This window comes from Dipteris shenzhenensis, chromosome 14 (assembly GCF_047967505.1).
Source record: "Dipteris shenzhenensis isolate YYH24624 ecotype China chromosome 14, Dip_SZ_1.0, whole genome shotgun sequence".
In the NCBI taxonomy this organism is placed as follows: domain Eukaryota; kingdom Viridiplantae; phylum Streptophyta; class Polypodiopsida; order Gleicheniales; family Dipteridaceae; genus Dipteris; species Dipteris shenzhenensis.
In genome coordinates, this window is record NC_141609.1 from 51,366,181 (window position 1) to 51,510,359 (window position 144,179).

At 42.6% G+C, this 144,179-nt stretch overlaps 1 protein-coding gene and 1 pseudogene across 3 annotated transcripts; one reads left to right on the forward strand and one right to left on the reverse strand.

Annotated features, from left to right (window-relative positions):
* The first annotated feature begins 23,794 nt into the window (after nt 1-23,794).
* LOC147894792 (DUF1995 domain protein, putative (DUF1995)) lies at nt 23,795-107,186 on the forward strand. 3 transcript variants are annotated; one of them, XM_087384840.1, is made up of 11 exons: nt 23,795-24,178; nt 54,508-54,622; nt 73,366-73,479; nt 74,025-74,107; nt 96,471-96,554; nt 96,760-96,883; nt 96,973-97,064; nt 106,233-106,298; nt 106,427-106,520; nt 106,657-106,789; nt 106,900-107,186. In XM_087384840.1, the coding sequence occupies exons 1-10, from the start codon at nt 23,856-23,858 to the stop codon at nt 106,768-106,770; spliced, it is 1,209 nt and encodes a 402-aa protein (XP_087240966.1). In that variant the 5' UTR covers nt 23,795-23,855; the 3' UTR covers nt 106,771-106,789; nt 106,900-107,186. The 3 variants fall into 3 exon arrangements, with proteins under 3 accessions (XP_087240966.1, XP_087240967.1, XP_087240968.1); XM_087384841.1 differs by having other exon boundaries at nt 23,797-24,178; nt 54,535-54,622; XM_087384842.1 differs by lacking the exon at nt 96,471-96,554 and having other exon boundaries at nt 23,798-24,178; nt 106,900-107,185.
* Nucleotides 57,029-59,352, reverse strand: LOC147894793 (uncharacterized; annotated as a pseudogene).
* Nucleotides 107,187-144,179: the final 36,993 nt, after the last annotated feature.

Consider the following 144,179-nt stretch of genomic DNA (forward strand, 5'->3'; position numbering starts at 1 on the left):
AAACCTATACATTTAAGAATGATTTTATGTTTCATTAGAGCAATGGTGGTAAGGAGCCATTGGTTATAGTGGTTGCCCCCCTCTCTTACAATTTTTCTCTCTTTAGTTCATGCATTAGGTTGTGCCAACTTGTTTGTCATCAAGTCATAGTAGGGTATAACAATGGACATATAATGCAATCAAATTTACACTTGGACATGTAATGTAATGGACATATAATACAATGGACGTATAATGGAATCAAATTTGACACTTTGACATACTTGCTGTAGACCACATGAGAATATGGAAAGTAAATTTACTTTGAGGTCGTTTTGGAATTAGGGGAAGTAATAGGTGAAATTTTTTAAGAGTCTAGTTAATTCAGAATGTAAATTATTAGTAGCTTGTTAAACTATCTATCTTAATGTTAAATTTACAATATAATTTTTGCATACAAGACTTCAACTATGTGTGGAAGCCATAGCAACCATTTGTAGTTCACCTGCCTAGCAAGGCGATAGCCCACATTTGATCCTCCTAATTATAGATCAGGCATAGGGCAGGTTGCCCCTAAATAGGGCCAAATGGGTGGATGAGTGGGTGTGTGGGTTTTTATTTTTATTTTAATATTTCAATTATGTAAGAAAGATTAAGTACTTATTGAATATCCTAGGTTTTACAAGCTAAGTATACTATACCACATTGCAAGGTAAGAGAAATACATTTTACTACCACGTGGTAGTTGTTTGAAGTATGTGGTGCCATGATATTGCATAAAGTTCATCTAAAAGTATGCTTGAAGCATCTAGTCTTCTTAAAGGTACTACTACGACATGTTCCAATTTATAGATGACATTTGGTTCTGGTCATGATGATATATGGAAGGTCATTGTATGAATGATGGTTTTCCTTTTAAGGCATACACTTGTCTAAACATGCATATAAGCTAAGGTGGAATCATAGCTTATATCCCTGTGGACATAAGCTATGGTGGAATCATGTGCGTGGATTTGTATTGAAAGGGGGGTTATATTGACCATGTGGCATAGAAATGGTTTTGTCTTTGCAAATAAAGTAATTCATGTGCATATTCATACCATAAAATCTAGTTACATAAGGTGTCAATGCCCATTGAGATGCAAGAATCATTTGTTTATTGTCATGGCATATTCCATTGGTTGTCCTTGAGTTTGTGACTTTATTTCTAGAAGGAAATTTATGAGCACAAACCTTGACACTCTAATATTGCATGGAATTGTCCATGTGTTATAAAAGTCCTAAAGACAGAGCATAAACCATTCCATTAACAAAAATAAATATTAAAGGGATATTGAATCCCCTATGGTCAAGGTTTCCTCTAAACTTCATCCTATTCAAATGAAGCTCTAATAAATGGCTTCTACATATACTTGCACATGAAAACTCCATATCAAAATAGTGTCATATTGGGTCCACATTTGCAAGAACAAGATGGCATCTACAATAGTTATTTAGATGAAAGTGGGAAAGATATGGGATACCAAAATGTATTTGAGTGACTAAAACATTCTATGCAAGATTTGCTATAATAACAAAATCTTCATCATCCTTACTTGAATCCTATATACAAACTATTTGCATATTTATAGAGGCCATGTGCAAAAAATTCCTTTGGTTACTTGAAGATTATTATATAGAGTTTAGGAGCATTTCAAATCTTTCAAGGAATTAGTGGTAAACAACAATTCTAATTGCTTCTTACCTAAACCTTTTGCTTGCTTCATTGCTTCATCTCAAGGAATTAGTGGTATTATTTGGTACTTTCAAACACTTATGATTGCTTCATTGTCTTAAATTGTGAAAATTGCTTTATAAGTGTTTTCATTTTACACACACACACACACACATTAGTGTGTCTTGGGATATGGAAGAAGTATACATTATGCTCCACACATGCTGGTATGGCTATAGGATAGCGTAATGTGATATATATGAATGATGAAGTATGTAATGGCTCGAAATGGAAATACGTACCTTTCTCCAACAAATTAAGGCAATGAATGCTTTTAGTATGAGATATAGTATGGCATATAAGAATGTTCTTGGGCAATATTATTACATATGAACACGATCATTCAAGGGCAAAGTTAAGTTTGAGGTACATGGCACGGGATATGGTTAAAGTAATAGATTATGGGGACATGGGCAAGAGGCATATAAGGGGAAAAAAAGATAACCTATGTGGCATAATATATAGGCATACATTATCATATACAAAGGATCTTTACAAGTGATGACGTGTACAAAGGAAATAGTTCATCAATACAACCCACATTTGCATGGGAATGCAAACATCGAAATGAACCGGGACCATTGAGCCACGATAATATCAACTCCGTCCTTGGCTGCCATCTATCACATAATTCTTTGAGTTGCGAAGCTTTGAAGGCTAGAGGGAAGGAGCCAGTTGAGAGCGTTGAGGTGAGGTGATATCGTGAATCTGTGCGCCATCTCTACTATGGACTAGATTCACAAGCATCAGTAGTTTATGCCACTTTTGCGATGACGGCTGATAGCACTTGAATGTGAACAATCAAAAGGAGATGAACATGAGTCTTGCATCACGCACTTGGGCTGGAGATCACAAAAAAGGATTTGTAACGCCAATAGAGATAACAAAAAGAAGAATAGTCGAGCGATAAGAAGGGAAGCGCTGGCAACTAGCAAGTCAAAATGCAGAGGTAAGGATCCATGATTTTCCAGTGACGGTCAATACCTCTAGTATCTACTTGCTAGTGATAATATATACATGGTAACGTGGAACACAATCGGTGCAAGTAACTGGTGTGTGGATGCAGACTCAACATATGATTAGATGAGGCAATAGACTGGCAAACATAGTGCATAAGGACCTCTGAGAGAGTTTAGTAGCTAGTGTGAAAGTTTGGGAGGGCTCTCCCTAGGCTCATGAGCAACAGCAACAACGTGATTGACCGTAGTTTTGTAATTAGATACGCATCAATAGCAGCACGTATTTTCTTGCAACTTCTTTTGGAGATGATTGACGAAGGTGCAACACCAGTTTTGTAAATGAGAATGGGATGCTCATACTGTGGACATACGACTCACGACCAGGCTAAAGTCAGCACACTACTGACTAATACAAATTGACAAATAAGCGGCATGGATATATTGTGGAACTGGGAAGACCGTATGATGGCATTTGACGATGCATGGGCAGAAGCAAAAGAAATAAGAGACACAACAACTCGTTAGGCAGGTAATTTCGTGCAATAATTCCTTTTAAAAAAATTCACGGTGTATAACAGACGTTCATAGTGTATGATACTTAGTGCATAAATGGCGAGCATATCAGAATGGGCAGTAAACGGAGACTATGCAATGCCCTGGCTTACAAAAAGGGCGCGTTTGGACGATAAACAATAGTGGATAATATGCTATGTATTCTACATAAGGCAGTCTACATACAAAAAAAATCGTATACAAAGTAAATCATGTTGGCCGATTGCATGCTCCAAGACAAAAATACTCATGTGGGATATGAAGCAACACTTATGATAACGTTTGCAGAGAGGAAGTATAATGCTAGTGACACTAATTGCAAATTTGGAGATTCCAAAGCTCTTTAGGACCCTTGAGGGAGGACCTTGAGCGAGGATAAAACCCATAGCATAAGTCCTCAATATACGAAATGAAAGCTACTAAGAAGACACAAGGTATTTCTATACGCATAGGCATGATGACTTTTTGGCTTAATGTATGTTTGGGGTACATACGAGAGACATGGAGTAGTAATGGCTCTACATGCATGTTAATAATCTGCATTAATGTTAATGTAAGCACTACAACTTACTCGTGGAAATCATGCAATGGCAAAACAGTGATTGCATAAAATTAATACAAAAGATGGAGCATCTAAAGGCATATGAATCCAATAGTAAGATCCCTCTTGAAGCACTGCCTGCTAAGGTTCTATAATGAAATTGTAAATTTTTATGTTGTTGTGACATCAAATAACAAGTGGAGTTCAGCAACGAAGCTTGCAGAAGTCCCATAGTTAAGGTTTCTTGTTCTCACAATTCCTTTTTATGGATGGATGCAGGTGAGTGGAATTCCTTCAACATCATTATGAATTACAATTGTCTCATCATTTTTTTTCATGAGGGGTGAATCTTAATCAGTAATGTGTTCTATATCCTTGATTTGTTCCATCAATACATGATCACATCATGTAAAAAAAATTTGTATAAAAGTTGTATGGGTTTTGTCAAAAGTAAAGTCTTGCAACACACACACACACACACACACACACACACACACAAGCCAAGATCAAAATTGAAAGGACATACCAAGATACTAAGAATTTCGAAATGGTATATAGAAAAGACATGGAGACTGCAATACAAAAGACCACGACCGAGAGTGTGTCATGGGGTGTGAAGGATCACAGTCCATTGTATGAATTTTTGCAAAGTTCATCTGCTAGTGGCTGGCGCTCTTACTTCTTTTCTGCTTAGAGTTGAAGCATTGAAACCTAGTGTCTCTTCTCTTCTCAATACTAGCCTTCCATAGTTATCGACCTTAGTGCCTAGACCTTGTAAGGTTGCAGCCAATTCATCCCTTCTATTGATCGTCTCTCCTAGCTTCAAAGGTTCGGTCACCACCCTTCAAGTAGGTGGTCTACTGCTTTTTGGGCTCTATTGGTGCTTGGAGTGTCCGTTGATAAATGTCTCTTAGTTCTAAGAGTCAGATTGACTGATACGTAAGCTCTCCTCTTTGTCAAGTAAGTAGTTGTTAGATTTTCATCTGTGCTAGCTCTCCCTTGTTTTACCTGACTTTGTTTATAAGGTGGCATCTTTGTATTATTTTGCACGTCGTTCTATTCGCTCATTCTAATTCTTGTGACCGACATCTCCTTTCTTTGTACCGTGGTGCTTGCTGGCTTCTAGAGTAGATTGGCTTCTAATGACCTCTATGTGCTCAAGACTCATGAAGGTCCTAGCGAGTAGATTTCATGGTTGTTCTCCTATCCGCCATTACAAGTGAGAAGTTCATCCGGTATTCTCTTCTCTCATGCACATATAGCTCGTAACTATCGGCTTTCAGTGTGTGCTTTGGAGTCTAGCCTTGTAAGCCTTTTAATCGTGGAGGAGGTGGGACTCTGTTTAGTTCCCTGGCTTGGTTCACACTAAGCCACTGGAAACCCTGGGCTTCTTCAATAGTTTTTCCTTTCACATCTTTATCTAGAGCATCAGGTTGGTGCTTTGTGCTCTTCATTGCCCTCTCCTGTTCCTTCAACATTAATTAATTGAGTGTCAGCGTCTTGTTGCTTATTTGTTTGATTGCATGTGAGTTGTAATGATGCTCTAGGCTCAATCTTTGTTTGTTGGGATTCTCTCTCTTATATATTTTATAGCTATATAGTTATATGTCCAAGTTTAAATACACACATATAGTTATAGTTATAGTTTTTATAGAGTCATTTAACAAGATGAGTTTCTAAGTCGTGCTCATAGTCTCCTTGTGTTTAATTTAAATATTGATAATCTAACTATAATAGCTAGGAGTATTCAATTGATCTTTCTAAGTTTAACGCTTTTTTGGTTATTTTGGATTAAAACTATTAAGGTCTTCGTTATGGCTTTTATTAAGGTCTTCATTATGGCTTTTATTAAGTCTGCGTTATAGTTATATATATATATATATATATATATATCAATTTTTAGAGACTTTTATTTACTTATATGAATATATATAGTTTAGATTCTATGACTACTATTGGCTTCATTAATTGTTTTAACATTCTTATTTTTAGCATCGAGTATAGATATCTATTTTATTCTTTATTTATTTTTTCCTTCTAATCTTTCATTTTAATCTTCTCGGTGCCAATCATGCATAGTTATGGTGTGCTTGGTTTTTATCTTTTGGAGTGGCCTTATAGGCCATGGTCCTAGAGGTATGTCTCCATGAAAATAGTATTAGAATTTTCAATAAATTTACTTGTTGGTAAAAAGAATCTATGTCTAAGATAGATTGCTTAAATACAGTTTTGGTTGAGAATGCATTACACATGTGCACACACACACACATTGTTATTGTCTTCTTTATTTAGATAAATAAATAAATAAATAGATAGATTTAGATTGTGGTTCATATATATATATATATATATATATGTACGTATGAATATATAAATATATATATATATTAAATTTATTTATTTATTTATTTGTTATTAGATGTTAGATTTCCTCTCCTTAGTAATTAAATACATATTAGCTCAAATTGATATGTCAAAATGGAGTAAGTGATGGTCATAGCCACGATTAAACATGACTATTTAACGTATTGGATAGTCAAGCCATTACTAAACAAAATATATGTGTCTCTATATATATATATATATATATATATATATATATATGTATGTATGTATGTATGTATGTATGTATGTATGTATGTATGTATGTATATGTCTATATATATATATATATATATATAATTTATTTATTTATTGATTTAATTGTTATTAGATGTTATATTTCCTCTCCTTAGTAATTAAATACATATTAGCTTAAATTGATCTGTCAAAATGGAGTAAGTGATGGTCATAGCCACGATTAAACATGACTATTTAATGTGTTGGATACTCAAGCCGTTAGTAAACAAAATATGTTTGGTCACATTGGAAATTACATTGTATCAAGTGACAATATTACAAACATCAACAACTTCTACATTAATGTAAACAACAAAATGGTAGTAGACAAGGTACACTCAATGACTTATAGAATCGGGCAATTCAAATAATAGTTCATTGCAATGTCAAAGCACAAGACAAAGACAAAAGAGCAAAATATATGTATATTAGACATAACATCATTATTTGTGATTTTTGTTTTACTTAATTGTGACATGGATAACAACTAGGGAGATGCATTCTAAACCTTTCTTCCCATGGTAACATATCTTGTTCTAATAAAATGTTATTTTGGATGGTGGCAGGTTAGTATCTCTCCTTCAATTAAATATGATAAATTTCACAAAGTTCAAATAGTATATTGGGGTATTTATATCATCAGTATTATTTTGATTGATATCTAGATTTTTGGAAAGCTCTCAAAAGACAGCATTAGAATAAGAAATTTAACATTCGATTGAATCACTGCATGCCAATATGAAGCATTGTAATATTATACAAAATAATGCTTAGAATTTGATTTGTATTGAATATTGCAATGTGTTGAATCAAAGTTCAACAGAGTAGAGAAATGGTTTGCATATGTTTTGTAAACACACACACAAAGCTTACGGACTTCATAGATGTATCCTCTATTGGTCAGTAAGACAAATGTTTTTTTTGAAAAAATCATAAACAAACCATTAAACTAAAACAAATGCATGTGTAGGGTGTTATGGTCGGCATGCGAATTTGATCTCTTTGGGGTATGATATAGCTTTAGCACTCCCTTCCCCAATAGCACTAACATTCTTAGTCATCATATGAGCCCTAGAGTTTCAGAAGAAAGTCCAAAAGCTTGACCTAAATACTTTCAAAAATGACCCCGAATCTCTTCTACTACTACTAGCTCAGTTGTAACAGTAGAAGTTTGGTGTGCAAACTATGGCGGTTGAATTGCATAGATAAAAAAGCTTCACTCATAAAGCTAGTGTAGATTCAAAATCACCTTGAAGAGTTGATAATCCAAGATGAGAAATAGCAACAAGAACATTATAACTCCCCCATTAATGAAAAGGTTTTTTGAAATTTATGGGTAAAGGAAGAGAGACTATATGGAGACACATCTCCTTGCCCAATGGGCACTCATAGCCTCATAGTTATAGATGATCTCACTCCAGAAGAAAGAGAGATTATTACACAAAGACACCATACTCTGCCACCCCTCGATAGGTCACCATTACAGCCCACTGAAATTCCACATGCAAACCCTTATATTCCTGGAAGATGTAGATGGAAATAAATTTAGCATTGATTAATAACAAAGCATGGATTTTGGTGACTACTGACTCTTAGCACCAATTTCTATTGACATGTGCTCCGGCAATAATGGGGGACTTCAAAAAACAAGGAAGAGAATTTAATGAGCACTCCAAAGAGTTAGTAAAGGCCCAAGAATATGTGATCGATGCAGAAAACTACAAGCTAACAGCAGGCTTCAATATCAGCCATTTTGATGCTGATCGATGTGAATGCCCATATGGAATGTTCTCACAAGTCAAAACTTCCAAGGTAGAGAGTGGAAAAAACAAAAAAGAAACATTTGAATGAAGCTTGGAACTTTCTATGTCCATATATTATATGCCTCGGCCCAAAACAATGAGATGTGTAAATCATACATTCTATGGTTTTACCATGCAGCATGGTTCCTGTTGAATAACGTCAATTCATTGATGAAGTGCCAGTCCTTAAAAGTTCAAACGCTAACGCTAATCAAGTGGTTTTGCAAATGAAGCTAGACCAATAGTCAAGGCATCGATAGTCTTTGCGCACTTTGGAGAATTCAAGTCTTTGTGGTGACCAAAACATAGATCTTTAACCTGTGTGGATGGTGCAAAGGAATCAAATTTATACAAATATCCTTAAGCCTGCTGGACACATCACTTTGTATGAGGATGACAAGATGAGAAAAGGACAAACATCATTTCACCCAAAGCCGGCATCCTATGGCAAAGGACATGGAAGAGTCAGTGGAGCCATAGGAGGAAAATACAAACCACAAAAAACCACTCCACCACTATCATCTTGATCTTATGTCATGAATATAGGTTCCCAATTCAGTCCTCTAGCTCTGGTATGGGGAGGAGGCAGCAGTATTTACTCTAGTACATCAAAAAAGTATGCTTTAGCTGATGAAATGACTTACTTGTGTGACGATTGTGGAAATGACTGTAGACTCACATGCATCGTGAGGACGGAGGCAAAGGTATTATTCATTTACCACATAGTTGTATTGGTTTTGAAAAGCATGAGAAATCTCAATTACTCTATTTTCTTGTACTATTTGTCAATGGAATGTTAGAATCTATCTCTATAAAGAAGTTTAAAAAAATGGTCCAAAAATCCCATGTGAAATTTGACATGAATATATGGGATAATGTTGGCTTCAAATGGAAACTTACACAAAATATACAAAAAAAGGATATATAAATCAAATGAAACATTTTGAATGTGCATGTGAATCAGAAATGGCTATGTCCATTCAAAGGAAATGAGTTTGGTCATGTGGCAACATGTGATTTAAAAATAATCCAAGACTGACGTCTGTGGGAAATTATTAAAAAAGGATTGAATCATATCCCATTAAGACCAAACAACCTTCAAGAAGTGAAAGAGGAATTGAAATCCACATGGAATCAATTCACAGAAGTCGTATGTGGAAGCCTCGCTAGAGAGGACATTATTAAAATCCTCACTAGTGACCTAGATCAGTTATTTAAAAACTCTATTACTTGCAAATATCAAATCGACTCTGAAGACATACTGACTAGAAAGAAAGGACAAATTGAGGAATTCAAAAGAGACTTATATCTATGCTACATGGATAAGGGTCAAAATAATGTAGCATGCATGTGCAAAAAATTAATACGACAATTAGCACTAGAAAGGCTTGAAGGAGAAGATTTCAAGTGTAGCACAAAATTGATAGAGGAAATATCCACTGACATGTGTGAACTACAAGAATCAAGACAACCATGTCATAGAAAGCACACAAAAAATCCTTCAGTTAGATAACGAATACCCATAATTGTTGATTTGCCCAAATGGTAGTTCTAATAAAGTCACTTCTAAAAACATGCCTAATGCCACTTCAAGAAGCTTGCAATGATTTACAAGTAGAAATCTTCGTACACAGTGGATCAAGATGTTGCATTTATTTGATGATAAAGACTTATGATTTTACACTAGATCTGCCCAAGCATATTTATAGTGTCATATCAGTGGGGACATAACAAAATGCTATGAGGCAATCCCATTGATGAGAGAGAATGGGTTGCAAGAAGTAATGGAGAAAGTAATCACATTAGCATTGTAAACAAAAAGGAAAAAATCCATTCTCTTATCAAATGACATAAATTAAACATCGAATGGGATATGGATAGATAAAAGCATTAGAGCAAGTTTGAAGTTTGAAAAACATGACATTATTAATTATATAACAAATTGGCTCACTGAAAACATGTTTATTCAACTAGGGAATAAAGTGGGGAAGCAAGTAAGAGGAATACCTATGGGATTATCATGCTCACCAATGTGGTGTACTCTACCTCTTCTACTTTCACTACAACAGTTGAGCTCATTTTTGATGGAAAATACATGATTTTTTTTCAAACTCTAAAATCCATCAAAAAAACGTCTATATTAGCATGGATAAGAAAGTGTGGATACTAACATCATCATTTAAGTCAAAAATTCAATTATACAGATTTTTTATGCTAATAGAAATGGTAATATCAACGTACACATCCACAGTTTCTTGAGTTTTCTGCAGTCTTTCTTGATGCTTTTTTTGATGATAATATCGACTATGGGATATGTTTCCGATGGTAATATCAATGCTAACATTGACGCTGATAAAAAATCTCGAAGCCATTTCGATGCTAAACTTTGTGGCCAATTTTTTTAAGGGCCAAGCCCTAATCTACCCTTTTGTAAAGGTATGTATTACACTGTAGTGGCCATTGTATTGTGTTGTTTATAATTGTTCATTAAGGTAAAATATTGACACTATATACAGGTCTGCATTGTCTCCTTATGTCCATCATCTGGGTAGAATGGAGTGCTAGTCCTCGCTTCTCCCATTCTCATCCTCATCCTCTCCACTATTGTCACTACCACTGGCGCCCTCTCCACTATCATCACACCCACTGGCACCCTCTCCACGTGTTGCAGCATCCTCCTGGCGAGCTTCTCTCAAGTATTCATCTCCATCCTCCTGTTCAACCAACCGGCATATAATTTTCATGGTTAGTATATAAATCTTTGAGATCATTTCTAAAAAAATAAATGTAATAAGGGCTTACATTGAGGAACGGTACAAATTCTCCTCTCTCCGCACGAGTAGGCTCATTAGAGCTTTCATGTTATTGTTGTATGCATACATGTACTCCTCATCCGTACATTCCTAGCCCATTTTCACAAACACGAACATCATAAGTGTAGACGTTAGTTTAAGTGATTGGCATGCAACCCAAAATTACACACTAAAAGAGTGAAAGAAGAGGTACTTACAAAAAAAAATTGAAGGCGGCCCTGTCACCAAAGTCCAAGTGGGATTGGCCCACTTTACTCTTCCTCGTTGGTTGCTGCTACATTCTTTTGTTGAGCACATTTTTGTGGGTCCTTTAATTTCTTTTTAACAATTTTCCAATCTTCTAGGTGGACCCAAGTAGGCTTGGATTCCTCAGCCTTAGCCTTCTTGAGGATTTGATCTTTTCGTGAATTTAGCACTTGGGCCATTTTATTTAGCATCTAGCAGTTGTCAAACTCAAGCTCCTCACATGACACAAGGAACTATGCCTTTAATCTATTAAGAATATAGTTCAGTTTCTTTTGTGGGTGCTTGTGGAAATCCATCACCACCCTCTTAAATTCAGAGGATACAAGCCTGTGCATTCGATTTATAACCCGAGTATCTCTGGAATCCATTATTATTTCAAACTCCCTATTAAACTCATGGAGGGTGGTCGAAGTTTGAGAGTCGATTTTTGATTCCCCCCAATGGCACTACCTATACTAGAGCTCGATTATCTACATCAACTATGGCTCTCTCTCTCTCTCTCCCTAGGTCCACATTTGGTGGTGCCTTGGGAGATCTCTACAGAGGTTGATGGACCCGACACTTGCTGTCTCTCCTTGTCCAACTTGCACACGAGTATTTCCCTAGTTTTGGGATCTAGATTTGTAAGAAATTTGTGATCCTTCTCTGTACTACTACCCAAGGTAGTACTATCGGAGGAGGGTCGCTTTTTACCCTTACCACTTGATTCTCCGCTTGGCATCCTTAACAAAACGCAATGGGAGAGTTCATTTAATTTTATGAAGAGATTTTATTTAAACTTTAGAACGCATTCTATTTAAACATGAATTTTTTCAAGGAGAGTGAGATTCTTAGGAGCACAATGGTGAGGTATCCATCCATTTTAGCACTATGTTCCCGGGAATACTCACTCCTGAGAATAAATGCATACTAATTAAACACACATTTGATTTGAAAGAAAGGGAAATTCTTGGGAAGCACATACGCTTGAAGCATATACAGGTGCTTTAAGCTTTAAAGCATTTGCATAAAGCTTAAAGTTAAAGCTTTATGCATATGCTTCAAATCGAGCATAAAGCTTTTATTGAACACAGATTCTAAAAAAAATATATTCATATAAAAAAATGCTTTAAGTCTATTTTTAAAAAACAAACATTCATAAAGCCTAACACTCATTGTAAATTCAATTAGTTAAACATACATACATTTTGAAACAAAGGGAGATAAGAGAAAAGAGAAAAGGGAAAGGGAGAAAAAAGAAAAGGGAAAAGGGAAAGGGAGAAAAGGGAGAAAAGAGAAAAGGGAAAAATAAAAGGGACAAAAGAGAAGAAAGAGAAAAGAGAAGGGAGAAAGGGAAGAAGGAAAGGGAGAAAAGAGAAGAAGAAAAGGTGAAAAGGGAAGGAGAAAAGAGAAGAGAGAAAAGGAGAAAACACAAGAATGGGAAAAGGGAAGGGAAAGGGAAGGGAAAAGGAAAGGGGAGTGGAAGGAAAGGGAAAGGGGAAATGAAAGGGAAGGATAAGGAAAGGGAAAGGGAAAAAGAAAGGACATAAAAACTTATGAAAATCAACATACCTAGTGGAAAGGGATGCTTGCAAGGTGTGGTGGTCGTCCTTAGTTGTGGATAGGTACTTCCATGCTATGGAGGTCTTAAGAAGATGTAGAGGATAAGTGAAGGATGGGAGAGAAGAATGAAAGAGACATTATTTGGGATTGGGTTTTAGTTCCTATAGTGTCAATATTAGTGTCAATATTACCGTCACACTAAACGCATCGAAAATGAATTACCATCATTTTCTAGGGTTTAGGGTATTTAGTCTCAAAATTTAAATGCAAATCCATGTTCTAGGTCTTCATAGAGTTTGTAAGGTGATAGCATGAAATGGGTTGGGAAGTTTTAAAACCTATGGGCATTGTTTTAGGGTCCATTATCGTTTAATTGCGTGAGGGCATTGTGGGTCCAAGATGTCGGGTTTCCATGGCCATGTTCGGCATCTATTTGCGAAATGGGATGAAATTTGGAAATCTTGTGGGGATTCTATTCATCAAATAGATTACTATGCCACATGCTTCAACCCAATATTGTCTTGGAACATTTTATCTGATACTCCATTTTGCTCATAAATGTGTTTGCATGTGAATTGTCTCATAGTGTCCACAAAGCGCATTGAACTCATTTGATTTATACTCACCTTGATTATCAAAATGGAGGACCCTTGATGTGTTTACCAGTTTATTTTTCAACCAAAGCTTTAAAGTCTTTGAATACACTTAGTGCAAATGTCTAACTTTTGCTCCAACAAATAGATCCATGTCATTCTGGAAGGATCACTAATGAATGTTGTGAAGTATGATGCTCATCAAGTTGATTGTGTGGAAGCATAACCCCATATGTTAGAATGTTTGATCAAATAGCATTTGTACTTTGAGACCATGATGTCAAAAATGGATATCTATGCTTTCACCCATGCAACATGACTCACAAACATCCTCTAAAAGTAAATCTATGGAAGTCCTTATACCATGTTTCATCTTTTCAAAGATAGTAGACTTTTGAAATTGAGGTGTCCAAACCTTGTGCTTAAGTGTTTTGATGATGAAATACTAGGGCTCTTTAAATTGTTACTACTAATGACAACTTGAACAACATACAATCAATGCCAGAGCTAGGATTCTCAAGTTTCCTAACTGTGTGTCTATACTTGTTGAAGACAACATCCATGTCACTTTTTATCATGGAACTAAGAAAAATAAGATTTTGTGCCGTTATTGCGATATAAAATGCATCTCCTATGCTTTCTGCCATACTTTGCTCATCAAGTTACCATCCATCCCAAGAAAGAGATATGTGTTTGGTCCTGACAAAGATTTTTTAGTCCTTGTTTTATGTATTCTCAAAACTGTGCAAAGACGATATATTGATGCCTTAACTATTGGTCTTGCATCATTTTGCAAACCACATGATTAGTGTGAACATTTTGATTTTTAAGGACTCGCACTTCATTGAGGAATCTACATTATTCAACAAGAATCATGCTGCATGGTCAAACCATAAAATGTATGATTTGCATCTTGTTCTTTTTGGGCACAGGAATTTTATATGTGGACGTAGATAGTTCCATGTTTCATCGAAACATTTCTTTTCTTCCACATCGTGCTAGAATAGCCAAAAGGCTTTATAGGGCTAATGTAAGTGTAGGAACCAATACTAAAACAGTAGTCAAATGACTTTACAAGGTGGCATGTGAGTGAAAACGAGTGAAACTATCATGAAATCAAGGATCAAACTACCAAGCGAGTGATGGGACACTGGTCTTGCCCACTACCAAGGTATTGAAATGTATATTAGATGTGTGAATGTGAAAACTTGATGATACATCCAAGTGAAATAACTCCATTAGGAACTAATCAGGTTGTTCAAGCAGGGGCTTCATTGGCTTTGTGGAGTTTGATCTCCTCTATAGATGTGCTAGACTTTTTAGAAATGTAGTAAAAGATTTTCTTCTTGTTGTTCTTTTATATGCTAGTTTAGAGAGGTTGCAATGAGTTAGAAGTGGTTTTGTTGATGAGGGTGAATAAATTTTTACTATATGCATGTCAAAATTTAGATTTGAAATGACATCTGTGTAGAGCACTAGGTATTGAGCATTTGTGCTTTTTATAACACCTGAAAACTCCTCATGGATGAGAAGTTATGGAAATTTGAAGATTTTGCAAAACTTTGTCCAAATGAGTGCTCAAAGTGTTGATGTCACATGCATAGATCGTGTGGCATTGTGCATGCATACGCTCAAGAATAAGTGTGTGCATGTGTGTGTGTGTGTGTGTGTGTGTGTGTGTGTGTGTGTGTGTGTGTGTAGTACAATGTGGTAGTGTGCCATGTGGATGCTAAGCTGGCAGATGAGGTGGCTACTAATGTGGCACTACTAAGGTGGTTTGTGAGATGGTAACTAATTATGTGACACTACCACATGCCACTCAATGACATGGAAGATGATGTGGTAGTTTGATTGTTCTATTGATTACATGGCATTGCCACATGTTCTATTGATGTGTCCTATTGCCATGTGACTTTATTTGATGATGCGTGATAGGAAGCTTCCATGTGTCATCTATTCAGAGGTTTATTTACAACATGGCCTACTATATGAAGATGACATGTGGATGACGTTTAAGAAGATGTGGATGGAGATCTGAGAAGTCAAAGGCAATGGTGAATTGTGGTGATTAACAATTTAAATTGGAGCTATTTTAAGCAGGACACAAGAGAGAGCCTATTACCATATTGTTTTCATTGCTTAAATTTGATCACTAGCCATGGTGATTAATCCATCCTACGATGGATTCGTCTAGAGACTATGAAGCATTGTAACATTCCCCAATTCTATGAGGAAGTTATGGTGCAAAATGGGTAAACGCAATGGCAAATCTATCACTAATCATGGTGATTAATGCTTTAAATTGGAGCTATTTTAACAAAAGAGAGCATATCACCTTACTATTTTCATTGCTTACTGAAACTCTATTAAAATCTCATCAACCTCCCTATCTTTGTAAAACCTCATCATTGTTAAGTACCTATAATGGCCAAAATTATCTCCCAGATTTTCCTCACTCCTTTCCCTCACTTGCTTGAGGAGGTTGAAGGATGGTTGCGGGCATTGTACATCAAGATACTGATGCAATTGAATTATCCTCCTACCATGTGAGATATATCATCGAATTAGTTTGGTTGCTCCTTGTCAACTCTAAGGAAATTCACTAGAGGGGGCCCTTTGACCTAGTGAGTGGCATCTTCATTACACGTGCACTTGAGAATATAGATCCAAGGGGTCATGATCAACACTTTCAATGAGGCAATTCATAGGACCCCACATCAATGTTTAATGGAATGCATGCAATTGATTTCAAACATTGATAAATTAGGAGGCATGGCATATCTGGAAAAGTTTGGAAGTTGAACAAGCTCATAATAATTAACACCTTTTAGAGAGATATGATTGCTTTCATTAGCCATCAAGTATTGGGATGATAGAGTACAACTTATGTGAGATGCTAGGCTAGACAATCAAAGTTCACACTTGATTGTAAAATGGTGCATGGAGTTGAATTCAATTATTTAGAATGACAAGGCCAAAAAAATTGGGATGTGTTTGGTCTTGGTGGCAATCCATAAATATTTGTCGACCAATGACCCCATCTATTATTGTCAAATATTAGAGAGGACAACTTTCATACTTAATAGCCAAAAAGGTTCCTCCCAATCAATTGGTATCGATTATAGCCAAACTTCCCTAACAATGAACATGATGGAGGTGAGTAGAGTAAGGAATTTCCCCAGGGTGAGCGAGTTGCACAAGAAAAAGCCATAGGATCAAATAAAGGTGATAGAGTTCATTAACTTATATGATTATAGATGACTATGAAGCTCTAGTCCCTCCATTGATTCCTAAGGAAAGGAAGTTGAGCTAGAGAAGGACATCAACTAGTCCTTCCTGACACCTCCAGTTGCATTTTAGAGGACATCCCCTTACCTCTAGTGTCTCTGTCTCCAAAGCCCCCATCATAGAAACACGGATATTGATAAGGAAACTCCGCTTCCTAAAAAACTTGTTATGTCACTCTAGAATCCCTTCCCATTGCAACAACTAGATACAAGTGCACCTCCTAAGGAAGTGGAAGAAGATACGATAAGGATGAATTATACAAACAAGACCAAGCATATACCTTCAAAGAGTAGATGAATATGCTCATAGAGGTTGAGGACATGATGTAGGAGCACGAACAAGGAGTTTGACAGATTGAAGGGCAAGAAGCCGAGGATGTATCTTTTGAAATTTTTGAACTCAAGTCCAAAGCCTTGGCTAATAAGTTCCAAAGATACATTCAAATGTGGAGATTAATGCAAAAGTCTATTGACAAGCTAGGAATGCATGTGCAATGATAAGTTAATAGGCTTGGTTGCAATAGGACAAAACAAAGGTGCAACAAGCTTGAGCACATAAACCCTACACACAATCGATGGACAAGATACTCCAAAAGGTGAGTCGGCTACCACCTCTTGCCCTTGTTTTGCCTTGCTTGTATAGGGGCTCTTGATTGTCCAACTATGGCTGATAACCATGAGGTATCGAGGGTGGACTTGTTGCATAGGGTCAATTTAATGTGGATGCCTAGGCCCAAGTTGTGGGTAGATCTGTGTGCAAAGCCTACGTTGAGCTTACCCACCAATGGTGGTTTTGGGCTTCCTACAACTTGGGAATACATGTGTCCATGCCTTGCCACAATCAAGCTATCAGACATAGAGTGTCATCTATAAAAACATTATTAGGGAGTTTTCACACACTGGCCTTATGTCCAAGCTTTGCATGGCAATGGGCAGACAAGATTGGATGCCCATCAAGGAATTCACACATTGATGCCAACCCACACTAGTGAATTCAACATGGGTGGTGTGTGCGTCAACATGATTGGATCCTAAAAAAAGGGGGGCGCATGGGCACCAGGTGGATAAGCAGAAAGAACAAGGTGGGAAAGCCACTAAGGCCCTGCATCGTTGAATCTTTGGTCTATACTCTTGTTCTTGGATTGTGATTAAATTTAAGGTAGTTTCTAAGCATAAATATATGCTATTGAGGTGAAATAGTTGCATCGTCTCTGGAATGTTTGTAGGTTCTGGGGTTGTTTTACACGTCTATGTTGAAGTCACTGAGTATAATTGTTCGAGGATTTGAGGAAATTTTATCTCTAAGTATATGTTGAAGATATAATATGAACATATTGTATCTTATAGATGGAGGTCTATATACGTTGAATATTGTGAAGTTAATATCCTTTATAGATAAGTTGATGCTTGTGATTTCAATTCGTTGTACGTATTTGCTAATGTTGATTATTGAAATGGTTTTTGCAATAAGTGTGCATGTTCTAGAGTGTGAGTAATTATCTATAACATTAAACTCTTGTGAGATGTCTTGGTGTGGGTTTTTTGTTCTAGTTTCTTGTAGGCAAATAATATTTGAATCCATGAGATATTTAGTTTGTTGCATGTCTATCATACATTTTTGTAATGACCTTGTGTTGAGTGATTGAATGAGCATTGTGAAAGTTCTTGGTTTTGGTATTGTTAATAGTGATATTGTTTTCAATGGAGCTTCATTGGTAAGCCTTGTCATTTCAATGGCAACATCCTTGTCGACATGGAAGTTTTCGCTTTCTAGGGGTTCTAGCAAAAACAAAATTTCAACATTTTTTATATGCGATAAGGCTCTGTATGTGAAGCCATGAGAACATATTCCTTTTAGAGAGAATGCAACCTTTTGTAATGTGAGACCTTGTGCTCTATGGATAGTTCTTGCTATTGTGGGTTGAATAGGATATGGTTATCTAGTTAGAATGCTAGTTTTCGATGGTCCTATTTGAACTTCTTTTGTTATCCTAAAAATTATTGTCCATTCTTTGTGTATTTTGCGTTCGTATGTGAGGTGAAATAGTTGCATCATGTTTGGAAGATTTGTAGATTCTAGTGTTGTTTTGCACATGTCTATGTTGAAGTCACTGAGTAAAATTGTTTGAGAGTTTGATGAGATTTTATCTTTGAGTATATGTTGAAGCTATGAGATGAACATATTGTATCTTATAGATGGAGGTCTATATACATTGAATATTGTGAAGTTAATATCATTTATAGTTAAGTTGATTCTTGTGATTTCAATTCCTTGTTGTACGTATTTGCTAATGTTGTTTATTGCAATAAGTGTGCATGTTCTTGAGTGATAGTAATTATCTATAACATTAAACTCTTGTGAGATGTACTGGTGTGGGATTTTTGTTCTAGTCTCTTGTAGTCAAATAATATTAGAATCCATGAGATGTTTAGTTTGCCGAATGTCTATTACGTACCTTTGTAATGACCTTGTGTTGAGTGATTGAATGAGCAATGGTGAAAAATCCTATTTTGGGTATTGTTTTCCATGGAACTTCATTGGTAAGCCTTGTTATTTCTATGGCAACGTCCTTGTTGGGGGAGAATTCAACCTTCTCTAATGTGAGACCTTGTGCTCTATAGATAGTTCTTGCTATTGCAGGTTGAATATGAAATTGTTTTCTAGTTAGAATGCTAGTTTTCAATGGTCCTATTTGAACTTCTTTTGTTATCCTTAAAATTGGTGTCCATTCTTTCTGTATTCTGGGATTGTATGCATTGCACCTTTCTCTTCTAGTTTTCATTCCAATTTCCATTAGTGGGAATAGTATCCACACTATGTCTATTCCCATGTGAGTGGACATTGTCATGAAAATTCCATCAGCTCCATTAACTAGCCTATCTTGCTGTGATTAATGTTGCAGGAGCAAAGTTCTACCAGCATACCTTCTTTTATTTCAATTGTTGTATGTCATCCATTTGTATTTTTTGGGTGATCCAATAGCTTTCCCTTGTTGTAAATTGTCTCTGAGAAGCTTTTAGTACATGTTGTTACTTGTAGATAATTGGAGAACATGCTCGTTGTGTTTACTCATTTGATTATTCATGTAGTAAAGGTGAGGGAATGTGTATTCTTGTGGTAACTAACGAAAGCACATGTTGCTTATATCGTGGATGTAATTGAGTGTGTGTGTGCATTTTCTAAATGATTTTAGTTATTAATTAACATTTGGTCGCATTGTCTCATTGTAGATTGAAGTTCGTAGCACTTGGGTTTTGTGTGCCAATATGTGCTAGTAGCAAAACACTCCAACTCATCATCATTAAAAAAAAAACCCCAAGTATCCTTCACTAGTTTTGCTTGATCAAATTCATTGCACTTAATGATGTCAACATTCCCAAAGAAGTCTTTGTGGTTTCTTTGTAGTGAATGCATCCTAAGGTTTGCAAAGTTCAATGCTCTCTTTCAATACCTACGATATTTCATAAAAACTACTAGTTGTACTTGAGAGTATAGCATGGAAAGCGTGTCTATTTCATCTTTTGATAACGATGTTAGGTTTTTGTTAAGTGATTGTGTTACCGTTAATGTTGACTAAGGCATTTCCAATGTATGCAAGCATGAGAACCTTGGACAAGTTGTAATCTATGTTTTGAATCACTTGGTTGTAGGGCAATAGCAACTCTTGCATGATTAGAAGGAACAAGTAAGTTTTACCTATTCTAGCACTGGTAGTGAGGAACAAATGAATCATGTCATCCGGTTGCAATCTCTTTCGCAACATGATGTCATCAAACAATTGGCATTGTCCTGTATTAAGTGTTCTTATTTTTTGGAAGTACTCATCACTTCTTAGGAGCAATTGTAAGTAATAATGCATTACCCATTTAATGCAATCTTTCTTGTGTGGACTTGTTTTCTTGCATGCATGCTTTCATTGTTTGTTGCAATTTTTGTGTCATTGTGTTGTCCATCCTTGTTATGTATGATGTGTATAATACGAGGTCGCTACATAAGGATCCATAATATATTGTATGTCCATGTTTGATTGCCATAGATGTCCTTTGGGTCATGTTTTAGGAATAATGTTGGTTTGGTTATGCTTGACTTTATTGAGAGTATAAATGTTTGCAAGTATATTTGCAAATAGCTTAGCCATTGTGCAAAGGAAATATTTGTTTCACTGTCCAAGTTGTGAAGTTCTTGTTGCACTTGTTGGTAATGTTTTCTTTCTTTACCTTGTAAAGGTTTATTGAGGGGGAGTTTAGGATATTGGAATCAACACACTTTATGATGTTTTTTAATGCATGTTTTTTGATACTTATGTGTTTGTATTTATTTCATATTTTCATTTAAGAAATTATTGTCACATGTTATGTGTTCATCTACGAATGCAATTACTTCATCATTGTTGCTTGAATTATATAGTGGTGCATTCTAGACCCATAATATACCATATTCATGTTGACTAACTCGGCTTTGAAACTTTGTGACAAAGGAGTAATCCATGACGTTTGTAATCAATGAAGGGTCTTTAGGAGAAGGGATAACATGTTTTGTAGCTTGTGAACGTACTACCTTGTGCAGAATGCAGGGTTTTGTCTTACCAACTGTTTAATATCCTCATTTGATTGTAATTGTCCTCCAATGTTCTTAATTAGATTACAAGTTATCTTTAAAGAAAAAACCAATGGATTTCACAATTGTTTCACACAAGCAAATGTGACAAAGAAGGTTGGTGGAACAAGTTGGTGCATCATAGTGAAGGCTTCTTTGTGTAGCTTTTATTTATAGTTTGGTGATGCACAAAGACTCTCTCAGTCTCTGTAGCCAAGGCGTAACTTTAGAATTTGTTCTATCTTTGCTTTTGGTTTTCACTAGGGGCAACGTACCTTGCTTGTGTTTGGAAGTCAATTACTTGTTTTGCACTTATCAAATTGTGCACCAATGTGTCGGTATCAATATTTGCATCATCTTTTGAGCTGGTCTCGCTAGCTTGCTCTTTAATGAAATTTTCATCCATTGAAGGATTTCTTGTCAACATGTTTATGTACCACTCATTGTTTATAGTGATGCTGTTGGTGATATATAATGGGGTCTTGATAAGAATGTTTAAGGCTTTCATAAGAGTATATGGGCAAACTTTACCGATGGCATACGTTGATTTGTATTTGAGTTTCTTTTTGATTCCAAGCACTAGTGAATGCTTGTCATCTAGGAAGCATGGCAATAGTCATTGTATTTTGCTATAACATTAACAATACTTCCGATGATACCTAGTTGCCCATTAAAACTCAACTCCCTGATCTGTGTGAACGCTAGTCTTGGAGCCACTAAGCACTCCTCTATGTCATTTAAGGTACTTACGATATCAATAGTTTCATTTAAAGTAAGCAATGGCGTGAAGTACCTAGGCAAGACGTTACGTTTCATTGAGTTTTTGCATTCATGACATATTCTATGTTGGTTGGGTTCAAATATATCAGCCACATTTCCCTCTTTTATTTCTCACCCATTCAAAAATGGGTTTTGTGAGATTCATGCTTTGCCTTTTAAATTCTTTTGCATGATATGCAAGCCTATGATGTAGTGTCTTCTGTTTCTTTTATATATGTTTTCACATAGGTAGAGTACTTTCCAAAAGTTGATGTATAGTACTCATAACTTACATTCTCATCGATATGCATTTTAGACCTTTCATTTCTTGGACGTATAGATATGAATTTTAGACCTTTCATTTCTTGGACGTATAGGTACCTACGTGTGCTGCTATGTTTGTTTCAATATCTTGCTCTTGCAATAATAGATTATGTTCAAGTTCTTTATTATCAAAATTCTTGTTCTTGTATTTTACGATTAATAGAAGATAGGGGTATTTTGAGGGATGGAAATCTTTCTTGCATAGTATTCACGGCTTCCTTCATTGTACTTTGTTTTCCTTGTAGCTAAAGGTTAGTCGAGAATGTCTCGAGATCCTTTGTCCATCTTTTCCTTTTATTACATCAAGTTTGCATGGGAACATGTTCATTAAGGGATGTTGAATAACAACTTGAATTGTTATATTATGTCGAGGAAGAAGGGGATTTTCATTCTTTGTATGGCTGAAATTAGAGTTTTCATGAAACAATTGGGTTTTAAAAGCATATGTATCAACCAACATTAAAAGAGCGTAAGAATCGAAACGGGACAAATAAAAACCAGAAATCAAAACGTTTATACGGATACCAAACGACCTTCAGAATCGGCTCTCTCAGCATCTTGATCGCAACGACACAGGTCGTATGCAAACAGAAGGCACGAAATCGCATCGCTTTTTATAAGCCCCATACATTAATGGAAACACGAAAAATAATACAATAGCAAGAACCATGCTTCCTCTTTGTCCTATCAGAGCACATATAGATCTGCCTGATACGACTATCCTCTTTAATTATGTTGGTTTTATGTCATTTGAAGAGAGCGAACCAAGAATGGCGCTGCTCTTCCATGCAAAATTCTATCTAAAGTCCTACAGATATTCCTAAATTCTATATCATGATCGCGTGTCACACCATTCGAATCCCTCGTCCTGCAAGAACAACAACAATGGCATCCAACTCAGAACAAGTCCACACTTTCAATGATGCTAAATCCTCTGTGCCGAAATCAGATCAAATCCTTATCCCTTGTGTCGTGTGATGCTAAAATGAAAGAATCTTTTAAAACAATTCATAGCTCTCAAAACAGACGCATTTACTCCCCTTTTACATGTTTTACTGGAAAAATCTCGAAGAGAACCCTGAAAATCACAGCAGAAATCGCCGCTTGCCCCAAAACGAACATACCACCTGCCCCAAAATGAAGCTACAAATCGACTCCAGCAACCGCATGCTGCATGCAACATAGCAAACTCACAAGGAACCACATATCCCATCGCGATGAGTGAAGAGGAGGAACGAAGGGCTAGCAGCCAAAATTCAGGAGAAAACGTTAAAGATCTCCACTAGGAGACAAATCGAGAACCCTAATATTTGATTAGGAAAACCTAAGCAGGTTCATCCCTAGGACCCTTGCATGACAAATTTTGGCACATGGGATCCAATATGATTCACAAATCCTCCACGTGGCCGAATATGAGCCCATCTCAGGTGGTGAAGTACTCTCTCAAGTTGCATGCGTCTGGAAACAAATGGCTTGCCTTCATCTTTCTGCAGTCCTCATGGACAAGACTCTCAACTCGCCTCCTTTCCCTCCTTTTTGCCAATCTTTCTGCTTCTCTTTTCCCGCTTCCAAGTTGTCTGTTTTCACTCCAGGCGAATGGAGCTGGCGTATTCCCCCTCCAGGCGATACGTCCTTTCGTAGATATGCTAAGTTTCAGCGTTTCGAGCAGGGTGAAGAGGACGCACAAGCCCAGGCTGCCGCTCATAGGGCAGAGACCAACGGGACTGTTTTTGTTGTGGCAGAGGCCGGATCCCAACTAAAAGATTCCCATGATGAGAAAAGCGATGACAGGTATGATTGAAAATCCAGATTTTAAAATTCAGCTCGCCAGGGAAATACCAATGGTAATCAGACAGGGATGCGGAATCGAGCTCAGCTTTTACTTAAGGTCCGATTTTTTCATCATCTGGGCCAAAGACCGGAATTCAGCAGCCAAACATCCAGCTGCTAGCCATTTCTACAGTGTGGCAAGCCGCCATTGACAAATCCCCCCTTTCCTCATCTTTCCGCGAAATCCCTCACTTATAGCAACTAGGAGGATCTATTGCAATTTATCTTAATGGCTCTGAACGTTTATTATAAGCGGGCACGGGGTGCCAGCAGAACTGTCCCTTTATACTTTTGTTTGCTTGTGGACCTCCATCAATTGTGAGATTGGAAAGACCTTCGTGAGACTGTTCGGCATCTACTTCAGCTAGAACTAGTACTAGGGGTGATACTTTTGTTCTATGACATGTACTCAGTTCCCAAACATTCCAAATACTAAGTCCGCTGCCGTAGGTAAATTTTCTCTCTACGAAACTATTTTATCGTTGAGATTGCCTCGAGCGTGCGCTAAGAAAAGGGTATTTCTAATTTCATGTGGTCTGCTTAACCATTGTACCACGGAAGCCATAAAGGACCAAACTTCACACGAGGCACAATCAGGTGGAAAGCTTGTATGGTGTAGTGAACAAGAAATCATAGTCAGCTCAGACGTGTCCTTCCAAGAGTCCAAGGGGCAACCAAAGTTAGAGTTTCCCAATTGACAACTTTGAGACGAAGAAGAACGACTTGGAGATGGACCATGCCAAGCATGCCTCTCGAGGAAGGAAGATGTTGAGTCCACAACAAGAGATTGACTCGAAGTCAGTGCATCTATTGAAGTCCCAAAGTCAAGTTTGGAAGCTCGTTGATGTCAAGACAGGTTCAAGCACAAACACATGGAGTGAAAGCCAACATGATGAACTACACCTCGATGATCCAATTAAGAAGGTTTAAGAGCTAAAGACCTTGATGGAAGCAACATGTCTTTTTTCACAATAGGCCATGTGATTACGAAATAAGGACCACAAGATATCTTTAGAACAACAAAAGATCTAAATTTGTATGATGGGACATATTCTAGTCTTACAAAGGTATATTTTTTCACAACAGGCCATGTGATTACGAAATGAGGACTACAAGATGATTGTGACATAAAGCCCTCCAAATGCTAAGGTCGACCTCTACAATGAGAGTAGGAAGCGCATTACTTTTGATCTTGCACGTTGATCATCCCATCTTCTTAGTGGATCAGGAGGGAGACATCTTGTAGACTCAATCTCTCAGTTCGACATAATAGGCCTCACACTTTTGCATTATGTCCTTGGCATTGAGGCGTGACAATATTTAAATGGTATTCTCATTGTCAATAGAGATTTACCAAGGAGATTCTCCAAGCTTTTGGCGTAGGGGAGTCGAAGCTAGTTGCCACTTCCACGAACGAACGATCAAGTTCTCCAAAGAGGACACAACCGCATGGATCAACGTATAAAAAACCTAGGCGGTAGTTTAATCTATTTTTAAAAGATACGGGGATGAGAGTGCTAAGTTCAGTAGAGACATTGAGGATCTTGGCATCAAGATTAATTTGGGCACGCTCTCAATTGTTTTGTGTTTGAGATTGTGCTAAGGCCAAGCAAGCAATTGGCATTTCCCGCTAGCGAGTTTGTCATGTCTCTTGCTTTGGGCCTCGGCTCCGCCGTCTCCCTAGGGCCTACTGGTTTGTGCTATTGGTGATCTTACTTGTGTGTCTGAGTAGGTGGTCTCTGTGTTGGATGGCTTCATGAATTAAAGTCGCGAAGCATCTTTGATTTGGCTAAGACATGAAATTGGTGAGGGGTCCGAATCCATCTCTGAAGAGACAATTGTAACGACCTCATATCTCGTTGTAAAATACTAGCTTCTGAAAGTGCAATGCTCCTCTGATACTAGCTCCCACCAATCACATAGAGTACAGATGCGACCCTCTCTAGGCATGCGCCCTCAGTGCACCCACTCTCAATTCATAGTTGCTATGATGAGGCACGGAACCGATATCCTCAGGGAAATGGGGAAGGTAGATTCATGTATAGCCTGCTGGGTTGATGAAGCCCTCCTCTGAAATCCATAAGCAGTGGTCCTTGTAGAAGCTGAGCTTCATAGGAAGCTCGTTGGGTGCCAACCAGGCTTTGAACTGTTGTAGCTAGTAAGAGATCTTTCCGGATAATCTATTTGACCTTGTGGTAGGTGAGCGGAATGGAAGGGGGCTCAATGCTATACTGAAAAGGGGGTAACCTGTCCATATGGAGCTCTAGACTTCCAAACCATTTGCATGATCACCTTGGCCAACATGGTAACCTTCATCGGCCTGAGGTATAAGAGCCATGATCTCTGACTCTGAACTCGATGATGCTCATGATATCCTTTGTCGGCCTTGTATTTGTGCGAATTTTGCCTGAGACCCTCTCATAGAGTGCCATGACTGGCCAAATGATCTCCTGACTGCAGTGGAGATCTTGCAAATGTTTGATGAGGCGAGCTCTAGGCACTGTGTCAAAAGCTTTGCGGAAATCCACAAAGCAGCAATAAACCCTCTGTCTCTGTGCTGTGGCCTCCTCAATGACACCTTTGAATGTGAGTATGTGATCTAAAGTCATGCGATTGGCCTAGAAGCCTGCCTATCCCTCGGCCATGAGGAGCCCTTGGATTCTGCAAACTGGCTTACCTCTGTGTTGAGCACTGATGCGTAGATCTTGGACATGACATGCCCAATCATAATGGTCTTGTAGTTTTCAAGGCTCATGGGATCCCCTGCCTTGTGAATGGGAGTGATGGAGTTAAGGGTCGAGGTGTGAGGGAGATTGGTGCAAACCGCTTCGTGAACATGATCTTCTAAGATTGGGAACAAGTATTTATTCCATATGCAATGAATTAGTACGTAGTCCCTCGTGATTTGTCGCTCGACCATTATGAAGCTTCAAAGCTGCGTGTTTGATACCACTAGTCTGTGAAAAGTGTGCAAGAAGTGGGATGGGTTAAGTGTGAGAGGTTAGGTGATGGATGGTGAGGAATGCCATACAACACGTGCATGCGTAAGATGCCATAATGTGGTGTCCGTGAGAGGAGATGGGGCTGTTTGCTCGAGGAACTTTGCCAGAATCCCTTAGAGTTTTTACTAAACATAATGTTTATTAACTCCTCGTTCTTTGCTAGTCTCGAACTAGAGTTGAGCCTTACACTCATCATCGTACTAGCTATTGCTCGGAATTGAGCCAAGAGATGGCAGGCCAATAGAATGGGTGGTGTGTGTGAAATTGACTTTGGGTGGCCTCATGGAGAGAGCGGGTGATCAGGGTGACTCGATTCTCTCGGAACAGTATGTCATTGATATATGTGAGCACAGTGGAAAGGCGTGTGGAGCTCTTTGGGTGAAAGGCTATGATCAACGTGTATGTCATGATATGTAGTGTGCGTAGGTGGTGTTGTGGTGTGTATATTAAAATCCTCCCGAGACCCTTTAGAATCCATGGGACTGGTCTAAATAGTGGTCACTTACATCCAATGCAGAAAATCTCTACTAAGCTCTCTATGTTGTGAGTATTTGCTGACCTAGTTTATATTCTAACCCAAGAACTTTGCTGTGGTGCTCCAAAACTTCTTTTAGGTAGCTTCCAAGCTTTTGGGCTGGCTGTTCCATCAAATTTTCAGGTTACCCCTGCTGCCACCATGATTTTCTCTGATGTGTGCATGCTCGACATTTGAGGAGCACGTGTTGCTCCTCGTCTACCTCCCGTAATAGGGCAGATTTTGCATATACCTTCCTCTGTCGGGTTCCTAGGTCATGCCCGCCTGCCCTTCTCCACCTCTAGATCATGTTGTAACATGCAACGGTAATCTGATTGTGCAATCACAGCAAGACCTTCTCTAAACCTTTAGCAAGGAATTAGCGTTATGCACCATAGAGTGAGAAAGGAGATAAGGGTAGAGAGAGAATGGTGTGGACAACCGATTGGGTCCGTGTACCCACTGAGGGCCCCCTCCCCCAATCAGGGAAGAATTTTCTTTATACTTGGAGAACTGAGAAATACAAATAACACTTTTTGAGAGAGCACGGAAACGCGCTTCCGAAGAGTACACTGTGCACACGTATTGCAAACCCAAAGACCGAGACCTTGATGCTGTCCACACTGACAATGTAGGGCACTTCTACAAGGCAAGGAAGAGGCTTGTGCTGTCCACCAGGATGCAGGGTTACTGCGTGAGTGAGAGAGTGAAAGCTAGCAGTAATAGATTCTAAAGTGAGCTGAGAGATGACTGAAATATAGAGCTGAGAAGTGAGCTTTGCAAAACTGTAAAGAAAGCTGGAAAGAGCTGCTGAAACAGTATCCTAACCTTATTCCGTTTGCTAGTACGAATCCTCAACTGTGGTTCTGCGTATATGCCTTCTGAACAGGCTGCGGCTGATCAGGGCCAACTTTGGAGATGTACAGGGCTGCACACACGAGGCTGGAGGGGAGCTGTTTGGAGTGCTGAAGGCTTGGGAGCTGGATGGGAAATGAGGGCCTGGAGGCCCCCTATTTATAGGGCTGAAGGGCGGAGCCAACCTGCCCAAAATAGCCGACTTTTCAGGTGGCTGTTTTTGGGGCTGGTTGGCTGGTCCCTTGGCCCGATAAAGGCAGCCCTAGGCCCCATAAAATGTGGCCTAGGGAGGGGTGCAGGGTATCCCATGGCAACCTTTCCCCTGTCATTCCCTTCACTTGTTCCAGCCCTGAGGGGGCCCAAAAGGGATCCTATCCTAGGCTGGACCTAGACCTATCTCTAATCCTAAGACGGAAACACTGCCCTACTGTTCTCCAGTGGGTACTAGCGAGCAAGGACTGATCTGTCTAACTTGACCTAAGGCTAAGAGATTTACGTAGCTTGTGCCTGACTATCTCTGGACAAGGGCTCACAAAGGGTCACAACATATGACAAAATCTCCTATTAGGGAACTATTGCGCACTTGTCTATGTAGCCATTGTGTCACATTGCACCCAAGTGTAGGGGTGCATGTGACATTCCCTCTCCTTAACTTGGCAGTAGATTCATTGCTTCCAAGTAGTCCGCCAAAATTTTTGGAAAAAGTCTTCGTCCAACCACACTGCTTAATGGGTATCGCGATCACGAAACTTAGTGTAAAGCTCCCAGATCTTGCGTCCTGACCCATGCTTGAATTTATTATGAAGGATCTGCTCTGGTTGCAAAACTTCGGTTTCATCAAGAACTTCAGGATGGTGCTCGTTGGAAATCTCTGTAAGAGGAGGTCCAAAACACGGCTTCAACTTAGCTACATGGAACACATTGTGCATAGTCCAACTGTCGGGAAGGCATGACTTTAGTGAGACATCATTGATCTTTTGAATGATAGGGAATGGTCCGAAGCTCCTGAAAGACAGCTTAGGGCATCGCTTGCCCACTTGCTTCAATCTTTGCTTGATAATTCGTAAATACACCCATTGACCCTCTTTATACTAGACATCTCGTCTGGATTATGCTTGAGCTTTGGCGGTGTGGGTTTTCACATACTCTGTAATCTTTGCCATCGATTTGGTGGTTTTGTTGGCTTCAAGAGATGGAGACACCATCCGGGTGAGGAGTGATGTAAACCATTGTCCAAACGCTGCTTCATAAGGTGTGCGACCAATACTCGAAGAATAGGTGTTGTTCAAAATGGCCTGTACAAGCAAAAGAAACTACTCCCACTTTTCCTGAGCATCATGACAACATGATTTTAAAATATCAAACGCCATACCATTATACTTTTCCATCTCTCCATTTGATTATGGATGGAAAGCGCTGGACATCTGCAGCTTAGTACCAAAATTATTAAACAAGGCTCGCTAAAAATTTGACGTGAATTTGGAGTCCCTCTCGGACGTGAGGTCCTTGGTAACCCTCTAATGGAATACCAGTTCTTTATGAACAGACGAGTTACATCTTCAGCGCTGGCTGTCTATTTGTAGGGAATAAGCATACAATATTTACTAAAGCGACAAACAATAGTAAGACATTGAGTGTTAAAGTGTACGCGCCGATGCTGGAAGTGGTCCCATGAAGTCCATACCTATTTCCTGGAAAGGACCGTCAGGTATTGGCAATGGCATAAGTAAGCCAGCCGCTTTCTTGTGGGAAGCCTTGACCTTTTGGCATATTTAATAATTCTGAACATAGCTGTAAGTGTCCTTCCGCATCTTTGGCCAATAGAAATAGCACTCTAACTTCTCCAAAGTACCATTGATACTTCGATGACCACCGGTGAGGGCATCGTGGGCATCATGAAGAAGTAATTGCCGATTGTCTTTGAGTACACATAATCTTTTCTGATAGAAAAGCCAACCATCCTCTACTGAGTAATGGCGTGGAGCAAGAGTCGTGGCTAACTGGAATTGTGTGCCAAACTCTACTGAATCCGCGTATTGTGCCTTCATACTATTAAGATCCTTTCCCTAGATTTCAAGCACAGTGGCCTTTTCAATGGTCTGGATTGAGTATACTGCATGATTGAACATTTGTGTGGCCAAGACATGGGGCCAAGAGTGCATGTCCTCCATGTACAAAGTGCTCAGTGTGCAGCCCCTCATCGGCCTATGCTCTCTGGTTGTGTAGCCGATGCAATTCAGCTCGCACATTTTGTGCGGTGAACAAGATGGATGTGGTGGGCTTGGGAGGAGAGGAGATTTAGGTGGTGCATGGATCGGGATGTTGTATGTGTGATTTTGAGAGCGTCGGCAGTGAGGTTGTTTTTGCCGGGGACGTACTCAATCATTCCCCCAAACTGCTTTAATATTTGGCTCCATCGTCACCGCTGATCACTCCATTGTGAACTAGGCATTGTCTGAAGCCACTTAAGGGCTTGGTGATCTGTCTTGAGCATGAAAGTCTGTCCGTAGAGGAAAGGCTTCCGATGTTTTAATGCCTGGATGACACCAAGTAGCTCTCTATCATAAACTGAATAGTTATTTTCGGCATCGCTGAGCTTTCTGCTGTAATATGCCACGTGCCTATCTTCTTGCTGTAAAAATGTCCCGATGGCGACATTGCTAGCGTTTGTGACTACCAGAAATGGATCATCCCAAGAGGCGATCTTCATAATTGGTGTGGCCAACTGTTTCAAGTCATGGAAGGCCTGCAAAGCTTTGCCTGTAACTTGAATTTTATGTATGCGTGTCTTTACCCCTTTGAGTAAATCTGTAAGAGAATCTTCTCTAGATCTAATCGAATCCCTTGAGCACTAATGATGTATCCCAGAGTGAATTTCCAGCAACCCAAACTCACTTTTCTTTGCGTTAAGGTATAGCTGGTTCTCGAGCAATAATTGTAGGGTACATTGCACATCCTTGGCATGCTGCTCGGCTGTAGCGGAAAAGATAAGGATATAATCGAGAAAGATGAACATGCACTTCTTAATATAATGTGCAAATACCCACGACATCATCTCGTTGAACGTCGGTGGTGCATTCTTTATACCAAATGACATTTCGACGAACTCACTCGCTCCATTTGAAAAGCCATCTTTGGGATGCCAGCTTCAAAAATCCGGACTTGGTGGTAGCCACTCTTGAGATCGATTTTTGAGAAAAAATTTGGACCATTGAGTCTTTCCAAGATATGCTCAATGCGGGCATAGGGAACTTGTTACTTACCGTAAGCTTGATGAGTGCTCTGTAGCCTACACATAATCGTGCAGACTATTCTTTCTTTGCCATAAATAGAATAGGTGCAGCGAATGGTGAAGATGACGGTCTAATATACCCTACGCGCAATAACTGAGCTCCATAGACTTTGAAAGTTGATAAGGAAATTTACTTGGAGGTGTGGAGTTCGGAATTAGATCGATACGATGGTCTTCCGGTCTGTTGGGAGGTAGCTGGGGTGGCAGATCATCTCGAAGCATGATGTCTTGGAACTCTCGGAGTATATCCATTATGACTTGCCCCATCGGAGGAGCAGCTTAAACTGTAGTGATCTGGCATTGAACATAAATAAGTGCACACATGGCACCCTTGCGGGCACAACCTGCTTGAATATGAGATATTAACGGAATCCCTGGTATGCCCCGATCACTGCGTATCACGGCGGGCTCAGGTAAACCTTTCACAATAGTGAAGGTGTCCTGTCACCAATCAGATGTCGGTACATGCTCATGGAATCACTGAATCCCAAGGATCATGTCGCACCCCATCAAAGGTGTCAGAATGAAATCCCGCATAAAAATGGCCGTGTAAATTGAAAACGTAAAATGGATGGCCTCATGCGTGATGTATGTGCGCAAGTCGCCCGTCCACTGCAAGCTCCAAAGTGTACCCCGCTGTCTTGGCAAGCTGAAGCGAGATGGCATCTTATGAACTCCCCATATCGAATATGACAATGAACTGATGCCCATTAGTAATGCCATACGCTCGAATGAGCGCCTTCTTTTGGTCTGAGAGGTCGCCCTCCTCCTTACCTTGAAAGACCACCATGGGCACGGCTTTCAAAGCAAGGAAGACAACATTTGTAGCTGAGGTTGGTGGTTGGGCTGCAAAAGCCAGTACATTGGCGACGGCATAAGTAGGTGCTTTCACAGCCTTTTCGGCAAGCCACTTAGGACAGTCCTTCTTGCCGTGCCCAACGATGTGGTGGCAATGAAAGTAGCGATGTTCTTGGTGGTACCGCTTCTGCTCGTCGGGCTGTAGATTGCCTTTTGTAATGCCCGCTTTAGCCTTCTCATCTAGAGTCATCTTTGGCTTGGACTCCTTCTTTTGACCAGAAGTCTGGCCGTCTTTCTTTTGGTACTGGTTGTTTTTCTTCTAATCCTTACCCGCTGTTGGGCTTTGGAATCCTTCTGGACCTGCGTGGGCTTTCCCCCGTTCAACATCATCTCTTAATTTTAGGCGAGAGACAGTGCTCGCTCATAATCGAGTGGGTCGAAGTTCCGAATGGTAAAACGGATGTTAGTGTCCAATCCTTCAATGAATTGCTTCATCTTATCACTCTCAGACACGCCAACTGCTGCACCAGAGTGATGACCTTGTTACGGTATGTCAACACAAGCAAACCATTTTGGGAGAGACGAGAAAACTCATCCTCCAGGTTAAGCATATATTGTGGGCGTAGAAAATGGGCTTTGAGGTCGGTAACAAATGTTGCCTAAACGAAATTGCTTTTAAAAGTTGTTGGGTTCGTATACTTACTAGCCCAATGTTGCCACCATAACCGCTTCACCGGTAAGATGAGGGGCTGCTAGGTGGACTTTGTCTTGCTCATTTTGAATCCGTGCTAATGGAAAATGAGCTACAAACTGATGAATGGATTGAAGAATAGCTTGATGGTCACACTTACCATCATACTTAACAAAATTTGGAGTGGACCGGCTGAGTGGTGTTACCTTTGTCGATGACGAAGTTGTGGCGGTGACTGCTACCGTGCTCAAACTTGCCTGCATAGTGGCTAACATCTATTTGTGTTAGAGAAGCATCACCTCTCGGTCTAGCTTTTGTTGCCTCTCTGCTTGGGCGAGCTCTACGCGTCACAGTGCCTTCTCATTCCTGCATTCCTCACGCATCACTAAGAGCAATTTTTCACAATATGTGGTTCCTCTTTCTTCCAGCGGCTTTTTTGCTTGTTTTTCCTCTAGACGAAGTTTCATCTGGTCTAGCTGTCTTCTGCTTTATTCTAGCTTGGATGAATGTTCTTCGAGTTGCTGTAGGAGGACCCGATTCTGCTCTAGAAGATTCACCATCACTTCTTGAGCACTTGGGGGAAGCGTATCTTTTTGGTAGTCTTCTTCTCCACTCTCTCACTCACACAGTAACCCTGCATCCCGGTGGACAGCACAAGCCTCTTCCATGCCTTACAGAAGTGCCCTACATTATCAATGTGGACAGCATCAAGGTCTCGATATTGGTTGGCGTTGCCTCTCAAGTCTTTGGGTCTGCAATATGTGTGCATAGTGTACTCTTCAGAACCACGTTTCCGTGCTCTATCGAAGAGTATTATTTGTATTTCTCAGTTCTCCAAGTATCAAGCAAATTCTCCCCTAAGTGGGGGAGGGGGCCCTGAGTGGGTACATGGACCCAATTTGTCGACTCCATTCTCTCTACCCTTATCTCCTTTCTCTCTCTATGGTGCATAATGCTAATTCCTCGCTAAAGGTTTAAAGGTCTTGCTGTGATTACACGATCAGATTACTGTTGCATATTACATTGGTATCACAGCTTTGGTCTGTATCTAGCTTGACTACCGCGAGTGTATGGTTGTGTTGAGATCCGGAAAGGACACAACCACGCACCATGGAAGGGCCAGGAAAAGAAGTCAATAGATTCTAAAGTGAGCTGAGATATGACGGAAATATAGAGCTAAGAAGTGAGCTGCTGCGTATACATCTTCCGAACAGGCTGAACTGAAGGCCAAAGGCTGAGGCCGATCAGGGCCAACGTCGGAGGTGTTCAGGGCTGCACACAAGAGGCTGGAGGAGAGCTGTTTGGAGTGCTGAAGGCTTGGGAGCTGGATGGGAAATGAGGGCTTGGAGGCCCCCTATTTATAGGGCTGAAGGGCTGAGCCAACCTGCCCAAAATAGCCGGCTTTTTATCTGTTTTGGGGCTGGTTGGCTGGTCCCTTGGCCCCATAAAGGCAGCCCTAGGCCCGATAAAAGGTGGCCTAGGGAGGGGTGCAGGGGAGCCTTGTTCCAGCCCTGAGGGGGGCCAAAAGGGCTCCTATCCTAGGCTAGACCTAGGCCTATCTCTAATCCTAAGATGGAAACACTACCCAACTATGAACAAGGACTGATTTGTCTAACTTGACCTAAGGTTGAGAGATTGACTTACGTAGCTTGTGCCTGATGGTCTCTGGACAAGGGCTCACAAAGGGGTCACATCATACGACAAAATCTCCTATTAGGGAACTATTACACACTTGTCGATGTAGCTATTGTGTCACATTGCACCCAAGTGCAGGGGTGCATGTGGCACATGTGGTTGGTTGTGATTTTGCTAATTTCCTGTTTGTAATACACACACACATACACACACAAAATCTTTTTCTTGGGTGAAAATTTTTGAGACTTTATATTATAGAGTAGCTATGGATGTGCCAAAGTACATCAGCAGAAGATCTCACTGTATGACAAGTATACATTAGAGTCTATGTAATGAGTTTGCAGACAATCGAAGAGAGATTGCTGCAAGGAGTGCCTGAAAAAGGAGAAAGTAGGTGTCACAGAACTAGAATTTCTAAGCTTTCAAAATTTATGGTGACTGCCCTAGCCTCCAACTGATTGAAACAGTTCAAAGGACACTTCAGTGCAACTAATTCCATGGGCCAAGGCAAGGGACTGAAGGTTAGAGGGGCAAAAATCCCTTTCGCTAAAAATAGCTCCAGGAGCCACGTTTGGCTAGTTGGCTTGGAAATTTGCTTTCAAGGTTGTTTTTTGGACCACAGAAGAATAGGGAGAGGCAAGTCACAAGTTCAGAAAGTGCTCTAGGCTATTCTGTCACATCACCTTGCTGATTTTTAACTACCAGGGCAGTCTGTGGGCTGTTGGTGGGCTGCCAGGGATTCCAGAAGCTCAAAAAAGAACTCGTTTTTGTGCTAGGAGCCTCCAAATCAGTTCGTTTTTGTTGCATGTCTACTATTCATGCCTTTCCAGAGTCCCAAATCTGATTTGCACTTCTTCCAGGAGCTTTCCAGGCTAGGTGCCCATCAAAATCACACTTTTCCTGGCAGTTTGGAGCTTTCAGGAAACTGGATTTGCTTTCAAACTTGGCAATTCTCTTCCAGCAGGTTTCCAGGGTTGCTTTTGCTGGTTTTCATTCGCCAGGGTGCCTAGAGATCTTGCCAAGGGAGATTCGATTTCATGTTTGCTGCTTTCCCAGGATTTCCCAAGCTTTCCTATCGGTTGATTGCTTTCCGGGAGTTTTCCTATTACCTTAGAACCTTCACATCCTTTTGCTTTGCGCAACTGGCCTTTTATGTTTGCCAGGAGCAGCCAGCTGTGGTTGTTTTGCTGGCCTCTGTCTTGCAAGGACCCCCTTGACGGGTATTCAGAGTTACCAAGACAGATTGAGTGACAGCATTTGTTAGCCTCCATCAAGGCTTTCCTTTCCTTTGACAGCGAATCAGAACCTGGCCTATCACACTTCTTCCCTTTATTAAAAGGAGGCTTGGAAGCATTCCCTGGCTTCCCTGTTTTCTTGAAACTCTCAGACTTGCTGTTTTTATACCTGCTGGTTTTTGCAAACAATAATGCATCAGCTGTGGTAGCATTCTCAATGAGTTGAGACATGTTGGCAACCCTTGTTTTAGTACAATAGTCCCTGATTTCCTTTGGCAGCCCACAACATTATTTTTCAATCTGTTCTGACAAGGGCACATGCCTGTAAGAGCTGACCGGCAAGAGAGCTTCCCAAATCTTTTTGTTAGACTCTTCCAAGTAATGACAATGAGCTGCATTAAACTTAACGCCATGCTGTCATAACATCTACTTCAAAGGTAGTGGTCAACCAGGTAGCTGAAAACACCTGCTTAAACTGAACCCAACTCGTGGGTGCTCTATTTTGGAGCAGTAAATTTGTCCACCACTCTAGAGCATTCCCCTTCAAGAAGGTGGCTGCCTTTCGCATTTTAGATGACTCAGTGAAGTTCCCTCCTGAGAAGGCTGCATGAAACTGCTGCACAAAAGTTAAAGACTTTAGCCTGTCCTGATCTGGTCTCAAACTTCATTGCTGCACCACCGTCTTTGTAATCTTTGGGTGTTAGATTATCATACACAGGTGGCTGCAAAAATGGAGGTTGAATCGCATTCCCTCTAGCATGTCCTTATGTCATCGAAGAAGGTACTAGTGAATTGTCTATAGGGTCGGAAGATACGATCCATCATCCTATTGAAAGTAGCTGGGGCATTAGTCAATCCAAAAGGCATCACCAAATACTCATACAACCCAAAAGTTGTGTGGAACGCTGTCTTATGCACAACCTTCCATTCAATATTAGGCATGGCGGCTTTGGCATGTGCTAAAGTCTCATTAAAAGAGTCATCATCTTTGAACCATCCTTCAGGGAGTCCCCCCACTCTAATCTTCAATACATTATCACGTCTGGCTTCATGTTGTTTTATCTCTTCCTGGATATCAGTCTTGTTTGCCTTTGTGTTGAACTCCTCAATCACTTCTTTCTTGATTGATTGTACTTCAGTATGAACCATATCTTTGACTGTAGAGACTAGTTGAGGAGTAGGAGGAGAATTCTTACATGAGTTCACAACCTCAACAATTAGTGCCTGCTTGCCAGATCCCTCTAGAACTTGAAGTCGGGCTTTTACTTCTGCTAGCTCAAGCCTTAACTCTCTGACTGCTTGCCGCAAATAATAATTGTTCATGTTGTCCAATCATAGGTCGTTTGGACCCTTCTTGTTGGTAATTGCATGCATACGGAGAGGGTGTCATGGCTGCAACTGTAGAGTACCGAGTCCTGATAGTTGAGGTTGATGGAGTTGAGGGGGATTTGGAGGAGAGGGTAGGCCATTCCATATTGGCTATTTCTTTAGAACTCCCTAGCTGAACCTAACCCCCGAGTTGGGCTGGGGGTTTAGCCCAACTCGGGGTTAGAGACCTTAGGAGCTTGCTACAAGAAAGTACGGGGAGTACGAAAGATGTACGAAGAAAGTACGGGGCTGGTACGACAGACTGGTGCGTGATGTACGAAAAGGGTACGGCAGAATGTTTTGCAGATTTGCTCAAATCTCTCTACATGTGAGAGTGGGTCTCCTTCAATAAGAAACTTGGTGAGTAATTTAGAGATTGCAATTGGTCGATTCTTGGTAGGATTATGATCTCTACCTCCATGATGATGTTGAGGTGGGTTTGCTGCCCCCCTTCCTAGTGCTTGCACTAAGATTCTCATGGCATCATCCGTTAGGACTGTCTGATTTATTAGAGGTGGTGGTTGGACATCATATGCTCCCATGCCTTGATTAGGCACGTTCGGTATTTGTGTCATTGGTGGGTTCTGAGGATGACTTCCAAATGTAGGTACGGAAGTGTCATAGGTTGCTATATTCCTGTGGGATGAACATGTGCAACCATGACATGAGATATTTAGGTATCCTGAGCCATGTCCAAGATACTTTAGCCCATACCATGGAGGGGGGTTTGTAGGCCATCTCATGGGCTATCCATAGATGCCAATTATTCCTTGGTATGTGCCTTGTAGGCCTAGTTATAGTCAATTAGGACTATTGGTACACTTAGTACATGTACCTCCTAGGTTAGCTAGGAGACTCAGTCCAGTTAGGGCAGTTAGTCCTAGGGTTTTGTTATGTTGTCTCTCCCTTGAGCATCCACACTTGTACTTGCAGCATTTTGATCATAGCAGCTCTTTTTTTTGGCTTCTTGCACTCATTTCTAAGCTTCCATTGCGTCCTACACCCAACATGTAGGACGGGTTATAGGACTGTATGACGCTGTATAGAGGGGTGCTGTACGGAGCTAAGCACTGAGAGAGAAAGAAAGAAAGGTGTATTAACGTCTTCAGGAGACCTCGCGGGTCTATGAGACAAGATACAAGATATATGTAACCCATACAAGCCACTGTGGGCTGAAGCAAAGGGCTCACTAAGGCCCTTGCTGAGTGCTAAGTGCTAAAAATGCAAAAAGCTAGTACAAAATATAGTAGGAAAAGGAGCAATCAAGTATCGCTCAGATAAGAGCTCCAAGTACATGTGCAGGCTCGATATAACCCGGCTGCCTGATGGCCCTTTGATGTGATGCAAAGAGCTCACGTATCTGTGTCTGTCGGGCTGTCTTTTGCGGTGGCGGGGGGTGCGCTCTCCTTGATCTTTGTATCCGATGGACTACATCGAGAGTAATGCCTTGTCTCTGGTGGTCCCCACTGAGGAGGGCTGAGATAGGTCGAACCTCAATTGTGCGTGCTCTGGTCGCTCCACGTGTCGTGTGTGATCTCCGCATCTCTCGTCCAGCCACATCCTAGTGACGGGTCTCAGTGCTGATCCATAGTGCTCTCATCTCCCTCGAGCTCCTCCCCCTCGATCTCATCTGGTGCTGGCTCGGATGCGTAAAAATCAGTGATGCGTGTCCATGCTCGGGGTCTCGCTCGGTGTCCTGAGGCATGAACTGTAGTTGTCTTTGGCTTGCCACACAAGGGAATCTTTGTGTCTCGGCATCTCAATCAGGTAGAGCCCAATGCAAACCTGGTCTTGGAAATGTATCAGTCGTGTGAGTGGTTTGAAGCCGAGCCCCTCCTGAAAGAGACAGTGGTATCGACCTCAGATCTCATAGTAGGCCAGATAGACACATAGAAAATGCTCCTCTGTCTCAACCTCCCCCATTGTGCATAGTCTATAGACCCATTGCTCTCTAGGTATGCCAGCCACTCTCCCAACCTCAATCTGCAATTGGCGGGATGAGATTCGTATCTATCCGATAGCAATTCGCAAGGCATGTGAGACTCTCCTATCCTCGAGGTACTGGCACCTGAGACCATGCTCCGATATCCTTAGAAAGTGGTCATGATAGAACTGGTTCGTGGTGGGGCCCACGTTGCATATGCGCTTGTTTGCGGGCGTGTTGTTGTCCAGTCTTTGTGTGATGGCTCACTTTTTAGCCTCATTTGTCTCCTTGTCTATTTTGGTGATGTAGGACATGCAATATGATGCCGCCCCATGGGGGTTGAGGACGAATTGTATGTTTGTGTTTGCCTCAACTGCCATAAAAATAAACAGTCATACAGAGAGACTCATAACTTCTTGTCCTAGACTCAATTCAAGAAACTAATTACATAGGAAGGAGACCCTTAAAGACAGCTTTGCGATGATATTTTCATTGAAATTGGACCATCGAGGAGAAAGTTATAGGCCAAATACTGACAGGGGGTCTAACTGCTATACAAGGTTCTTGGAGATAGCCATCCAACTTTGGTTGTCGCACCTTAGTGATGTAGGCTCTCTCACTAGAACTCCTATGTCTGCCAAGATCCTTCGAAGCCAAACTACCTCACATGCAATGAAACAAGCTGCCTTGTACTCTGCTTCTGTAGAAGAGAGGACCACCATGGTCCCCAAAAAGGTGCTACATACATGGCAGTCGGTTTCACGATAGTGTCAAAAAGCCAACCCTTCATTGGTGGATCCTGAAAATGGGCCTGGAAGCACTGTCTCTCTAATCAAGCCAGGGCGCCCTTCCCTCGTGTGAGTCGTGCTCTGGCGGCATGGGTCATCATGAAGCCTCGTCCCGTGAATACTGCCCCCAGGTACGTGTGGTAGGTGAAACTATGTTGATGTCAGCATTGCTTGGGATGTGTTGAAGATCATAGCCTTTGTTTTCCCAAGGTTGACTGTCAGGTCCCTCTCTCTGCATAACATCTCCAAGGCCTATAGGTGTTTCTGCAATCCCTCGGCTGAGGATGAAATGAAGGCTATGTCATCTGCATATAGTAGTATCTGTACCATCAAATCAGCCAATAGCGAGCCCTCTCCTCCTAGGCGATCAACAAAGGATGTGATCTCATCAATGTATAGCCCGAAGAGAGTCGGTGAGAGGGGGCAACCCTGTCTCACCTCTATGGTGTTCTCAATCCAATCTGATTGCCCCCTAGGAGCGCGGACTCGCCCTCTGACGGACTCGTATAGACTCATCACTCCCCAAATCATGACCTCTGGGAGATGCGGCTTTTGTAGTCGCCTGATCAAGTGAGAGCGAGGGACTGTGTCAAAAGCCTTCCGAAAGTCCACAAAGCAAGTGCAGAGCTTCTGGCGCCTCGACTTCGCCTCCTCGATGATGGCTCAACTTCGCCTCGACATCGGATGTGTATGAAGAAGTACAAGAACAGGAAAAGAGGGTGGCTAATACACGACTCTTATGCATAGGGGGGCTACCAGAGGGCTGTTTTGAAGGAACTCAAAAGGAAACACTGGAAAATATCATGGAGAGAACCCACAACTAGAATGGGATGCTGAAGACGTAATAGTTGTCTTACAGGAGGGGACACAAGCCAAAGTATGCTTTTAGAACAAGATGAAAAGAAGCAAGATTCTTAAGCAAACCAATAAGCTGAAAGGCACTAAAATATGGATAGCGGAGGAGCTCACCCCAACTCAGCTCAAAATGAAGGCCACTGAATTGGCTAAAGTGAAGGATGCTCAAAAGGAAGGAAAATGGGCTGTTTACAGAGATGGAAAAGCACTTATAAGAGACTTCAAATCCAAGCCTAAAGACTCTCAGTCTTAAATTGATGTAATACAGGCCGATTATCGTTGGTAGTAGACTGTTGTTAACCTATAATAACTTTGTGAGTGCTATATACAGTCACAAGAGACTCTCAGTCTATAACTAATGTTTTGGTGTTCACCTTTTGGTGTGTGTTTGTCCCATAGGCCCGTGAGGTCTCCCGAGGACGTTAATATATCTTTCTTTCTTTTCTCAAGGTAAAAATATGGTCCAGTGTGGAGTGTTGTCTCCGGAAGCCTCCCTGCCGAAGAGCCCGTTGTCCATGGTCCTCTGTATAACTACTGATTGCTCTCTCTAGTATCGATCCATAAATCTTAGCTAGAGTCTGGCCAATCATGAGAGTGTGGTAGTTCCCAGTTTCCACGGGCCCCCCCACCTTATGTATTGGTACAAGGGTGGTAGTGCTCCAAGTAGGTGGGAAACTGTGGCATACTGCATGGTTGAACAACTGCGCTAGAATCAGGGCCAAGACCTCCTGTCCATGTGGGAAGTGCTTTGTACATAGCCCTTCATGGTTTGGTGCTCTCCAGTTATGCAGACAAAGGAGGGAATTTCTCACGTTCTTGTTAGAAACATGGTGGAGAGAGAGGGAGAGAAGGTTAGGGTGTGAGGAAATTATACATGAATGGAAACATAATGAAAGGCTCTCTTATTCATAATCATGAGAAGTACAAGCCTTATATAGGCTACTCACTCACACACTAGCACCTAGTGCATATGGGATTAGTCACATGACTCACACACATAGACTAGTACTAGATTACCTAGTACTACACACCAACACTTCACACCAACACACTCTTTGACTATGATATCTCCAACACCCCCCTTCAGAGCAAAGAGTGTGAGACCCAACATGCAAAGAGTAGACTGATCCCCCCTCCACCGCAATACTGCAAAGAGCAAGTCCAACTATCCAACACCTACCATGTGATAGTGACTTCTCAGTTAGCTTGCAACTGGCAAGGGCAAACCATCACTCGTCATCCCCCCTTACTCTAAACTGGGTGGTCAATATCATCAACCAAAGTAAAAGGCAATACATTCATTTTTGGGGGACCAAACCCAGGGTAGAGTACCTCTTATTGACTCCAAATACATTCAGTTTAGAGGGACTGCTCAAGGCTGAGAATCTTTATTGACTCAACATAAACACAGAGAACTAATCATCATCTACCTCCTCAGAGAGGAATAGATCATGCAACATAGCAATTCAAGCTTCTTGCTCAGGTTCAGTAGTTGTAGCATATATATTCTTGAGCTTGTCCAGGCTCTCCTTAGCTGAAGTAGTGAGGTCAAGTTGAGGAAGCAATTTGTTGACCAACCTCACACCAAGATGCGCCAATGCTTTGTCATGCTGCTCATGCCTAGATGCGAGTGGTACTGATGAATCTTCACCACGAGGGCGAGGCTCCATAGTGTCACTGAGGTAGCAAAGGCAGCAAGCTGAAATAGATAACCAGCCAATAAAAGAGCTTGCCTAGGGCTCTGAAATGAACCAATAGCTCGAGAAATGCTTGAATAAATGTGTCCAGCAGCCTGAAGTGTAAGAATGAGCGAATAGAAGCTGGAGCAGATCCAAAATCCTCAAGAAGGTGAGAAGCGCTTCAGTAGACCAGCTCCAAAATGATCAGGCGGCTCTCTAGAGGGTTTCGAAATGTTGCAGCAGGTCACTAGTTCCAAAAACGGCTGTTGCAGCTGAAAGCTAAAACAGCCCCGAAAATGTGTCTGGAAGAGGCGGTTTTGCTGCAGCAGCCTCTAAATGGTGCGAAAATGCAAGAGCAGCTCCAAAACAGGTTAGAAGACCTCCAAAAGACCGCGAAAATCTGCAACCAATGCCCACGGATGGTCGGCTTCTGCTGTAGCAGCCTGCAAACACTAAAAACAGGGATGAAACAACTCCGAATCAGCTTGTATGCAGGTGCCTTTTGCAAACGGGCCAGCCAGCAGGCTGTGGAGAGGCTAGACGGGCAGAAATGGGCATAGGAAGCTACAAAACAGAGGCGAAATGGAGGGAGCAGTGAAGGCGGCTGAGCAAAAACCCTAAAAGGGTAGAAAACAGCTGAAAGGAGGTGAGGCGGAAAATGTGCAGGGCTGAGGCGGCTGCAGGAAGAAAGGTTTGAGCAAAATTAGGGTTTTGGATTAGGATGACATGGCAGCTATGGCAGGGTGAACCTGCTCTGATACCATGTTAGAAACATGGTGGAGAGAGAGGGAGAGAAGGTTAGGGTGTGAGGAAATGATACATAAATGAAAATATAATGAAAGGCTATCTTATTCATAATCATGAGAAGTACAAGTTATATAGGCTACTTACACGCTACTTACACACTAGCACCTGGTGCATATGGGATTAGTCCCATAATGACACGTGGCACTCACACATGACTTACACACATAGACTAGTACTAGATCACCTAGTACTACACACCAACACACTCTTTGACTATGATATCTCCAACAGTTCTGCGAAGTGAACAAGTGACAAGTAGTGAGTCTAGACATAGAGGACATATTTGGTGGCATTTGACCTGGGATGTCGTATAAGGAGCATGCATATCTGTGGCAAATCTCTGGGTCCGTGATGGGAATGGGCCATTTCCCCTTTGATAGGAGTCCCCAGTCGATAGTCGGGTCTCTCCCTCGAAAGGATCTGACCATCTCAGAGTGAGAAAAGTCCACTTCTTACGTTGTGTCATCCGACGTGAGATGCGATGCGCCTCAGATGAGGTCAGGTGTCCCAGATCCTGCTCGCGTGTGAGGTGAGCTCTCATCTCCTCATCGTACCAGGGCATCTTCCCAGCCGGGGCATTTGTGGGTCGAGTCGTAGGGAAAGATATGTTGGCAGCCTCGTGTACCACTGAAGCTAAAGTGGCTGAAACCTGAGCAAGATCTACCTCCCCTCCATGTAGGGTCGGAAGCTCTCGAGCTAAGTGACTCACATAAACTGGATTGAGAGTCCGGTCAAAGTGAACATGGGTCCGAGTGGGTGCATGGAGGACTCTTTCTGTGGCTGGCCTGGTATTGGAAATAAAGAATGTCAGGTATGAGTGATCAGCACCGAGTGGGGGAGGGGGTACTACAAGGTTGTGAATCTGAGATGCGAAGGCGAGAGAGAGAGAGAGAGAGAGAGAGAGAGAGAGAGAGAGAGAGAGAGATGATATGTTATGACTGTACTAAAGTCCTTTTGAGACCCTCAGGATCTATGGGACTGGTGACCACTATTAATTTAAATAGTGGTCCATTACAACCATTGAAATAAAAGTCTCCCAAATCTTTCTACATTGTGAGTATTTGCTGGACTATTTTCTGCGCTAGTCCGAGAATTTTGATGCGATGTTCCAAGATTTCGTTTAAGTAGCGTGTCCAGGGGCTGACTCAAATGTATAGAAGTCTATGACGTGCCGCTGTGCCCGGTCACCCTCTATGTCCTATGGTGGTCTGACCATCCCCTGCTGCTCTCTGATCTGTCGTAGAAGTGTCTCCCTGCGTCGTTGCATCTCCATTAGATAAAGCCCGATACTGATCGAGTCATGGAAATGGATCAGTCGTGACAAAGGACCGAAGCCACTCCCCTCTAGGTAGAGACAGTGGTAGCGTCCCCGAATCTCGTAGTAGGCTGGGCAAACACAAAGAAAATGCTCCTTTGTCTCAACCGCCCCCAGCGTACATAGCGTGCAAACCCACTGCTCTCTAGGTATACCCGCTGCTCTCCCTGCCTTGATCCTCAGCTGATGGGACGAAACCCGCATCTGACCAATGGCAATCCTCAATGCATGAGAGACTCCTCTATCGTTGAGATACTGGGGTCTAATAATGAATCCCTCCTCTGATACTCTCAGGAAGTGGTCGCGATAAAACTGGGTCTTAGTGGGGAGCTCCTGGTCCCCCTCCCCAAGTCCGGGATGTGTGAAGCTGGAGGAGGTCTAACCGTATGATATGGTTGATCTCATCTCACGGGATCAACTCAAGAGGTGCATCCATGCTGTACTGAAAGCCTGTCCATCTGGATACCGTGCCTGGCAAGCCATGTAGATATGCGTGCATACCATGTGTTTGCCCCGCTCTCTGCGAGTCGTCTGGATGACTCTAGGGCCAATCTCAGAAGTCTCCAATGGGGTAAGTCCCAGACTCTGTGGAAGAAAGTCAATGTCTGAAAGATGGCATCAACCTGGAGAGGTGTCATGGCGAACTTTGCCTGTACTAGATGGCATCAACCTGGAGAGGTGTCATGGCGAACTTTGCCTGTACTATCTCATGTGGAGCTGAGGGCTTACATCGGATCATCTGGGATCCCATCGTCACTTGTAGCCGCTCAAAGCTCCTCCAGTTTGTCCTCGGAAGATCGCACCCCCAGAAAGGTGCTGCATACATGACGTTGGCCGTACTAGTGTGTCGAAAAGCCAACCCTATGTCGGTGGATCCTTGAAGTGCGCCTAGAAACACTACCGCTCTAGTCTAGCCAAAGCACTACGCCCTCGTGTGAGCCGTGCTTGGGTTGCATGTTTCATCGTGAGATGTACTAATGTCTGCGGAAGGCCTCGCGGGCCTATGAGACAAATGCAAAGCCAAAAGAGAGAGAGAGAGAGAGAGAGAGAGAGAGAGAGATGTATTAACGTCTATGGGAGGTGTCGCGGGCCTATGAAAGAAAAGAAAGAAAGAAAGTCTATTAACGTCCACGAAATACCAAGAAGTCTATGGAACAACATGAAAACCAATTAGTACATCAGCTTAGGGAGGGTAGCTCCCAGGGAGTGCATAAAGCAGCAACTTTTATTTAGAGTACCGACATTATGACTTGGAAAGAAACACAATTGGCGATACGTCAGTTTAAGACTGAGAGTCTTTTGGCTTGGATTTAAACTCTTTAATGAGTGCTATGCCCTCACGGTACACTGCCCATTTTCCATCATTCCTTGCAGCCTTGACCTTAGCTAATTTCGCTGCCGTATTTTTCAATTGATCTTGTGTAAGTTCTTTAGCTATCCATATCTTAGTTCCTTTCAACTTGTAGGATTGTCGGAGAAGCTTGACTCGTAGATCGTGTGAGTTAAGCGTAATGATAGCATGACCTTTAGACTGTAAGATATGAGTTGCTCTGGCTCATCGTCATCATCAAGAGCATCATCCTTATCAATTGTCCAATCAATATTAGGCATGGTTGCTTTGATATGTGCTAAGGTGTCACTGAAAGAGTCCTCCTCTTTGCACCATCCTTCGAGGAGTCCCCCTATTCTAATCTTCAAAGCGTTATCACGCCTAGCTACATGTTCTTTAATCTCTTCCTGAATGTCAGCCTTGTTAACCTTTGCATCAAACTCCACAATCACTTCCTTCTTTGTAGTCTGTACTTCTGTGTGAACTAGGTCTTTGACTGTGGAGACTAGCTGAGGGTAGGGGGGGAAGCCTTGTAAGATTTTACAACCTCATCGATGACTGCCTGCTTGCCAGGTCCTTCTAGAACCTGAATTCTAGCTACTGCATCTGCCAATTGCATCTTTAACTCTCTTACCTGTTCTTGTAGATAAAAAATCTGTTCATGGTGCCCAATGATGGGTCGGTCTAGACTTCCTCGTAGGTATGTATGTGCATACGGAGAGGGTGTCATAGCTGCAACGGTGGTGTATCGGGACTTGTTGCCTGAAATGATTGGGGTTGAGGGGGGAGACTTCAAGGAGAGGCTCGGCCATTCCTTGCTGGCCATATCTTTTGCTGCCCCCTGGCTGAGCTAACCCCCTAGCTGGGCTGGGGGTTCAGCCCAACTACGGGTTAACCTTGGGTTGGGTTAACCTCTGTTGAGGCTCGATTAGGTCAAAGTTAACCTAGGTTAGGTTAATTGGTGCGGTGCTGGTGCTGTTGACGACGGACGGTGACGAGGCTGAGGTGATGGGCGAAGAGGCTGAGGTAATGGGTGATGGGTGAGGTTGAGGATGAGGATGGCGGGGGGGAGAGAGAGAGAGAGGAGTTTTTTACTTCGTAGCACAATGCCAAGAAGCCTTAACAGGCTTATCCGAAGCGATCCGCAGGGATCGAACACACACACACTAGGACATGAACCAGAGCCTTAACCACCAAGACCCACGCGGGTTTTACAAAACTTGGTGGGGAAGGAAGGAGGGAGAGAGAGAGAGAGAGAGAGAGAGAGAGAGAGAGAGAGAGAGAGGCTGAGCGGTGAGGAGGGGCTTGAGGCGGAGAGGCTAAGCGACGGAGGTGGAGAGGCTGAGCGATGGGAGAGGGAGGCTGAGCGACGGAGGGAGGGGCTAGCGACGGGAGAGGGAGGCTAGCGATGAGAGAGAGAGAAAGAAAGAAAGAAAGAAAGAAAGAAAGTCTATTAACGTCCACTAAAGACCAAAAGGTCTATGGGACAGCAAGAAACCCTCTAGTACATCTGCTTTAGGGAGGGCACATGGCGGCTCCCAAGGAGTGCAAAAAGCAACCCCAATTATTTAGAGTACCTACATGATATTCTAGAAGAGTAAACTGCCATACATCAGTTTAAGATTGAGAGTCTTTTGGTTTTGATTTAAACTCTCTAATTAGTGCTACGCCTTCACGGTAAACTGCCCATTTTCCATCCTTTCTAGCAGCCCTGACTTTAGCTAATTCAATTGCCTTAAACTTGAGTTGAGTTTGCGTAAGCTCCTCTGCTATCCGTACTTTGGTGCCCTTCAGCTTGTAAGATTGTCGAAGAAGTTTGATCCGCATATCTTTTGACTTCAGTGTAAGGATTGCATGTCCTCTATAGTGCAAAATAGAAGCTGGCCTGGAGTCGTCATCATCCTGCTCATCATCATTCACCCATTCAATGTTGGGCAAGCTTGATTTGATTTTTGTCAATATTTCACTATATGTGTCCACCTCTTTGTACCAATCTTCTGGGAGCATTCTAATCTTCATCGCATTATCACATCTAGCTTCGTGTTCTTTAATCTTTGCTTGGATATCAGACTTACTTGCTTTGTTGTCCACTTCCACAATCACTTCCTTCTTAGTAGTTTGTACTTCAGTGTGAACAAGATCTTTGACTGTAGAGACTAGTTGCGGGGTAGGGGGAGAATCCTTACAAGATTTTACAGTCTCATCAATTACTGCCTGCTTACCAGGCCCTTCCAGGATGTGAAGTCGGGCCTTTACTTCTACCAGCTCCAATCGTAGCTCTCTCACTCCCTGCTGCAGATAAAAAATCTGATCCTGTTACCTGAGGATGGGTCATTTTGAGCCTTCTTGTTGGTAATTCTGTGCATATGGAGAGGGTGTCATAGCTGCAACTGTAGAGTACCGAGTCCTGATAAATGTTGAAGGAGTTGAGGGAGTTGAGGGGGGGGGGGGGGAGAGAGAGAGAGAGAGAGAGAGAGAGAGAGAAAGAAAGAAAGAAAGAAAGTGTATTATTGTCCACTAAAGGCCAAAATGGGCCCATGGGACATCAAGAACTCTGCATACAAGATAGCACAAAATCAACGTGCCACAAAGAAGAGGCATCGTCGAATATCATCTAAGTGCTACGCAACACAATGCAAGTGAGAGAGAGAGAGAGAGAGAGAGATGTATTAACGTCTATGGGAGGCCTCGCGGGCCTATGAGACAAATGCAAAGCCAAAAGAGAGAGAGAGAGAGAGAGAGAGAGAGAGAGAGAGAGAGAGAGAGAGAGAGAGAGAGAGTTTTTATTAACGTCTTCGGAAGACCGATGGGTCTATGAGACTGTGAAATCCTGGTAGAAACGAGCTGTGAGGGTGGAGCTACTAATTGAGCTTCCACACCAATGCAAAATGGTAGTACTAAATACTAAGTACAACATAGTCATGTTAGTGGTTTTTCTACATATCAATCTCATCATCATCATCATCATCAGGACATCAAGGTGGATGAGGCAATGGAGGCATGAAAGCGGCTATATATATATATATATATATAGAGAGAGAGAGAGAGAGAGAGAGAGAGAGAGAAAATTTATTAGAGTCTTCAGAAGACCGATGGGTCTATGAGATTGAAAGAAAACCTGATACAAATCACAGTTTGGGTGGAGCTACTAAACGAGCATCATCACCAGTGATGAGTCCTAAGTCTGATCATACATAATTAAATACATCTGGGTGTGACAATGAAAAGAAAAGAAAGACTGGAGCAGAGTGGAATCCTCCGTATGTCATGTCGCCCTGGCTGGTGCATAACCGGTGATGGGACGCTGGCATCCGTCAAGGGGTGCCGTGCGTCTCGATCTCTTAGAGGAGGCTCGACGTAAGGCCAGAGCCACCGTGACTCCCGTGGGATGTGTCCCAGGTCTAAACAATGACGGGAGGTCCCCTAGAGTGATCTGTGTGTCCCCTCGATGCCTCGTGTGTTGTGCTGCGGTTGTCAGGTCAGGGTCTCTGTCACGTCTGCGGCTAGAGACTGGACGATCAATATCACTCGATGGGAAGAACTCTGTGATCCTGCTCTGAGAGGTGTCTGATGGTGTGGCCAAACCCCATCGCTTGAGTAAGTACTCTCTGTGTTGGACCCCCTCGTGAATGAAGACCACGAGGCATCTCTAATCTGGGTAGGTGAGGAATCTGGAAAGGAGCCCGGAGCCGTTCTCTGAAGAGACAGTGGTAGCGACCTTGGATCTCATAGTACACTGGGCACCTGAAAATAAAATGCTACTCCGACTCAACCTCCTGACAGTCGCACAATGTGCATATGTGATGCTCCCTAGGGATCCCCTCTGCTCTGCCGCTCTCTATGCGGAGGCGGTGTGATGATACCCGAAACTGTTCGATGGAGATCTGTAGTGAGTGAGGCATATGAAGCTCAGTGTACCCCGGTTGTGTGATGAATCCCTCCTTCGAAATACGAAGACAGTGATCTTTGTAGAAGCTCAGCTTCACTGGAAGCTCCCTCGGCTCCAACCAAGTCCTAAAGGTGTGTAGCTACAGGAGATCCTCTCGAATGACCTGGTTGGTGTGTGGCCCAATTGGGATGGTGGGTGGGAGTACTGGAGGGGCATCCAAACTGTACTGAAAAGGAGGTATCCTATCGATGTGAAACCCTAGTCTCACAAACCATCTGTGAGGCCGTGCATACCAGCATCGCTCGTCTCCCTCTGCTGCCAACCTCATGGAGGAATCGAGAGCCAACCATGGCAACCAACCTCTGTGGTATTGAGAGAGAGAGAGAGAGAGAGAGAGAGAGAGAGAGAGAGAGAGAGAGGTATTGAGTTTTATTAACATCAGTGAAAGGCCAGAAAATTCAAGAGACTAAAGTCAGCGTGAAGTACACACCCCATGAGAGGAATTGGAGGGGTGTCTCACTTCCTTGGAAAAAAAAACTGATGAACCTGGGAACTATAGGAAAGACTCCATGTGCAGGGACTAGTTGTGTGAGATCCTAACATGTATTGTGAATCAAGTATCAGTTAGGTGTAGTCTGAGATCCGCAGTGTGGCCCCAGCTAGGATCTCAGTGGGAGTAATGTGTCTCATCTTTGAGATCAACTGTGCTGCCATCCTTGGCTTGTATTGGAGGTTAATGTGAGATTTTGTGTCGCCTAGATGCTGCATTGACAGCACCCTTGAAAGTTTATTAAAGTCTTCGAAAGACCGATGGGTCTATGAGACTGTGAAAAATCCTGATACAAACTAGCTGTGTGGGTGGAACTACTAAATGAGCATCCACTCCAATGCAGAATGCAAAATGATAAGTGCTGAGTGCTACATAGTCATGTGAGAATGATGATCATCTACACACACTAACATCCTCATCATTAGAGCGTCAAGGGGGATGAGGATGAGGTAGTGAGGGCATAAAGTCAGAGATAGAGTGCTCGCGCTTGCCCGCTGACGTGGTCCTGTGTCGCCTTCTGGTCGTAGCTCAGCGTTTGACAAGGGCTACTGTAACCCCTATCAGTGGAGCCCCAACTCTGAACAAGGAAGGAATATCCCCAAGTGAAATTTGTGCATCCACCCTTTGTCTGAGCTGTCGCGTCGCTAGCTCTATGTCACGATCATGATGGGGCCTCGTGGTATGGAGTCCGCATGGTTTGGCTGGAAGAAATCAATGATTGAGCTCTAAGAAGAGTCTATCAAGGAGGTCTACTGTTGTGTTTGTGATCGAAGTAGATGCTCCCGGTGTTTGACTGCCTCGTGAATGAAGGCGGCTAGGCATCTCGAGTCTGGAAAGGAGAGAGAGCGGGACAACATCCCAGAACTGTATCTGAAGAGGCAATAGAAGCGTCCTCGAATCTCATAGTATACTAGGCATTTGAAAATGAAATGCTCCTCCGACTCAATCTCGTGTGTGTTACATAATGTGCATAAGCGCCTCTTCCTGGGGGGCAAACTCTCGGCCCTGCCACTCTCAATGCAAAGTCTATGTGAAGAGACCCAAAACTGCCCAATAGAGATCCTCAGTGAGTGGGGTAGGTGGATGTTTGTATATCCTGGTGGGTCGATAAAACCCTAAGCTGTGATATGTAAACAATGATCCTTGTAGAAGTTGAGCTTCACTGGAAGCTCACTTGGTCCTAACTAGGTCCTGAAAGTGTGTAGCTGCAAAAGATCCTCACGAATGACTTGGTTGACCTCATGAGACAGGAGAGGAGAAAAAGGCGCATCAACGCTATACTGGAAGGGGGGGAGTGGAGTCCCAGTCGCTCAAACCATCTCCCTTGATTGGATGGGTGCTCATGGGACCTGTGTTGTCCGATCTCCTATTGACTTGGGATGCCTGAATGTCATGGTCTTGGTCTGGCACTTCTAGTACATGAGGTATTCTCATCTTCGAGAAATTTGATACTTTATAATTATGCTCTCTTCATATGTGAGTTGATGAAGGGCATCAAAGCATTCATTTCATCTATTGATGAACTCGGAGTTAGAACTTCAAGCTCATCTACACTACTAAGGGCTTCTCAAGCATATGAATAGTCCTTTGAGAAATTTGACAAGCCTCCCCATACCCTACTCTTGAAGTTTCTCCATTCTAATTGGTATAACTCTCCACTACCTGATAAAGAAGAGAAGATTCTTCAATCACTATTGTAATTAATCCAATCATATGAACCAATATGATCATTGTCATCATTGGGTCCCATGCCATTTGCACGTGATTCTGGAATATTGACAGCTGATTCTTTCTAGAAGTTTGCGATCCCTTACTGTCTAAGGCCATGTCCCATTGTGCATCCCGATTCCCATGAGGCAATGATACCTCCAACGAATAGGTTTTCCAAAGGCTAGGGGTTCAAAGGGACTTCCTTTCCAAGAGCTTCACCCAAAGTTCTTTGAAGTTACTAGGAACTGCAATATACTCAAGAGTTCTTGTTCATGACAGATATTGAGGCTAACAGATCCCGGATAACCTTGATATTGTTGAGGAACTCGGTGACCTCTTTACAGTCTCCTATCTTTAGTGCATTGATTTGACTCGAGAGATTCAGTGCATTAGTGAAATTGTCAGTCTCATACGGATCCTTCAAAATAGTCCAAGCAGTATGTGCACTATAGGCCAAATGGATCGGTGTACTCACATCGTGACGCATGGTCTAGATCAAGACTGAGAGTCTCTTTTCAAGCCTGAAAAAGTGTTGCATCTGGTGCTAATGCCGTTGCACCTGTTCCCATTGGCTGGGTTTCTGAACGTATGCTGTCCAGAAATTATAGCAAACTGAAAGTATCTTCCTGTGTGAATTTCGAGGCTGTTCTGTCCCCATTGCTGTAGATTCCTCCTCTAGACTGCAGGCAATGCTTGCCCTAGGTATCTTTTTTGATGATGCTATAGATCATCTCCCTGAGAGTGGTGGTGTGATTGGAGTATCTAGTGATCCTGGCTAAATATGTATAGATGCTGCCCAAATCAGGCTGAAAATAGAAGCTCCTCATAAGTCCTAAACAATAACCATGCTTCTCTTCTACTGCATATCAGTTGTCTCATTGCACACTCTTGGGATGGGAGATGTGAAGGACAATATGCTCCACATGATAGGCATGATGTGCTCCTTGCTTTCTCCTTTGGATGAGTGAAAAATTTGAATTGATGTGTGTGCAGAGGAGAGTGTAACTCATGTATAACCCAAGGCAAGGGAAATGGCCGATCAGCAGGCGAGTTGGCCGACCTGTCACATGGCTGCCATGCCATCACTGACCACCTTTGGTGTCAACATGCCACGTGGCCATGTCCACATCAGTTGTCAATGCTGGGCTGATATGCTGCCCAATGCTACATCATTGCTATGTGTTAAGAGCTGTAGACTGCCATGTCATCATGCTGGGCTGCCACATTAGCAACCAACCTGTTTGTGGCTGTATTGATGGCCATCATCCATGCCACTACTCATGACTTCTTCTCATTTTTTTCATGAAAACTTCTTCTCATTTGGGGGGCTTGTAAGTCACAAGTGAGCATTTGATCTAGGTGGATGTTCAGAGGGTGGAGCGCTGATTCTCCAACAATGGGCATGCTTACCTTTTTAAAGTACCGTTCTTCCTTGTATTAGCAATCCTGATACAGGGAAATGTACTTTAGTGTTTGCCTTAAGAATGGGCATGCTTACCTTTTTAAAGTACTGCTCTTCCGTGTATTAGCAATCCTGATACAGTGAAATGTACTTTAGTGTTTGCCTTAAGAATACCACAGGCCTACTTTTTTGAGGAGGAATTTGTTGGATTGGGTTTTTGAGCTTTTTAAAATTTCCAAGTTTTGAAGCACGATAGAGGAATTGGACATAGGTTAACTATCTTTTTCGTTGCTTTCAATGCTGGGGGCTCAATAAGTTTTGTGGGAGATGTGAAGGTCGTTATTGTCTTAGTCATATCTCACACTTAATAATTAACATTGAAATAGATACGTTCTGCTTGTGTGGCTCAATGGCATTGGATAATGTGGATTGGAAGGTCCTAACTACCCCAGTGCTGTTTATATGCTGTGAAGAGATTTATGATTGACAGACGTCATGTGAAGGAATATATGATTTACCTTACATGTTTGCACTTTCAGACTTCAAAAATAAGAGAATTGGAGTATATTTGGTTTCAAATTATGCTACAATTGGGTTTGTGTGCATTATGCTTGCTTGCCTTATTTCCACATTCTTTTCTTTGGGGATCAGCTCATGCATCACAAATATTCTTCTCAGTGTGTTACCAAATGATCTAGAAGGTGCGGTGCTGCATTCTAGTGAATCAACAGCATACTTTATCTCAGCAGGAGGCACAAGAGCTATAGTAAGTACTCTCTTTTTACATTCATACTATCTTTAATGTATTGTAAGTTTGCAATATTTGTGTATGTTTCTAGGAAGTGTATGTTGTTTCCTGGTTTCAAACTGTGTAGGAGGAGCTTGCAATGCCAACAGAATGTTCTAGCAAGCTTGTTGTTACATTTGTGAGCTGCCACCATGCATGTGAATCACGGTGATAACCCATGGCCCTTACACAGGATAACAACAGCTATAGCGACAATCATGAATGCATTCTTGAAGAGCATCTTGAGCGACATCTGATGATTAGGCAACAACGCAGTTAGTAAGGGGCTGCTTAGTTGGTTACTGGAGCTTATACTGAATCTTGGTTCCAGCTTGTTTGTTTATGAAGAAAGAGTGGACGTTATGTGAGAATACAAGCCAAGAATATGAACTGCTACACTGATTTTGTTTAATACTGGTTCCAGCTAGTTATTATGAAGAAAGATGTGAGAATAAGGCAAGAATATGAACTGCTGCACTATGAGGCAAGCACGTTGAAAAGGCTAAGTCAAAAAAACCAACAAGAGCTGATACCCAAAAATGTGGATATATGTATCCAAATCTTAACAAAACCCTATTGTGACATGCAGATTAATAAGCTGTAATAAAATCTCATGTGAATGGTTAATGGTAATGCCTAAATTGTAGCTACTCTAAATAAAGTTTATCTAACATCTCATCACAGAAGAGGGAATGGTAGACTTTACCTTTTTGTTGTACGCAATCTTTGTGATTGGTACATATTTTTCTCATAAATTTTGATGGTCATGAATATAACAAAGCACCAGCTGGAGTGGAACTTAGCTCCTTGGTTGACTTTGCCCATTTAATATGAGGTGAAAAAATGGATAAAGATCTAGCCTGCTATCCAAATCTCAAACACCGATCTCAAAGAGCAATTGTAAGCTGTTTTTTATGTCTAATACAGGTAATGGGAGAAGCCTAACTCACACACACACACACACACACACACACACACTCTCTCTCTCTCTCTCTCTCTCTCTCTCTCTCTCCCCCCTACGACTGACTGGAATAGTGTCACATGCACCCTAGCACTTTGGTGCAACGTGACACACTGGTTACATCAACAAGTGCTGAGTAGATCCGTAATTAGGTGATTTTCTTGTATGCTATGACCCCTTTGTGAGCCCTAGTCCAGGGACAGTCAGGCACGAGTGACGTAGGTCAGTCTCTCAAGCCTTTGGACAAGTCCTTGTTCACTAGTACCCACTGGAGAACTGATTGGGTGACCCACCCTCCAAGTTGGTGTACCGACCAGGGTCAGGGCCACATAAGGCCTGGCCAACCAGCCCTAGAAGCTGGGCCACATGGCCTCCTAAGCAGCCTTGGAAAAGGCCTCCAAACCCAGTCTATCCTCACCTGAATAATGGCGGGCACACCCACAACAATGCGTTGAGACTCTGCCCTCCCTTGGTCCCTAGCCGACCTAGAAATCTGAAAACAGATCCAACAGATCCTAAACACCCTTCTGGATTCTAATTTGTGCAACTTCAGGGATTTGGGGCAGATCACAGCAGAGAAAATGCTTCCTATAGCAATTCGCAGCAAAGCCAGGGCTTAGTGGAGGGCAGGAAATCCAAATCGCAGGAGGTATACTCACCCTTGGTGGCTGGAATACAGTTCACAGAAGGATCTCGCCCTTGAAAACAGGTTCTGCATGCCAAGAACTAGTACATATGGCGTCCGAATCAGCTGTACAACACCTCGGGAAGCGTGCAAGAGTAGAAGAAGTAATTCACAGCGTTGGAAGCTAGAGAAGAAGAAGTTAGCAGAAATAAGGGATGGACCAAGGCCTTTATTGCAATGGAAATAAACTTTGTACAACTGGCTCTAAGAAGAGCACGAAGCTGAGTACAATCTTAAATGAGTCTATGAGCTTTGAGCCCCTTATTTTATAGACTTTGCCTAGCTAAAAGCTAGACCTGCTTTTCTTAAGCTACTTTTCACAAAAGCTAAGCTTTCCTGGTTTTAGCCCACCTAGGGGCAGCTTTTATACTCTTTTTAAAACATCGTGGGTCCTTCTTTAATGGCGCCATCGCCCGGGTGCTTTTTGCCTTATGGGACCTACTTTTGGCCACTTGCTCCAACTTTTTGAGCCTTTTAGCACTCTTCCAAGTCCTACACAATCTCCAACACTTTAACCCATTAAAGGTTAGCGAAATGCATGCATTCCTAGTTCTTGGACTAATCCTAGTCCCTTGTGGATGTCCCCAAAGTTCTCTTGGGCTAATCCTAGTCCTTGTGGACGTCCCACAATTCTCTTTTAACAATGCAAAGCAAACAAAAAGTAAAACAATAAAGCTTATTCTTAGCTAACCAAAGTCAACATTCTTTGACCGAAGTCAATTGTAATAAAGATTATACTTTATTTCTTGAGAGAAGTACCAAATGGTGACATCCCCTCGCTAGATGGCTGCGAACGTGTGCGATTTGCTAGTGCCGACATCTCCTCGTACAACATGGCATATATGTTCAGCTCCTCTCGTGGAATATCTGGTATGGCCTTCATCTTCTCTACGTCCACCTTGTCAACATCCACTTGGCGAGGTTCGGGGGAGTTGGCGGAGTACTCAAGGAGGCGGAGGTTGCAATGGCAGAATACCAACCGCTCCAATTGAGCCGTGTTGAATTTATTCCTCTTCTTTGTGTGGAAGAGGGCCTAAATGCTCCAGTTTCTCTCACGAGGACCCGAACTACAGTCCTGGGGAGAGGACTCGTATAGCAAGGCTTTTCTGCCATAATCCATTCAAGCAAAGATAGTATCAGTAACTTATTGTTTATACAACTTTAAACTGCTTTAAAGTTAAGTTACAAGTAGGGAAGTTTCAAGTTGTGTCGACTAAAGTAGGAGCACAGCTGCCATATTTCTCCCACCAGGAGACATGCTGCAACTGTGTCTCTCAAAACCTAGCTGTAGGTCGACCAAATGAGAGGCTGTGATTGCGGAACGGAAGGATCCTCCAATCTTCGTTGCATTTGCACATCACCATCTGTTCTCTTCTGTAGGTATTGTTGCAGCCCCTCCGCCAACTCCTCATTTTCATATTGATCCTCAGCACGCCATAGAGGATGCAATACGTGTGCCACCGCATGGATTGGGTGGTCGAACCAATTTCACCTGTAATTCCACACTCCACGGATGTCCTGGATCCTAAATCACACACAAGATACAAAATTCATACATAAACTAAAAATTGCAGCTATGAGCTTTAGCCTTTAATAGTAATTTAGTGATTGTAGTCTTACTTGTCAGGCGATAGGAAAGTGATTCTGTTGAGGGCCTCTCCAATCTTGTCCATAAACTCGTACAAGAGCCCTAACGTGCTTCCCTCCATGTCCGTGATGCGAAGCACTGTGTAAATAGGATTTACAGTTTTGACTAATGCCTCTGCCTTATGCCACCAAGCTTCATCCATGATCATGCATGCAAACTTGGTAGAATTTGCATGGCCTTTGTCATCCCAATCATTCCACTCCCGAGACACAACCGTGTGTAGCAAGCCTTGGCACACTCGCACAAGCCTCTCCACCACTATGTAACATGTAAGCAAACCTCGTGGTTGAAGGTTTCAATAGCTCAAGGTCATTGTAGGCCCGATAGATGCTGAGGATTTTGGGTCTCTTCGTGACAAACTTCACGATACTGCGGGCAATGGAGAAAATAGCATTAATCCAAGCTATCTTTCCTAGGTCCTCAATCAAAAGCTCAAGGCAATTTGAGGCACATGGTGTCCACACAATCTTTGGGAACTCATCTTGTAACATCTCACCCATAGACACACAATTACTGCCATTATCAGTCACTACTTGCACCACATTGTACGCACCTATCTCGAAGATGGCTGCACGCATGTGGTTTCAAATGTACAATCCTGTAATCACTGTACCTGCGGCAGAGGCATCTATGGCTCTTAAGAACATCGTCCCCTTTCAAGAAGACACTAGAATGTTGTACACACTCCTCTTGTGTACATCTAACCATCCATCACATGAGAGTGTGCACCCATACTTTACCCAAGCCTGTTTCAAGGGCTTCATTTGTGCTTCCATATGTGTACTCTCTCTTCTTAGCTCCCTTGTCCTCAATGCTTCACATGTAGGCCCTTCCCATTCATACCCAACGCGACTGACAGCTCCCATGGCCTTCTTCCATCGCAAAGTCTTCGCCACATGAAAGGGTATTGCACATTGTATAAAGAGCTTCGTGAGCTCACTAGTGGCCTCCTTGACTGCGTGCTTTTGCATCCGTGCTTGAATGCTAGACCTTTGTAATGAGCCTCTTTTTCCCACACTAGCATTCACATTACCTGCTCCATGTGGCAAGGGTGTCCTCCTAGCATTAGGACCCATGCTCGATGTTGCAGATGCCCCTCTACTCCTCTTTGAACCCAATGTGCTAGCAGAAGCATCAAGCAATGGCTCCATGTCCTCAGTCTCTTCTTTGTCTTAATTTGTTGCAACAGCCATGCGCTTACGCTTCCATTCTTGAAGGCCATTCAGCACATCAAGAGGCACATGCTCACACATACCTATATCCTTGTTGGGAACACCCGCCAGATGGTCTTTCCACCGTGTGATGGACCTCGTTTTGCTGATGCCACAATAGTTGAATCTCCACTTATTGCAGCCACCACCTCCTGCATAACTATCAATGTAGGTGGCATGTCTCCAATATGCATCTTTCGGCATTGTGGAGAGGAGTAGGTAATCGGTATTTGGGAAAGGAGGAGGAGGAGGAAGAGGAGGGAGAGTATGAGGAGTAGGAGGAGGACTCACGGAGGGGTGGAGTGAAGAGGATAGAGGAGAGTAGAGAGTGAAGAGGATAGAGGAGGAGGAGAGTGAAGAGGATAGAGGAGAGTGGAGTGGAGTGGAGGGTAGGAGAGTGGAGAGTAGGTAGGAGAGAAGAGTGGAGTTGAGTGGAGGGTAGGAGAGTGGAGAGTAGGTAGACCGTAGGAGAGTGGAGGGTAGGAGAGTGGAGAATGGAGGCGGGTAGACGGGAGAGCAGGCTACAACAAACAAAAGCGCAAAACGGCAAAAAAACCTGATATTAGGGTTTTCCAAAAAAATAGGGAAACAAAAACGGCGTTTCAGCCGTTTTCGTTTCCCCAGCAATTCCGTTTTCGTTTCCCAAGCGTTTTCGTTTCCCAAGCGTTTCCGTTTCCGTTTCTTGCCGGCAAAACGCTGTTTCGTGCAACTATGTTATGAGGGATGTTTCTTAAAGGAATTATTTTTCAATACTTTTTTAAGGTAATAACAGGGGTACAAAGGATGTTAATGAAGAAGAAAATTTATGTTATGTAAAATTGAACGGGTGACAATTCTATATATTTTTATAATAAAGGAATCTAGTTCTAGTGAAAATAAAAGTGTGAAAACCATGTTTCCTAAAGAAATACAAATTTTTAAATCTCTTAAAAAACACGCTCGGATAAACCTGCTCATAGGTTTTTGCTCGTAAAATTGACGCACCAGTCAGGACAGCAATTGCAAGATCTCAAGGAAACAGAAGAAAGCTGCAAACAAACATTGGTGGCGACTAGATCTTCTAGATTGGTGCCTGGGTACTCCTCAACTTTGAAAGGGACAGGTGCCGAAAGATAAAGGGTAAGGAATATGTATATCGAAATAGGTCCACCAGGTATTATGGGCCGTTTCAACCACGGGGGTGATCAATGAGGTAGTTTACAGGCAGGATTTACCCAAAGCATTGGAAAATTTATAATGCATTCTATGTTGTCTTCTAAAGAAGTGTAAAAACCTTGAGCCAACTAAACTGATTCTGGAAGAGCTATGAGTGGTGAGGATGAGTTGGAGGAGATCCTTCAACAAGCTACCACATAGAAAAGAGAGGACCCGACCCAGAGCCAAAGTTACCCATAGGTATCTTGTCGAGGTTAAAAATTATTCGGCGATAGATACCAAGTGGGTCGATGAAGATTATTTCCCAGAATATCCACAGGTCCTTCAAATGTATAAAGAAGCCTTTCAGTTGGGGACAATTGAATAGAAGCCATGGGGATGACACAATGTCATATTATCCCTAGAAATAAAGAGAGAACACTTAATTTGACTTTGATCAAAGATCGACTTCGCTCAAAGTGAGTTGACTTCTGTCAACTAGAAAAGTTTCTATCTTTTTAACTTTTTGATTGTGCTTGCTTAGTTGCATGGTGGGGACATCCACTGTAATGAAGGGGGAAAAGGGGCTACTTTAGTGGCCCTTTAGGTCGAGTTAGTGGGAAATGTGGAGGGACTATATAAGTCCCCATCCACCACTCATTTGTACACTTTTTGTTGTAATATCTAATCCTTTCTACACTCCCTCCCTCCTCCTCCTTGCAGCCTACTCTCTCTCTCTCTCTCTCTCTCTCTCTCTCTCTCAAACCACACTCTGTTTTTTAACTGTTGGGTGTTGGAAGCAATGGAAGCTCAAAAAATGGAAGAACAAAGGAGAAAAACAAGATGCTGTAATAGATTGCTGCAAAACTGAAGTGTGGAGGCTCAAGGGAGAGCCAACATAACAAAACCCTAGGGCTAACTGCCCTAATTGGACTAAATGTCCTAACTGACCTAGATGGTACATAAACTAACTGTACAAAAACAGGTAAATAGAAACGGCGTTTCTGCCCTTTTCGTTTCCTGTCGACGAAATGCCGTTTCATGCAACTATGGACTCTGGGCTCTCAACCTCCTGGGGGACCCCGTCACCTGCTACCACTGATGTGGTCGAATTTGGAGGAGACTCCAGTATAGTGCCAAATACTCGACCAATGGAGGGGAGGATGGCTCTATATTCCTTTGGGAGCCCGGGGAAGCGGAGCGTAACCGGAAAACGGGGAACATGGTGTGTTGTGTCCATGTGCTCCACTGTAAAGCCATGGTACCAAGGGAAGACATACACCAAATGTGGGCCAAGGAGGATGGAGCTTTGCTCCACAAGTGTCGAGGCAGTATCGGGGGAGCTCAACTGGATGAGGAAGACGCCTCTTCCATAGATGGTGACCTCTTGAATGTGGTCACCCTCTAGTGCCAAGCTCGCTTGGATCCACTCTGAGAAAATTGCAGGATTTACTAAGAGTTAAGGGTTGACAAAGAGTTGCAATATTGAGGAGTGGAGACCTAGTATCCTTCATAAATCAAAGGGATTAAGGTTTGAGTTGGAGTGAACAAGGGATAGGAGAAGGAAAAGAGGAGTTGGGAGTGAACTGCTTGTTGTACCTGTTGCTTGTCGGCTGGGGAAAGAAGGACCTTAACGGGTATGGGATTCGAGGGTGCTGCCCTAGAGCCCCTCTAGCCAGACCAAGGGTCATCACCAAGATTTTCTTTCTCCGAACAAGCACAAATGCTTCCACTGCAGGGAGGGAAAAGATAAAAAGGCGGGGTGAGGTGGAGAGATGTCAGAGGAAGAGGCGGGGAGGGGAGCGGAGAGGGCAGGCTGAGGGAAGGAGGAAGGAGGCGAGGGATGGTAGGGAAGAGGGGGCGAAGAGGCAGGGGGAAAAGAGGTGGAGGTGGGAAGGAGGCAGTGGAAGGAGGAGCAGGGGAGGGGGGGCGACGAGAGGCGGAGGAGAAGATGGCGGAGGGAGACCGAGAAGAGGTGGGAAAGGGGCGGAGGTGCGAAGAGGCAGGGGGGAAGAGGTGGAGAAGGCGTGGAGGAGGAGGTAGGGGGGCAGTGGAAGGAGGAGCCGGGGGGGGCCGAGGGGAGGCGGAGAAGAAGGCGGGGGGTGGAAGGAATGGCGAGGGGGGTGCAGAAGAGCAGGTGGAGGGGAGGAGGCGGAGGAGGAAGGCGGGAGGGAGGCCGAGGAGAAGACGGAGGGCGGAAGAGATGGCGGGGGGGGGGTGGGAGAGATGGTGGGAGGGAGGAGCTGACGGGGGGAAGGCGGAGGAGGAGGGCGGAGGAGGTTGCAGGAGGGAAGAGATGGCGGGGCAGCGGGATCAGCCAGGGGCAGCAGCTCACGCGGGAGCTCGGCCAGCCAACTATCTTAAAGGGTTGTGTGACGCCCTATTAAGCTTACTATGGTAAGAAGCCCACTATCTCTCATTTGATGATTTTTGGCTATGTTGCATTCATACATGTGCATAAAGACGACATATCAAAGCTAGAGCAAGAAGTGCGTCTTTGTCAGGTACAATGGAGAATCTAAGGCATATGGCCTCTTCGACCAAGTGAAGAAATAGATATTGATCAGCAGGAGGGATGTGATCTTTGAGAAAGCAGTGTCTCAAGCAAAAGATGAGGTCATCACAGTTTCCAAAGTTCACGCATCCAAGTTGACCATTTCAGAATTGAAGAAGAGTGAAGATTCCAAGGAGCCAGAGGAAGAGCCAAATCCATCAGGGCCACCCTCAAAGTTAACTTCCAGTGAGAAGAAGTTACCAACGAGGAACTGCGCACCTTTGAGGAGGCAAAAGATATACTAGAATGGTAGGCTGCCATGAAGGTAGAGATGGATGCTATTTTGAAAAATGACACCTGGGACTTGGTGGATAGACCCTACAAGTGGAAGGTAATCAGTACCAAGTGGGTGTACAAGCTTAAGTTCAAGTCTGATGGGACCTATTCAAGTCTGATGGGACCTTGGACTTTCACTAAGATTGACCTACATATTGGCTACCACCAGATTCGTATTTATGTAAAGCATATTGAAAGGACAGCCTTTCGGACTAGGTATGGTCATTCCGAGTTCCTCATATTACCTTTTGGACTGACCAATGCTTGTGCAACGTTCCAACGATGAATGACTTGTCACGAGAGTTCTTGAGCAAGTTTTTTGTTGTGTTCTTCGATGATATCTTAGTTTACATTAAGACTTTAGAGGACCATATTGGTCATCTCAAGACTGTCTTAGAGAATAAGCTGTATGCTAAGATTAGCAAATGTGATTTCTTTATGAAACATGTCAATTACTTAGGATACAAGATTTCTCACGAAGGTGTTAGCATTGATGAAGACCGCATTCAAAAGGTTTTGACTTGGCCTATATCTGAGATAGTGAAACAACTTCGTTCTTTCCTAGGATTTACTGTCTTTTTGAGAAATCAGCTCGTGGTCATTCGAAAATCACGGTCCCTTTGACCAACGTATTGAAGGGTCGTGGCCGTAGGTTTACTCAACCTATGACTTGGAATGAAGATTTGAACAAGGCTTTTGATACTTTTAGAAAATGTATATCGAGTGCACCTGTTCTAGCGTTGCCCGATCCTTCCCGACCTTGTGCTGTGAGTGATTATGCTATTGGGGCAGCATTATTCCAAGAAGGCTGACTTGTAGCTTTTAAGAGTAAAAAGCTCGATGATACTCAATATTGTTGGCCTACCATTGAAAAGGAACTTTATGCAATAGTATATGATCTCAAGATTTGGAGGCATTACTTGTATGGTTCCAGATTTGTCGTGTTGACTGATCATTAGTCAATCCGATATGTGCGTGAAGGGGATGATTTGAGGGGAACGAAGGCTCGATGGGGAGAGTTAATGTAGTATTTTGATTTGAGATTCGGTATAGGAAAGGTTCTTTGAATAGTATTGCTGATTAAGTTGGATTAAGATGGTAAATGCTATGTCATTTATTGAGACATCCTTTGACCTATTTCAATCCTTGAGAGGGCTTTGCACAACTGATAGTCATTTTAATCATTATTGTGAAGGTCCAAGATGGTAGCTCTATGATTGACCAAGATTCAGGGATTGTGCCTCCTATTGTTCAAGCGGAGGGAGGTCAGTGGATGATTTGGAATGGCTTGCTGTTTCGAAATGATAAAATTTGCGTACGAGATGTGTCGGTTCTTCGATCCAGGATTCTTTGGGAGTGTCATGACACACCTAGTGCGGGACATGATGGAGTACACAGGACTACGTGTCTTGTGAAACATAGCTTTTACTAGCCTAAAATGTGAGAATTTGTTCAAGACTATGTAGTAGGTTGCCGTACTTGTCAAGTGACCAAGGCAGAACGTCTTAGGAGCGCGGGGTTACTACAACCCTTGGACATCCCTGGTAATAAGTGGGAAATTACTTTCATGGATTTTATTACAGGATTACTATAACTGGCCTTCAGTTTCCTGAAGGGCAGTAGACCATAACTTGCATTGCATATTCATTGCTCACAGCCACATTGCATCATTTCCAACCACTCAACTTTAAAGAATACCACTTTGAAACAATTTGAGAAATAACTGGATGGAGGCTAGAGTGCCCCTGCTCAATGAAACCAAGTACAAGACACCACACTGGCCCCAAACTCTTGGCGCCCCTTCCGGTATTTATTTATTTCTTTAAGAATGAGATTTGTACATACAACAAGGGCTCACCCTTGTGCTCTGCCCCACAGGCAATTCCACTATCCAAGCCAAACCTGCATTCCATCCTAGTGCACACACTAGTACCCAAGTGCCAAGGCAAAGCTAAGGCATTCTTCATTTGTCCATGACCAACTGTAAAGGTGTCCAAGCATTCCACAAAGACTGTAACCAATTGTTAGTGACAAGGCATCCATACACTTCCCAAAATGCTCAAGCAGCCTCAAGGCATCCAAATGCAATACACTGCCCCTCTGGCACTCTCCCAGGCACACCCTCTGTAACTGAGTGTTTGCTTAAGCCTGTAAGGTCCAAAGGAAGCTCCAAACAACAAATGCACCGCGAGGAACATGAGAATTGCAAATGGAAAACAAAGGGGGAATCAAAACGATTGTACCCGCTGTCCGTGGAAGAGGGGCAAGCTCTGCTCTCGCACCTTTCCTCTATCTAGGCCCCCAACAGAGTGCGGGTGACTTCCAACCACGGGGTAGAGGGAGAAAGAGAGAGAATGAGAAGACTGGAAGCTCAGAAGAAAGGGGATGAAGAAGCTCAGGTGTCTAGAAGACCTCCGGGCAGGAGGAAACAAGTTCAACCAGCAGCCAGAACCTCGAAGTGCGTGAAGCAAAACCACCGTACAAGCCTTGGAAAGAGTGCCCAATAACCCGTTCAGCAGCAGCAATAAAAGACCCATACAGCCAGCATAGAGTCGTCCGTATAGCAAGGAGTCATCCCATACAGCAGTGTTAAAAGGCCCGTACAGGAGGTATGCACACTTTGAATGCAGTTCCTGCAGTCTGTACAGCTGTACCTACGGACTGCCTCGAGATGCATGCAGGTAAAAAATGCAAGGAGTCAAGCCTTGGAATGCATCCTTGGAATTCGTACGGTGTGCCTCCTTCACCTCGGGATGCGTGAAAAATAAGAGCGAAATCCAACGTCCAAAAATCACGCTTTTGCCTTGGAAGGAGAGGAAGAGGGTAGGTGTGCATGAGGGGCTGCCACGTGGCCCCCTCTTTAATGCTCTAACCCACACAAACCAATGAAACATTGGTTTGCCCCTCACATTAAAGTCCTAACCCCTACTAACCAATGAAACATTGGTTTCTCCTTGGGCCCAACAATTAGACCCCTCTAGGCCTTGCCCCTAGCAAGTAGGCATAGTGTGTGCACCTACGGACTTTTGGGAAGTGTCGCTTCCTCTGGGCTAGTCCCCTAAGCCAAAGTTAGTCACGGTTCATAACTTCACGTCCCCGTGACAACTACCACGACCGCGCGTAGACCGCTTAACAAAGATGGCTAGATTCCTACCTACTAGATCCACAGCCACAGTGACTCAGTTGGCCCAACAGTTCGTTGACGAATTGTTTCGTTTGTATGGGTTGCTAGCTGACATAGTCAGTGCTAGGGACTCTAAGTTTACCAGTGAATTCTTGACACTCTTAATTTCAGTTCCTCTTAACATGCCCACTTTGATGGCCAAACGGAAGTTGTGAACCAACTTCTAGAGGATATGCTTCAGGCATATGTTTCCAAGAGGTAGTCATCATGGGAAGACTACTTACCGATGGTTGAATTTGCTTATAACAGTGCAAAGCATTCTAGTACTGGTTTCAGTCCCTTTATGCTTATGTACGGGTTTCATCCTAAGTCTCCCATAATGGTTGGATTCAAGGGAATCAAGAATGATGCTCTTGCAAAACATGCAAGAGATGTTGCAATTTGCCAAGGAGTCTATTAGAAGTGCCTAAGAGAGGGACATATTTTATGCTAGTAGACATTGTTCGCCTAGAGAGTTCTCTATTGGAATGACGGTATACTTGCGTATTCCCAAGGAATTGAAGAGTCTCAGTACTCGACAGGTTAGAAAATTATCCCCCAGATACTGTGGTCCATTCAAGGTTTTCCCAAGAATTGGCCAAGTTGCATATGAACTAGATGTGCCTCCTAATGTAAAGATTCATCTAGTCTTTCACGTCAGTAGACTAAAAGAAGTACTAGGTGCTGAGGATCAGGTAGTTACTCCACAAGAAGTTATAGAGGTTGAAGATTTAAACTTTATATGGGAGAGTATTCTTGGATTTCGTGAAGGTCAAGTTAGAAATAGGACGATCACGGAATACAAGATTAAGTGGAAGGATCGTGTCGAGGAGGACTCTACATGGGAGACATTGACTTACCTTCAGAGAGTTTTCGGCCTTCTTTTGAACTCAAGATTGAGTTCTTAGAGGAAGGGGAGTATGTCATGTGCATGGTTCGTATCTGATGTGTGCTTAGGCGCACAGGATTAGCTTTGATAGCCTGGGAAGGCTAGGGGCTAGGCATGCGATTCTTAGGTTGGGTTGCAACGAGTAAGGGTTTCTGCTATTTTTAGCGGCACTAGGCTAGGGCCTATATAAGGGGCTGAGGGGTTCAGTTTTCATTCACGCAAGTAAGAGGAGGTCTAGCTCTTGCTTGATTGTGTTGTGGATGCGCACCTGGTTTCTAGTGTAGCCCAGATTCCCAGCGTAGTCTTGATGTCTTATGGGCTGCCTCCTGGTGGTATGGGACGCGAGGAGGTTGTGGACTAGTTGGATGTAGATGTTCGTGCCAGCAGCCAACTTGTGGCTCGGGGGATGCTTGGATTCTACGGGTCCTAAACCCGTGAGTATCATGATTGGGTGGTGAGCATGCCTCTCTTTGTGGTTCTATGATCGCTTGTTTGGCTTGTGCAGGTCCGGATTCCCAAGAGCGATCGTGGCCGTGTCACCCCATGTCCTCCTCATATGGGGGCTCACAGGTGGGGGACATTTAGTTTCAGCACCCTTTGCTAGTCTATCAAGCCCAAAGCCTCGTCATCATGTAGGTCTTCTGTCGTCTTGGGCTGGAGAAGACCCCCTGGCCCCACTCTATAGTATCTGCGATGGTAGGAGCCAAGAGAGTGCCATATGACTAAATCTTGACAGGCACCCCTATCCTTGAGAACTGTCCATACCAATGATGAGGAGCTGGGGAGCTGTGTAACCCCTCCCACCACAAAATAGGGATCGTTGCATCAATTGCGAGCATCAGTGTGCTTGCCCCCCTCAGATGCGTGAGTGCTTGGACTCGTGCCTTTGCCTCTAAAGGGAGAGTCCCAAATGATTTGGCTGAACCGCTATCCCACTGCGACCAGCTAAAGTGGGTCTCTCTTGATCCCTAACCTCCAGACGCCAGATGAGTGGGTGGTACTCGAACCCTTAGGACAAGTAGGATGAGCCCGAATGAGTCCCCCAGCCAGGCACTGCCATACGTTGTGGAGAATCCTCGTCAAGGGGGAGCCCTTCCTTGTGAGCGGAGCCTTTAAAAAAATCCACCTATGAGACTGTGGCCATTGTCTTGCTATGCGCGGTGTGTTTTGAAGAATCCTCACTCTGTTTTGGTTTGACATATGTCTTCACTAAGAACAGCTCTTCTCTTACCACAGTGGCTGATGCTAGCTCAGGTCGGTCCTCCCTCTTCGCGTGGTCCATCTTCTTCTTCTTGCATTCCTTAGCAGAGTGTCGAGGGGTACCAAAATAGAGGCACTTCTTTGATTCTTTCTTTTCTTCTTGTTCTCATTGTGGCATCAACGTGTAGGCATACAACCCGTCTGATGGAATGTAAACTCACATCTGACCACCTTGCGGTAGCCAATGGATCATGGCACCAAGGGGAGGTGTTGAGATATGGTGCCATGTGTACATGAATTAGAGGCAAAGGTATGTGATAAGGAATGTATTAAAGTAGCCACCCTAGGATGTGGACAGTCATGATGTGGAGATGTGGATCAAGGATATCCACAAGGAGAGATGTTGATCAGAGGATCCCACATGTGTTGACTATTCTAAGGGCACTCTTTATATAAGAGGCCTATCATGTATTGTTGAGTACACACATTGCAAGAGATATAGATTTGCTATCTCCCTCTCATGTCTTATTTAGTGTGCTTTGAGCCTCCTTAGTTCTTCCGCTGATCTTGTGTGCACTAGGCTTAGTGGCGATCACATGTTGGCTCTTTAACACCGTCTGTGGAGGAGGCCTTCGATGTGGTCTTGAGTGCTCTCCCAAGAAGGATCGTATTCAATAGATTGGCATTGGATCAAATAAGTAGTCCAGAGATCGGACATTGAGGGTGCCGTTTGAGAATCCATGCTCCACTTTTGGGACCTCCACCTAAATCTAGATGTACAATTGTGAGTCCCCCATATGAGGAGAAGCCAGAAGCAATAGGATTAGGAGAAGGATGGAGTCATGCTTCATCCTTGCAATCCTTAGCAGAGTGTCCAGGGGTACCATAATAGAAGCACTTCTTTGATTTTCTTTTCTTCTTGTTCTCACTGTGGCATAAATGTGTAGGCATACAACCTGTCTGTGGAGGAGGCCTTCGATGTGGTCTTGAGTGCTCTCCCAAGAAGGATCTTATTAAATAGATTGGCATTGGACCAAATCAGTAGTCCAGAGATTGGACATTGAGGGGGGCGTTCGAAAATCCATGCTCCACTTTTGAGACCTCCACCTAAATCTAGATGTTCAATTGTGAGTCCCCAATATGAGGAGAAGCCAGAAGCAATAGGATTAGGAGAAGAATGGCGTCATGCTTCATCCGTCACATAAATAGATAAGCTAAGCACCGATGCGTGCTGTACATGTGGCTGATCTTCAGCCTACAGCTGATGTGACGTATGCATATGTTGATGTGGACTGCAGCTGTTGATGTAACGGGGTTGGCACAGGACATGGCAGTCAATGATGTGGCCAGCAGTCATGTGCCTATGCAGCCATGTGGCTGGTCGATCTGTTGCTGGTTGTAGCCCTAGGGCTGGCTGGCCTGCCTACGGGGCTATATAAGGTTGGGGTTTCACTCTCTTCTCCACACAATCGCGTCTCATTCTCTCATCAATTGCGGAGCTAAGATCTCAAGCATAGTGACTTGTGAGCACATTCTCGTTTCAGGAAGGTGATTTGGAACCTATTGGCATCCAGTAGAGAAGAGTGTAGCTACTTGTACTTCAGCCTGTTTGGGAAGCATCTATATAGATCTACTCGTTCATCTTCTTCATCTTCTTGTGTGTGAACTATTCTTGAGTTTAGATTGTTTTCACTGTCTTCATAAGTGCATGGTGATTTCTCTCAGAGCAAGACAAAGCTACAATACTTATCATCAAGGAATTGACTCTGACGACAAACATAGAAATCAAGAATCATGAGAAACCCACAGTACTTATCATCAAGGAAGTGACTCGTGAGAAAAACTTGCTCTATCATCAGAATCTTAAGAAGGTTAAAACAAGCAATCTTTGTAGGAAGCGATACATAAGTGTAAGGGGTCCATTTAGTTTTTTATGTTGTAAATAAGAGAGAGAGAAAGAAAGATATATTAACGTCCATAGAAAGCCTCACGAGCTTATGGGACAAAGTACCAAGTACAAAACAAAAACCTTACATCATCTGGATAAACTAGAGAGAGTCGAGGAGTGCATATGGCAACTCAGCTTATTTTTGCACACATCTAAGTTGTAGTCCTATATCAAAATGGCCTTCATTACATCACTTTAGATTTAGATTTGAAATCTCAAATTAATGCTATTCTGTCCCAGTAGACTGCCCATTTTCCAGCTTTTCGTGCATCCTTGACTTTAGTGAGTTCACTATTCCTTTGTTTGAGTTGAGTCGGGGTGAGCTCGTGGGATATCCATATCTTTGTACTGTTCAACTTAGTTGTTTGTTGGAGGATATTGACTCTCTCTGTCCTTTCATTGAAGTAGACATGCACTTGTGTTCCCTTTCGAGCGATGTGGCTAATATGGGTTTCATCCCATTCAATTTGTGGTATATTCTTCTTGAGGCATATTATCTTCTCATCTTCTGTGAAATCTACATCCTCACTAGAGCAGCCAAAGCAATCCTTGGGCAGCCCCCCAATGCGTAATATTTTCTTGTTATTTACTACTGCTTCCTGCTCTTTAACTTCTGCATAGAGATCTGCTCTATTAATTTTATTGCTGGCCACAATAGCCATCTCTTCCTTGGCTGAGCTAACTTGAGTATTGATCATCTTTTTGACCGTAGAAACAAGTGTTGGTGTTTGAGTCGGGGTGAGCTCGTGGGATATCCATATCTTTGTACTGTTCAACTTAGTTGTTTGGTGGAGGATATTGACTCTCTCTGTCCTTTCATTGAAGTAGACATGCACTTGTGTTCCCTTTCGAGCGATGTGGCTAATATGGGTTTCATCCCATTCAATTTGTGGTATATTCTTCTTGAGGCATATTATCTTCTCATCTTCTGTGAAATCTACATCCTCACTAGAGCAGCCAAAGCAATCCTTGGGCAGCCCCCCAATGCGTAATATTTTCTTGTTATTTACTACTGCTTCCTGTTCTTTAACTTCTGCATAGAGATCTGCTCTATTAATTTTATTGCTGGCCACAATAGCCATCTCTTCCTTGGCTGAGCTAACTTGAGTATTGATCATCTTTTTGACCGTAGAAACAAGTGTTGGTGTTTGAGTCGGGGTGAGCTCGTGGGATATCCATATCTTTGTACTGTTCAACTTAGTTGTTTGTTGGAGGATATTGACTCTCTCTGTCCTTTCATTGAAGTAGACATGCACTTGTGTTCCCTTTCGAGCGATGTGGCTAATATGGGTTTCATCCCATTCAATTTGTGGTATATTCTTCTTGAGGCATATTATCTTCTCATCTTCTGTGAAATCTACATCCTCACTAGAGCAGCCAAAGCAATCCTTGGGCAGCCCCCCAATGCGTAATATTTTCTTGTTATTTACTACTGCTTCCTGCTCTTTAACTTCTGCATAGAGATCTGGTCTATTAATTTTATTGCTGGCCACAATAGCCATCTCTTCCTTGGCTGAGCTAACTTGAGTATTGATCATCTTTTTGACCGTAGAAACAAGTGTTGGTGTTGGCGGAGAGGTGCTGCATTTTTCCATGACCTCTGCAATGATCTCCTGCTTGTCCTTACTCTTCATCTCCTTCACCTTTCTTCCAACAGCTGCAACCATAAGCCTAAGCTCTCTTAACTTCTTGCTGTAGGTAGTAAATTTGTTCCTGTGGATCTGATCCAATCTTTCTTTTGAATGTCAACGCATAAGGGCTAGGTGTGGCTGCAACGGAGGAGTACGAAGGCTGACTGGTTGGGTAGAGGCAAACAACGTAGTCTTGGGAAACTCCATATTGGCCTGCATAAGTTTGAGAAACCCTCTTGTTGAAGCTAACCCCTAAGCTGGGCTAGGGGTTCAGCCAAGCCTAGGGTTGTAGGAAAGTGGGCGACGCTGCTGGCGATGCCCTAGTCGAAAGGCAGTACGGGCCTTGTACGGAAGTATGGGCTGTATGGAGGTACGGGCCCTGTGCGGCGGTACGGCGAAGGTAAGGTGCTGACAGCGCTAAAGATGGCTGTAGGGGCCTGTACGGCTGTGCGGTGGTACGGAGAGAGAGAGAGAGAGAGAGAGAGAGAGAGATTTTATTCCTGTTTTTGGGAAGATTTTGTTTATTGATTCACTTGTTTATTTTTGCTTGGTCACCTTCTTTCTTTCTTCTTTATTTCTTGTTTTCTTTCTCTTTGTTTATTTGACATATTTTAGTAAGCACTAGGTTTACCCAAGAGACTTTGCGGGTCTTTAGAAACCCAGTATAGCTGTTTATGCTTGGGCACTGATGACGACATAAGTGTTGCTTTGCTTGCTACGTATGTCTTCCTTTTGTTTTCAAAAATGTTTTTGCTACCTCTTTTTTCTTCTGTTTCGTTTTCTCTTTTATTTTCTGTCTAGATTTTTGTACCTTAGAACAACAAAAAATCTAAATTTGTATGATTGGACATATTCTAGTCTTAGAAAGGTATATAAAATCTTTACTGGTAGGAGCTGTCATCAGGTGCTTTGACTCCCTAATCTCAAGGAACTTAAAACAAAGTTTACTTTATTGAGATGTCAAGACAAATACTATACTGAGCTTCATTTGGCATTTAGGGTACTTCCAGGTTGAACTGGCAACTGCAACTTTTTAAGAGCTATTGCTCGCATGATGAAGATAATATTCTTTATTGAAAAGAAACCAACATATTTGCTGAATCCAACTTACATTATGTCCAAGCCCAGATTGTTTGGGAGTTTTTTTGTGCTCCAAAGTTTCATATAACTTATGGCTGATTAGATAATTGGACTGCTTGAAAAGATTGTAAGCCAAGAGAGACTAAACTGGATTCTGAAGTTATAATTGTACGATTGTAGCTGCCACAAGCAACAATCTCATGGGCTTGTACTTCAGCTTTTGTTTCACCACATAGTGTGCATATTATTTCATCTTTTTTAGGTTATTCTTGTGCCTTTCACACTCTATGTCATGGAGCTGACCCTCACATGTGACTTACTATTGGTTCAATATCAAGACAGGTGGAGTTGCTACTTCCAGAGCTGGAAAATCTGAATGAAGAGGGTGCTCAGCAGAGGTTGTGGGATCTTGCACGGCTTTATCTGGAGTCTTTGCAAAGAGAATTAGGAGGGCAGGTATACCGTTTAGAGAGCCTTCAAATTGTTAGTAGTTAAGATTATGGGCTGAACTTGTTAAACGGATTTTTAAATTTGGCAATTCAAGAGTTACATTTTGAAGCATAAACAGGATGTTTTTGTAGTTTCCTTTTGGCCTATCGTGAGACAGTTTTCAGTCCGCATTGGATGCACTTATCTTTTAGCAAGTACAATGATACAGTCAGGCTTATCTCTTGTGTACATTTTCAGCTTTCTAATGTGACTTTGGGGCTGAAATAAATGGGTTTATTATCCCCAGAGCAAGTCATGCTTATAGGTTGAGTAGCAGGGTCAATGGAATTGCTGTATTGTAAAGTCTATAAGCTGACATGGGATAGTGGTACTTGAGCTGGTTGGCTTTTTTTAGACACCAAAATGAGCAGATGGATGGATGGATTATTTTACAGTAAGAGTGGAGGGACTTGTGGGTTACAGCCAGGAAAACATGTAATGAACCTGGAGTGTGCACTGGTTTTCTAAAACTGAGTGAAAGAGTCAATTTGAGTCCTGCGGCTTGTGTGCAGCAATTGAAGGCCATTTTCCCCGATGCGGGTGCTGCTGCTTTGTTGAAGCACTTATGGTCTGACGCCAGCTTTGGTTTTGGCAGGTAATTCCACATTAAATTGTTGTTATTGATTAACTGCACGTGCCTATTTCTTTGAACATGTAAGATGATTGTTGCGTCACAGTCTCAGATTTGTATGAGCTTTAAAAAGGGGGAAATATGAACTATTGTTCTTGCATCATGAATTTGTAATAGTTACTCTATGCTTTCAATCCTTTTTTTGCATTACAATCTATGCCGTCAATTTGATTATTTAATCAGTCTATACAATCTGACTATGTAATATCAATGGCTCTTCAAATGCAGACTCTCTCTCTCTCTCTCTCTCTCTCTCTCTCTCTCTTCCCAATAGGGGAAGTTAGAAATACCTTTTACACACAGCCTCTAGCTCTGTATGGCCGATTGGAGCGGCTCTTGCAAGTTACAAGCAGCTGCATTGATACAAGTTAATAAATAAATAATTAAGTAAATAAATATTTAAATGCATGGATGTTGCCTTGAAATTTGATACAAGGAAAGCAGAGATCTATGCAGTACGAGAGATCTTTTAAGACACATTGCAAGAATAGTAGGAACAAAAGAAAAAATAGCGAAATGAGAAAAGTTTTGGCAATGAAGCAGTGACGACCAAGCAATTGGAGCATAATTGCAGCCTTACCAGGGCAATTCCAGACGCATTTTTCAGTGAGGATACTTATGCCCTAGACAGGGCTTTTGCAGGCTATGAATATACAACTTTGCACGCACTCCAGACAATAAGTGCACACAGGTAAAGAGGACATAAGTGCAGAGTCATAAAGAAAAAACAGTGATATGCAGAGATACACGAATTGCTGTTAGTACTTTATACGCAACTTCTTTGCTATCCTGTCTATGCATATGGATTTGCAGGTGCTCCAGACGTACCTGCACAAAGAATGCAATGACATGCACAGATACAATGGTATAGAGATTTAATGAATTGCCGAGCAAAATGTAGATTCGAGCAAACACAAAGAAGAATTTCCCTCCCGTCCTCTCTCTCATGCAAGTTTTGTAATATCTACTTTCACTGGATATAAGGGATCACTATTAGTTAATAGTGATTGCCAGTCCCAGGGTCTCACGTGGACTTTTAATAGATCATATCATATCTTCTGTGTGTGTGTGTGTGTGTGACGCTGTCCAACAGTGGACGGTTTGATTTTCTGAGTCGTACGGTCAAGCAAATGTTGATGCCTCTCCTATTGCATGTAAGGGGTCCGCAGGTTAATGGACAAAACATATCCTCAAATGGCATGAAAAGCATGCAACCAAAAGGTGAGAAGCCCAATACCCTCTTGTCAGCAGAATGAGCTATTGAATGCTTCCATGTAAGTCCTTTCGATGAAGTAAGTGTCAACAGCGACGACCCCCTCTTACTCTCAGCATATGTATAGGGGATTATTGTCTGCTTGCAGGCCACTGTACTAAAAAAAAGCAGGAACTCTCACTTCCAGCCTATGCTATGGAGGATTCGTGTCTCCTTGCAGGCCACTGTACCAAAAAAGTGTGAGCAGATGCACTACACATAACTGTAAGCAACATTTAAAAGACAAAACCCAAGACATCATGCATGGTCACGCTGTACAACACATGGAAATGGTCATGAAGGAATTGCATTAACAAATCACACATGAAAAGATTAGTGCTGACAATTGCAGGGCCTGGTGGGACAGTATGCAAGCTGAGTTGGTGCAGAGAGACATTGAGTTGGAGGAAAATAGAAGACATGAAAGTAATAGCCATTGTATCTGAAAAACTTGCAAAGGAATCATCTTTGTGGACATGGCTGGAAATTCTTCACTGAATATGCACATTTGATTGGCCAGAGAATTGCATGCTATTATGAAGAAGGAACAAGAAAGGCTTACCAAAAGAAGATAATGAGACTCGGGATATTTGATTATAATTATAGAGTTCTTCATTTATTTAATTGTGGTAAAAGAGTTATTTTTCCATTGGTCAAAGATACTTAACTCCGGTTAAGTCAGTCTAACCTTGGTTAGGGAGACGAGGCTTAGGCCAAGAGGGTTGACTAGGTTAACTAGAGCAATTCAAAGCTGACTTCGGTCAAACACTGTTGCCAAGCAGGGTTGACGTCGGTCAACCAAGTTATTCCAACTCCAGTGGGAGAGTTTTGGCTTTAATTAAGGTGCCTTGACCCTCGGTCAAAGCACCTTAATAACGGTCAAGAGGGTTGACCTCGGTCAACCAAAGTATTTCTATGCTATGTGCACAAGTTTTGCCTCGTGGGTATGCCCACAGAGACAAGGATTAGTCTGGAGTGTTTTTTTGCATGCAAAGCGCTAACGATTAATGGGTGCCATGGCTATGTGTATTTAATTAATTTTTGTAGGTACAAGAGAGTGGTTTAATACCCATTTAATGTGGAGCCTAGCAAGCAACTAGGAGATGCCTGCGTGACCAAGTGCTATGAAGGCTCTAGAACTGCCCTATGTTGCAAATAACTAGAAATCTAGTCTAGAAATTAGACATTTGGCATGTTGCCAACTATGGAGACTAGATCTCCGTTGTAATCAAAATTGCTCACGTTTTGTAGCGCTGGACTCTGTATGGAGAATTTCATCAAGTAATAAAAACCTTCGGCGTGGGTCTAGCCCGGCAATTTATCCTGGGCCTTAGTGTGCTTGCACACAGAGAGAGAGAGAGAGAGAGAGAGAGAGAGAGAGAGAGAGAGAGAGAGAGAGGAATACCATAGCGCATTGGGAGGCTTGGGCATCATTGATCCGGAGATGCTGAGTAGAGCCCTCTTCGGCAAGCTGGTTGTGCGCGGCCTCATCCCTGGCGTAGAGCCCTGGAAGCTCCTCTTGCAGCGAGGGCTTCTCAGGAACACCCCACGCGCTGGGGAGCAGTGGCAACACTTACACAGATGGATCTTTTCAGAGGCCCCCCTTATGGGGAAGGGTTCCCCCATGATGAGGAACCTCCATAGGGTTTGGCAGAGATTAGCAGGGGGCCTTATCTGGGCTCAACCCTGTTGTAGAGAGGAGTTGCAGATGGAGCAGATTACCCATGGAGGTAGAGGCGAGGCTTGGAGTCATAGCGCATATGCGAGGGGCAGGGCAACAGATGAGGGAGATTGACCTAGCCATCCTCGAGTGTTGGTGGGAGGGACTCCGCGTGTGGATGGATAGAAGATGGTTGGGTCAAATATCTCGGACTGGGGTCCCCTTGAGGATGATGATTCAGCGAGGTAGCTTGCAGCCTAGCTTCTTCTGCGTAGGGCTTGGCGGCCTACTCCAGGCACTCAGTGAGAGAGACCTAGAGATGGACGGGACTCTGGATGGGATTCATTGGCAAATATCAGAGTGGTGGGCCGATTGGGGAAGGAGTGGCACATTGATCCGCCCAGCATCCCAGAGAGGGATGCCCTTAGATGGCACCTTTGGCTTTGGGAAGGTAGGCCCCTGAGGGAGGTCCAGTGGGATCCGAGAGAGTAGTTTTGGCCTTCCAGGATCGGCCTCGCGGTGCAGGTGGACGAGGTGCCTTTCTTTTCATATACCACTTGGATTGGCAAGATGCTTCAGATGGACTCTTTGACTTGCACCCCTTCGAGGGAAAGGCATTAGGTGGCCCAGAGGGTGCCCCAAGAGGTTCGTTTCATATTTTCGATGCGTCTATGGTCGAGTTTGTGGCCAAGGAAGATCTCCTACTTCTTCTGGCTGGCCAGCCACGAAGGGTTGCCCATAGGCCTGTGGTTGGAGCAGATGTGGGTGGAGGGGCAATGACACTGATGCTTTGTTGGATTTTTGGAGACGACCCCTCGTTGCCTCTGGAGCTGTCACAACGCAGTGAGGATTTGGATGGGAGCCTTCAGGATTAGGACCCGCATGCAGAGCCTTCAGAGGGACTACACCTGGGGGATGGTGGCTTGGTTGGCTGAGGGAGGTGCACGCGTCCCAGATTGATGAGGTCTCTCTAGCTTACCTGATACAGGGTTAGAGCACTCAGAGGATAGAGCTCCATGAGGCGGTCCCTCTTGATATCCCAGAGATCCTCATTCTCCTTCGGAGGATAGCGTGTGTGAGGTAGTAGCCAGTATCACGGCGTGGAATATTTGGGTTGCTTGCTGTAGTCTGGTGATGGGTGAGCGTCCAGTTCCACCCTCGGCTACCTTGGTCGCCATCTGGCAGGATATCATCTACAACCTGCGCTCCACCTGGGAGCGTGGGACCCCGGGCTGTAGGGCGACGAGGCATGCACGTTTCTGCAAGGCTTGGTCCGCATGAGTTTTATACATTTTCACTCCGCGAGGGATTCGTTGTTTGTATAGTCCCCCCACCTGGCTGTTATCCGTGTACTAGAAATCCCCTAAGCAGTGAGCTAAGTTTCTTTGGAACAGGTTGGTTTTTTCTTCTTTCAGCCTTTATCCAAATTTTCCATACTTAGCACCTTTGAGGCTGCTGTTTTGTATGAAGTCTTTCAAGCATTAATAGAAGGTTCCTTTCTTTCCCCAAAAAAAAAAAAAAGTACCGCCTGCGTCGGTGGCCGGTGGAATTCCTGATGTTTCGGGAAGAGTGTCTAATCCAGAGAAAAGAGCAACCAACAAGCACTTATTCTATTTGATACAGGGTCTACTGATAACTTCATATCATTGAGGCTAGGAATAAAGGCTGAAGAGTTGGGTAGGGCCCTAGATGCCGATCGGATGTTCCTCCATGGGGACCCTGTGCCCGTTACTCCCTTGATTGGGAAGCTCCGTGTCCATGTACGTAGTTACGTAGATTAGAAGGATTTCTTCATTTCCCCTTTTAAACATCATGATGTAGTTTTGGGAATGCCTTAGTTTCATCGTAAGGCAGTGAAGTTATCTCTTCCTGAAAGAGTGCGTGAGTTTGTACATAGGGGTAAAACGCAACATATCGTTGCTAGGAATAGAGGGGAGACTATCCCCATTGTATCTGATGTTTTTGTTGGAAAGGCAGTAAAGTCAGCAGTTTCAGCGTACATGGTTTTCATAAAAGAAAGAGATTTAGAAGTGCATGCTAATTTGAATGATGCTGATAAATAAAAATTTCAGTTTCTTGAAAATTTTAAAGAATTCTTCTCAAATGTAGTGCAAGGGGAGTTACTTCGTGACTCCTAAGCGGTGAGCTACCTAATAGACCACTTTACAGGGTTAGTGCTACTTGGAGAGAGGAGATTATGGCTCAAGGACGACTTGCTGTCCAAAGGTCTTAATTCAGCACAACTCCTCTGCATTTTGTTCCCCTGTACTCCTTGTACATAAGAAAGATGGTTCATTTCGTATGTGCATTGATTATCACATTCTTAACAAGACGACCTTCAAGAATAGATTCCCAATTCCGCGCATAGATGATGTGCTGGATCAGCTCAATGGCACTTCAATTTTCAGTAGAATAGATTTGAAAAGTGGTTATCACCAAGCTAGAATACACCCAGAGGATGTGCACAAGACAACATTTTGCACTACATTTGGGCTGTACGAGTATCTGGTGATGCCTTTTTGGGTTGACAAATGCCCCTGCTACCTTTAATCGAATGATGGATCATATCTTCTGACCTTATAGAGAGTTCACTGGTACCTTCTTCGATGACATCATAGTCTTTTCCAAGTCCAAAGAAGAGCATAGGGAACACCTTGCTACTGTCATTCAAGAGCTGCGTAATCATCAGCTCTATGCCAACATCAAGAAAATTGATTTTTTCTTGGAAGAGATCCACTATTTGCGGCACATAATTTCCAAGAATGGGATACATATGGATCCTGAAAAGATCCCAGGATTGGCCAGAGCTAAAACTATGCATGTTTCTTGGGCCTCTGTTCTTATTAGAGAAGATTCATCAGGCATTTTTTTGATATTGCTGCTCCACTTCATGACTTGACCAAGAGAAATGCTGCTTTCAGATGGGGTATTCCACATAAGAAAGCATTCAATACACTCGAAGAGAAATTGACATCAGAGCCAATTTTGCTAGTCCTCGATCTGTATCAGCCTTTTGATGTAGATTGTGATGCTTGTGGAGAGTGTGTTAGGGCTGCATTGCACTAGAGTGGTCATGTAGTGGCCTATGATAGCCGGAGACTATGGGATGCTGAGAGATATGTCACGAGGGCATGTGTTTGAACTTACTTGTGGGTAGAACCTTGGAAGACTGTGTGGGCAAGGCCATGGGATGCCAGTGTGCAAAGTTTTCCCTAGGGAATTGGTACCTTGGGGGTGAATTTGGGGTATGGTCCAAAGAGGGGGGCAAAGGACCCTTAGGAATTTAAGTTGGACATTGGAATGGTCCCCATAGAGGGGGCAAGAGGCAAATGAACTTTAAGTTGGTCATTGGAGTTGACCACATAGAAGGCCTGGGGGAAAATTCAAGACCAAGGGGCAAATTAAATCGTGGGCTGCCACGAGGCATGCCCATGCAAATGCATTTAGCAAGGTAGCCTGTGGAAGGTCCCAGGAGGAAATCGTCATGTATGGCGGCGAGATGACGGAGAGCTCATGGGGAGAGAATTCACGATGCAGAGCTTGGAGCGGGGAGCTTGAACATACATTTGTGTACGAATTTTCAAGGCTGTATGGATAGTAGAGTGCACAGCTGTTTGGGTAGTTGGGATTGCACGGATCGACCCGTACGAGTGTACGGGCTTTTGTACGGATAGAATCGTAGGCAGTCGTTAGTTCAGATCTCCAGATGTGCACGGGATTGTGTGGGTACTCAGTAGTGTACGGGCTGTTTGGATACACTAATCCATATGACTAGCTACCGTGTGGCGTATGGACGTGTTGTACAGGCTGCTACTAGTATGCAAGCGTCGATGTGTGGTCCTCCTGCCGGGTGTGCATAAGCTCATGAAGGAGCCTGGTTGGAGCTCTTGTGCTAGGTAAGAGTGCTTAGTTGCTACTCAGAGAATTGCTCTTGGTTGTGAGTCATTTTGGAAAGCCATTGTGGGTAGAGAGGTTCATGGTATGATACTTTCAGTGAGCGATGCTAACTCTCGAGGTTGCAGGCTGGTCATGTAAGCTTTCATTCATTTCTTTGGGCACATCAGTAGTCCAGTGGATGCTTGAGGTTGGAAGGGGAGTTGTGTGATCCCTCTCGGGAATGCTAATAACAATTCCAGACCTCATGTTAGCAGTGGGAATAGATTTTGAATTCCTATTAGAAAATTTGGTGTGAGTAGAGCCCAGCATGGGTATTGCTTGAGGCATTGATGCCTATTGAGAGTGGGTTATGCATCGAATGCAAGTGGGACTGAATTTCCTGTGTGTATCTCTTTGGCAAGGTTTTCCAACAATAAAGCAATACGAAAGGGATGCCAAGGTTTGGGGCAAGTCTGCCGTCGTAGTCTTGGGTAGGAGCATTCTAGCTCCCAATCTGTGTTTGAGTTATTTGCTGAATATTTTAATGTGTGAGCATTGGCTGGTTAGTTGTCTAATACCACCCTCTTGTTGGCCTTGAGGCCGGTTTCATGGTTCCATTGCCGGGACATTACCATCTTTCTTAAGGAGGTGAGCCTGTGATTGTCTCTGGTGCAGTATTGCCTACTATAATTGGATTACAGCGAAGAGAAAATCAGCAAATATGTCTCTTACTGATGATGATTGGGATATGGAGGGGCAGTCCTCCCAGGATGAGCAAGAATAGCAATCTATGCATGAGGGAGCCTCCTAGGATGACCAAAATGTTGAGGTACAACAAGCTGTAAATGCTTTTGGTGTGAGTGCCTCTCAGTCAAAAGGGTCAAAAGAGGAAAATGACATTTCCAAATGGCTCTCACCTTGTCATTTGGCAAATGGCTCTCAGTAATGCCGAATGACAGGGTGCTCCATTGCAGCAATCTTTCCATGGTCTTGGTATGGATATGCATGGCCAAGGGAATAATTTCCAGAATGTAAATCATGGGCAGCAAGTTTTTCCCCAACCCTCGTTGCATCTTGGTGTTCTAGGCTATGGCTGGCCAAGCTGTAGATGTTCCTAGAATGCTTGGAAAGTACCCAGTGGCCAGTGGGATCTCAGCATGGTATGCAAAGCAAGGGAACCTGTTTGGGGGTAGGCAGCCCGGAATGCCTAACATAATGTATGGCAATATTGGCATGCAACCAGGAATGCAAGGTATGACAGGGGATTTTGGAGCTCCCATGGGTATGCTTGGTATGCCTGGGGCTGGTTTGACAAATCCTCTAATGGGTGGTGGCAGTGCAGGAGAGGGAATGCTATGCATCATTCATTTTTGCAGCCACTTGTGTATGACAATCTGACACCCAAGGGTAAGGTAAAGGATTACAAGGAAGGTGGGGCAGCAGTGAAGTTTGAGACCTTTAATGGGGCTCAAGTTAGGCTGAAGGCTTTAACTTTTGTGCAACAGTTTGATGCAGCCTTCTCAGGAGGGAACTTCACCGAGTCCTCTAAAATGTGAAAGGCAGCCACCTTTCTGAAGGGAAATGCTTTACAACAGTGGACCAATTTGCTGTTACGGAACAAAGCACCGACCAGTCGGGTTTAGTTCAGACAGGTGTCTTCAGCTACTTGGTTGACCACTACGTTCGAGGTGGATGTTATGATAGCATGGCACAAGTTAGATGCAGCCAACTGTCATAATTTGGAAGAGTACAATAAAAGTTTTGGAAAGCCCTATTGCCGGTTAGCTCCTATCGGCATGTGCCTTTGTCAGATCAAATTGAAAAATATTGTTGTGGGCTGCCCAAAGAAATTAGAGACTACTGCACAAAGACAAGGGGCACCAAGATGTCTCAGCTAATTGAAAATGCTACCACAGCTGATGTATTGTTGCTTGGAAAGACCAGCGGTTACAAAAGCAGTAAGCCTTATAAGTTCAAGAAAGGAGGGAAGCCAGGGAATGCTTCCAAGGCTCCATTCAACAAAGGGAAGAAGCGTGATAGGCCAGGCTCCAATTGGTTGTCATGTGAGGAAAGGAAAGCTCTGATGGAGGCCAATAAATGCTTTCACTGCAAGGAAGAGGGGCATGTGGCACGGGATTGCCCAAAATGCAAGCTTAAGGCAAGAAGCCTAAAACATCTGTAGGATTACTGCCCGATGTTATCAGTGAGTAACCCAATGGGGATGCTACAGAGCTTTGTAGGGCATGGGGCAAAGTGAGAGATTAGATGACATTGATCTTCTTTGACCCAGGGGCTCGTGCAAACTCTCTCTCCGGAGGTGGAAGGCAAACTTGGAATGCATGCATAGGAGTTGGGGCCTATGAGTGAGTCAGGCTTGGCTTGTCTTGGATTTAGCACTCTAGTCATCCTATCATTGGAAAACTCCGCTCGCACATTCAGAGCTTTGTGGACAGTGAGGAATTCTATATAATGCCTCTTGAGGGCTGTGATGTTTTGGTGTCACAAAGTTCATGCTTTGGTGGATACATACAATCGGAAAATCTCTCTAGAGTATAGAGAAGAAACATGTATTGGATGTCATACTTAAGGGAGAGTCAGTCCCTATTGTATCTGCTACAGTGCTAGATATTTTGAAATGCTATGTGGCTGACCAAAAATCAGATTGGGAAAAGTACCTTCCACTGGTGGAGTTTGCATATAACAATACTGTTCACAGCTCCATAGGGAAAGCCCCATTTGGGGTCATTTATGGAAAGGTGATTCTGCCACCTATCCTGAGGACGAAAGACCAGCTGATCAGTATGTCAGAGAACTTCAGACAGCTTTCAGCCAGGTTCGGACAGCAATAGAAAGGGGTCTCAAATAAGCATAAGAAAGTTGCAGATAAGCACAAGAGACGGCTAGATCTCAAGCGAGGGGATTGGGCACTTTTGAAGTTTGAAAAAGCCAGGCTACATAACCTTAAAGGTAAAGAGAAAGTGTATGGAAAGATACTTCCAGATATTATGGCCCTTTCAGGGTTTTATATGAGATTAATGAGGTTGCAACTTGCATATAGATTGGAACTGCCAGAGCATTGGAGGATTCACAATGCTTTTCATGTTAGTCTTTTAAAGAAATATCAAGGGCCGGAGCCTATAGAGCCAATAATAGAAGATCCACGGTGATTGCATGAGCTGAAGGAAGGTTCTTTAGCTATACCATACTGTACGCAAAGACCCTCAGGGCAAGGAATTTTACATGTATCTTGTAAAAATACCGAACTATTCGGTATTGAATGCCAAGTGGATGGATGAAGACATGTTTTCTGATCATCCATAACTCCTGGATATTTACAAGGAAGCTTTTCAATCGAGGTAAACTGAATTGAAGGTGAGGGGAATGCCACCAAGTTGTAAATACTCCAAGTCAAAGTTTCAGTTGACCATGTATTCAATCATAATTACAGAGTTCTTCATTTATTTAATTGTGGTCAAAGAGCTAATTTTCCATTGGTCAAAGATACTTAACTGTGGTTAGGTAGGCCTAACCTTGGTTAGGGAGACTTCAAGTGGCTTAGGCCGAGAGATTCGACTATGGTTAACTAGAGCGATTCAGAGCTGACTTCGGTCAGAGAGTGTTGGCTTCAGCCAACAATGAAGGTGCGTTGAGAAGAGAGAGAGAGTGCAGGTACAAAGGAGACGAAGTAAAATAGCCGTCACGTCAAAGTCTTAGATAGATGATAACACACAAGTACAAAGTACTTGTACCTAGACCTAGGACTAAGTGTCCTAGGTGTCACATAGGACTAAGTGTCCTATGTGGCCTAAAAGGCATTAACACTATAAGTGCCTACACTTATGCCTACAAGGCACATACCATGGCCTATAGGGCATCACTAGAACCACCAGAAGATGGCCTACAAATCCCCCTCCATGGGATGGGCTGAAGTACTCTGGAAATGTCTCAGAATACCTGGTAGTTTCTGGTCATGGTGGCACATGTTCATCCAAAAGGATATAGCCAGCTATGAATGTACAAGGAATGTCAGATCATGTAACAAAGGGAACCAAGTGTAAAGCCTGTCGGAAGACTTCGAACTTGGGACGAGGAAGTGCCTTTGTAAACATATCTGCGATGTTGTCCTCTGTGGGAAGATAGGACAACTCTAGCTCCCGAACATAATGATAGTGAACTTCAATATGCTTGGTACGGGTATGAAACACTGGGTTACACGCAATGGCCAAAGCACTCTGGCTGTCAGTGTAGACAATAGTGGAGGATGTCTGGCAAATATCAAGATCTGTAAGTAACTGTCGAAGCCAAATACACTCTACTGTAGTCGTGAAAGCTGCCCTGTACTCAGCCTCACAGCTAGACGTGGCAACTGTCGGTTGCTTCTTGCTGAGCCAAGAAATACATGAATTGCCAAGCAAAAAACAATTGCCAGTATGTGACACTCTGGTGTTGGAACATCCTGCGCAGTCACTATCCGTGTAAGCATGCATGGTAAGTGAACCCTGATCACCATAGAAGAGGGCTAAATCCTAAGTGCCTCTGAGATATCTGAAGACTCTCTTCACTGCCTGCCAATGCTGTGAACTGGGCATGTGCATGAATCTGCTGAGCTGAGATACTGCATACTGCAAGTCAGGTCTGGTGTGACATAAATAAATAAGGCATCCAACAGCCTGCTGATAAAGAGTGATATCACATGGTGGGCTTCCATCATGAGCTGAGAATTTGAAGCCAGGGTCCACTGGAGTAGAGATTGGCTTGCAATCCTCAAACTGAAAACGATCAAGGAGCTGTCCAATATACTTGGACTGAGACATCATGATACCCCCCTCAACATGAGCAAACTGAATGCCCAGATAATAATGGAGCCGTCCCATGTCTGACTTGTCAAAAATCTGCTGCAAATCAGCCTTGAAAGCTACAATTTGCTGAGTATCTGGGTCCGTGATGAGCATATCATCCACATATAAAATCAGCACTAAAAAATCAGATCCACTCCCACGGAAAACCAAGGGTAGTAAGTGTGCATGAATTTTGGCATACCATGCCCTGGGTGCCTGCTTCAAACCATAAAGGGCTTTTCTAAGCCGGCATACCTTATTTTCAGAATTAACAACCTCAAAGCCTGGAGGTTGTGTGACATAGACTTCTTCCTGCAGATCCCCATGAAGAAAGCGGTCTTGATGTCAAGTTGGTGCACTTGCCAATGATGATGGGCTGCAATGTTAATGACACATCGAATGGTAGTAATCTTGGATGTGGGAGCAAATGTCTCTTCAAAGTCAATGCCTTGTTGTTGGGCATACCCTTTTGCAACAAGATGGGCTTTGTATCGATCTATGCTGCCATCAAATTTCCTTTTTAATTTGTAGACCCACCGCGTTCCAAGGGCATGCTTGCCAGGTGGGAGATCTACTAATTCCCATGTGTCATTTTTGTCAATAGATTGTAACTCAGCTTTCATTGTATCCATCCACTCTTTGCTGTCAAAAGCATCTTTATGGCACAAAGGCTCTTCATTGCAAGCTGTAGCAAGGAGGGCAAACTCAAGAAAGTGACCATGCTGTCTATTCCCTGACCTTGTCCAGGCAGCAAAAGGCTGATCTTGTTTGCTGTCCCTCAATGTATCAAGAAGCCATCTGGGAACTTGCCTTTGCTGTCTATTGACAGCTCTTTCTTCAATGATTGCATCATGAGTAGTGGGATCATTTTGTTGCTGCTCAAAATCCTCTTCTGACGATGGCAGAGGTAACCAAGATTCAAAGGCATCAAACATGTCAACATATGGCTTTGCTTTGCAGTCCACAAGGCGAGAAGCTGAATGTTCATTTGATTGCCTTGTCATCAAGCTTATGTCTCAGCTGAGATGGTACATGAACATATGCAAGAGACCCAAAAACTTTCATGTGTGAAAGTGAAGGCTTCCTGCCTTTCCATGCTTCATAAGGTGTAATAGTCTTCAAAATCCGTGTAGGTGATCTATTCAGCACATAGTTGGCACACATTACTGCATCAAGCCAAAATTTATTGGGCAAAGACTTGGCCTTAAGCATGCATTTGGCCATCTCCATTGTGAACCTGTTTTTCCTTTCAGAAACAGGATTCTGTTGAGGAGTGTAAGGAGTAGTGCATGAGTGAATAATGCCCCGTGAGAATAGAAATGCATCAAACTCCTTTGACATATACTCACCCCCCCTATCTGTGTTGAGGGTGATAAGCTTGTTTCCTGATTCATTCTCAACCATATTCAGCCATCTCTAAAAGCATAAGAAAACTTCAGATTTTGCCTTTAAAGGATATACCCAGCAATACCTTGTGAAATCATCAATGAGAGTCATGAAATACTTGTATCCTCCAATGGCATTTGTCCTCATTGGGCCATAGACATCATTGTGTACTAGCTGCAATTTCCTTTGTGAGAGTTTTGGACAATTCTTTTGGAAAGGAAATCGATGCATTTTACCCAAAAGACAACCCTCACACACATGTTTGGAAACTGTGTGAGTCTGAGGTACATCATTTGCCATCTGTTGTGTATGTAGCTTTGCAAGAGCTCTATAATTGAGATGGCCCATTCTCTCATGCCAAAGATGAGTTTCAGCAAGTTGTGAATCTGAAATAGCCAATGCTTCAATAGAAAGTGCAGCTGGATGATGATCGAGGTGATAAAGCCCCTTTTGCAAAGTGCCAGTGAGAACTATGGCATTGTCATCACGAAGATCATATACTAGGCATCTATAGCCATCAAAAATTACTCTGAAACCTGAAGTAGCAATTGCTGAAATTGAAATCAAGTTGACTTCAATGCCAGGCACAAAAAGAACATTTGTCAGAGTAACAGGATGACTGGAAATGGATGTGAGCTGCACATCTCCAACTCCTTTTACAGCATATGAAGCATTATTAGCACATGTAATAGTCCCCCCTCGAGGTGCATCAGCTAGAGAATGAAACAACTGTCTGCAAGATGTGACATGCTTGGAAGCACCACTATCAAAGTACCAGGACTGAGCATCATTAGCAGTAAAGAGTGCATCAGCCTTGGAGGGATCAAATGAGCAATGGACAGCCCATGCCCAATCATCCTGAAGAGCATGTGCATGTGAAGCATCTGCTGGCTCATGGGATTCAATAGCATGTGAGGCATTAACTGTCAATCCTGCTTTCTTTTTCTCCGAAGCAATGCGTTTCCTGCATTCTGAAATGTCATGTCCAGGCTGGCAACAATAGTTGCATCTTTTCTCCTTTGCCTTATCTGCTGTATTTTTAGATGCATGGGAGGAATTGCAGCTGCTATGCGTAGAGGAATTGCAGCTGCTATGCGCAGATTTTGGCTTGCCCATAGGCTTGGAAGCCTTGCCTCTTCCTGTCTGCTGTCGAGCAAATGCATGATCAGGAATAATGGCTTGTCTATTAGCTCTACTTTGCTCTTCCTGCAAAAGCAAAGTAACTAGCTGATTAAAAGAATAGTGGTTTGGATTACCCATGGCCACTAATCGAAGGGTTGTAGCAAACCCTTGATATGTATCTGGCAGTCCATTCAATGTGGTACTGACAAGCTGTGAATTTGGCACCACCTCATCAATGTTGGCAAGCTGTTCCATGAGGTCCTTGACCTTTGTCAAGTATGCATCCATTGACTCACCTTCATTCATACTGACTTGCTGTAATTGCCTTCTCAAATATGCAACATGAGCTTCATTGCGAATCTGATAGAGAGAAGCCAATTTATCCCAAGCATCCTTTGCTCTCTTGCAAGACCGGATGTGTGGAATAATGATTCTCTTGCATGAAAAAGCAGTGCATGAATGTGCATTTGCATCTCTTGCATCCCATCTTGACTGTTCTTGAGTTGGAAGAGTAGCAGCAGGAGTGCTAGAGGAAGAGGCATCAGGAGGAGTACCTCTTGTAGAAGGACCAGCAGTAGAGGCAACCACTATAGCATTGGCTGGCCTCAGATCAGCCCCAGAAACAATATTCCACAAATGCTTTGCAACAAGAATATGTTTCATGAGATAAGACCACATCGGATAGTTGGTGCCATCCAACTTATCATCTTCACGAAGAACTCCAAATAAATCTTGATTGTTCTCAGCCATAGCAAATGTGATACCTTGAAAAAGACTTGAAAACCCAAAAGCCTCAAGGCTATCACTGCAAAAAGCTGGCTGTCCCAAAAATGACAGCAAATATCTGCAAATTTCAGACCCAAATCAAAGGGCAAATGCGGATCTGACCCAAATGTGACTGTGACAGGCAATGTTCACTGCCAAAAACAGCAAATTAGGCAAAAGCCCCAAATTTATTGAGGGCAAATAGGCCAAAAAGAGGGCAAATGCAGAAAAGCCCCAAATTTTGCTGAGATTTTGCAAATGTGACCCAATTTATTGCAATCTGACTCAATGTCCTGCAAAAGTGACTCAATGTTCTGCAACATGACTCAATGTCCTGCAAATGTGACTCAATGTACTGCAATAAAAAAGAAATTGCAGACCAAATCCCGAATCTCTCCTGAAGGTATTGAAAGCCCCAAATTTTGCCAAAGTCCTGCAAAAGACTTCACACGTGCAACACCTGTACGACAGTCTTGAGAGAAGCAATAGCTGTACAGACAGCTCAAGTACGATGTACGGCTGTACTGTCAGCTCAAGTACAAAGTACGGCTGTACGGGCGTACGTTGTACCACTGAAGGTACGGGGATCTGAAGTATTGCAAGTACGGGAGATCTGCGTGGGTCAGTACAGACAGTATGACGATGCAGGTACTGGTCTGTACGGCGGTGCAAGTACGGATCGCAGTGTACGGATCAGGTACCACTGAAGGTACGGTGACACAGATGTACGGCGACGCGGATGTATGACGACACGCAGGTACGGTGATGCAGTACGACAACACATGATGTAGTACGACGATGCGCGATGCAGTACGACGACCACTCCTCAGCAGGTACGGTACGATATCCGTACGTGGTTGTACGGACAGTACGGACAAGAGGCACAGGAAGCAAAGCTTGGCTCTGATACCACTGAAGGTGCATTGAGAAGAGAGAGAAAGTGCAGGTACGAAGGAGACGAAGTAGAATAGCCGTCACGTCAAAGTCTTAGATAGATGATAACACACAAGTACAAAGTACTTGTACCTAGACCTAGGACTAAGTGTCCTAGGTGTCACATATGACTAAGTGTCCTATGTGGCCTAAAAGGCACTAACACTATAAGTGCCTACACTTATGCGTACAAGACACATACCATGGCCTATGGGGCATCACTAGAACCACCAGAAGATGGCCTACAAATCCCCCTCCATGGGATGGGCTGAAGTACTCTGGAAACGTCTCAGGATACCTGGTAGTTTCTGGTCATGGTGGCACATGTTCATCCAAAAGGATATAGCCAGCTATGAATGTACAAGGAATGTCAGATCATGTAACAAAGGGAACCAAGTGTAAAGCCTGTCGGAAGACTTCGAACTTGGGACGAGGAAGTGCCTTTGTAAACATATCTGCGATGTTGTCCTCTGTGGGAAGATAGGACAACTCTAGCTCCCGAACATAATGATAGTGAACTTCAATATGCTTGGTACGGGTATGAAACACTGGGTTACACGCAATGGCCAAAGCACTCTGGCTGTCAGTGTAGACAATAGTGGAGGATGTCTGGCAAATATCAAGATCTGTAAGTAACTGTCGAAGCCAAACACACTCTACTATAGTGGTGAAAGCTGCCCTGTACTCAGCCTCACAGCTAGACGTGGCAACTGTCGGTTGCTTCTTGCTGAGCCAAGAAATACATGAATTGCCAAGCAAAAAACAATTGCCAGTATGTGACACTCTAGTGTCGGAACATCCTGCACAGTCACTGTCCGTGTAAGCATGCATGGTAAGTGAACCCTGATCACCATAGAAGAGGGCTAAATCCTAAGTGCCTCTGAGATCTCTGAAGACACTCTTCACTGCCTGCCAATGCTGTGAACTGGGCATGTGCATGAATCTGCTGAGCTGAGATACTGCATACTGCAAGTCAGGTCTGGTGTGACATAAATAAATAAGGCATCCAACAGCCTACTGATAAAGAGTGATATCACATGGTGGGCTCCCATCATGAGCTGAGAATTTGAAGCCAGGGTCCACTGGAGTAGAGATTGGCTTGCAATCCTCAAACTGAAAACGATCAAGGAGCTGTCCAATGTACTTGGACTGAGACATCATGATACCCCCCTCAACATGAGCAAAATGAATGCCCAAATAATAATGGAGCCGTCCCATGTCTGACTTGTCAAAAATCTGCTGCAAATCAGCCTTGAAAGCTACAATTTGCTGAGTATCTGGGCCCGTGATGAGCATATCATCCACATATAAAATCAGCACTAAAATATCAGATCCACTCCCACGGAAAACCAAGGGATAGTAAGTGTGCATGAATTTTGGCATACCATGCCCTGGGTGCTTGCTTCAAACCATAAAGGGCTTTTCTAAGCCGGCATACCTTATTTTCAGAATTAACAACCTCAAAGCCAGGAGGTTGTGTGACATAGACTTCTTCCTGCAGATCCCCATGAAGAAAAGCGGTCTTGATGTCAAGTTGGTGCACTAACCAATGATGATGGGCTGCAATGGCAATGACACATCGAATGGTAGTAATCCTGGATGTGGGAGCAAATGTCTCTTCAAAGTCAATGCCTTGTTGTTGGGCATACCCTTTTGCAACAAGACGGGCTTTGTATCGGTCAGAGAGTGTTGGCTTCAGCCAACAATGAAGGTGCGTTGTGAAGAGAGAGAGAGTGCAGGTACGAAGGAGACGAAGTAGAATAGCCGTCACGTCAAAGTCTTAGATAGATGATAACACACAAGTGCAAAGTACTTGTACCTAGACCTAGGACTAAGTGTCCTAGGTGTCACATAGGACTAAGTGTCCTATGTGGCCTAAAAGGCACTAACACTATAAGTGCCTACACTTATGCCTACAAGGCACATACCATGGCCTATAGGGCATCACTAGAACTACCAGAAGATGGCCTACAAACAAGGGTTGGCTTTAGCCAAAGAGGGTTGACTCAGGTCAACCAAGTTATTTAGACTAAGGTCGGAGAGTTTTGGCTTTAATTAAGGCACCTTGTCCCTCAGTCAAAGCACCTTAATTACGGTCAAGAGGGTTGAAACAGAGTATTTCTATGCTATGTGTGCACATGTTTTGCCTGATGAGGATGCCAACAGAGACTAGGATTAGTCTAGAGTTTATTTTTGCATGCAAAGCGCTAAATGATTAATGGGTGCCATGGGTATGAGCATTTAATTAATTGTTGCAGGTACAAGAGAGTGGTTTAATACCCATTTAATGTGGAGCCTAGCAAGCAACCAAGAGGTGCCCATGGGACCAAGTGCTACGAAGGCTCCTGAACTGCCCTATGTGGCATGTAACTAGAAAGCTAGTCTAGAAATTAAACAGTTGGCATGTTGGCAACTATGGAGACTAGATCTCCTTTGTAATCAAAATGACTCATTTTCTGTAATTCAGCCTGCTGGAGAATTTCATCAAGTAATAAAAACCTTTGGGGGGGGGGGGGGGCGGGGTCCAGCCCGACAATTTGTCTTGGGCCCTAGTGTGCTTGTGCACGCACGCGTAGAGAGAGAGAGAGAGAGAGAGAGAGAGAGAGCGCTTATTAAAGTCTACGAAAGACCGATGGGTCTATGAGACTGATAAAAACCTGATACAAACAAGCAAAAGGGTGGAGCTACTAAGCAAGCATCATCACCCATGCTGAATGCTAAGTCCAAAAAATACATAGTCAAATAGCAACAGTGGTGTCATCAACATCATCCTCATCAGTACAATGTGACCTCATGACGGTGTAGATGTCAAGGGGGGCCCTAGTGTGCTTGCAGAGAGAGAGAGAGAGAGAGAGAGAGAGAGAGAGAGAGAGAGAGAGCTCTGAATTTCACGTCAGATTGAATCACGCTTGCTAGAGAGAGAGCAATTAATGACGAACGTTTTCAACTAGTTCCATAAGACCCCGATCAGGCCTCCCATGAATACATAAATTCATGTTTTGGAATTACTACGGATACTTGTGAGTAAAGGGGACAGTCCTCGGACTGATGGTAGTAGATTTTTGGCGGGGGGTGTGCCAAATCAGGCAATGGGCTGAGGATCCATAAAAAAAGAGCGAACGGATAATTTAGTTGTGCAAAGCACACAATACTACCCATCACGTATTGACTGTGCGTATCGAATAGCATTGGCTATGAGGTGAAGGCCTTTACTACTGTTTTGTTGACTTGAGGAAGGCCTTCAATATAGTTTTCTTGCTCAACTTGTGGAGAAGATAGAGTTAGGAATGCCTCAAAAGCATATGGTTATGGTTGCGAGAGTATATGAGCACGCACGATTCTGGGTCAGAATGTAAGAAGGGGTTTCAAGGATCCTTTGTGGTGATTTTGGAGTCAAACAAGGTTGTCCGCTCTCTCTCTCTCTCTGTTTGGCCTATGCATAGACTAGTTGGAACAAATGGTAATGGACTATCTTAAGGAGAGGGCCTGTTTGCCTTCGGGTTGCCAGATATAAGCCATATAATTAAATGTGAGAATCAGAACTCCAGTGCCCCTCTTTGTTGATACACAGCGATAAACTCATGAGGCCTGCAACCTGACAGGACCTTGGCAATAGACAATCACATGCTTCTTTTAGAGAGAGCCTTGTGCAAAGCTAGACTTTGGTTACTAAAGGTATGTTGTCTGTCAAAAGGAATTCTTCTTCATAGTTGATGCCTTGAAGTCATGCCGACGTTATTTTGGGTGGTTTCCCAGTTTGAAATTCCTACTGACCATGGAAAGTTCAAATTGGTTATGAAATCAACATGAGCTCGTAATCGCTTTAACTTCTCATTACTCGCTACATATCAACACATGCAGCTCCGCAATGCAATTCTGCTACAAAGCATAGCTTCTGAGACTCCCAAAACAAAGATTGACAAAGTGCAACCCCACCTCGCACTTGCTAGCCGCTTGAGCCTTGCAAGCATCCGAGCCCATTGGTTGACCAGTGACCACCATACACAGCCAAAAGTTGCTACGTAGGCCATGCCCTTTCACATTTTCCACCATCAAAAGCTCCAACTAATGGCTAGGTGCCAAATTCTAATTGTGATACAACCTCGTACCACTGGACGTGATCAAAGAGCAGCTTGAATAGCTACCTGTTTTGTAATTCATAATTTTGTTTCTTTATTCTATAAGAAAAAGGGAGCTTTGGTAAGATGCCTTGTGCTTCTATGGTGCGTAATATTTGTTCAAGTCATTTTATTTGTCCCAACATTTATAAACATGCTCGACCTAGTGCTTCACTAAAAGAAACTATCTTGCATGTTATTCTTCAGCATCTACACATCCTCAAATACAACCACTACTTGTACATAATGTTGTGATTACCTTAACATTATTTGTGCATTTCATGATTGCTATTTTCCCACCATGTGGTGGTTACCTTAACGATACCATTTGTAGGTCGTTGGTGCATGCACTTATATACACTTATATAAGTGCATGCAATTACCTTAACAATATTTCTAGGTTGTCGGTGCATGCACTTATATACAAATTCCTTGACTATATTAATTGTAAATATCAACACATTGCCACCTCAACATATTCTCCATCTCAAAGGGCCCTTGATAGCTTGTATTTCACTTTCAAAGAACAAAAAAGTGAGACAGACAACCAAGAGGGTCATCAATGACAATTAGACTTGCTATATCATAGTTTGATGCAATGATCTTTAAAAAAATGTTGTACCATTGCAATCTCAAAATCCTCAAAATTTGTTTGTAGGGTTGTTCCAATGGGCAACTAGTTATCCCTAGGTGGAAAATTGTCAGATTTAGTTAAAAAGCTCAATTAAGCTTGTTTCGATCATTACGGTCACGAGTTGTGCAACACACTTTTAACCATTGGTTGTTTTTTCTATCAACACAACTAGTGATTGACTATGGCAAGGTTGAGGATTTTAGTAGGCATGTTGGTTTTGCCCCATGCAAGTATCACATTACCATGATTTGTTTTTGTATGGCTACCTTTCCACACATTTTCTATAATGCTGATGTGTCAAAGCATGAGACTCAAAACTTTTACAAAGATTCCTTCTTCTAGAGACCTGAAAAACGGGTTGGCATGGGTTAAATTACCTAAAGGGCATTTTAATATTATAGGGGATGCCCCTACTTCGGCGCCTACATAGAGTTCTTTGAATGGCGCATGCGAGCATGATGCCTTTAATTCAGGAATCTGAAATTCACCTGTGAACGTTGATACATGATGCACAAGTGATGTCAGTAGTAGTTCTCTAGTTCTGATGCCTGAATAAACACTTTGAAGTCCAAATCAAAAGATGATTCATGACTCATGTTGAAGAAGGCTTTAAGATCTTGCAACCATCACTGCCCAAGCCCTGTAGATGATTAAAAACGTTTGAACACAAAGTAGAGTCTAGATCAAGAAGACCACATACAAAAGCAGGACCTACAGACAAGGGATTACGAAAAGTCTCTACTATCTGCAACGAGCCAATTTTGAAATTGAAATTTGAAGGCTAAGCTTGTTTCATACAAAAGACATAGCACACTAAATTCAATTTCTCAAATGAAATGCAATGAGCACTGAACACGACACTTGGAAGTCCAATTCAAAAGATGATTGATGATCTAAGTGGAAGAGGACTTCCAACATTTGGGGACCACTGCTACCCAGGGCCTGTACATGATTGCAAACGCTTAAATACAAAGTATAGTCTAGATTAAGAGTACAAAAGTAGGGCTTAGAGACTATAGAATATGAAGTGCCTCTACTATCTGCACTCTATAATGACTAAGGTAAAGAGATCAAGACTCACTATTATAAACTTAGCTTAAAAATAGCGCATGTGAGTTCCCGGCAGTGACTTGGGGAGCTGCTGCCTGAGAGCTGGATAATTGGACTCTTAAGGCATGTCACCTTTCCTGATGCTAGTTGGAGTACCTTCTTGGAAGTCATGGTGATTCTAGCTGGGGAGTTTGCAACCAAGGGATTGCTAGATGTTGGTGTAAACACCGAAACTTATGAAATACTACGGCATTTAGTGAGACCAATCAAACTTGTTTTGTGGCAGAACTGATCTTTTCGAAGGAAGTTCAACAGCTCTGCAGAAGGAATACCTTATTACTATCAGATTTGTCTTCAAGGCAATCTTGGAACCCATTAGCCATTTTTCTTTCCTCCTATTGTTAATTGCTTGTGAGGATTTTTGCAATTTGAATCATTCATATAATGTTCCCATAGATTGTTCTCAATATCTAAAACAAGTCAAGTTTGTTATAATTTTGTGCAGTAATTTTTTAAGTTCTCAAGGCCAGTTGTACGCAGAGATGTTGATTTTTTTTTTAATGGATCTCTTCATTTGCCAATGATGACTGAAGAATCTCTGTTGGATTGATGATTGATTAGCTAATCTTAGCGTCCCATTTCTGTTAAAATGCTCCCATTCTTGGTAATAAAGTTTCTCTGTCTTCCTTATAGGGGTCAGGTTTCAAGAAGTTATGGTTGCCTAGTTCTGTATACTAAGGAGCAAACACAAGCTTTGAGAGAGAATTTTTTGGGAAGGCAATGTCTCTTTTATGTCCGTTTGTTTGATGTGCACTCTTTGAATGAGAGGGATTCTAAGCATGAGAGAACGTTCAACCAACATTCCCAAAAAAAGACTGCAGTTGGGATGCCAGTAATTTCCCTTCTTAAACAAAATGTTGAAATTTTACATGGATGCCTTTGTATGCTTCTAATAGAAAGATGGTTGCCTTTGCTTATGCAGTTTAAATGACAGGAGACCATTCAACCATGATGATGAAGTGGTGGTACTAGTTGTGCCTGACTATCAAATGATAGCAGAAGTACAGAAAATTGCTGCATTGCTTTCAGAAGACGCTGAAAGCATGGTATCTTCTGTTTAAAACTACTGTGTATGAACAAACGTCTAGGTGAAAATGCACTTGCTAAGTTTTATGATATTTCCTTTGTTGAACAGGTCAGGCCTTTAATAATGTGGAATCCACGCCTTTTCAGTGGCGATGTTGGAGTTGGGTTAAATGTGAGGAGAACAAGGGATACTTTTGTCAGGTAATTTTGTCAAATCTATCATTCCTAAAACATAATTGCGTGAAGCAGGCAATACAGAATCAAAACACTTCTGTCAAGTAATTTGTCAAAGTTATCATTCCTAAAACCGTAATTGTGAGGAGAATAAGACCATAATTGCTTGAAGCAGGCATTGCAGAATCAAAACACTTGCATTGGGAGTGAATTCATTTTGATTATGATGATTGTGGAGGACAGCTTATTCTTTGACAAGATTTGATGCATTTTATACATGATAATTATAATTGTTCTCTATACAGTGTGATTTTCCAGCTACGTGTGGAGAATACCTATAGATGGACTACTACATGTCAAATTGTAAGATGGATGTGTTCTATCGGTCAGTGCAAGACTGGCTTCATCGACAGAAAGGTGTGATGGACGCAGGACAAGCATTGAGCTAACTAGGCAGTAAGTTAGGGGGTGTTACAGTCAATTGATCCATTTGAACAGGTTGACCAGTTAATCACAGTATACACAAACCTTCTTAAGTAACTGGCCACCCAGCCTTGCAAAGCTGGCATGGTCAGCCTGTTGGAGATTAAATCCTCCACCTTCTCAACATCCACCTGGATGTAGATGCTCACATGTAAGATATGAGGAGCAGCCAAGTCCTTAAGGTTTAGTGAAGGCAGGATGCATTGGCATCCAGATTCAGCAATCTCTCACACAAATGGATGAGCTGATAACATGACAGCAAGGGGGGCCTTCCCCAGGTGGATGTTTTGCAGCGGTATATGCTGATGGCAGTCATACATGTGATGTGGCATTGCTGTACTACAGATGTGTCATCCGTGCAGTCCATACATGAAGTGGACAGTTCGATGGATGTGGTAGAGTGTCCACATGGCAGCCAACCATGTGGCAGCTGGCATTTCGGGCCTTCCCTTAGTCTATGGAAGGTGGGGGCTTCAGTCGACCACGTGGCAGGTCAGCCTATTTGCAGATTAGGTTGGCCTATTTTTGGCCTTCCCTTTGTCTGTAGAATGTGGGGGCATGTGGCAGGCAGCGTTGACTACATGCAAATTAGTTTGGCCTATTTTGGGCCTTCCCTTGGTCTATGGAAGGTGGGGGTTCGAGTTTCAACTCCATTACATAGATATTCCTCATTTGAGAGCAAGTAATTGTAGGCTATCCATAGGTGCCACTTATTACTTGGTATGTGCCTTGTAGGCCTAGTTATAGTCAGTTAGGACACGTAGTCCATCCGGGGCGTTTAGCCCTAGGGTTTTGTCATATTGGCTCCCTCTTGAGCCTCCACTTGTTGTTGCAACATTTTCAATACAGCATCTAGTTTTTCTCATTCTATTTTCTGGGAAAATAAATCCTTTGCTACATTTTCACTACAGCGAACAGTTCAGCCACAATGGTGAACACACCCAGTGATCGGGAGGAGGACTCAATCTCTTTTGAATATAAGCCATGGTGGGAAGAAGACGCAGTTAACACAAGACTTTGCTGAAATTTTGAACGCCCTCCTAAAAGTAAGAAGATAGTTAAAAAGAAGGAAAAGAAACAAAGGCATACACATAGTCATGCACCCCCTGGTGGACAGCCACCCGTGATGCCTTCAGTGCCAATACATAGTATCCCTCAGTCTACATTTGGTCCTTGAATGGGAAATGCCCAACAGGCCAATAATGTTGAGTCAGTTAACCAAGGACAACAAGCCTTCTCTCACTCAGTGATGCATCCAGGGTACTTTTGAGGAGGGTTTGTCTTTCAGGCAATGGTGGGACAGCCCATAGAAGGGATGGGAATTGACAGCTTTCCCGTAACCGGCCTTCAGTTTCCTAAAGGGCAGTAGACCATAACTTGCATTGCACTTTCATTATTCACAGCCACATTGCATCATTTCCAACCACTTAACTTTAAACAATACCACTTAGAAACAACTTGAGAAATAACTGGATGGAGGCTAGAGTGCCCCTGCTCAATGAAACCAAGTACAAGACACCACACTGGCCCCAAACACTTGCCGCCCCTTCCGGTATTTATTTATTTTTTTAGGAATGAAATTGGTACATACAACAAGGGCTCTCCCTTGTGCTCTGCAGGCCCCACGGGCAATTCCACTGTCCAAGCCAAACCTTGGCTATAAACTGCATTCCATCCTAATGCACACACTAGCACCCAAGTGCCAAGGCAAAGCTAAGGCATTTACCATTTGTCCATGGCCAACTGTAAAAGCATTCCACAAAGACTGTAACCAATTGTTAATGACCAGGCATCCAGACACTTCCCGAAATGCTCAAGCAGCCTCAAGGATTCCAAATGCAATACACTGCCGCTCTGGCACCCTCCCAGGCACACCCTCTGTAACTGAGTGTCTACTTAAGCTTGTAAGGTCCAGAGGAAACTCCAAATAACAAACGGAACAACAACAAGCTTCCAAAAAAAATCACCAAATGCAATCACATGAAAGGGATAGTGACAAGAGAACTCAAACCAGCTTCAGACAACTTCAATCCAGCCCCAGATCAGCTCAGAGGAACTCCAATCTGGTCTAGGAAACCTCCATGGGCAACAGATCCAATGTGGAGGCTAACAGGAGGCAATGACAGCTTGGAGAGGGGAGGGAAGAGAGAGATAACGGGCTGGAATCTGAGAGAGAGAAAGAGCAAGAGGATCACGGGCAGAAGAGAGAAGGAGAGCAGCTAGCCATGAGCGTTGGGGAGTCTAAATGGGCCGTACAAACAGCCAAAACAACCTTGGGCTGTGTGAAAACAGTCCGTACAGCAATAGCCACACCTTAGGATGCGTACTAACTGATCCGTACAGCAGGCCCGTTCCGTACATCAGCGATGAATACTCCGTACAATCAGCCTTGGGGTGCGTACCTCTCCCGTACAACCAGCAATGAATGCAATTCAGCCACCTTGGCTCACGTGCCAATCAAAAGTTCTGTCCATACAACAGGCTAGCAATCCGTACAGCAGCGTTGAAAGCACCGTACAGCAGCACTTATGGAATCCGTGCTGCCTGTACACTTGCAGCCAGCCTCGATCAGCAGCTTGTACAGCAGTACGGCTGCTTCAAATCACCAGCAGCAGGTCCATACAGCCGTACGGTGATGTTGAGGAGCGTGCAATAGCCGTACAGCATGCAGCGTGCGTAGGATTCCGTACAGCCAAAGATCAAAGCGCCTTGGGATTCGTGCCAAAAATTTGAGCAAAGGAGCAGCCTCGAAAATCGTGCAACAGCCAGTAACGTGGGGAAAAGGCGATCTCCCAAAAGAATGCGTGAAAAATGAATTCCCCCCATAGAAAACATATGTTGGCCTTGGAAGGAGAGGAAGAGGGTAGGTATGCATGAGGAAATGCCACGTGGCCCCCTCATTAAAGCTCTAACCCTTGCAAACCAATGGAACATTGGTTTCCCCCTCACATTAAAATCCTAACCCCTTCTAACCAATGAAACATTGGTTTCCTTGGGCCTAACTTTAAGACTACTCTAAACCTTGCCTTGCCCCTAGCAAGTAGGCCTAGTATGTGCACCTAGGGACTTCTGGGAAGTGTCTCTTCCCTTGGGCTAGCCCCCTAAGCCAAAGTTAGTCACAGTTCCTAACTTCATGTCCCTGTGACATACCCTTCTCTTGAAACAACAAACTATCAAGTTTGCTGCTATAAACAAGAACCACCAGCAATGATGATATGGTCTAGGAGAGCGCGCGTGTCCATCCATATATCAATGCATCATCCGTGTGGAGTGACTAGTACACTCATCATAGAAGTGCCGTAGCAGATGTATTGTCAGCAAACAATACCTCAGGTGAGACATACAGTGTCACCAAGCGACTTCTAGATATCGTGAGCCTGTCTGTTGACAAGGGGTTGGCCATTTGGGCGAGCATGCAGGGATCCTCCAGAGCTGCCACTACAAGGAGAGTTATTTTTTTTAGAGTTTGGAGAGGATCTCCTTTCTTCTCTGAGTCTCCCTCAGGGTTGAGATGGCATTTTCAGCCTCCGCTTTGGTTCTTTATTAGCTCATTTTGAGCTGTTTTTCCGTCATGCATTGCATGATGTACGCCCGCATTTGAGCTTGCTTTCGCGGTTTTCATTCATACTTAATGAAGTATTTTTCTTGAAAAAAAAATAACATTGGAATTGGCTATTTTACATTGCCATTAGATTGGGGATGAAATGAAGAGAAAAGGCTGAGTTTCCATATTATCAAACAAAGCTCTCCGGGGATTGACAATGAAATCCATGGCTTTCCAAGGTGCCTTGGGTGTTGGAAGAGGCATAAAGAGACCGGGTGTCTTATGCTTGTCATCTTTCTCTTTTTGGCAAGTAAGACATTTCGAAACAAAAAGATGAATGTCTTTGCGCATACTTGGCCAAAAAAGTACCTCTCTAGAGCCTATGTAGTGGTAGCATTTGCTCTATACTGTGTAAGGTAGAGCATGACACTCTTCCATAATTTTCAGGTTTAGATTCCTAGTAATGCACAAGCAATCATCTTTCATAAGATGGATCTTTCAAGGAATAATGGCTGGTTGATTCACCTGCTTGCAGCTTTTGCATAATCTCCACTCTCCACAGAGTTTGGAGCTTGTGCGTGCTGCATAGTGCATATTGTGCATGCATCTATTGTAGTTCTTGGTGATAAGTAATAGTAACATTATGAACTTGGGGCATCTGAGATAGGGGATTTGCCACTCTGTTATGCACTCTTGGTATATGAACAATTTGGAAATGAAACATGGATAGAAAATTTGTTCATCTCATGTGCTTTTGAGAAAGCTTGGGTTTGGGTCAAGAAATACTTAAGACTTGGATGGTTCTTCTTGACTATGGAGTCAACCCCCAAAAGGTAATACTTCAAGATGGTCAAAGCCTGAATTACAGCGAACAATTCTTTTTCATAAACTAGCTAGTGTTTTCAGCATCACGTAATCTTGTACTTTTGTAGGCCTCCACATACCCTCTTGATGTAGAGCAGCTCCGATACAATCCCCACATGCATCACAGTCTACGTCCAAGGAATTACACAAATCATAAATGACAAGAAAGGGCTCTTGAAGAGTGTTAAAGGCTGTTCTTTAACGTTCTCCCTCTCCCTGTCTGAAAACAACATTTACTTAGTCAAATTATGGAGTGGGGGTGCAATATCAGGAAAATGTCTGATAGATGCATGTAATAAGAGTAAAGATCTAGAAAAATTGTTTAGTTCATGTACGGTTTTCAACTCAGGCTATCCCTGTATAGCTTGCATTTTTGCAGGATCGATCTGCACCCCATTCTTAGAGATTGTGTGACAACGATATTTGACTCTTTTCCAAAAAAAATTCGTGTTTCTTACCATTAATGCAAAGATCTTGGAAAACTGTGGCTAAACGCAGCCGATGTCATCTATACATTAAGAAAATACAATAATATAACTAAAAAAAGTGCTTGTAAAATGTCGTGGGGCTTGAAAATTCTATCCATCATCTTGTTAGTGTAGAAACACATGACAAAAAGATCTTACAATTGGAATTGGTGGATGTATGCAAATTTGATGATACCCGCTTGAGGTCAATCGTGCTAAAGACTGTAGCACCTCCTAGCTTGTCCAAAACATCATCAATACGGGGAATGGAGGAGATTACCAAAAAGCGAGCGAGGAAAAGTGAGCGAACCAAAAAAAGTTTGCAAGAAAAAGTGAGCGAGCAAAAAACCAGAAAAAAAACGCAAAACAAAACATAATAGATCGACAAAGCGAGCGAGCGAAAAAAAAAAGAAAGAAGCAAAACAAAACATTATAGATCGACAAATCTCCTATTTTAGTGGCAAAAATATGCAAGTTATTCAAAAGTCCATGAGAGAGTTGGATCTGTCATTGCCAAGGCATCATTAGTAAAGACACACCCTATTTTTGCTTAACCTTTCCTCACTCGCTTTTTGGTAATCCTTCATAATCAAGTTCTCTCTCTCCATCAACGCAAGTGAAATCACTTATAAAACCTTCCACACAAGTCCAAAATTTCCTAGGACTCCTTGAATGGAATGGTCTGCATTACATGCATGTGCAAATGCTTGGTTTTTGAAACTCTATTCACTCTTGGAACAAAACCCATGTTTTTGTGTTCTTGCAAAAGCATCCCTCTCCAATGGCTCACTCTTACATCCCACCAATCGAACAAATCTAAAGAGTAGTCCATTCCTTTCTATAAATGAATTACATTCCAAACAAATCAATCTTTGCATATATAAATCAATAGTAGAAGCCAAAATAGACAACGTATTGACATGGTCTCGATTAGGTAAACTTTTCTCTACATCCGATGAAATAAATTGGTCAAATTTTTATTAACTTTATATTTTGATGCATACAATTTTACAAAATGGTGCAAAATGGCATGATAATCATCTAAATCATGCCTGGCCATTCAATTTGATATGTAACATGACTCCATTTAGATTTGTTAATCAAAAGATACAGGATGTCGAAATTCTCATGTTTTGGGCGAGGACAGGGAGCGCATTGACCATCCTGTATCTTTTGATTGACAAATCCAAATGGGGTCATGCTACATATCAAATCGAATGGCAAGGCATGATTTAGATGATTATCATGCCATTTTGCACCATTTTGTAAAATTACATGCATCAAAATGTGAATTTAATGGAAATTTTGCCAATTTTTTGCAAAAATTTAGAGCAAGGAAATAATAGGAAGCATGTTAGAACTCTATCTATATTGGCAAAAAACAATCAAATCTTTTTTATTCAAGTTCATCTGATGAAAATATAGAACACTTTCACCAAGGTAGACTTTCAATATTATGTTATGATCATGTTCAATGTTGAAGTTTTTATTGAATAGTGTACTTGAACTATATACGAGTTGTTGGTAGCCAAACTATTTCTATGAAAGTTTATCTCATGAGAATAATAAACACTATCATTAATGTAGATTTGCAAGATTGTATTATAATCATCTTCAAAATTTTGGTGATACTATAAATCTTTATTAATGATGAGTACATACATATAGTGAGGTTATGTTTTTATCAAATGATGCACTTCAACTATATAGTTGTTGTTGATAGCCAAACCATTTCTATTCAAGCTCAACTCATGAGAATATAGAACACTATCACCAATGTACACTTGCAATATTATGTTATAATCAATATTATGGCGTGCTTGGTATACCTTGGTTTCACAGGAAGGAGGTGCAACTTTTGATGCCTCAAAGAGAGCTGGTGTTTTACCACGGTGGGGGAAAAAAGCATCGGATTGTTGCAAAGAACACAGAGGAAACCATTCCCGCTCTATCCGATCATTCCGTTGTTAAGTTATGAAATCTACAATTTCTGCACATATGGTTTTTGTTATAGAAGGAGACAGATATGCATGCTCAATTGAGTCCCCCAGATAGAAATAATTCTCAGTTTCTTAAAATTTTCAAGAGATTGCTTTTCAAATGCTCTTCCACCTGAGCTACCTCCCGAAAGACTAGAAGATCATAATATTGATCTTATTCCGAGGATTGTGTCGCCCAACTGACCTCGTTACGGGGTGGGTGCAACACAAAGGGAGGAAATAATGGCATAGATGCAGGACCTACTATCAAAAGGGCCAGCTCTTCCCAGTACTATTGGTTTAATAAAAAGATGGTTCTTTTCGCATGTGTGGTGTTCGTTAGCTGCGTTGAATAAAATGACCATCAAGAACAGGTAGTCAATCAAGCGAGTGATGTCGAGTGAGCAAGACCAAACTAGTGAGCAAGAATAAGCGAGCGAAGCAAAAATGGTTGGAATCTCTCTTGTATGTATGTGATGCTTCAAAGGTGAGATGAAAAAGTTCTGCTGGTCTACATAACCTTGCATGTGAATGCGAAGCTTCTCAATGATAGGAGTGACCCGTGGAACATCTGATCCACATCCAAAGCTCTTCCCAGCTTCTCTGTTTTGATCCCAAGTTGCAGGGCTAACTCTTCTGTAGCCCCTAGGTAAAAAGGATAGCATATTCTAATCTTTCACTTGACCCTTGCCCTAGGAGAGAAAAAGTTCTCTAGCCTCAGGATTGCCACTCTCCCCACAACATTGAGGATACCTCCTACCATAGGCCTCGGCGGTTTGTGTGTTCTTTTTTTATCCCTCCCCGAAGGCCTTTGAGAAATTGGGCAGTCACATGCCCTTCTTTTCCACATCGGAAACATCTCTCTTTCTTCCAAAAGCTCTCAATCTGTTCAGGTGTAAAGCGAGATCTTCCCTTATAGGGCCACTGGTTCTGGTCCTAGTTTTGGTCCTAGTTCTGGTTTCCCCTCCGCTCCTGAGACTGCAACCCTTTATTTTCAAATTGAAGTGGCTGGAAATCCTTCCTTTCTATTACATGCTTGCTCTTTTTTGGGGCATCTTTCTTCTCCTTCTCTTACAAAGGGGAGTCCTTCATATTCATCAGGAATGCAACTGAAGTCAACTGATTAATCGAAGTCACAAAGGCTCAAATATTTGGTGGCAATCCTGCATGATACTTCCTGAGCTGAGTCTTAGCTGAAATCTCTTGGAAGGGGGTTTACTTGTAAGATTGCATCCCAAAATCTGTATTTAAAAGACTCCACCGTTTCCCCTTCCTTAATGTGAAGGCCATCTCATGCAGTGTGGGGTCTGGACTTCATCCACAAATTGTTTCAGAAGAAACTTGTGGTAGAAATACTTTTTAAACTTCTTCCATGACTTGGGAGCAGTCCCATCTACCAACTTGGCACTTTATCAAGCATTGGCTGTACATGTAAGGTGCAATCTCACCATCCGTAGTTTTGATGATACTTGATATATCTTCGAGCAGCCGAAAGCCATGTCAAATTGATGTATACATTGCATAGCATGTGTTAATGGGTCCTTTTAAGTAAATCATGGTTTGTGCAGCCGTGTAATGCCACCTCTAATTTGATTTTAACATTTACTCATGCAATAAAATATTGATAGAGGTTTCACTTAAAAAGTGTTCGGGTGTTCACTTGTGTACATGTGCATCTGCGTGTGCACAATTGCATGTTGGGACATTGATGGAATGTGCTTGTATTTTAAGATTTCAACTTTCCATTTGTTTTTTCGTGCAAACCCCTTTTGTTCTTCTTAGGCATCATACTACATAGTCTCTTTAGTTGATCCTGGTGATTATGTTTTTTTGGGGGGGATGTTATTCATCTATGCAGCACTTTTACCGTTGTCTACTCTATGAGGCCCCTTGCAACAGGTGCAATATTCAGGCAATATCCTGGGTATGTCGGTTTCTAATTTTTTGCATAGCTGGTGCATCCTTGTTTGTATTTGAAGCTGAAAGATTCAAATGATTCAAATGCGCACAGGTAACTCTTCTGAGACAATATTTGCTCCTGTTGCCAACCAGTCTATGGCAGGTTTTTGTAGATGATACAGAGCGTCGAGGTAGGTACAAACTTGCCAAAGAACAGCCAAGTCGACCAGATTTAGATGAGCTTGATGTAAGTAGGTTTCTTTGCAGCAACTATGATCAAATTCACATTCCCCCTGCCTTTATCAGCACAAGAGTAGTTTTCCTGTTTAAAATCTTAAGGCATCTTAACATTCTTCTTTTTGGGTTTCTGGACATTTGTGAAGCTGCTGCTTCTACCTGGTGGAGCAGATGAAGATGATGGGGAACCTTCTCCATTTGTAAGAGCTATGGGAGTTTTTGCTTCCCTAAATCGTTTTATGCGTTCACTTTCAAATTAAAGAGCAAGCTGGTGTGGAGGTAATGTTTAATTCTAGTCTTGTACAGTAGCTGTGATATAATGATTGTGTTTGTTAATATTTACAGTAATGTCAAGGTATTGACAAAGGATTCTGAAAGTGGATTTGCAGGCCGGAATTGACAAAATTTGGGGCAAAAAATGAAAGTTTTTCCAGTGCAAAAACCATGTATGATATTTTGTAGTGTCATTTGTGTAGTATAAGATTTGTATTATGCAATATGGAGAGCCAGAATCATAAGGGAAAGGATGAGTGCGATAGTAGTCAAACATTTTTCTCTTGGAAGCGCAGAACAGTTTGTAACTGTGACCTCGCGGTTTGAAGAGTGGAAGGATCGGTGGACCTGGCTTATATTTGCAAACATCAAATCTTTGAATTTTGGGATCATGATTGCTGTCCACTTTCCACTTTCCATGTACTTTCTTGTTATGTGATGTCAGAGGTATGCAAACAACTCTCTTTTGGTCCTCGTGTAGTGTGAAACTGTAATGAAGGGGAAAAAGGGCCAAGTTAGAGGTCCTTTAGGTGGAAAATGTGGAGGGACTATATAAGTCTCCATCCACTCCCTACTATGTACTTTTTGATGTGACATCTAATCCTATCTACTCTCCCTTCCTCCTGCCTCGCTCTCTCTTGCCTACTCCCTCTCTTTCCTACCTCATTCTCTCTCTCCTACCCCTTCTCCCTTCTTCCCCTATCTCTCTCCCCTTCTGCTAGTCTATCCCCCTTTCTCTAAATCTGCCCCTACCCCCTTTTCTACATTGGTATCAGAGCTCTGACCCTGGCCTTTGCTTCCCCTTCACTTTCATTCCAAATTGCAGCAAGAGAGCCATTGGGTGCTTCATCCCCATGCTTGTCCTCCTCAAACTCGAGATTGTAGAAGCATTGAACAGCAATTAGAAGCGTCCAGCCTTGTTTCCCTCCGACTGAGCTACAACAAAGACAACCAACCATAGCGCAAAGCAGCAGGCAAGAATTCTCCACGACAACCAACCACATCGTAAAGTGGCAGGCAATCAAACGACTATACACCAAGGGTGCTTTTGCTATCTTGTCGTTACAAAGGGGCTCCGTAGCCGTCAATAGACATCTAGAGGATGAAGACTGAATAGAGCGATGTTGTTCTCATCCTGTTGTCAGGCATCTGGTGCCCTTTGGACCTTAGCAGACTCAGCTGAGGACTCGTGGAAGCCGGTTCGTGCTCGTAGCTGAGAGCACTGCCTACATCTGATGTGAAGCCAATCCTGTCCATCTCTGTTGCCTCGCTCGTGCACCGACTGTCGCCACGCCATCGTTAGCTCCTACTTGTAGGTTCTTCAACCGCGACGTCGTGAACATTGTTGGTTGACCCTCCGTCACCGTTCTGTGAGCATCCCGACTTGCATCCTGTCCCGTCCAGCACGTTCCCCCAATTGTCGTCCGCCTGTCGCCCTCCCATTCCTTCTATCCGCCCGCTCCCGTGCGCCGCTCGTTTGCGGGTCTTGCTGCCCGTTCCGCGCCAGTTTGCACCTGTGTCTCGCCGTCAACGCCCACCTGCAAACCTTAGTCTCTAAGGTTGCTGACTACAGTGTGTTAGTGGGATTGGTTGGTTGGTTAGGTTAGTTTAGGTCTGGTTAGGTCTAACTAGTTAGTGGGTTGAAGTTTAGATCTAGTTAGGTCTAACTAGTTGGTGGGTTGAGTTACTTTGGTTAGGTTTAGTTGGTTTGGTTGGGTTTAGGTTTAATTAGTTGAGCTAGGCTAGGTTAGTGCTAACTAGGGTTAAATGGTCAAGTTAGGTTACCTTAGGTCAATGTCCTAATTGTCTTACCAGCCTTTAGGTTAGGAGTCCTAAGTGTCCTAGGTGACTTAGGGACCCCCAAAAATTTCCAGCCTCTTTAAGGGGGTTTTCACAGCCCTATTGTGGCTTATTCAAACCCGATTTCAAAGCTTCTTCGAGGACCTTTCTTCCGAGCCTCTCCATTGATCTTTTTGGTGTTTCCACACACTATCTCAGGTGCTCATTACAGCAGGGATTTGCTACCCATTTTCTCTTTGTCTACATTCAAGCTTCTCTCTCCAAGGCTAGTCATCATGCCACCGAAGCGCGCTCCTCGTGATATATTGCATGACAGTCACCGAAGCGCGCTCCTCGTGATATATTGCATGACAGTGATGAGGCTGCTCAGTATGAGCAAGTGCTTGCCACAATGGTTGCTTCTACTGGTGGTACAGAGGTTCCTTCCACTCAGTCTCTCTCTCCTCCATCCCAAGAAGCGCAAGTAGCGCAGACACAATTTCTGGATGCCCTTTCCTCTATGCTTTAGGGTGCTTTCCGCCAGATAGGACAGGAATTCAACCAGCAGCTTACCACAGTGATGGATATGCAGGATACCGCTCTTGCCCAGATGGGAAAGCAGATTGGTCAGCAGATGACATCTGCCACCATTGCTATGTAGGATAAGGGTAAGCATCCCGCACCCCAGCAAGGGGACTACTCATACAATCATGATGTTTTGTCTGCTCCACGCAGAGGTTTTATGGTAGATGCCCACCGTGCGTATGAGCATCAATCTTCTAGACCATTGCATGTACCCCAGCATGGGGATTATCTAGACTTAGATGATGCATTTTCTGTGCCACAGAGCACCTTCATGCAAGATGTCAGGCCATCTTTTGGCTCACAGCTTTCTACATCTATGCAGGCTGAGCCGTCTCTTTTGGGCCGACCCGTTAGTGTGCATCCGGTTAGTGCTTCTTTCATTGCACCAGCGAGTATGCCTAGAGCTGGCTTTAGTTTATATGGCAGCCCACTCCTTTGGGAGAGAGGTCAGTCCTCTTCTCATCCCTTTGGTATGCCATCATTTCGGAGAGATGCATTTGGCAGAGAGACCCAGCGCGAGGTTCATGCACCTATCGCTCCGATAATGAGCACATGTAGCCAGACGCAGCCAGTGCATTAGAGGGCAGCAACTACTACGCAGTAGGGAGTTAGTGGTGGGCAAGAAGCCACTTTTGATGACATGTTGGCAGATTCTTTGCGTGTATACAAGGCCCTATTTTGAGGCTATCAAACTTGAGATGTCCTCTGATTATGTGAACCTCAAGCGTGATGATGCCTGCACTTCTGGAGGTTACACACACAAGAATTATGCAGCTAAGGATATCAAGAATAAACTCATAGTGCATAAGTTTAAAGGGGACACTTGCACTCCCAATGAGTTGGAGGAATATTTTCGCTTCTGTCCCAAGTCTGAGGAGGAGCGCATCATTTTTGTAGGTATGCATATGCAGGACTATGCCCACACATGGTGGCGTCGCCTCAGAGACCAACCACTTGGAGGGGTTTCAAAGAATTGATGGTCACTACATTTGTATCCCCCCTTGTCTTGGATCAATACTTGGCTGAATTTTATGCCTTGTTGCAGACGTGTACGGTCCAAGAGTACTTGCAACGCTTTTGGAGGCTTTCCTTGTTTGTGCAGGACGTATTTGAAAAGGAAAAGCTGCTGCGTTTCATCCAAGGGTTATGTTCTTCTCTTGCTGCAAATGTGAAGGCAAATAACTCTCAAACAATTGATGGTGCAGTCCAATTGGCAGAGGTATTTGAGTCCAAATATGCCAGCAAATATAAGATGATAGCGGGCAGTGCATATGGGAATGCAAATGAGGCTAAGAAGCCTAAAGTGACTCATTGGAATGAAAAAAAATCAGCAGCAACACCATTTCCGAGGTTTCCCACAGTTACAGGCAACAAGATGTCATATGCTAAGCCATACAGGTCATTTGATGCTAAGCCAGGAGCTAAGCCAAGTGTTGGGATTGAAAAATCAGAATTTAAACAACACACCAGGGCTATTATGAATAGCAGCAAGAGGGCAAACTTATGCATTAAGTGTGGTGAAAAGTGGACTCCTGAGCATCGGGAAGTTTGCAAAATGCGTAACGGTGGTACTACAAAACTCAACATGATTATTGAGATATCGGATGATGAGGATTTGATGGATTCTTTTGAGACTTTGGATGCCACTCATGATGATTCAAAGGGTGCACAAATCATGGAAGAAGCTCCAGATGTTGGAGCCACGAAGGGGCTGATTTCCCCTTTGATCCCGGTGGTGCTAATGAACATAATATGCATAGTATACAATCCGATGACACTCAACCCACATGTAACCCACAAGGCCGTTGGCGTAAAGTCTTTCGTGTGGAGCATCAGGTTGCTATACCCTTTCTTGCGCGAGAGGATGCAAATGGTAATGCTCCTATGGACGAGGAGGAGATCTATTGGGATGCGTAGCAAAAATTTATGCTATCTCTTCTCATGCATTGATGGGTGCTAAAAGTGTTCAAACTATCAGATTGAAAGGACAAATTAATGGCAAAAGTGTTCACATGCTTGTGGACAACGGTAGCACTAATAGTTTCATCAATTCTAAGACCTTACAGAAGTTGGGACTGATTGCTACTGAGATTGATCATGGGTTGAGAGTAGAGGTGGCAAATGGACATCATTTGGTTAGTAAATTTTGTTGCCAAGATGCAAGGATCAAGCTCTCTGAGGATTATGAACTTGTTGGGGATCTCTTGGCATTGGATATGGGCTCAATAGATGTTGTCCGGGGCTGCAATTGGCTGAAATCTTTGGGTAAAATCAGCATGGATTTAAATGCCCTATCACTCAGCTTTGTCTACAAGGGTAGAACTGTAGCATTGCCTGGCATTGCCACTCCTAAATTGCAAGTCCATTACAGCAAGGCAATTAGCCAGAGAGCTCAGGAAAGAGTGCCCTCTATGCGTTGAATGTGTCAATATCTCATGGGGGTAGCATTCCCCATGTTGAGGATTGTGATATGCAGCAATTGGTATCGGAGTTTGTTGATGTAGTTGCTGATATGCCATCCCAATTGCCTCCCGAGAGGGATGTGGATCATGCCATTGTTCTAGAGCCTGGAAGTAAGCCCATAAACAAAGCCCCATATCGTCTCTCTAAGGTTGAGCGGGAGGAAGTGGCAGTACAGGTGCGGGAATTGCTTGAGAAGAACTTCATCTCTCATAGCACTTCTCCTTTTGCCTCTCCAGGGCTTCCGGTGAAGAAGAAGGATGGATCATACCGCATGTGCATTGATTAGAGGGATCTAAACAAGGCCACTATCAAGAACAGGTTTCCAATCCCTAGGATAGATGACATGTTGGACGAACTCAAGGGTGCTCAGTTTTTCACGAAGATAGATTTGAGGCCTGGTTACCATCAAATCAGGGTGAAAGAAGGAGATGAGCACATGACTTCCTTCCGCACAGAACGGGGGCTTCTATGAATTCAAGGTGATGCCTTTTGGATTGACTAATGCACCAGCCACCTTCTAAGCACTAATGAACAAGATATTGCAACCACTTCTTTTCAAATGCGTGCTGGTTTTCTTTGATGATATCCTCATTTACAACAAGGATAGACAAGAGCACATTAAGCATGTGAAGCAAGTGCTAGAAATTTTGAGGATGCATTAGCTTTATGCAAATTGCAGCGAATGCACTTTTATGGCAAAGGAGATTGAGTACCTGGGGCATATTGTGAGTAGACGTGGCATTCAGGTGGATCCTGCAAAAGTGCATCAAAGATTGGCCACAACCACAAAATCCCACCAATTGAGAGGATTTTTAGGTCTTGCTTCCTTCTACAGGCGCTTTATTCGCAGCTTTGAAGACTTGCAATTTGCTCTCACTCATGCGCTTGCCTTGGTATGCCCTGATTTTTCACGTCCTTTCATTGTGGAGTCAGATGTCAGTGGCAAAGGATTGGGGGTTGTTCTGAGGCAAGAACACGGGGTAATAGCCTTTGAAAGCAGGAAGTTTGATGCCAAAGAACTAAATTTTATGATTAGGAGATGCTGGCTATCTTGCATGCTTTCAAGAAATGGCACCACTATCTATACGGAAGTAAAATTAAGGTGAAAACAGATCATAGGACACTCAGATTCTTCCTCTTCTAGATACTTATCTCAGTTTTCCTAATCCCACCACCTCCTCCCCCTCCACCACACACGAGGTCAACAAATGCACCACTTGCAAGATCTTACTCAAGAATAGGTCCATACAATCTTGCGTCCAGCATTCATACCGCCAAACAATCTCCCTTAAAATCAGCCTTCTACAGAGCTAGACCACTTCCTTACAGCCAGAGATGACAAAAGTTGAGGAGATCCCAGTTGCCAATGATCCAAAGTGGTACCGTGTCCTCCACAAGTGCTAGCCATTTGAAGATATGACCAACTTAACTTGTGGAAAGGCAAGCTACAGAGTTTTCATATAAAGGCTATTGACGTCACGAAGGTTCATGCCGTAGAGAGAGAGAGATGTACACACACACACACACACACACACACACACACACACGCACGCACACAAACACGTATATTCCTAACCTGATTAGCACACACATTTGGTTATGGGAGTAGGTTTTTAATACCTTGTTTTCCTTATGAGTTTTCACTATTTCAACATGATATATTCCCTATCTTGCTATTGGTGGTATCCAATATCTATAGTTGGCATGCTTTCCTATGTATTAACTCTAGGGGTCACTCTAGACTTATCCTCTCTTAAGTACTACATGTGGCATAGTAATTCAGAAAATAGTGCCAAATTACCATTAAAGGGATGAGGTACATGAGTTCTATCTACTCCCTTGGATTCCCCCTATGTACTCTAATGGTGATGACCTTGCTCCATTGACCTTTAATGTAAGCTCAATACATTCAAGCTACTCTCACACTCCCTTGTGTACTTATGCCTATTTCCAAGCGTTAGTGATTGTGTACATGTCTAGTAGCATCAATGCTATGGTCTTCTCTGGCATTCCTCATGTCTCCTTCCACAAGTCTCGCTATGAGCATACACCTCTTGATGCGAAACGACTCCTCATGCCTTTTATCGTAGCCTTATCTTTCTTCCCTCTCTTGTTAACTCTCAACTGCCTGTCTCACAAACATAGCATCTCCCTCTTTTCTCTAGCGCTCTTGCTCTCATCAAGATTGTATGTTCTCTCCTCTCCTTTGCCTTTCCTCTTCCCCTCATCCTCCCTATGCTGAGTGAAAGGTTTCTTCTTGCAAATGGCTCCCTCCTATTTTGCGAGTGCCTCATCTACACGCGGCTATTTGCTTAGCAACTCTTTCTTGGGAAAAGCAACAATTCATGGTGCTCCCTCTTGTGAGTGCTTCATGATGGACTACACTACCCCTGCCAATCAGGAATGGTTTTATATGTCTCTCCTATGTATGTCCTGCTCTGAACCCTACTTCCTTCAAAGGTGCTAAGAAAGTGATATATGCAACTATGCTTCCTTGGAGAGTTTTTTGTTAAGCACCAATGGTGCCAACAATTCTCTACATAAGGATGCTATATTATCCACAACTAGGTTTGAGATCCTTGGCTGTTTTCATGGATCTCTCTTCCCATGCTATGGTCATTTACCTTGCCATGAATCTCTTGTCGTCCTCTAGTTGGGTTGCATGGGAAGTTCCCTTGATCATATTGACAAAATATAAAGAGGGGAGAGGAGAAGAGTGGAGATGAGGAGAGAGATCACAGCACGACAAATGACTAACTGTACACAAAGAAATAGTTGACTATTTGTTTGACAACCATGATATAGCACCTTCACCAAGGAAAAATGCATATCCCTGTGTGGATCTCTTGGTCTCATGATCTCTGCCATAGCCAATGTCACATTATCCATGCAACCTTGGATGACTTCCTTTGTATTCTATTCCAAACTGTCTTGTACCTCTGATGTATCTCAAGACTCTTTTGGGTGCATTCCAATGAGACTGTTTTGGATTTGCCATAAACTGTGCTAGTGAACTTACTGCATAACAAATATCTAGCCATGTGATAGTCAGATTTATAAGAGATCTGATGGCCTTCTTTCCTGGTGAAAGGTCGCATAATTCCCAAGTATTGTTCTTGTACAAAGCTTCCATTTCTTCATTCATAGTAGTTTGCCATTCTGGCTTATCAACTGCATCTTGGAAGTACACTGGCTCTTCTGTAGCCATGATGCTCTTCTGTAGCCATGATGGTAGTCATAAGAGCATAGTTGGTGGTTTCAACCTGAATTGCTTTGCCTTTCTTAGCATATGATGTCAATTTGGCTGGAGGTCTGATTTCCCTAGTAGACCATTTGAGTTGCTGTGGTTCTTCTCGGGGTGTTTCTAGCAAATCTTTCTCTTCTTCATCAACCTTTTCTGTAGATGATTGAGTAATCGGTACGTCTATCTCCTGTGTATTTGAGGTTTTCCATTCTGATTCCTCATCAAAGATTACATCTCTAGAGATAATGACCTTGCCGTTGATGGAATCATACAACTTGTATGCTTTGCTTTATTCACTGTAGCCAACCATGATGCATTTGCATGACTTCGCATCCAATTTCCTATGATGGTCGGTCGTCATGTATGTGGGCATATGCTATGCAAGCAAATATGCAGAGATGCCTAATGCATGGCTTGTGTCCATTGAATGCTTCATAAGGTGTCATAGCCTGTATTGGTTCGGTAGGAAGCCGATTAAGCAAGTAGTTTGCAGTGGCTATTGCTTCTGCCCAATATTGATTTGGAAGATGCTTTTCATTGAGCATTGCTCTAGCATTGTCTGCTAAAGTTCCATTCTTCCTTTCAGCTCTTGCATTCTGTTGAGGAGTATCTGTACAAGTGAATTGTCTTTGAATGTTGTGACTTCTGCAAAAGTTTATGAATGCTGAAGACACGTTTTCACCTCCTCTATTTGATCTAATAACTTTGATCTTTCTGCCTGTCTAGTTTTCGAACATGGTTTTGAATTCTTGAAATCTAGAAAAGACTTCAGATTTCTCTTTCAAAAAGTAGACCCAACAATATATGTTGTAGTCGTTAATGAAAGTCAAGTAGTAAAGTGAACCATTGATGTTGCGGGTCTGGGCATAACTCCATACATCTGTATGTATCAAATCAAGAATACCTCATGCTCGAGAGGTGCTTCTATCGAAGTTAGTTTGCTTTTGTTTGCCGAAGCAGCTGCTTCACAAACTTTTCCAAGAAATTGTAGCTTAGGAATCCCAATTGCCATATTCTGATTCCTGGGATCTATCAAGCTAGTAGCTAGCATTCTATTCAAGCGTCCTTCCTTGACTCCTTTTCCTACTGGCTAAAATCCTCAGGATTTGTCTATGATAGTGCATTCATCTCCATCGGTATGACTCGATAGTTGTGTTCTATCATTTGATCTGCTGACAAGAGGTTCTTGTTAGAGTACATCTCTCACCAATCCTTTCATACCAATGAAATTGTTCATAGGGATAATGCCTGTCCCTTCAACTAGATTCGGTGTATTATTTGCCGTGTAGATCACATTCTTTAGACCTTCTAATGGTTTCATCTCTATGAACCATTCCTAATGATTCGTCATATGAGATGATATCGACTTGATAACTGAAATCTTATTTTAATTGCAATCAGTGTCTAGATACATTGTATCGGTCTGCTGTATTTCCTCGTTTGCAAGGAACATATTCCCATGTTCATTTGCATAATGACTGTGACTAGAATTTCCACCATGATGATTTCCTCTTCCATGGAAATTCCCTCGATTGCTGTTGGATTGACCGCCTTGGTTGTACTGCTTCTTGTGGCAATCTCTTTCATAGTGTCCAAACTTATGACAGTAATTGCACAGGATGTTTGACACGTTAGTGAATGCATTCCCTCATCCTTGGAATCTTCCTCGATTGGAATGATTTCCTCTTTGTTGATTCTAATGCTCAGGATGATGTTGATGCTGATGCTGATTTTGACTTTGATGCTAATTTTGTTGCTGATGATGATCACTTTTCCTAGAATGATCTACCTTTGCCTCTGCCTCTGCCTCTGCTTCTGTCTGAAGCTATGAACGTAAGCGATCATTAGAATGACCTTTGCATGCATGAATGGCTTGCATCTCGGGTTCTTCACCAAGTAAGACTGACTGAAGTTCTTCTAATGTCGGAATTTGTCATTGGATGGCAATACTCTGGAGTAGATTCTCGTATTCCTCTCCTAGTCCATTCAGGATGACTTGAACCATTGCTATTGGATTCATGGTCTCTCCTGCCACTGCGAGTTGATTGTTGTAGTCTTTGATCTTGAGTATGTAAGCATGATCGGTTTCGCTTTCTGCTTTTGTGAAAACTCTGGTTGATTTGGTTTCTCAGTGTGAGAATCCTGGAAGTGTTCTTGGACTCATAGAGAGCTACGAACATATCCCATGCTTCTTTTAATATCTTGACGGTGTTGAGCTGTCCTAGCATGACATCTTGCACATTCTGCTTGATCAAATGATATGCATACTTGTCTTTCTTCTTGTGCTTGGGCAATGGCAGGATCTATTACAGGTGTAGAAACTATTGGTGTAGCTAGAGATCCCACTCTAGATCTCACTGTTGTGCTGGTACTGTGAGACAATAGGTGGAGTAGAGCTACTACTGGCTAGATCGTCCAATGGTCTAGGTGTAGATCCATCGACATACTCCCATTTGTCATGAAATATAAGAATGGTCTCCATTCGGTATTTCCATGTGCCGTAATTAAAATTGTCTAGCTTAGGAGATGCCTCTAGATTGAGGTTGCTAGTCATAGACATGGTGCAAGAAATGTACTTAAAGTGTCGTGAAAATCATTATGTGTATCAACTGCAAAACATTGACTATAGCAAGTGAAATCTGAACTATTGATGAAGATAGAACTACAATATATAATCCAATCTGAATTACAAGGCTTATGGCAAATGATGCCGGGAATAGTCAAGAGGCTTTACAAGGCTGAAATAAAGTGCACAATGCCGTGAAAATAGCCGAATAGGGTTTACAATGATAGCATGTGTGTGTGAAGTCAAATCATGTGCTATCTGTCCACCGATCAATTTGTCAATGCCTCTGAACACTCTCAAGTTTTCTCACTAAAATGATGACATCAGGTTTTAGGTAATGTGATGATGTGAAACCGTATGTGAGCGTAGGGACTGACTCCAAGTAGGAACTAGTCAGGAATTTTGGGCATGGCTTAGATTGGCAACTTGGAGAAATTCAAATCGTCTCCTTTATGGTGTTCTAGTCTACTCTGATCTAGATCTATACTAATCATGGATTGAAGAAAAGAACTACAAATAATTTCTTTTTCTTTGGTTCTTTTTATGTGCTGGGTTAGATGCATCGATGTAGAGGCTAATGTGCGTGTAGGAAGTGGATTTGTCAGCGAGGCTCAAAAGTGTGTAAAACTTGTGACAAAATGTGCACATGATGTGACGAGCACGTAGAGCATGAAAATTGAGTGATTTTTCTTTTTGGAGCGCCCTCAAATTCTTCCTGGATCAAGAGATACGACTTGATCTAGGTGGAGGGGCAAAAGGGGTGCAAAGTGCTCAATAATGATGCGGTAGTCAAGGGGTCACATGCAGTGACTATTCCTGTGAAGAGGTACACCAATGGAGCAGTGTGCTAATGTGGTAGGCAAGTGCACATGCAAAGTGCCAAGTGTGCCTACAGAGGGGTCAGAGTGCCTGATAGGAGATTGCCACGTGGCAATGATGAGGTGGTAGATGAGGTGGTAGTTTGACTAGTCAAAGGATGATGTGGCACTTTGATTGGTCAACAGATGATGTGGCACTTTGACTGGTCAACAAATAACATGGCAATGATGAGTCAAATAATGACCTGGCATGGGTGACATGGCAGGAGGTCGTGGATGTTGACTTGTCAGTGTGACGTGGCTTGGGGCTAAGGATGCTGATGTGGCAAATAAGGATAAGATGCCTCGTGTCAAAATGTTGACTACACTTCTCTGTGGTAACCCAACCGTGGGTTAACCTGACCAGGCATTGGCTTGAACAACCCTATTTACCACTCCAATCACCACACCAGGCTAACCAAGGTTCACTGTGGTTGGATTAACTTAACCACAGTTAAATATTATCATGTCAGGTGGCATCGAACTAGCCACCGTCTGTTACGAAAATTATATTTTTGATATATCTTGCTTTGGACATTATTATTTTAGTCAAGTGTGACTATGGCAAAGTACTCCTTAGGAGCGCACCGGACGCGGCAAAGGTCCTAGTGAATACTTTGTGTGGTTAGTTAGGGACGCCTGACTAGCTTGTGTTTTGCCATGCTAGATGGTCAGTATTTTGGCTCCTTGGTGCTTTTATGAAATATCATAAATACTCATGATGAGGAAGCGTGAGCCACTCATCTAAGGGGAGGAGATTGTACCCAGTCTGCTGTTGTTTTTGTGGTGTGATTATGTTCTTCTTCTCCAATTGATTAAGTGGTGAATTTGTGGGTGAAAAAAATATCTCTTGGTTTCAGTGGTATTAGAGCCTAGGTCACACTCTTGTGAGAAATTAAAGAGAAGCTTCCCCATGTGGAAATCGAAAGGAGCAGTTCTATGGAGTGTGGAGGATTCAAGAAGACTATTTGAGTTGTGTGCAGAATCAGAGTTCGTGGGGAGAGGAAGCTTGCATTGAAGGATGTGCCCACGATGCCACGCGTGTGTTTGTGGAGCCCCGTTCAAGTTTGCTCATGTACATGTAGCCGTGGGAATTTCGAAACCGCAGTCCTCAGAGGAGTCAGAGCTCACAGCCTCATAGTGCACACACTCCAAAGGCTAGACGCCCATCATAGGAATGCATGAAAGCTACCTTGGCCGTGGAGCATTCTACTAAGCCTAGCCCTCACCAACTGCCTCTATTAAGACTGTGTCGCCTACAGAAATTCGGCCCACATGTTTTTTTCCTCCTTGTCTTCCAAATCACGCACTGCCCACAGAAGGCCTTCTGTTATCTCTGACAGCAATGTGGTGTAGTCCCGCTATCTCCCATAGTCTCCATCGCACGCGCCCATCTCCGCAGACTTATAGTCACTGCTCTCGACTCACCCTCTGAGTCCCTAGATTCCATGCTAGCTTGCATCATTGCCTTAGCCTTGCATCAAGAGGCTTAGTGCATTGAGTATAGCTAGCCCAGCCGTCTCTATGCTTCGGTGTTTTCCTTAGCACGCCCCGTTTGCCAACCTATAGTCACCTGCAGTGCTTCAGCCAGCGAGTCATCTTGGACTCCGAACTTCAAACCCGTAGCACTGAAGTAGCCTACAGGTAGTCTCTGGTCTTCTGACTCAGCGCGCAGTACCATTGCGCATTCAAGCCCTCATTGCCCTTTTAAAAAAAATTAGCATTGATTAGACTTTGGGGGGGGGAACCCGAGACCATCATACATACAGATTTGTTAAATTGCCAAGTCAAAGACTTCTTTGACCATATACAAGGGGTAAGAGAATAAGACTCCAAGGTCTATATTTTACTCCATTATTTTTATTTTTTATTTTTTAAAGAAGAAGAAGAAGAGCAAAGCAAAGTCTGAGGAAGCTCGAATCAAGAAGGTGATTGGAACCACGAATCATCGAGTAATTAATTGGAGATCAGTCAAGCGCAAAGATGACTACAAGTGACATCAACGGTCACGTATCTCCCACTCTAGTCCTTTCTATTTCCGATCAAAGAGCGAGATAAGTGATTTCTTTTGCTTGATGTTTCATACGCTTAGTATCTTCTGCCATTTATTTCTTACCATACACTTGAGTCACTTTTTTTTTTTCATCCATTTAAATTTTCACACTTAGTATCCTTATTTTTCTCTGCTCCACTTTATTTGTATTTATCGCATTATCATGGTGCATCAACCACAGCCACCCACGCTCCAAGAGCAACTAGACGCACTTCAGGCACAGTTGGTCGATGAGCGTGAGCATAGGGAGAGATTGGAAAAGAAAATCAATGGTAAGAACAGGAAGAGGCATTCATCTGACGATGAGTCATCCGATGATGATTCTGACGGTGATCTTATTATCAGGATAGTCAAAGCCACACTGAGAGCACATAATTCAGGGAAGGAGAGTAAGATAAATAGAAAAGCTTTCTCATTTTAAAATTTCGATGGAAAGAAAGAAGCACGCACTGTCTTGTCTTGGATCAGTCAGCTAGATGATTATTTTTCAGGGAAGAAATTATCTGAAAAAGACAAGATTAAATGTGTTGCAAATCATTTAGTAGAGAGTGTTGCACTTTGGTGGAACATCACTAAGCACAATAAAAGGCGACCAAAATCTTAGAAGTCTTTTCAAAAGCTCATCAAGAGAGATTTTCTTCCCTCACATTTTAAAGCAAAAGCTAGACAGCAGTGGGATACTTTCAAGTAGTTCGATAAGGAAACGATCTCCACATATACTAATAGATTCTAGCAAACGTTGATTCAATTACAGTCCTTGGAGAAGTTAATGAGCGAGATCAATGTAGGAAGTATGTGGCAGGTCTAAAGTCTAAGTTGAGAGCCGAGATTAACATGTTTCATCCTCGCTCACTGAACTCTGCGATTTCTCTTGCAATAATTATGAGAGGAAGAATGGGGTCTTAAAAGAAGGGAAAGATTTGGAACAGCATGTACCCTTCCATAAGAAAAAGAGATTTGATAAAAAGCCTTTCTTTAAATCTAAAAATGGTTTTGTTCCACAGAAGATAGATTCTTCTTCGAAGCCGAACGGTGGAAATTTTCCAAAGAAAGAAATAAGGTATTTTAAGTGCAACAAAGTGGGACACATAGCCACTGAGTGTCTCAAAAGAAAAAAGAGTCCGATGGCGAAAGTAAACATGATTGACACGACAAAGTAGCCAAGCAAGAGGGAGGTAAGTATAATTGTCATGCTCTTCTAAAAATGAAAGGTTTCATTAACAGCAAAGAAGTTGTTATTTTACATAATGATGGTAGTAAACATGATTTCATTTTGGAAAGAGCCTTAGCAAAGCTAAACCTAGAGTCTTTTCCATCTAACTATAAGGTCAAAGCTGCCTTTACCAAAACAAAATACAATTGCACTAGAGAAGTCAAGAATCTTAAAATCTCAATCAAACCCTACAAGGATACGCAAGACTTTCTAGTGGCACCCCTACAGGGAGTGGACATCATCTTAGGAATGCCATGGAGACATCAATATAATCCCAAGATAGATTACGATTCACATTAGATGTGGATTGAGAAGGACAGACAAGAAATATGTCTAAAAAGCTCAATGAAACCTGAGATCAGTCCTTTACTCAACCACACACAAGCCAAAAGAGCAATTAGAAAACATGAGAAGACATATCTGATTTTGGTAAATGCGGTAACGGCTACTCCGCCAAACATACCAAACGTTTCTCTCTTGTATATATCCTCTTCTACCATACGAACTTGATAATAGTAGTCGGATTTGAGATCTATCTTATTGAAGACCTTGGCTCCTTTCAATTTGTCCAAAAGATCATCAATCCTAGGGATTGGATATTTGTTCTTCACTCTGATTTTGTTTAGTGCACGATAGTCTATGCACATTCGATAGGTTCTATTTTTCTTTTTGACTAATAAGACAGGTGCTCCATAAGGAGAACTGCTGGGTCTTATCAATCCTCTATCAGTTCCTCCACTTGCTTTTGAATTTCCTTTTGTTCTAGCTGATTGACTCTATAAGGAGCTTTGCAAGGTGGAGTATTGCCCGGTAGGATTTCTATCCTATGATCTTCACATCGAGAACATGGTAGTCCAGGCGGCAATTGCTCCAGCTACTTTTAGTAGAACGATGAACCGAATGTTTCTTAAACACCAAGATTGTGTGGTAGTATTTTTCAATGATATTCTGGTGTTTAGTAAAGACATTGAGGAGCATAAAGAACATCTGAAGCTAGTCTTTTCACTTTTGAAAGAAAATCAATTGTACATAAATCCTGAAAAGAGCAGTTTCTTTCAAGATCAGATAGAGTATTTGGGTCACATTGTATCCGCCAATGGGATTTGAGTAGATCCAATGAAGATTGAGTGCATTGTCACATGGCCTAAACCTTGAGATATACATGAATTAAGATCATTCTTGGGATTGTGTAGCTTTCTTAGAGATATCTATAGCAAAGAATTAATTTCCCAAGCCTTTATTTCGGGTCCGCTATAAAGTTTAGAAATAATAAACTAACGTATCTAGACATAGTGAAATAGGAAATGATGCATAACTCTTTGAAATTTGCTCACAATATTACAAACTTGTTCTTCAAATCAATCAAGGTGCTCATTCAGCAAATAATGTAGTCTATATGGGTTTGCTTAAGATAAGAGGCTCCATTGATTGTTGATGAAGAAGAATATTGATCATCAACAAACCTCGACCCGAAAAGGAAATGTCTATACTAAATACTTGCTCAAATTTAAGAATCATCAGAGAGATGATGCTCAGTGGATGCCTGAGTGGTTCTTTCGAACTTTTCCAGACCTCATTAGTTCGTATAATCAAACACGCAACTAAGGTCAGTTGCAATCCAAGGAAGAGGGATGTTACGGAAATTATATTTCAGATATATCTTGCTTTGGACATTATTATTTTAGTCAAGTGTGACTATGGCAAAGTACTCCTTAGGAGCGCACCGGATGCAGTGGGGGTCCTAGTGGATACTTTGTGTAGTTAGTAAGGGACGCCTGACTAGCTTGTGTTTTGCCATGCTAGATGGTCGATATTGTGGGTGATTCCATGTTAATACTGATGTCGCTAGTGTTATTGGTGTTGTGCTTGATTATTGTGCTTTGAGCGCGGTTATGTTGGGATCGGTTGATTCAATGTTTCGTTCAATCGGTTGTTAATAACTAATGTAATTGGCGGCTTGAGTATAGGTGATGGAACTCATAGCAAGGATTGGACTTCGTGCAAGGGTATTGATCAAGGTGTCGCATAGCACATTATATATGGCCATGGGCCAATTTTGTAGTTGCTTTATTATTGCAAGTTCGAGCTTAGGGGGCAATCCTTGAATAAATTCTCCACTTCGCACCCAGCACACAAGGGCATGGGGCTTGTTATGGGTGGAACTAGTGGGTATAATCCCTATATGGGCAGTCCTTTAGAAAATGTGCCCTTGGCATTTCAAGCATGACACGGGAGGATCCACTGAGCCCTTATATAGGCATTCACTCACCCTATGTGGGCCTTGGCAAGTATACCATTGGATTGGGGGCCTTCGCATTATGGAGTTCATGTCTCTTGCCCTCACGACCACGGGCGTTGTCTGAAACACTAGGACATGTCGATCCTCATGTAAGAGGTAGTGACTTATGATGTCACTTCCCTCCTCGCAAGGGTAATAGTTGGGGCATCCATGCTCATGATCTGGTTCCTCCCAATCATTGGGGAGTTTCTCCACCAATACTTGATTGACTGGGGTTAAATGAGGTAGGGGCAGTTGCGAGCCCAATACATGTGGCAATAAGGGAGCCTATTGTGCCCTATATTGCCTTGGATTGGGCTAAAGGCACACTTGTGCATTCATCATATTGGGTTGGGCCATCAGGGCTAATGGGGGTCTCGCTTGATAGATCAGTTGGGGAAGGACCTTCAAGAATCAGCACTAGAAGGTGTCATGGTTTCCCCATCTAAAGCAATGTGAACAGTAGAGTGCTTGCCTTACCCTAAGGTGGGGGCACTCATTAGAGAGGTGATTGCAATTGCATACCCCGCACCAAACATTGTCTCTCCTAGGAAACAAGTGGGGGTTACTCAGTGTTTCCTTGGAGGCTCCTAACTTACACTACTGGCCAAACTGATTTAGTAAGTTGGAGGCCAACTCGCTCATATCCAAACCGTTAGGTTTGTTGTTCTCCTTCTTAGTAGGCTCTGTACTGGAAGACCTTACCAATTGTGATACCTCGGCTGGAGTTGTAGTTTTGTCTTGGACCACCTTATCCATCATATTATCACTTACACATCTGGAGAGTTTGAAGGAAGTGGGATTCATAACCATTAAGTAAGTGGTCATGCAGCTTTGGGTCTGCCAATCCAATAAGAAAGCATGGCAACAATCATTCGTTGCTCATCCTCTCATGTGGTTCACAACAAGAATTGAGATCTTTAATCCTAGCAATGTAATCACCGAGGGATTCCTTGTCATTCTATTTTACCTCAGATAATTAATTAATTAGACTCCACTTATGACCACTGGGAGCAAAACCTACAATGAAAGCTTTTGGTAATGCCTCCCAGTTGACTTTCTCTTCTGGCTTGAGGGCCCTATACCATTGGCCTGCCTTGCCATCCAGATGAGGCCAAAAGCATTAATCATTTCTAGATCTTTGGGAGCACCAAATGCTTCACATATTTTCTCAAATCGCTCCACATGGGAGACCGGATCTCCTTTCCCAAGAAATGTAGTTATCAATTTGAAAATGGCTATGGGTCGACTTCTAGAGGGATTAGTGATCCCTGCTCGAAATATGGGTGCAGTCGGGGGTGGTGGGGCGGTCCCTCTTGCTAATGCATTCACCAGATGCACATTGCCTCATTCGATAGCACTGTTTGGGAAGCTCATGGAGGCAACGCCATTGTGGGCCTAATGGGTCGCAAAGGTGGCCTCAAACCTAGCCCTGGTGGCACGATCCACTAGTTTGCCAATGCTACCATTGGGGCTGTGAAGCCTACAGGAGCAAACTGTCAGACTCCAAGAGGAAGCGAGTCACTAGGCATCTACATGGAGGTTCCTTGCATTAGACTATAAGGTGGGAACTTGCGGGACCATATAGCCGGCAAATGTCAGGGGCACCTGAAAGGTCGGAAGTTCATAAAAGTTTCCCCTTGGAAGTCTTGTCTATTTCCTCGACTAGGGTTTTTCCCTACGAAGTCCCTCATCCATGGGTCTTCATCATCCATGCGTTCCGAGTCAAGGTGCCCTATGAAGGACGTTGATGGGCATAGGGATAGACTGTTGATATGTATCGGTGGGTTGGGGTGAGGATGGTATGCCCACAATCATGGGGTTAACGCTAAAGCAATAGGCGGTAGGATGATCAGGTTGGAGGGATGTGAGTATGGCGAGCGACGATCGGAGGGTTAGCTATAAGCCGACGGGCATAGGGATAGACTTAAGGCGATGGTCGATGGGTTAGCTACCTCAGAGGGATGGGAGTATGGCAATGGTCATAGGGTTGACAGTAAGTCGACGGGTCATGGGCATAGGCTCAAGGCCATGGGTCAACGCCTATCAAAAAGGTAGGATAGTAGATTCTGACACATATTAATTAAGGTGGTCGGTTAGATGATGGACAGTTGTTAGGTTGTGGGGATAGGATCTAAGACAATGGGTCAACACATGTTTGACTGTAGGGATAGTGCTAAGGTGACAACCCGTGGGGGATAAGAGATGTCTAAGAACACAAATTTTTCTTACCTCTATTTGGTGATTTCTAGTGATTTTTGAGTTTTTGTTCTAGCTTTGAGTGTTTGTGGGTGCTATACAACTACCTACACTAAGCAAACAAAATGCTAAAAACAATAACTTTTGGTGCATAAATGAGAGATTTCTACATGTGGGACTATCGACAGTTAAAAATCACTTTGAATTTGAGCGTCAATCTTCATTTTTGGGTGTTTGTGTTGGAGTTTGCTCTACCACAGACACCTTAGCAATCCTCTATTCTAGCTTCCTATCAATTCGAAACACTAAAAAACATAAAAAACAAGCTCCACATGATAAAAAATGCTTTCCAACAATAAAATTACAGTTTTCATATTTTTTTGTCCAAACACACACTTCTTCACTCATTCCTCTCCTCCTACTCTAGTTTCAAAGCTCTAAGCTAAGCTTGAAACAATGAGAAATGGGTAAATGATGAGAGAAGGCAAGTGCCATGCAAAAGCGTACCTTGAACTCCCTGGCAGCAATGCCAAGATGTGTAGTCTCTACTATGGTGACTCATGTGTCATGGGGATCTTGAAGGAATGCCGATGGAGCCTCCACTCCAAGCTAAAAATAGACTCGGAGAAGAGGAAATAAATGGCTACAAGGAGGACATGCTTTGCAATTAGCTGTATGACTTGGAGTTATTGTGAGAGCAATCAAGGCAAGAGCCATCTGTAAGTGTCACTCAAGTAGCTCTCAGACTGTTGCAATGTGTTTCCACGAGAGAAAGAGGGAAGGGAGAGAAGGTAAAAGAGAGGGAGAAGGGGAGATGGGAGAGTAGATGAAGAGGGGGAGGGGGAGGGGAGAATGAAGGGACATGGAGTGGCAAACACAAAGGCACTACAAAGGAAACAAGAGAATGCCCAAAGACACTCTTGAAAGAGAAGAGGGAGCTTGTATTCCAATCTTGTGCATATAACATTGAAGGCCAAAGTCAACCATTGGCCTTTTATACAAGTCACCTTTTGAAGGGAGGGCTAACCCTTTTCCTTATACCACTGATAAAAAGAAGGCCAAGATAGTGTGTCTCTATCCTTCAAAGGGAAGTCGAGCACATCATAACATAAAGGATCAAGAATTAGTACCCCACCAAATCTATGAAGGCAATGGAGTGATAAAAGTTGAGTAATGTGCTACGTAGGATGGAATATTCAACAAAGCAACGCCATAGATAAAGACTAAATTTCAAAAATACATGGGATGAGAGGTGAAAATCCCTTCCCATTTGTAGAGAATCTTGTGATTGGTGGGGATATTGCAATGCAATATATAGGGGGAGTATTTGAAGTATTTCCCCATGACACTTATAAATAAGGCTATTGAATGACATCAAGGAAATTCTCTTTAGGCATGTGTAAGGCATATATAAAATAGAAGTTAAAAAAAAGAGATGAATTAGCATGGATGACACAATGGTCTCGATGATATGTTATCCTGTGATCATGGAGCATGAGGAAGAGGTAAAATTTTGAAACAATATATCTTATAAATAATTTTACATCTCAGACATTCTAGCGTATAAATGGAGACTTTTCTTTGGACCTAAAACAAGGGATATATTGTGAAATAAAACCCTCTAAGTAAAAGTTCTTTCTAACATTTTAGGGGGGACTTACATAGTTATGCGGGCTAATAAGCCAACTATTTCAAAGTATGGAAAGGAAGGTATAACACTTAATTTCCCATCGACTGTTTAGGTGGGCCATCTTTCATGAGGACTATTAACACAACCCTCCAAGAACATAAAGAGAATGCAATGAAAGCCGTCTTAGATTTTGATCACTACCCCACTATGTGTGCTGGAGATCAAGTTCAAAATATGAGGGAATGTATTACTATCCTCCATATCACTCTCACTCCAAAGCTTAGCAATTGTTGTGTGTGATTAGCTACTACTTCTAATACTGAGTTGGGTTAGATGTCGCTACTATGTGCAAATCATTTTGGAGCTTCTTATGTCCTCATCTACTCAGATGCAAGCCTATAGACTAACCACAAAGGTCACATTGCTCTAGGGTTAGCTCATACTAAGACAAGACTAGCATCTCGTAGAGCTCTGAAAAGCTAGACGACTGAGGTCCATCATATTCAAGGAGATCGTCGTCAGTCTGAAGGTAATGTTGATTACATGACTCTCTTTTGTAGTCAGCATATGAGACCACACAGAAGTGAAAGACTGAGCAACTCCATGGTTGGGTAAAGGTGTAATACTCGTGGCAACCACATATCTTGGCTATGTACATGAATGTGTGTTAAAACCATTATTTTTAATGGTTTTTGTGTGTGTATTGAGACAGGTTGGTATGTGACCTATTGAGAGTTGCAACACTATCTTTAATGAGATTGGTGCTTACTAGTTTGTTGCACCAATACTCCTGACTACTCAGAATACCATTACATAAGTAACACTTATGAGTTTGATGCGCTATAGCTTGAGATGATATCAATCTCTCACAAAGCCTAGATTCAAGATCACATTTTCACAAGCTACAACAATCTGAACGTAACACTATTTATATGAGTTGACACTAGCATGGCATTTTTTCCATATCGCTCTCTTTTGTAGTCTACATAAGAGACCTGGCATAAATGAAAGATTGAGAAGTCCCATAGCTCACGTGAAAGATATGGTTTTTTTAATAAAAAGTTTTCTTAGAGTCATGGTGTATGGCATGCATGAATATGATGCACTAGCTTCAAAGTACGTATTGAAAATCAGCCGTGTGAAGTGTAGATGGCATACTGAGAACTAGGCTCACATCAACATTGCACAGCTAGCATGCAAGTGCACAAACACAAGGATAAGAAGGAAATCAAGTCTACATTGAGAGGTAAAGATCCATAATTTCTAATGGTAGTCAGTGCCCCTAGTATCTTGGTTGGCTTACTAACAAGTGAGTATATATTGAATTTTTTACATAAGCCACTTATATACAATTAAAAAGTTGTATATGAAGCTCATTGTGACAATCCATTGTATGCTCCAAGCCAAACTATGATGCTAGATATGAAGCGTGGAATTGTGTTCGCTAAAAGACGGCATAGTGCCAAAATAAGCAAGGAAGCATGGAGGCCAAAACGACTAGGAGGAGAATGCAGGCATGACTCCTCAGTACCGTGATTGATTGTCATGGTGTAGCAGAATAACTCAAGGGTGGTCGACTGAAAGAGAGGCCATTCATATGAGGAGTGATTGTCATGGTATAGCAGAATAACTCAAGGGTGGTTGATTGAAAGAGAGGCCATTCATACACATATACCACGACTATTCAAGTAGCATCAATACTTTACTTCTTTGCTACTTAAACAAGACTATGGGTATAGTATAATGCTACAAAGATGCTTATAGAAAAGGCTAGTAAGATCTATATGGGAGCTACTATATGCATAGCTTTTAGTAGAGATGAAACTGTACATTTTAAAACCTCATAAGGGTGGCCCCATATAAGCACACCTATGAAAATCTTTCTTTTCCTCTTGGTAACGAATTCATGTTTTGATTTGCCAAGGCCTCTATTTTGCTCAGTGCTCAGGATCATCCCTCAATTGGGAATGATATATTGAATGGTAGGCATAAATATGTGGGATTCTTAATAGCTTAGTCAACATCGTAAATCATGAACAGATTGACGCAACTTTCACTCATTGTGAGAGCTTGTGTGGTGATAACAAAAGGAGATTAAAATTAATTAACACAAGACAATCCAATACAAAAATCCCTCATGAGCCACCCTCGGCTATGGTGCTATAATGAGATTGTAATTTATTTTGTTGTTTTGACATTAGTAACAAGTGGAGTTGAGTAACAAAGCCTGTAGTCCCACAATTTAAGGTCTTTTGTTCTTACAATTCCTTGTTGTGGATGGATGTAGGTGAATGGCATTCCTTCAATGTCATTATGAATTACATTTGTGTCCTTCTTTTCTCTTCATATTCTCTATCCTTGATTTGTTCCATCAATACATGGTCACGTCATGTAAAATATTGTTCAAAAGTTGAACGGGTTTTGTCAAAAGTAAGTCTTGCAACACGCACACATGGATTGGATGGTGATGGGAGAGTTCCTTGTCTATTACCATCCATGACTTAACCTATTCATTTTCTTGTCCTATTCCAATGCTATTATTTTATGTGTCAACAAAATTATAGGATTATGTTTGGCACAAAGATCTAATAAAGCTTGGATACAAATATCCTTTGCAACCACCAATAATGGGGGTGAAAGCCTTATTGGTAATCATCAAAGCTCCAGAGATTCATAGATTGATCCAGCACATGATGGAAGCTTGGTCTCAGTAATTTAGAATGAAAGGATTTATGATTAATACAATTGAGTACATCCGATTGGTGCACAATATGAAAAATATATGTTCATGACACAAGCAAAGCTATGGCTACATTACAAAGGCTATCCAATATCATTAAAAAAATAGTCAACAATGATAGGGCATAGTATGAGGATTACAAAAGAAATTCAGATGGGATTCTTAAGACATTTTATCAGTCTCACAATACCAAACATGCTTTTGAGGAAAGTATGAGCAATAGCAAAAACATGTAACATGGTTGTTACCCCTTTTACTACAAAGGTACATTCTCTTATACCTTTTGACTCATTGTCACAAGAAGATAAGAGATTATTACTCAATAATTTCCCACTTTTGGAAATACATCCATGGAAAGCAAGGATATAATTGCTAAGCCTCTTATTCCTTGAAGAATCCTTGAGGGAGCACTCTCCTATCAAGTTAATCATAAGACGTGGTAGTTGAATGACCTTTGCATTGTTGGACCATTTACCTTTGAAATGTGGGCAGTCCTTGGGGGTATGGATGATGATGTGACTACTTTAAAACAAAGTTACAAAACCTTGGCATTAGAAGGAAAATTATCACATGTTGATAACATTCTTCTCCCTGATCTTTTTACTTTGGGAAACCTCAAGGGCTCATTCTGCAATTCAAAACTTGGGATATTCTATAGCCATTGCTAGTATAAAGGCATTTGTGGAAAATCCTAACATAGACTTATTTCTTGGTCTACATGGACGGGGAATTAATTTTTTGAGAAAAACACTTAGCCCTAAAAAGGCAAGAGTCAGTGATGAAAGGCAAGCAAGAGGATCTAGACCTATCACATCTACACGAGGTGGATGATGGGGTGGTGCACCAAGATGAGGAGGCTTTTGACCTCCAAATGGGAGAGGACGTGGACAGAGAACTATTGACTCTTTTGGATTTAACAAATAGAGGGATGGTAGAAAAAGGAAACAAATGGTGGAATTATCATCACCATCAGTCAAAAATGATAAGACATGATGGAACTAGAGAAACAAGGCATGACAATACATATGGGAGCAGATCCAATTCTAGGATTCATAATATCGACCTAGATGACCCGGTTAAATTTTTTGTATATTAATTGATGCAGGTTACCAAGACCATTATTATGTCAAAATATGGCATAATTTTGTTGAATAGTGTGAGGGAAAATGTCATTTCCCACATTATTCATATACTTCCCATTATGGAAAGTTTTGACATAAAATTATTCCTCATTGAAGTGTGCAAATCATGTGGCATTACGATAGAACTAAGTTCTTTTGAAAACGTCATGAATGCATGGAAGTTTCACAAAAGTATGCAAAACGTAGTCTATGCACCACAAGACACTTTTTGTGCTTCTGGGGAAATACCTTGTTCTTATCATAATTTTTATACATTTATTGATGAAGAATGGGGACATGTTGTCACATGTGATCCGGCAATTATCAATTATGAACCTTTGAGAAGGAATCTGAGAAATGGCCTTAACATTATTTCGATTCAAAAACTATGTGTAAAAGGTGCACTAACAGCCTTGGAATGTGCATGGTGGGATTTATGTCACATACTTCACATAGAACTAGATGCAATTAAAGTATATACTTCACATAGAACTAGATGCAATTAAAGTATATACTTCACATAGAACTAGATGCATGGTGGGATTTATGTCACATACTTCACATAGAACTAGATGCAATTAAAGTATATACATTTAGACAATTTGATTATTCTCTATTATATAAAGAGTTGTTACAAATTCTATCATACAAAAGTAATTGTATGGATTTTTCGAGTGATGAATTAATCTAATTAGAAATATAAAAACTTAAGGAAGCCTTCTTTATACATGGAATTGATAAAGCCTCAAATAATGTGGCCTTCATATTATGTAAAAAAATTGCCTTTGACATGGCAATGAAAAGTCGTCAAAGTGATGACTTTGAAACGATAAATTTGGACATAGTCACTTAAAAAAATATGATTGAAATGTTCTATAAAAAATTCTCATTATATCCTGAAGGTAATAAACTTCCCTTCATAATGGGAATTTATAAAGCATAACAAAAGAGCATGTTGATGGATTACAAATGCCAAGGCGTGCATATATGATGAGATTGGACTTATCAACACATGTATCCTTAAAACATGGTTGACACAACTAAAAAGGATAGCAGTAAAAAAAAAAGAGAACTGTTCCTAAGGGAGGAGTGAAAGTCTTATGCTGGTGGGCAATCGACTTAGTATTTGACTTTACAATAAACCTTCACAATAAAATCTTTAATGTATTTTTGGCAGACATTGCACACCGCTATGAAAGCATGCCTATTCATGGTAATGATAGCCTTATTCAAGTAATTACGAAAATAATAACGATGGCTTTTGACACATCAAGTTATACATACATTTCATTCAAAAAACGGTCTCTTATGTTTTGACAAGAAACAAGTCATTGAACTCAATTAACCATTGGTGTCAAATATGTACTTACAATTTAATTCAAAAACCTAGAGACAAGTAAAAGATACTCCGATGGGAATATCCCATATGGTGCAATCTGTACCTATTCTATTTCGAATATATCTTTTGTATTCAAATGTCTAGGCTATAAAAAAAGGGATATACTCAAGTGGTTCAATTTACCAAGCTGATACATATATGATATATGTTTGATTAATATACCTAACCCTAGACTCTTCATTAAAAATGGAGAACTATCCATAAACCCCACAAATTTTGTTCAAATCATGGCAAATACTACCACATTTTGATGCATGAGTAATGGATGCATACTTGGTACTAGTGAAAGATTCCTCACCACCAAAATCATAGTGACGTCGGTCCTTGATGGGATGTTCTATATTAAAATTTTTTGATAAGGGAGATATCTACCATTTGAGGTTACGAGATTCATCAAAGTTCATCAAATTTCACAACAATAGACCTTCCAATATATGTCATAAAACAATATGCTCACAAATTATTCCTATTTTATATATTTGCAAGGATGCAAAGGCAACTACTCACCAAATCCAAAAATTAATACAACATTTCATAAGAAATGGATATAGAGCACCAAGGCTTAGATGTATCATTATGAACATTGTAAAGGGTAGCTTCCATGGGATTAAGCTTGAAATTTATATGTTAATACAAATGCTTAAAGTACCTATCCCATAATGCCCATTCCTATAAAACCCACTCCGCCCCCTCATTCTTCTTCTTTCACATTTAGCCTCCATCCTCTTCCCCATTCCGAGCCCTACACAAGACCCTCCTCCCTTTCCATCGACCACCACCCTACTCCCATCCTCACATAGTGAGTTATTTTGAGCCCTTCTCACAGCAATAACCTAGCCATCCACCCACCGTCCATTCACCCTCAACAATCCTGTTATATCGAGAAAGACTTGGAGAGTGTTAAGGTGACCATCTCTTCCTCCCTTTGGATTTCTGTTAAAGTTTTTCGTTCGTCAAGTTTCCTTCACCACCAACCCGCCTTCCCCCCCCCTCCCCCCTCTTCACCACCACCAGCCCCCCTCCATCCCCTCCACCCTCCCCCTCCATCCCCTCCCCCTCTCCCCCCCCCTTCTGTTCTTCCCCACCCCCTCCTCCGCCTAGGCTGCCCACGGTGGCTCTGTGGATTTTCACCTGCTACCGGCACTCTGCCAGCCGTGCCACCCTTCTGTTGCCCCTACTCCACCCTGTGATGCCCACATCGCCTCTCCTCCACTGCTCCCTCCTGCGCTTGGGCCCGCACAATGCCTCCTCCAACTCCTCCCTGCTCTGCCTCTCCCCACGCCTCGCCTCTCCTCCCTCCAACCCTCCCCTCCCAAACCCTTCTCTTCCCTCCCCCACCTCCCTTCGCCCCTCCAATCATGACACCCCCCTTCCAGCCGCCGCTACTCGATGCTACCCCCCGGTTTTGTTTCTATTATTTTTATTTTAAAAAAAAACTAACTAACTAGCCCTAAAACTAGCCTAGGTTAAGTTAGGGTAGGCTACTTAGGTTAGGCTAACCTAGGGTGGGTTAGTTAAGATCTGGTTAGATTAGACTAGCTATAGTATAGTTAGTTCAAGTGATTATAGTTAGTTAGATCCACAGTTAGGTTAGGTTAGACTAAATTAGGTTAGAGTAACTATCCTTATAACTGGTAGTTTCTCTAACTAAAAGTTAGGCCAACTGGTTGGTTCAATTAGAGGAACTAGACTAGGTCAATTAGTCCATCCCAATTAGAGTTTAGGAACATTTGCACCATACTTAAGACCAAAAGACCACCCTCCCAAAAAAGGGACCCATTTTACCCTTACTTTAACCCTTCCTAACTCATCCATTTGGGACCCAAACTAGACCCCGTTTGAACCACGGTTTCACACATGGAAACTCCACACTATGAGAGATTTTTTTTGCCCATTTCACACCATTTTGGAATCCCTAACACTTGTTAATTTGCACCCCCATGCGAGCCTCTTTTTGCACTAATTCACTCATAAATTTCCTTCGTGACCTCCGATTGATGATCCGTCTACATCGGCACATTTCCCTAGACACGTGGGACATTCCTAGGCACATTGTTAACATGATGGTCCCTATAACACTAACACATCTCTAACCCCCTAACACTACATCAACACTCGCATTTGTAGTAGAGACACCTGTTCTACCTCTCGCCAAATTTGCATGTAGCTATGCTCCGACCAATGCCTTCGATAACAACACTCGCCAAATTTGCATACAACTCCACTGTGGCCAAAGCCTCTGACAATCCTCTACCCCAATTTCCCCCCTGAAATTCAAGAAATCCTTTTGACGACTCCATGATACAACATGGCCGAGCACCGTCGCGATGATGGGGATCTTGAACTCGAAGCGGAGGGGAACAATTTCTTTAACAATAGTAAAAATTTTGGTAACAATAATAATAATCAAGGCAGGTGCCCCCTGGGCAAACTCAAACTTCCTAAATATAATGGTAGGGGTGATCCAGTCCGACTCCTTTAGAATTTTAATGTCGCATGCCAAGCGGGTGGAGATTAAATCCAATGAAACCAAGGTCACCTGGTTCCCCATGGCCTTAACCAATGAAGCCTCAGAATGGTACCTAGACCTCTTAGTGGAAGAAAGAGCCACATGGGATCTGTTGGAAATTGAATTCAAGAGGCGCTTTCAAATGAAGAGACTACAAGATGATCCCACTCTTTAACTAAGCAAGCTCGAACAAGGTCGCCAAGAAGATGTACACACGTACCTGGGCAAGATGAAATGATTAATTGCCAAATGTGACCCATGCCCTGATGCTAAGTACCTCACGGCCTGGTTCTGCAGGCCTAAGAAAGAAAATCTGCAAAGATATGAAAAAGATTAGCAGTTACGAAACATTCAGTGCTGCTCATGCGGCAGCCATTGACATCGAGGATGGCATGACTGACTTTGAGACCAGTAGTGATGATGGAAGAGCCAGTGCATGAGATAAGCGATCCAGCCTGATTCCTCTAGGATTTTGATGCTACATGCCGAGTAGGTGGAGATCAATCCAATGAAATCAAGGTCGCCTAGTTCCCCACGACCTTAACCGATGAAGCGTTAGAATGGTACCTAGACCTCCTAGTGGAAGAAAGAGCCACATGGGACCTGCTACAAACTGAATTCAAGATGCGCTTTCAAACAGAGAGACTACAAGGTGATTGCACTCTCCAACTAAGTAAGCTCGAACAAGGTTGCCGAGAAGATGTAGGCACGTACCTGAGCAAGATGAAACGCTTAATTGCCAAATGTGACCCATGCCCTGATGCTAAGTACCTCACAGCCTGGTCCATTGTTTGCAGGACTAAGGAAGAAAATTCACAAAGACATGAAAAAGATTAGTAGCTACAAAACATTCAGTGTTGCTCATGCGACAGCCATTGACATCGAGGATGGCATGATTGACTCTGACACCAGCAGTGATGATGGAAGATCCAGTGCATGAGATAAATGCTCAAATCCAAGTCCACTGCTAAAACATCTAATGAAGATCACCCAGAGGCCATGACCATGAAGCTAAAAGAAGAAATGATGCAGGCCATGGAGCAAAAGCTTCACATGTCTCAGCCGCCACCCTAGACTTATTCATAGTGAGAAAATGTATGGTGCCCACACTACATGGCCAATCATACAGCAAATGAATGCTCGGTCCTAAGAGCCAGAATCATTACACAAGCAAATCCACCACCAAGGTTGTGGTGCCATATCTGCGTCGTCGATGGCCATGATGAAAATAGTTGCATCTTCAACATGCACAACAACCTGCCTCGACCTCAACGATACCAACCGACACCCATACCAGTGTATAAGCAACTGGCACTTACACAAGTGCCCTTAGCTCCGAGGCTGAATCCTATTCCTATTCGGACACAAGTCCCACAATTACTCAAGAATCCAAATCCACAACCATATCCAAGAGCGCCAAATCCAGCTCCTCCGGCAGTTCCAATACAACAACAGCAAGCTGAGGAAGTGGACGCACCATTTGAGTATGAAGTCGAGTACCTAGTGTACTATGTAGAAGGCACATAAGGTCTAATATCAGTCTATTCAAATCAAGTTTGACCCAATACATATTGAGCACCCAATCAAATGCTACAGTTGTGGAGAAAATCACCGGATCGCAAAGTGGAGCCCCGCTACTTTCCAACCACTCTGCAGAGATTGTGGCATAGGACATGCCTATATGGATTGTCCCATGAAAAATAAGGTCCCATAGCAAACTGAGGCTAAGCCTGACGTCCCAATCGGCATTATTGGGCTGGACCATCAAAGTCTGGGGCCGGCAAGTGTAATGTCACAACTTGTGAATGTAATTACATGCCAGCAAAAAGGGGCCACCAAGGACCCTAATATTCCAATTCAATCAAGATGACTTCTTCAAAAGAAAGCACAAGTGCCTCTACCTCCTCCAAGAGATGAGCAGCCAAGCTCATCCACATCAGCTCTGGAGCCTCAAATAAAAGAAGCTCCATACCCAAATGCAGAAGTGGAGAAGGCTCGATTTCAGACACTTCAACAATGGGTACAAAAGGAACAAGCTTAATTTGAGGCTAAGAAGCAAACACAAGATCCAATCCCTGACTTGGCCCCCCTGAGTATTGATATTGTACGTGAGCCTCTATTCCAACAATAGAATCTGCAACATAATGTACTGCCATGCCAACTTAAAGGAGCCACACTCTCTAGCATTCTAAGCTACCTTGTGTCAATTCCCATTGGAATCTTATTACGGAATTGTCCCAATCTCTAGGAAAGTTTCAAAGGTTGGATTGAACTCGCAAATCCCTCTCCACCTATCAAAGACATAGAAGATATCCCTGTGCGGATTGGTGAGAGAAATGACACATGCAACATCACTGTGCCTTTGATCCACAAGGCATATGATGAAGTCCAATCCATAGTGGATGGTGGAGCAGGTGTAAATGTCCTATCCAAGGAGCTCTATGATGGAGGGATCTGTCACCAATGCAAAAAGCTAATTTCAACATACAACTTATCGATGATTCACAGGCAAAACCTTTGGGAATAGTGAATGGCGTGTCAACAAAAGTCACAAGAGTCCACTTTTCCCTTCAATTCACAATCTTGGATCTCCCGAAGAAATCTAATAAAATCTTGCTTGGTTGCATGAAGTGATGTCATCCATAATTGGGGAGCTGATAGACTGACAATCCAAAATTGCAACACTGCAGTCAGGGTGAATGTGGAGACAGGAAGCAATAAAACCGATTGAGCCTAAAGCATAGGATGAAAACTCTTCAACAACGATCTCAAGCAAATCAGCTCCCCTACAACAGCATGCCATAGCAATGTCAATAATTGGATACAAACATTGGCCACCACTGACAACTGCCATTTGTGTACCACCATAGCAGGCGATGCACAAAGCAATGTCAATAATTGGATACAAACATTGGCCACCATTGACAACTACCATTCATTAGACCCCATCTTCTCGCAAATAGATGCTAAGGACATACAGGTAGATCCTCCACTCACACATGAAGAACCGATCGATCTAGAGGTGTCATTCTTTATGGCTGACCTCGAGTGGAATGCTGAACGTGAAGAAGGTACCCATACCAATAAGGACTCAGATTTTCCCTAGGACTTCAAAACTGAGACTGAGAATGCTCAATTTGAAGATCAAGTCTTTGACAATGACTTAGCCATTCTGCATGCCCTAATGGCGATCGAGCTTCCCAAAGTTGAACCTCCAAAGTTGAATAATAGTAGAAGATCCCGTAAGAAAGCTAGAGGAGGATATCGCCCCGCAAAGCCAAGGCGGAACACTTCAATGAATTCAAACAAGTCCAAACAAGGATCATCGAATTATATCTTGCCAAGCCAACTCCCTCAAAATCTGAGCCACCTCCTCTTGAATGGTCCTCTAATGACTTAAACGAGTATGCACAGCAAATGAACCCTTACTTCGAAACACCTTACCAATGGAAAAGCTACCCCACAGCTCCCAACATAAGAAGTTTTAAAATTATAAGCCACATGTGCAGATGAAGCTCAATCAAGAGACTTTAGAAAAAGAAAGTCACCAAGAGCCTAACAAATTGGTTAATGATACTATGCCACCCAGTACCCATAGCACATGTCAGGCTAGTTCAACACCATCAGAGGTTGATCTTCAAGAAGTGCCAGAGTACTTCAACAATTACACAAGTGGTAGTGTCCCCATAGCAATGCCAAGACCACTAAGAGAATCTGAAGTTCAAGAAACCGATAGCATTGGAGAGACTCCAATCTATGAGGGACCGAAAAAAACTCAAATAATAAACCTTGCCCTTGAAGGGGAGGAAGAAAAATTGGTTTTCATTGGGAAACAGCTTACACAGAAGATGAAACCAAGCTCAAAGCACTCCTAATGGAATACCGAGACTGCCTAGCATGGTCATACAAGGAGATGAAAGGATTTTCACCAGAAGTGGCAATACACACGATACCTATAAGGGAAGGTGCCCACCCTAAGGTATGTGGACCTTATCGAACAAATCCAAAGTATGGCACCATGGTTTATGAGACGAATTGGAAAAACTCTAAGATGCCGGATTCATCTATGAGATAGAGCACACTGATTGGGTTTCACCCATTTTCATCGTGCCTAAATGCAACAAGAAGCTAAGAATATGCATAAACTTAAAGAATGTGAATGCTGCCACAATGAGGGATCACTATCCCCACCCTTAACAAAAATAGTGTTGGAAAAGGTGGCAGGTTCTGAGATATATAGCTTCTTGGATGACTTCTGTGGCTATAACCAAGTGCAAGTTGCTCCTACAAACCCATCACAAATGGCATTTGCTATAGAATGGGGTATATTTGCCTATAGAGTCATGCCATTTGGCCTTTGTAATGCCCGGACCACATTCTAGCGAGTCATGTTCACAGCTTTCAAGTCATTTCTGAATAAGTTTTTACAAGTGTTCCTGGATGATTTGTGCATGCATGAACAAAAAAGACCACTTTAAATGTCTTGAAGCAATTCAAATTAAATGCAGGGAGTATGGCATCTCCCTAAATCCAACAAAATGCCAGTTCATGGTCACCCACAGAGTTGTTTTGGGACACATCATTTCTCAACATGGATTGCAACTGACATGGACAAAATCAAAATCATCATGGAATTGCCTCCTCCTACAAATTCCAAAGGTGTACAGGTCTTTATGGGACATGTCGCCTATTATAGAATATTTATCTTGCGGTATGCCATGATAGCCAGACCACTTTACAAATTATTAGTGGAATTCTTACGGACAAAAGAGTGTGACTAAGCCTTTGACCTTTTAAAGTGGCGCCTAATCATAGCACCCATCCTTATATTTCCCAATTAGGATATTGATTTTCTTGTTCATACTGATGGATCCAAGTATGCAATTGGGAGTGTAATTTGTCAACCTGGTGAACATAAGAAAGACTACCCATTCTACTTTGCCAGTTGATAACTCAATGATGCGGAGATCAACTATACCACTATAGAAAGAGAAGCCGTAGTAATAATGTATAGTGTTAAGAAATTTTGGCACTATTTATTGGCAAATGATATTTTCTTCTACACTGACCACCATCAAGCATTGCTTTATCTTGTGAACCGTCCATGTACAATAGGAAGAATAACCAGATGGCTCCTCTTGCTTCAAGAATTCAACTTCAAAATAGTGGTCCGCAAAGGTGCCCAACACTACATTGCCAATCACATGTCTCGTGTCAAGTCGAGAGAAGAAGCCATTGGAGTAGAAGATGACTTGCTAGATGCCACACTATTTTAGAGAGAACTATTCTAGATGGTGTGTAGATATCATTGGGTACTTAATGGCAGGAAGACCACCCCCTAAAATGAAAGTAGTAGATGCCAGAAAACTGATTTTAAAGCTGCACCCTATCAACTCATTGGAGGAAAGCTGTACAAGATGGGCAAGGACCAGGTTTTAAGAAGATGTGTCCATGAAGGCATTGTAGGAGGACACTTCCAAGAGGAAGCCACAGTAAGAAAAGTCCTCCTCACAGGCTACTGGTGGCCAACCCTTTGGGTAGATGCCTATGAATATGTCAAAGGTTGTGATGTATGCCAACGGGCCCCAACACAAAGACTTCAATCCCCTAACAACAGTTGTTGCACAAAAACCATTTGAAAAATGGGGGAGTGACTATGTGGGTCCCATCCATCCAGCACAGCAAAGGGGACATAGGCCGCTACATCATTGTGGCCACTGATTACTTTACCAAATGGCATGAAGCTAAAGTAGTTAGAAAGGCAGATGCCAAAAGCACAGCAAGATTCTTACACGAGAATGTGTTCACCCGGTTCGGATGCCCCATTGAAATTGTGTTAGATAGAGGCACGCATTTTGTCAATGAGATAATCCAAGAGCTCTTGTCTGGCTTTACGGTAATACATAAAAAAAGCACACTCTACTACCCCCAAGGGAAAGGACAGACCGAATCCACCAACAAAATATTATGCATTATTCTCACCAAGGTAGTAGAACCACAATGTTCTGATTGGGTAGAGAAACTAAATGCAGCCTTATGGGCATACCGAACCACACTCAAGGTCAGTATAAGGAATACACCTTTTCAATTGGTGTATGGCGTTGAAGCTGTGGTCCCACTAAAATTTGTAATACCAAGCCTACGCATAGCAATACAAGAATGCATGGGAGATCATGCATCCTTGAAAGAAAGACTCTATCAACTGGAGAAGCATACAGAGATAAGATTAGTCGCCTACCATGCCATGACAATCGAAAAACACAGAAGATAGGCATGGTTTGATAGGAATCTTAAAGCCAAAGACATCAAGGAAGGTGACTTGGTCTTGTTACACAATGCCAAAGTACACAAGAAAACTCAAGTATCTAGGTCAAGGACCCTCATGAGTAAGAAATTGGAGCTGTGCTGCTAGAAACATTGGATGGAGTCCAATTCAACACAACCATAAATGGGAGTCAATTGAAGCACTACTACTTCAACAAACAAGCCATCCCTGATAAAAATGAAGATTTGGGAAACCCAAGTCTTTCTTAGTTAGGATTAGATTGTATCACGAGCACTCACTTGCATATGTACATCTCTGCACATATAGGTAGCATCAACCGATTTCAACCTAAGGCTCAGAAGTGATGCTAAGTCCTAACTGCCTTATGAAATCCCAACAATAATACAAAAGCATATAGTTAGTCCCTACCTAGTTACTAGGTCATGTGCACTCACATGCTTTTGCTTAGACACAATGTTGATTGCATGAATAATTGCTTTCATTCCACACTCTCAAAGCATGTGTAAAAATAAGATCTCTCACAAACACACACAAATGTCATACATGCATGCCAACTAATCTAATGATCAATGGTACACCATATGAACATGGATGTAGGTTTAGAAACAATGCCGCCACTAAAGAGGATGCGAAGAAAGAGTCCACCGCCTCAACCACAAGACCCCCTCCAGAGTTCATAGCCATCTACCTCCTCTCAACCACGGTGACCATAGGCATTTGTGGTTCAGAGTGATAGCTCTCAGGAGGATTCTATGCATGACATGGAAACCCAAGAAGAACATATGCCACCCTAGTCATCGCCATTGGCCTATAAAACCATTGTTGGGACTCAATCCTTGGAACTTGTGTGGCCACCTACATTGACTTATGCTTTTTCTAATGCAACAACATCTTTCTTAGAGCAAAGGGGTCTGGGCACTTTGTATGAGAGCCTAAAATCCTTGGAGGATAGTCCTACAATGACCACATACATCAGGGACTTTCTCCATTCTTACCACTCCAGCGATGCACAGGTTGGCAAGTATGGCACATCACTGTACATCAGAGCCCACTCAACATTATCCTCGATAGTACAGTCATTCAAAGGGCCTTATCACTCCCAACACAAGGTGCAAAATACACTACAAGGCCTGCCGATGCTAAATTTCTCGAAGTATAGCCTCTCCTTGCCAAGGGTATAAAGTTCCATAGGGACGGGATATTACTTTGCACCATCATTAACCCTTGCCTCAAGGAAGCAGCATAATTTCTATCCACAAATCTAGGGGTTAAGTGTGGCAAGAATCAATCCCTTTCACTTCGCACATTTGTTTTGCTCAATAGGAAGCTAAAACAAGACTATCAGCACTTAGTCATCTTCTTCACCAAAAAACTAGATGGTTCATTAGGCCAAAAATGTAAAATTCCACACTTATTGGCTGTAATCATCAATAAAGAGCTACAGGAATGAGAAATGATTCTGCCCTAGTCACCAAAACCTATTGAGGAGTTGGACATTCCCTTCTCACCAGCATGGGAGCCGTCACTAACTTCTCCTACTATCACATTGGCAAATGCGAATACCTCCGAAGAAATGCCTATTCTGGAGGTCGCAATTGAGGAATTGCCCCATGAGATGCTATAGCTCGGCGCACAACTGCAACTAATATATCTCCAACAACAACAATAGCAAGAGCCTGAGGCTACATCGGCACCAGCACCGCCCATCAATGCCATGCTAGCCCATGAGCCACAAGGGGAGCTAGTGCCAGATCAACAATATGACTAATGTACCCAAGTGACTGAAATACCATTGGAACAAAGCCCCCAACCAGTACTATAGAATCATCAAGATGGCTACATGGGCACCATATCAGTAGTAGCGCCAATCCTCATCACCATCTATCATTCTCCATCATCAAGCTAAATGCTCCAAATGTCAGGACTATTCACTAGCTTGGCCAAGGAGGAACATGCACGAGAATTGGAAAGACAAACTATGACAACAATCGAAGACCAATTCCAGGCAATCGCCATAGAGATCAGGGCACTTCGGGCGCAAATAGATGAGAAAGAGGTTGAAGAAGTGTGCATGAACCAAGCTCTCCAAGCTCAAGAGAAGGCAGTGAGGGATGTGACCTCCAACCTCCATGAAAGCCAAATATAACTGACAAAAGCAGTACAAGCTATGGCAATCCTAAAGACCTCCTATGACTACTTGACCTCCACACATGCTCAGTAGACGGAGGCATTGGTACAAGCTCAACTTGCTCTAGTCCACAAAGAAGAAGAACTCCAAGATTGCCAAGAAAAGCTTGAAGACATGCAAGAGTCTTTGGCAATAGGCACATTCAACATTGAAGAGCTTACAAGGGATTGCAGAATCTTAAAGGTCCAACTTGCTATCGCTAAAGAGGCTAGCACTTCACAAGCACAAGTCTTGGATCAATGGTCTAATACCACTGAAGTGATTCCTCCACAAGTGCAGGTCTCCT

Bases quoted from the DNA above. Each gene is read 5' to 3' on its own strand.
- LOC147894792 (XM_087384840.1), top strand. From the start codon at position 23,856: ATGGCTTGCCTTCATCTTTCTGCAGTCCTCATGGACAAGACTCTCAAC. The intron at 24,179-54,507 runs GTATGATTGAAA...TTTGGGGATCAG, and splicing joins GATGAGAAAAGCGATGACAG to CTCATGCATCACAAATATTC. The intron at 106,521-106,656 runs GTAAGTAGGTTT...ACATTTGTGAAG, and splicing joins CAGATTTAGATGAGCTTGAT to CTGCTGCTTCTACCTGGTGG.